The sequence below is a fragment of the Mesitornis unicolor genome, unplaced genomic scaffold (assembly GCF_000695765.1).
Source record: "Mesitornis unicolor isolate BGI_N332 unplaced genomic scaffold, ASM69576v1 scaffold35646, whole genome shotgun sequence".
NCBI classification, from domain to species: Eukaryota; Metazoa; Chordata; class Aves; order Mesitornithiformes; family Mesitornithidae; genus Mesitornis; species Mesitornis unicolor.
This window is the reverse complement of record NW_010189637.1, coordinates 1-109,718: the sequence shown is the minus strand read 5'-3', so window position 1 is coordinate 109,718 and position 109,718 is coordinate 1. Positions and strand designations below refer to the sequence as shown.

General features: G+C 39.4%; 2 protein-coding genes across 2 annotated transcripts; both read left to right on the top strand.

Moving 5' to 3' along the window:
- Positions 1-8,190: 8,190 nt before the first annotated feature.
- TRDMT1 (tRNA aspartic acid methyltransferase 1) lies at positions 8,191-26,692 on the top strand (the record flags this gene model as incomplete). Its single annotated transcript, XM_010186142.1, has 10 exons — positions 8,191-8,405; positions 10,039-10,115; positions 11,075-11,146; positions 14,154-14,219; positions 15,089-15,158; positions 16,061-16,144; positions 16,646-17,016; positions 21,058-21,115; positions 22,149-22,278; positions 26,592-26,692. Coding segments are annotated over 10 exons (1,244 nt in total), but the record flags the coding sequence as incomplete, so codon positions are not given.
- Positions 26,693-36,183: 9,491 nt separating this feature from the next.
- On the top strand, positions 36,184-106,239 carry CUBN (cubilin (intrinsic factor-cobalamin receptor); the record flags this gene model as incomplete). The annotated part of the gene is made up of 31 exons (XM_010186140.1): positions 36,184-36,299; positions 36,466-36,595; positions 36,945-37,037; positions 38,031-38,069; positions 38,528-38,629; positions 39,550-39,653; positions 42,847-42,973; positions 44,431-44,599; positions 45,355-45,486; positions 46,364-46,459; positions 47,020-47,141; positions 49,315-49,501; positions 51,155-51,273; positions 52,410-52,644; positions 53,736-53,917; positions 54,721-54,883; positions 55,082-55,272; positions 59,147-59,303; positions 59,921-60,099; positions 60,611-60,773; positions 61,020-61,236; positions 62,245-62,375; positions 69,443-69,629; positions 72,010-72,170; positions 72,709-72,890; positions 73,586-73,742; positions 76,246-76,433; positions 89,376-89,535; positions 97,747-97,928; positions 104,273-104,447; positions 106,058-106,239. Coding segments are annotated over exons 1-31 (4,728 nt in total), but the record flags the coding sequence as incomplete, so codon positions are not given.
- Between the last annotated feature and the right edge of the window lie 3,479 nt (positions 106,240-109,718).

Sequence of the window (109,718 nt, the reverse complement as noted above, 5' to 3'; positions counted from 1 at the left end):
CGTGCCCGCCTCCTTGCCCACCCCCTCCTGCGAGGGCGCCATCTTTTCGGTGGGGCGGGCTAAGACGGCCCCTCTCCTCCCGCAGCCCCTTCCCCAGCCGAGCGTGTCGTGTCTCCACGCGTCTTGCACAAGCATCGTATGGAAGGAAGCTGCTGGGGGGGGAAGGCCGGCCTAATCCTCTCATCCCACAACTTCTCGCTCTGCAGGGGCAGGAAGGTGCATTATGGCCATGGGGTTGGTGCTGGCTCACAGGGGCTGTGTGATGGCGAGTTTTAAGGGGGATCAGTAACTGGGTTTTGGCTACTGATATATTTGCAGTAAGGGTCTATGGCTGTAAACTGAGCATTGGTGGCCTGCTGGGTGGCACCAGGTACTCAGGAGCACATGGGTGGAAACTGGGGATCCATGGTTGTCCTTTGCCCAAGTAGCCACTCCTGGGAAGGCTCTGATTTTGTGTTCATTAATACATGCTCTGTCTTCTACTGATGCACCACTGCTGCTGGGATTTGGATCATGCAGATTAGCCAGGTATCCCATAGGCGCACACACAGGGTTGGTTTAATGGTGAACAGCCGATATGTGATCCATCATAAGCTCGACCATGGTGGTATAACACTTTATAAATAAGAGAACTGAATATGGAATTTGAACTGGTATAGTGAGTTCATGCTAGGCCATGTGCCCAGGTGAGTTTTGATTTGGTATAAGGAGCTCTGGAGCTCAATTTGCTGAATTGTTAGAGCATGGCCCGGGGGGACTTTCAGCAAGTCCTGTAGACTCTCTGGGACTTGATTTCCCCAAATGAAAAATAGAGGGCTATTGATTTAAATGTAAAATAACCTGGCCCTTGTTACTTTGAAGTCCAGGTTTCAACACACATTTGTATAATTTATGAGAGTCGCCATAATAATTTTAGTTGTAACTGCAATATTTCAGATACTTCAGCCTTCCTAATCATTAGCAGCTCTTCCATTATACTCAACAACAGAGAGTGTTGTCTTAAAAACATCAGGCGAAAACTCACTTCATCTTGTTTTTTCCAGAGAGCTGTGTAATACTAAAAGATTAGGCTTACAGAATAGAATCCATTTAGCATCATTTATTTTCTCAAAGCATACTCACAATTGGCATTTTTTATGCTATCTAATTTTTGCTTGGATGTGTATATATGTTTTATAAATTTATAATATATAAGAATATACAACATACCAAAATAGATATCTACGTTGTTATTGTAAATAATCCTAATCACTCATTGGAAGGATGCATTTTCCTTATTTCCAGACATCCTTAGAATATTTAGAGCAAAATATATCTTTATATGAAACTGCAGGTTTTGGAGTCTTTATGGAATGAAAAGAGGGTGTTATATATTGTATATAGTGTATGTAGCTGTAATGGTTACACTGTGCTTTTCTAGTAGTCTTGTTTCTGAAGTGATGGGGAACTATCTATGCGTTATAGAAAATTTTCATAGAAAGTGATTCCTTTCACCATGGTCCTCCACTCAGCTATTTGTCGTGTGTTGGGGTGTGTGTGTATGCAACAAATCTTGACTGAATGTTACCTGGCTGTGTTCTTAACATAATAATAAATATCTCGTGGACATTTGGTAATGTGCTGCAATAGTTAATATATTATAATACCAGATTTTATATCCTGTGGATGGCTACTTAAGAAAGCATAATTTATAACACAACAAAATACTTAAATGAGTGGGAATATTGGGAATGCAGCCTTAGAAGATTATCAGTAAACTGTAAACTTGTATCCAGTGGATAGTTACTGTGCCTATGAAGGCTTGAAAGTATGTATCACCTTTAGATCTTGCGTAGTTTGGAGGGTGAAGGAATTAACCAAAACTGTTGTATTATTTTCTGAAAGAATAAATTTATTCCCAAGCTTACTGTTTCTGAACTTCCTGAACAAATGTATCAGTGTCAGTGCATGTTGTAATTTCTGTTACTCTGGGCTTACGTGTGATTGAAAAAAAATATGGTAAGTATGAATAGAGATTCTTTTGTAGTGATACCAACCAAAACAGATGAAGGGACTGTGTATAAGAGGCGACTTAAATAATTATTTGTGTAAGTGACCCTAGGTAGTAGTAAATGGTTGAATAGCAACTGAAATTTGCAAAGCAGATAGATACAATGCTGTTTGCATTAAAGTTGGTATAACATTTTTTTCAAGTCTAGGGGCTTCTTTTTCAGGGAAGCATTTGAGAACTTGTCCCATAGGTATTGTGTTGTCTTGGAAAAAGTCCCAGCAGTACACTTCTAGTTGAAAATCTTGTTTTGAGTGTTGTTAAAACTAATAATCGGCAATTCAAATAAAAATGGTTCTATTCAATTTACACCAAATAAAGTATTAAATGATGGGTAATTATATAAAACTGGTTTTGCTGAATTGAATTGTATTCAGGGACACTGAGATGAGCATTTTGATCCTTTCTGCTGTTTTCTCTTAGTACTTTTCTTAGACATCTGGATTCAGTTTTCTTATACTATTTATAAAGGAATAAAGTCAAGTCAAGAGGGATTTAAGTGTTTTTTTTAATGTGGAAATCAAGCAGAAAAAAGTGAATGTTCCTTTGTAAGTACTTTTTGTATATAATAATAGGGTTTCTTATGTGTTTGAGGCCTATATGTGTATATGAAACCATGCTATTTGAAAATGTCTCTGATACAGTTTTTGGGATATAATTTAGCAAATGACAGATTGTTTTATTTTCTGTATAAATATGAAGCTTGAAAGAAAGCCTTCCCTTTCTCCAGTGCTTTCATAAACCAGATACATGACAGATGAAGATTATTTGTAATACTTTATTTTCTTGGTATGGTTTCTAGTGAACCTATACAGCTAAGAAAAATAATGGGAACATGTAGAAGAGAGAGCGAGCGTGGACTCCCTCAGTGGCAGCACCCCAGGAAAGCAGAAGGGATTCTGCAACTCTGGCAAGTTCTGGCTCGGCGTTGGTTCCTGGCTGCATTCTGTAGCCAGTTTTGTGGCCAGTTGTGTTTAGCAGGCCAGCTTTCTACTTTTCTGTGGAATTGCCAGTGTTTGCAATTGGCAAATAGGTATTTTCAAGGAAATCTGACACTGCCTTTTCTGCCTTGCAGCCCTTCTTGGCTGTGATCTTTTAATAAACTTAGTTTTAGGATAGCATGTACTTGAGATTGCAGGGGAGGATGGCCATTGTTTTGGGAGATGTCATTAAAGCAGAATGCATTTGGCACTTGCAAGTAGTATGCAAGTGGTTTTGAGATTGTCCTTGCCACCAGTAAGAAATAACTGAATTTCAATAAACTAATGGAAGTTTATACTCTAAGTGTTTCTCTGTGAACAGTATGTAGAAGTTATTAGTACATAGTTGCATCAAGTTATTTTTGACAGTGAAAAGTTGACTGTTCTTGAATTTAGATTTCAGTCCAAAACTGAGAAAGTAAAATCTTGGGGATTGTCTAGCTCTGTGTTCAAACTTTAGCTGTAGAAAATTTAGCATGTGCAGAATTTCTAGTTTTAGATTTTGAATGCTTTATAATATTATTTTAAGTTTAACAGCAAAGACATGCAAAAAGATATAATTTAGAAAGATGGGCTTGATAAAAGTCAGAAGTCAGCGAGTGTGTTCATATTCACACTCTTGAAAGACTGAGGCAGCTAAGAGGTGGGAGTGCATTTCTTCCTTCCTCTCACCCTGTGCTCCAAACTTTGAGAGATTTATAAAGCTTGATGTTTAGATCATATATGTCGAAACCTATGATACTTTATATGTGTGTGTGTGTGTATGTATTCTTTGTATACAAAGTGCAGTTTCTGCAGTGAAAAAGAAAGTGTTTTATTTTTAGAAAAATCTGTCACTACAAATTAATTCATCAACCAACCAACCTGCAATTCTTCATTTCCAACCAAACAAAACAATCTTAAACTGGTTTATTGATTTAGGTTGTTCTCCCATTAAAAATGGGTTCCAGGTCTCTTCTACAAGCATTTGTAATGTCCCAGGTCACTGAAAAAAGTCTCCATGCATAAAATATGAAAGGACATATTTAAAAAAAATGCCATAATTTTGCAGTGATAATGTTGGTGATATTTTTCCTCTGCAATTGTTCTATTTCAATTTTACAGATTACTCTGTCATGTCTGTTAATTAATTTTATTTTATTATCTCTAGATTGCACAGCACAATAAACTGGTGTGCATAATTACACTGAGTGTAGCTATCTCAGGAGGATAGGCAGAGGAGACAAAACTAGCAAGCAGCTGAATCCTAAAATTCAGCACAATGCAGAACAGAAATATTGAACAACTCTGTACAAGTTTTTACACCTAAACTAATTTTGATATAATGCTTCTCTAAAATATAGCCCTTTGTGGCACAGGATGGTGCCAGTTGTGCTGGAGTGTAAATTTATGTAGTTTATATGGCTGAAAATGAACAAATCCTGTGCAAATAGGGCAGTGAAAAAAGTTGCCAAGTATCCTGCAGGAAGCAAGGATGAAGGTTTCTGGCAGTTGTGTTGACCGTAGCCATGGGCATTTCAGCCAAGAGCTGAGAGCTCAGAAATGAAATCTTTGGTCTCTGTTTTAAAAGGAAACAGGACTGACAAAACACGTGACTAATCTTCCCTTTTTCATCTGTTCCCATGTACCTGTTGGAGTAGATAATTGTTCTGGCTCTGGTTTTCCAATGCTGTGAGACCCGCCAGGCTCTGCCCTTGGTGTAACGCCGTGTATTTCATGTGCTCTGCTGACATTGATGAGTCTATTGCAAAAGTACAGGGGTGAATATAAACAGATCTATGTTAATTTTAAGGTCTGCTAGAAACACGACAGAGGAATCGATTCTGAAGAGGAAAAGGACTGAGATTGTAATGTCAGAAACTTTCTTTTCAGGGCTGGAGGATGATACCCTTTTGATTTGCTTTTTCCGTATCAGAAGCTAATGCACACATCTTGTCTCCCTTTGTTTCAAATGCTGCACCTTCCCATCATCACAGCAGCACCTCTTTCATTCCTGTGGCTACTACCTAGCTGAAGTGGCTCGTAAGCATTGTGTATACAACCAAATAGACAACTGAGACCCAAAGTTTGATTGCTGCTTCTATGCAATTTAAATAACAGAGTTTCTGCTACATGGATCCTAGCGGTTTTAAGACTCAAGTAAAAAAACAGTACTTTCCTAGTAGGACGATACAAATTTGATTTCACCTACTTTCAGCCAAGAGAGAGTATTATAATCTAGTCTGCCTAAAAATAGGCCATACCACCAGTGACTTCTCCGTCACGTCTGTGGCTTCCTTTTGAGCGACAGCGTCTCTTTCAGAAGTGCGAAGTCCTGGTTTGAAAACTGTCATGTTGAGGAATACTGCAAATCAAGTGTTCCAGCAGCTACTTCATTTCACTTAGAAAATGTGTATTATGTTTTCTTTAGTCCGCATAAAATTAAATCTGTTTCTACATAGTTGTAATTCTCTTAAATGACTGTGTTTTAAAAATTGTACATACTTGTTTTGGGGGGAAAAAAAAAGTGTCCAGAGCTGTGTCTGTTTCTGTATTGAAGTTCTGCTGTATATTTTGATGAGTTGATTTAATGTCTCACTAAGTCAGCAGTTCAGGGGCATTTTCATATTCCTGAGTTGCTTTTGTGCCTTTTGTCAGTGGAGGTTAAACAGAGCCTTGATTCTGGCTTGGTTTTTTTTTTAGATTCTGCTTACAGTCTTTTTGATGATACAGTCCTGCAGTCGTTTTCAAGTAATAAATATAAATGCTATAGCAAAAGAGAGTATCCCAATTTGACATCAAAGTTATTTACATTTCAGAAGTTATTTAAAAATGTTTCATTTTCGTATTGTTTGAAATTTAAACAAGCTTTTCTTTGTTAGGTTGGTTGTGTGAGATCTGCTTGTCTGCTCGAGCTCCTTCATGCGTTTCCAGGGTATTTCCACACAAACACACTTAATCAGCTTTTAGAGGGAGTCTGTTCTGTAACAGGAACTCCCAAGTGAGCCGCAGCTTTTGAGTGAAAAGGAGGAGAAGCTTTGAAAAAATTATCAGGTCTTTGAACTGGGAAGAGAGGATGTTGGGTGGAATAGTTCAGGAAAAGTTCCCTTTTCTGTGTGGGTTAACATTTCTGGTTTGGACTAAACATTGTATTGCAAGATAGCTCAATAAATTAGTGTTAGCTATGTGTACTTCTTTCAGTATTTCTAGGTATTTGGGCCTGTGAAGTCCCCTGATGCAAATCCCCAGTACTTCTTTTTTTTTTTCTTTTATGTATTCAGGGAGAGATTGGATTGATCTTGGCAAAAAGGATGAGTGTCTGAGTTGTGAGTTGTGAGAGGAAGCACGCTGCCTGCCTTTCCAATTGCCATTTCTAAACTATATGTTAATTTAGATAATATTTTGAAGGTTTTGATTTTCTTTTTTCCTTCTGGAGAGCCTGGAACACACAGTAAGGATCAGATTGTCAGGCCAGTGTGTTTTAGAAACTAAAAAAACAAATGAGAAAAACAGTCTCTTAAACAGTACTTGGAGTTTGTTCCTATTACTTAGATGTTAAGCTTTGTTTTAGGAAGATGAAGGTGTTGGTTCTTGAATATGCTTGTAAATTGAGACAGCCAACCTGCTAAGGCGGTGTTCTTTTCACGCTAGATGTCAGTGTTAACTTACCTGTTCTGTAACTGCAGGTGTAGTTGTTCTGATTTCCTTGTGGATACACCTGTATTTAATGCTTCAGTTACCATTTATGGTCAAAGTGTCCAGACACTAACTGCAAATAATGATTTGCGTGTTGACCCTTAATGGGTGGCCATCTGAAAATCCTTTTCCTGTGGAACTCCTGGTTTTCTTTTTCCCCTCTGTTGCACCAAGTAAACCCAGGAGTACCAACCAGATTGGTCTTTGTTAAAATATCTGCTACAATCTTTCCAGTACCTGGATTTGTCTTTCATCTCAGTTTTGAATAAGATGCCCTTGAAAACCTGAAAGATAGTAGATGGGTGATAATTGCATCACTCATAATTAAGTCCACTGAGGACGTGATAGCTGGTTTTTCATCCTCTCACAGTAAATAATTAGCTGACTAGCAGTAATTCATGAGATGTCTCATAAGGTCACTTGTTAATGTGTTACGTGAGCGTGTTGTGGGACTGCTCAAAGGCATGTTGCTATTTATCTTGTTTCTTTTGGCTTTCAAAGGAGTTTTGTTTTTTTTTTTTTAAAATTGCCTGTGTTTCATCTGGGGCTTTGTAGTGGTGACCATAATGCAGATTTCCTGGCGGCTGAGACTGGTGTTCTCTATCAGGAAGTATGGTTGCTGTTTTCTGCCTGTGGCTATAGCAGTGACCACAGCCTATCTTCCTGGATAGAAAGCCTCAGTGAAGGTATTGTGGTTAGTTAATAAATAGTGTGGCATGATGAGCAGTAGATTAAACACTGTTCTTTTTATGTCTTTAGCTTCTGTAGAACCTATTATTCTGTTACTCTATAAATGAACTGTTGCTTATTTACATTCTTTTTAGTGTATTTTTATTTGAGGGTTTTAGCTGTCAGTAGATTTGTTACACTGTGCTCTCTTTTCCATAACACCTCTGAGTATCCAGAAGTACTTCCTTCGATATTAAGAGAAGAGAAGCTGCGAAATGCTGTCCTTCAAAATGTTTGGTATTTTTGGGACCTTGAACACAAAGGAGGCAGCAGTTGAGTGCAAGGCCCAAGGTTTTATTGGAATATAAGCCCAAATGTTTTTCAGGCAACTTCTTAAAGTTTTGTTGCAAGAATAGACGCACATTGCATATTGTACTTATTGGCGTCTTTTTTCACAGTGAGTAACATTATACTTCTAAAATAACACATTTAGTTCCTGTAAGTTGTCAGCCGCTGGAGAGTCTCAAGCAGTGTCGGGGGGCTCAGCAGATGAACTCAGGCTGCATTCCTATAGCTGAGAAACCTGACGGCCACAGGGACTAACTGAGTGCAGTTAGGAACGTTGTAGAGATGCACCCTGTTTGGAGTTTGTGTGACTGTATCTACAAATTAAGAAGTGCCTAGTTAGCTTCCATTTTTGGATATATAAAGAAGGGAAGTGTTCACCATATGATTAGAAACACGGACAGTTTTTTCGTAACTTTTTTGTAAGTTCTAATGGCAACAAAGCAGATTTTGATCATTTAATTTCCCTTTAAGTTTTGAACGTACCCCTAACACTACTGAACAAAAGCATTTGTCCAAGAGCGGTAAAGAGAAGCTACAGTTTCCAATTTTTTTATTTTATTTTTAAAAAAAAATTAGAAAGCTGCATATCTGCAGAAGTTGTTGCTGCTGTTGATGTGAACACTCTTGCCAATGAAGTTTATAAGCACAACTTTCCCAGCACGCCACTATGGGCAAAGACAATTGAGGTGAGTAGTGAATGTCTTTGCTCTAGTCTGATATTTGTAGATGTAAGTTGTCTTTACTAACCTTGCTACTAATAAGAGAAACAAAAATATTTATGTTGCTATGAGTGTAGCAGTTATCATAAAGCCTTGTTTTCTTGTGCTGTGGTTGCTTGTTGAAGTTAGAGGGATACTTAAACTGTAGTCTTCTCCTGAAAGTCTTGACTGTTGCATCAGTAAGAGTTAAGTCAATGTCAAGAGGAATGCTTACCAGGAATAAAAGAATATAAAAAATTATATTTTTAAATTAAAAAAATATTTTCATGTATTTTGAAAGAATTTAATTAAATAGCTTGGAGGCATGCCTTCATTTTGTAGTTATAGTTGAGCTCAGTAAAACACAAGAAAATATACTGTATTTTTTGGTGGGCTTAATAGATAAAATGTTTTAGGGATTCTGTCCCTTTTCCAAATTATTTGGAGAAGAACTAGGTAAAATTGGCTTCTATTTTAAGAATTGAGGGGCAAACTAGGCATGTAGTTTTGCCTGGATTTAGTTAGAAATTACTGTATAGGTTTTTCTTTTAATCTGCTCTTACAGTTTTACAACATGACAGTAAAAGATACTGAATTTATTTAAGATACCAGCATAAATAAGACTTAAATAGGTGGCTAAAGGTTAGCTGCTTATTCAGCACTCCGTGATAAAAGCCTATGTAATAGTTTAAAGTTTTATATGGGAAAATATAAATATGCAGATTAGAGTCAGTAAGACCTTCTTTAAATTTATTGGGAAAATAGCAGCCTTTGTCTAGTTTCTGTGGGCAGTTATGTTACATTTGCTATATAGATATCCCTCAAAATATGCAAGGAGACGATTTCTTTGTCTAGCTTATAGTTACTTGATCGTTATCCTTCTCCTCCAGGCCCTTTAGTATGTTGTCCTTTTAGTGTTGCTTAAAATTAGTCTAGAGGAACTTCTACCTGTGTAATTGGTTCATGCCACAAACTTAATTCTTTCTTATCTGAACAGAAGTAGTTCTGCAGAGTAGAGCTTTAAGCCATATAATTATCTTTTAGGGATTTTTACTCAGCGAAAACTAAAATGAAGTACATTTTACAGGATGCATTGGTAGTGAGCTCCTTAGAGTTAAAACACACAGTTTGGACCTGAAAAAATTACTGTGTTAACACTTGAGCTATTTTCCTGTCAGATATTTTGTCTTTTGAGAAAATCTAGTATTTCTTCACCTAGTTTGGATATGATAATTATTTTTTTATGTACAAAGAGTTCATATGTGAATAATGATTCTTTATTTTGAAGAAATAACTAGTTGGTATTTTGATGTGATCTACTGAAAGAACCACTACACCTCTTGTGAAAGTGATTAGATAAAAACCTCAATACTAAATGTAAATGCTAGCACAAGTAGTGGTGTTGATTCAAATTCAAAGCAACCGAATGTATGTTTGCATTGTATCATTTGCCAAGGTAGAAAAGAATGAAATTATTAGGTCAAATGGGAGATTAGGTAGATTTTTGCTAAATGAAGCATATAGCAGTGAAAGTAAGAAGGGTAGTTTGGTCTGAAAGATGACTGGAGAGTTTCATAGAGTTTACAACACTCAAAATTCTTCTATTTTTTTCCTTATTCAGGGCATAACACTGAAAGAATTTGACAGATTATCTTTTGATATGATTTTGATGAGTCCTCCCTGCCAGCCATTTACAAGGTAGATATAGCACACTTTGGAGAAAAGTGCAGTTGTTACAATATGTACTGTTAAAGGAGAAATGTTTTCAAGAGTGATGCTATGTGTGGTTCACCCGAGTATCTTTCTCTTCCTAAGCAACAATGTTGTCGCCCTACTCACCGTGAGATTTACTGAAGTGGAAGAAATGCAGCAATTTAAATCTTAATTCTTCATCAGATTTCTTGTGATGTATATTTTAATTCAGTTGAAATTAATTGAGCTTCTTGCAGCACCTATTTTGCATTGTGTATTGTTCCTCTAACAGTGAAATTCAACGATTTTGCTGTTTCAGAGTGCTTCCTTTCCCTTTAGATATCAATCTAATCTTTCCCTGAGGAAACTCCAGGAGGAGGATTGGAATTTCTCACTTCTGCCTGAGACTAAGAGTATAATCTCTTTTTATTTGTCCTTTGAAAATTGCACATGCACACAAGTAATTTATTCTGAGGAATAAACTTTTCAGTTTAATGTTACAAAATTGGTTACAAAGTTATGTGGAGCTCAATCCTGCAAAATGGTGAGCACTGGGGCTTATAGAAATAATTTAATGTATTCAGTATAAAATAGCTCAATATTCCCAGGAACTTCACTGGGTTTTTTTTTTCTTTTGTTCTCTCAGAGCCAAGTATGTACAAGGGGTTTGCTGGACAAGATCAGAATATTAAACACTTTGCAGACTGGGGTGTGGGTTTCATTACTGAATGCTTTTGATTTTCACCTCGCTGTGAGCTGATGGATTCTGGGGCAGAGTTTCATTTCCTTAGAGCATTTCTTAGAACACTGCCTCTGTGAGCAGGTCGTCATGTCTGTACACGGTGCTTTTGCAGAATTCATTTTTTGAAACTCAGAGCAAAAAATGTCACTATTGTGTAGAAGAATGTAAGTGAAATGTCAGTCTGCTCCAAGTAATATGCAGGTGTTTCTTTGTTCTTTCTTAGAATTGGCCTGCAAGGTGATGTATCCGATCCACGGACAAAGAGCTTTCTCTATATCCTTGATATTCTCCCAAGGTATAAATGAACTTCTACCTCTGTTCTTAAGCCTTTGTTGTAACTAAACTGTATTTCAGTGAGACAAGTAATCTATAATGTTTTACAGATACTACTAGCATTGTGTTGTATTACTTATTTGTTTTCACATGTTCATATGTAACTTACAAATGTACTTTACTAATGCTGTCATCATGCCATAATTACTGGATATGCCTTCACTGTTTGGTTTTCTTTTTATTGTGTGTCTGTTTAAACTGTGGCCATATGATAAATGAAAAAAATTTGAGTTATTTATTTTAAGTTCAACATCAAACTTGCACTGACTTTATTTAGAAGCAGGAGTAGGTAATATAACAGTTCGCTAATGGGCATTGTGGAAACATGAAAATTGTTTGAAATACCCAGTTAAAAAGGTCTGGCTTTTTTCTTTTTTTTTTTTTAATGAATGGTGTCTGCACAGAAACTGGTATCAGCAACAGGCTTTCTTTCAAGCTGTTGTTCCCACTGGGAGAAGAGGGTCTTCATCCTTCTTCCAGAAGCAGCTTTTTTGCAGCCAGCAGCATTAAATGGGACCACCTCTTTGCCCTGATCATCAGCAGACAGAGAACACAGACAGAAGGGCTGAGTGGCTTGGCTGGGATCACCTAAGAAATCTATGCCGGAGAACACAAAACAGAACACAATACAGGTTCTGTAGCCTAGTAAGTTAGAGAATTAGTAGGTAAAAAGAAAAATTATTATTACTCTCTTGCTTCTAGCAGAGGCACAAAAATAGATAGTGTGGGTTTACAAAAGCTACAAAGGATGTCTTTTCTGTAGTAAGGAATGTAATTCAATCATCCAGACTGACCTTTCCAAATGGTAAATTAAAAACAGCAGATATTGTGTAAGTTAATAATTTGTCAGAAGAATAGTACCTTTCTTATCCTTAAGGGAATCCTGACCTCAGTATTCCTTTCTGTTAAACTGAGATACAGTTAAGAGGCTGGCTGCTTTTGGGGCACTGTTGAGCATTAATATGGAAGTGTTACTTCCCAATTGCTGTGAAATGAGTTGGATAAAGGGCAGAGGCTTTTCCTTCTCAAAACCAAAGCTTTAGACACTGCAGGACATATGTCTTTCATTATGACGATGAAAAGGAGCTGGGCTTGGCTGTGACACTTTATCTTAGCACCCCATGAGACACTGTTGATGTCCCTTATCTCCCTTGGGCAGGTTGTTTCTTGAGGCAATACTTAATGTAAGCAGTCTGTAATATGTTAAAATTGGTGGCTTCTGCAGAGTTTCTCAGTTACAATAGATTTATGTTTTACTGAGATAGTGTTTGTGTATTTTTTGGATATGACATTTTTGCCAGATACTGAGTATGGAGTATTTCAGCCCAAAAAGGGAAATTCTTAATATAGGAATCACATTGCATTCTAAATCCATACGGCATGCATTCAGTTTATGGAAGTGATAATTTCTCATCCCTTGGGTGTTTCTACCTTATGTTCAGCCTTTTATAATGAAATGTCACTGAAACGAGGCTCAAATATTAGAGAAATGAAAGGACAGTTTCAGAGTCTGGAGAGACCTGGGAAATCCTTGGAGCACCCAGCCAGCAAACAAAGTCTGACCCAAATGGTCCGGATACTGTCTGTTTATCGTGTCCAAACTGTAACCCAGGGAAATCTAATGCTGAGACATCAAAGTGCCACTTTTACAGACACATTTGTAATGTTAATACCTGCAAGGACTTAACACATACTCTTTGTATAGTGATTACTCTGTCTTGTGATCTGTTGATCCTGTATGAGCTCTTGCATTTCAGGCTATGCTCTGGATTCATTACTTTAAAAATAAGTTTCATAGTAGGTGATGATGATATTGAGTGTAGGTAAACATATTGGCAGGTACAGTCTCCAGTCCTCTGCAGGGAATTTGACTGCTACTGCTTTTTTCAGTTCAGTATTATTTTTATTCACTATTATTTTTAGTATTTTAAAGTTTGACATCGTATCTTGTATATTTTCCAATTTCTTGTGAAACGCTGTAATTCTTTAATTCTTCATATGAATGTCTTTAATTGATGGCAGTTAAGAACGTGCTAAAGCAGATTTTGCAGTGATTTGTAGCAGTGGAAGTCCAAAGCCACTTTCTGACTTAAATAAGCATGGAGCTGCTGTCTGGTGGCATTAGTATCCTGTTTCTATACACTGTCCTGAGATCCCACTGTATGGCAGACATACTGTGTCTACATTAGCCTTACTGGAGAATTAATAAGTGCCAGGGAATGTTCCCAGAGACTTGAATCTGAATAATCTGTGCTTCTAAATTGTTAGAATAGTCCCTGGCACAGTTTGGGCATGTTCCTTGCTCCAGAGATTTAATATGCTGTTTTTGGAATGAGCCTATTTCCAGACCTCTGCAATGATCTTGCGAAACCTCAGGCGCCTCCTTCCCCTCCCTCCCATCAACATGAGAAAGTTAATTATAGAAAATTGCGAATATCTGCAGTTTGAGCTCTAAACATGTTGCATTTCTTAAAGCAATTAGATGAATACTGATTCTGATGTGTTATCACTAAAGTTCTTGTGACATTTTGATATTGATTTCGGGTTTAAGTGCTTTAAAACATATTTCTCTGTTCCATGGCTAAATAGTCATCTTTTTTCCCCAACAATTATCTTTCCTATGACAAACTCAATCTGTTGGGTAATAATGTGCTTTAGGAAATGACAAGGGTAAGCGTTTTCAGAAGCACACACATGAGCTACAGGAGGGTACAGCAGTCCATCTGAACATGAGTGGTTTTTGTTGTTCTTTATAAATACCAGCAGCCTGCGTTTTTAATTCAGTTGGGAATGATTTGATCTATACAACCTTGGAAGTTCAGACACATTTTTTTAAGGATGCTAAACTTTAACAGCTAGCATGATCTGGAAATACTTTGATCTTTCTTGTAGCTAAACAAATCTGTGGATGGATATACTTTAGTTTACAGCTTGTAACTCTGATTTGTTGATTTTATTTTTCCTTGCAGGCTCCAGAAGTGTCCAAAATACCTACTTTTAGAAAATGTTAAAGGATTTGAATCCTCTTCTGCGAGGTAAAGTCTAATTTATGCAGGTTTTAGTTTTTAATAAAGAACATTTTCTTTAGAAGGGGAAGGCAGGATTTCTATTTCCTAGACTTTAAGTTAACAGAATAGAGTGAGATGGGACAGCTAGCATCTGTGGGTTAAAAATTAATGTTTTAATTTGGGAATGAAAATTTTAGGTTGTGAATGAAACTTGCTAAATAACACATTATTTCTCTAAGCAGATAAATATGTTATAACAAGTTGAATCCATTGGTTTTATTCAATGATCCTATGTCCTTTAGAAACAGTCAGTATTAATTTTCAGAGAGAAAAATAACAATAGGTAAAACACTCAGATGTTTGAGGTTTTTCTCCATGACAAGAGCTTCTGGTATCTTGTGTTAAGATCAGAGTAACAGTGTAGGGGCTTTCTTCAGTACCTTTGCTGATAGTAGATTATCACTGGTTCAGGGTTGCCATCAAATGGTTCAGAGATTTAGTATGAAGACTGTGCCCAGAAGGAAGTAGTGAGCTATTTGTGGTGTTTTTCATGCCCTGTTTTATAATTCACAATAAAGAAAATGTCTTGCCCTCTGATTATTTTCCTTATTTACACACTGTAAGTAATCTCCTAGAGATGGGATGTTTTTTGAAGGAGTATTTGTGTGAGATACCTGTGAATGTGTAAGAGTAATTTTTGGCTACTGGACTTTATGTTGTCTCCTCAAGTTCAGAAATGGATGATTTCATATCTGTAATTCTCTGTCCAGTTCTTTCACTGAATGTGCTGAATGTCTTGGTACCTAATTGCATTTAACGTGTTTTTAATTCAGAATAAAAAAGGGCCTAAAGGTTGTATGAAGGGAGTAATTGCTTTTTTTTCTTTCCACTGCCAGAAGTGAACTTTTGCAAACACTAGCAACATGTGGATTTAAATATCAAGAATTTCTCTTGTCTCCAACCTGTGTAAGTACTAAAATTGCTCTAATGATATTTAACTGTTCAAACTGCACTGAGCCCAAGAGCATTTGAAAATTACCTGTTGAATTAGAAAAGAGAGTCATGCCTAGAGCTGATACTCTTGAATGGGAGAGCCATCTGGCATGACTTCTGATTTCTCAGCAGTATACTGGCATAATCATACTGCTGTTATTGTTCAGATCCTGGTCCCATGTTGCTTTGCTACCATTTGATACTTTTTAAGGAGGCATGAATTTACAGCATGACCAGGAAGGTGGTTTTCCCTGCAGGAGCCTCATTGCTTTAGAAGTGCTGATGCCTGTGGATTTCCCCGCACAGAACATGTGACTCTGTCATTTGTGGGAGGAGGGGCTTTGTTTGTGTGTTTCCCTGGGCAACCAAAAGAAGAGTCGAGAGAGGTTTTGGATTGTGCAAGACTGAATAGAATCAGTGAAGTACTGAGAAAAGTTGACAGAGGGTAGCTTGAAAACCAGTTGTGGTGCATTTGTTTCTCTGTTAGATGTCTTTATAATTTCTTATTCAGAAAGGCAAGGAGTCACCTTTTTTGCTTTTTTATAGAAAACAAATAGTACTCGTCCCAGGAAGTCACAATACATGTAATTTTTCTTCTTACCTCACATATGAAAGTTTGCTTACATTTCTGTTCATTTACAAAGTCAAAATCATGACGTACAAAGAATAATTGCCTACTTGTTTCCTTGAAAATATCTAGGTATGGAAGTTTTAACTGTTTAGATATTATCAATTAATACCGATATCTCTGAAGGTGCAAAATATATTAGTGTGTCATAGTTCTATTTACTATATATAATGGCAGTTAACTTTTATGATATTATAGGTGACTTTTTCTCTGACATGGACTAAAAGCTTGTGGATTTTGCTTACAGCTTGGCATTCCGAATTCTAGGCTGCGATATTTTCTAATTGCAAAGCTTCACCAAGAACCATTTTCCTTTCAGGCTTCTGGTCAGGTGAGTCTGTTAGGGTTACTTGAATTTGCTTTGTTTCATGAAGACTGAGGGTTAAATTTTCAGTTTAGTGGCGTGTGTTGATGAATAGAGAGATGGATAATTGATATTAACAGAAAAGTTAAATTCTATCTCTTTTTTTCAGCCTGGATACTGAGTTTTCTAATGACTGAAGTGCATGTCAGTGGCTTAGATGGCTTTAAACAGCTGGGGGAACAGTGGCAAATAGTGGGCTAGAAAACAATATATTGTGCTACCTTTTTCACACCCTTAGAAAAGTCTTCTTGCAAAAGCAATTATTTGCAATTGTTCCTGACATCATTGCTGGTAGGTCAGCAAATCTTGATGCTAACATTTTTTCGAAATCTTCATGAAAATAAGATTAATCAGTTACTCGCTTTATTCTGAGCATCTCTGATGGAATTCTTAGTCACTGCACAGTTGACTGTTGAGTTGTTTATCAAATGCAGTTCTCTAATTTATTTTCTCACAATTTCTTCTTAGATATTGACAAGATTCCCAGGTCAGGATCTGGAAGACTTATTCAAAGACAAAGTCGCTGACAAAGTGGGTGAAGCTGCTACTTCCTTGTCTTCTGAAGAGAAGACTCTGAATCTAAACATTGGTCCTGATTGCAGCAGCAAGAAGAGTTTACCAAAAGAGGCCTTTCTTTTTAAGCTTGAAACACTAGAAGAAATGGAAAGGAAACGTGATCAGGACAATGATACCTCTATTCAAATGCTAAAAGATTTCTTGGAAGAGGAAAATGAAGAAATGAGTCAGTATTTCTTACCACCGAAGTCCTTACTGCGCTATGCTTTCTTGTTAGACATTGTTAAACCCACCTCCCGGAGATCTACTTGCTTTACAAAAGGGTAAGTTGCGAAGAAAATATCTTGCTGAATCAAGTCCTGAAATTTTAAGTGTATTTTTGCCTGTGTTCTGTAAGAACAAGGAGAGCAATTCCATCAAAAAACCCCAAGCCTCTGAAGAAACCTCTCCTTATATGGTGTGCTTCCTGGTCCAGTAGAATGCCGGCATGAGAAGCTGCCTGGCAGAACATCATGTGCCTACTCCAGAAAGGCATTCACACAAGACAGTGCCATTTGTTGTTGACCTTCACAGAAGCTTAATTACCCCTGCGGAAATATGATTCCAGTAGACTGATATGGTACTGATTCATTAATGAATTTCTTTATATTGCTCAATGAAGTTACAAAGTGTCATGCATGACAGATCCATTCCTCATTAAAGCTGTCTCTGCTGTACAGTTTATTGATTTCTTGGATTTTTCAGCTGTGTAGGTCAGAATAGCTGTGGATTGGCCATCTGTCATAAAACCAGTTAGGCTGCTGTGTTACAAATCACATTTGATGGAGCAGAACATCAGTGCTTTTCTGTCTAGTAGTTTTCTGATTTGTACCTTGCAATTTTAAGTTTGACTGCTAGAGGTTGATGAGTGTTCTGAAACCCCGCAGACAGCCGGTCTGGAACTTTTACACTGAACGTATTTGTATTGGAAAATGCCAGTTGGAGCCTGGAAGTTAAATGTTAATATAGGTGAATTTTTCAAATCAGATTGATGTTTTTAATTCTCAGAATGTTTCAACAAAATGGCTTGGTTGATGAGCTAAACCTAATTATATTTTTTTTAATTAATAGAAATTAGACTGCCAGATTGACAGAGTCGCTGCATATTTTCTTATTTTAACTTCTTGACAATAAAGAAGCTGAGAAGAGCAAGAATTTCAAAAGTTCAAAATTTGTGCAACAGGAAAGCCTTTCCCTGTCTCACATTGACACTTGCCTTTTCTGCCCTTGCTTCTTTGAGTTGTCGGGGAGTCAGCATCTCATGGGATCTGTTTCTTAACTAGAGTAGTCAAATAAAAGCCTTAAGCCAGAATGATGTCTTATGTATCTCATACATGCCTTAAGTGTCATCAAAAATAAATTGGCCACTTGTGGTTTCACTAGAATACATCGTGATAGTTTGTGGTCACATTTATCAAATCATACTGAAGGAGGCTCCTGAGTAGTTAACACGAAGTCTTTATATATAGCGGTGGGAAATCTGGCCTGGAACGTGACTGTTGCCCTCCTGCTGCTGTGGAAGGAGCCAGGCCGGAGAGCTGTGGTAGTCCTTCTTGGCTCGAAACGTAAGAATCTGGTTTACTGGCTTTGTTCCCTTTTTTTAAGAGCCTTTGGGAAGGAAGGTTTCCAATGTGGTTCTCAATGTGGTCATACCATTTACAGCTCTGCATTAAGAGAAAGATTATAATGACATCTCAGGCTTCATCCAAGTCATTTTCTGAGGCCAAGAATAAGTTCCTGCTGCATGTGTTCTAGGAGTTGTGGTTTTATGTTTCTCTGAAGCATGAGATTTAGGAAAGAGGGCCCTGAATGGAGAACAGCAGCTCTCCAAGTAGTACAGAGAGTTCCCCCTCCTAAGATGCCTGTCTGATGTCTGTCTTGTAAGTCACACTGACCATCAGCTTTGAGACTGGGTGCAAAATTTCCCTCCGTTCTGATTGGTTTTCAGGTATTTCCAGCAAGGTTTGTGTGATGAGGATAATCTGGGTATCCCTCCTCTGGTCTTTGCTAATTCAGGGACCTCAAACACTGATACTTTGTCACTGTTTTTTGCCTTTCTGCCTTTTTCATACCAGTATGTCTTCTGAAAGGCTCTGGTGGAGTATAGGGCAAAATGTATAATGGCAAAATGATGGCCTGTGATGCACAAGAAATTGAGCAGATGATCCTGTGTTCACTTCGACCTTGGAGTCCTAGGCAACTGGAAAATGATTGCTGAGTTCCTTGAGACTACAAACACCGTCATTTCCCTTAGGAGTATGTTTGTGGTGACTGAAGTTGTGAGAGGAAATTGCCCATTTTAAAGGGCAGAGAAAATGGAAATGACTTCTTAACTATAATAATTCTGGACTTACTTGTAAATTCTTGATACACTATTGACAAGAGAAGCAACACTTTATAAATAGTGTAATATTAGTTACAGAAACTCTCTCTAGCATTGCGGAAATCAGCTTTTTGTTAGTCATAATACAAGGCACAGTATACCTAGAAATAATATATTATGTGTATGAAAATAACAGGGTTTTTTTGAAAGTTTACAGAAATAGAGGGGGGAAAAATCTTGAGTCAGGCTGTAATTTCTTAAGCCAACTTCTTTCATTATAACTGGTAATGAAATGTCAGAAAATCAATACATCATTTATTACTGTGGCAAAAATTCCCATCTTTAGTTATGTTCTATGTCTGAGGTTGGAATGTTAATTTTTCCGTAGTCAGCAGCTGCAGTAATAATTAATTCAGCTAACATTGGCCATCTGCCCACATTTGTGTTAAAAAACCAACACCTCCCCTTCCCCCAAACCACTTTTATGACAACTGGATCATTTTTGGGAGGGAGTTCTATACTCTAGTGACAATTATTTAGACTAGAGTATTTTATATAACATGGATCCTATTAAAAGATTATTTTTCCCCCATAAAACTCTAAAATACCACTTTGAAATTTATGCTCATCTGTTTCTTTTAGCTCAGATATATTCATGTGAAATATGATCAGATGCTATATAAGGAGATCAGGATTCCTCAGTGCTATGTGTGTTGCATTGTTAAACTTGGTATTAGGGAATTTTCAGAATGCAACTAACCAATTGAAGGTGATGCATTTACAACACAGTTCAATTCCATGTATTTTTAATCTGCATCAGTATCTAGGGCCTTTTGTTCTGATCCTAAGGAAAATTTGGAAGCACTTAATAAAGTGTTGCTCTCACTGATATTGGCAGAACTACTCCTAAGTTTTTTCCAGCTGAAGAAGAAATTCTCAGGATTGAGCCATGCTGGGTCATTGTGTCTGTGCTGAAGGGAGAGTATTCCTTTACTCATTGGGGGATTAGAAAGGCTTGAAACAGAAATTGTTCCAGTGCCTTGCGTTAGAATGGGTCCCAATTGGAGCAAAAGATCTTTATAATTGTCTTTACAGATGTGCAGATAAAACTGGAGCATAGCATTTGTTAATGATTGATGCAGACCACTCCCCTCTAATGCAGGGGATCTTCTGAAGTCCCTACACTGTGCAGAAGCCATATGGCGACTTGACTCAGCCTCTTTGTGTTCAGGACATTCAAACACTATCGTAGTCAGACCAGCAGAGCATGTTTCTGAAAGCCTATAATTATGTTTAAATGATAGCCTGGGAGAGACTACAGAGTAAACATGCAATCAACCACAAAGCATCCAAAAAAGCTGTTGTATGGTTTTAGAATGTAAGTTTGCTCACTGTTTAGTTGGATTTGTTTTCTTTCTTTCTTCTCTTTCTTTCTTTCTTTCTTCTACTGTTCTGTATAGATGCCTGGCCATCTCCCATCCCTTCCCTTTATGGAAAATCCACAAGCAACCAAAAGTTAAACCTGACTGAACCACTTTGTGCCTAACAGATTGATATAAAAGCTAGAGGCTCCCACTAATGATCCTCCTTTGGAGGATCATTATAAAGATAAAGAGAGCTCATTTGAACCCCTAGGACCATTTGGCCTTTAATGTGTTTTGTCTTCATGTAAAATTGGTTCACACAATGTAGATGGCCCTTTCTGATGATACTGTGCTTGAATTCCTTGACCTCATATAGTCACCTTGTTGACTCATGTAAGGCATCAGTGTGGATAAATCCTGGTGTGGTGTTTGCAGGCTCATCCCCAGAGAGCGTGTCCAGAGGCTGCCGCACTCCAAGAGCTGGCATTGTTAATACCAAGGCCTTTTGTTTTATCTACCTATGAGGTTATTTGTTAGTCAAGGCAAAGGAACCTAAGTAACCTCCCTGCATCTGCAGTTGTCAGTACTATGAGGTCTGATGAAAATATTAATTTAAGCTTGTTACTGTTTTTGTTAAGGTATGGACACTATGTAGAAGGGACAGGCTCAGTTCTGCAGACAGCAGTAAGTGTACAGGTAAGAATGTATAGACTAACATGAGATTTGGTTTTAAAACTTGAGATTTGTTTTAAAACTGATATGATACTTGTTTTAAAATTTAGGTTTTTTTCTGTCTTCTACTTTGTTATTCTGAATATTATTTTAAAAAAAGCTTTTAAAACTTCATTTTATGGCAGCTGAGTTTCCAATTGATTTTTATTCTGTGTTCCTAAACAACAGTTTATTTAAATCAAAATTATATGTGTATCTCTCTGTGTGAGGAATATGAGCTGCTATTATTTTATTAACTGTAGTGTCATACAGAGGTTTCACAGGAGTATGTGAAAACATTAAAAATTACTAATTCTATGGATAAACTACAGTGCAGTGTCATGAATCTAGGGCCATTTTTTGTACAAGATGATCCAGTAAACATTGTTAAATGTTTAACATGTTTAAATTTCAAAAGTATTATTTATCTGGGAAGACATAGTATTTTGAAAAGTTCTACTGTTGATACTAAGCTAACCACAAAGTGGTATTTTGGCGTTGAAGGAGGTAATAATAAATACATCAGTGAATCACCATTCAAAGATCCTTTTCACAAAGCCTGTTTTGTACACAAGCATGGCCTTCTGCACTTCTGTGCTGTTCACTAGCATTGTATGGCATTTCTAAGCAGAAGAAGAATGCAGCTTTGGAATTCAGGATAATCTCAAAGTGAATGTATTAAAACAGCTGCACCTATACAGCTTAATTTGTGTGGATGGTCCGCTGTTGATTTATATTAAGTCACTATCCCGTCATTAACAAATGTTTATAGTCCTTTGATTGCCTCATTGTAACTGGAGGAAGAAATGATGAATGCCCTCATGGCCACATTGATTTCTTTCTTGAGCGTCCATGTGTTGAAAAGTTCGCTGCAAAAATACCGCACAAATTATACTTTCAAGCAAAATGTGCTATTGTTTTGGGCACTGTGAAGAAATATTCTGTTAATCTGTGACTGTTAAATTTTGCACATTTGACCTGCGTCGGTGATATCTGTTGTTTTGTATATTCTTCATAGCTTGAATCAGTGTTTAAACACATTAAGAAGTTACCAGAAGAAGAGAAGCTTATGAAATTGTCAGCGCTAAAACTGAGGTACTTTACCCCAAGAGAAATAGCAAATCTTCATGGATTTCCTCTGGAATTTGGTATGTACTTCAAAAGTACCTGTTTTCTACATCATTCTTCAGAAATGCCAATGTAGTTTTTTTTACTGGGAGGTAATCCATGCTTTTTATTTTGCTTATTTTTCCCCACACTGCTCAGTTCTTATGATTGGTTCTTGTTATTTGGCTAACTCTGAATTTCCACTAGTTTTTTGCATTTTATAAGAGCCAGCTTCTATTTTTAGGTTTATCTTCATAACTAAGAAAAAAGTTCTGGCATGAGAAATGTTCTGTTGCTGAATGGCAATGAAAGAATACCTTTGTTTAAAGCTGAAACTATTTACTCAGCAGCCAACATTACTCACAACTGTGGTAAGTCAACATATCTTGCCAGTTTAGGAGGTCTTTTAGTGGTTTTTAGCTGCTTGCTTTCTCCCTTCCACACATTTGCAGCTGCTGGCAGAAAGGGAATTTCAGAAGATAACAGATACTTCTCTGTTCAGGAATAACCAAACTCTTCAATTAATGATCTTTTAAGTCATCTCTATTTTCTAGAAAAGGCAGTCCTAGCCCTAGGTCAACAACTTCATTTTCTGTTTTTGTGAAGAAGAGGGAGTCAAGGAACCAGACTCACCAATACCAGTATATCGGACACGGGTCAACCCGAATTAAGCCTGAAATAAATTCACCTTGTAAAGAAAAGCAGGCAAGGAAGTGTAGCTGTTGCTACCTGCTAAGGAGCTTGGCCTGCTGGCGTCACGTCAGATCAATTTATTGTCTCTCAGCAACACAAGCATCAATAAAATAAGACACTACTGACCTTGAGTGATTTGTTGTATTTTTCTTTGACTTCCTCAGTGGCTTATGAGTTCTGAGGAGTGCTAATAGTTTTTATATATTTCTTTCTTTTGCGGTTTTAGTTTTTCTGACTTATTACTGACTTATATTCAAAACTGCTACATTCCAAGAACATTATCAAAGTGGCAAAGTCAAACATTAGAGTTGCCAGCACTTTGAATGCTGTGTTTAAAAGTATTTGGAGGAGTGCTGTGTTGAAATACATGGCAACATGCAGGATTTTTCATAGCCTCTCTTCTTTAATGATTTGTTCTTTTTGTAGACAGCCTTTTTCTTAGCATGGCTATGTTCCATATTGATGTAAGCTGATGTAAAGGAACTTGAGCTCAACAGGGCTGGATTTGACTTGCATAGGTTTATCATGCTGTTCAAGCTCTCTTTTGAGCACAGAATTGCCCATTTTATCTTTTTTTTTTTAAATACAGCCTGCATTTTGCATTTTCCAAATGTTAAATCCGTCTTTGCAACATCACTGAAAGGTGTAGTAGGGTTAATACTGCTTGTATTTTACAGGGGGAGAACCAGAACAATGGAGAAACTTATGTTTGGAAGATGTCATTAATTTAGGGTGATTGGTTTGCAAAACCTGAATGTTACTATTTTGAAACTGCTTGGAATGATGCCATGCTTTCTGTAGTCAGAGCTCATCTTCAGGGACAGCTGTGAAGTTCAATATTTTTGCAAACCAGAACTGAACTCTCAAAACAAATCAGGTTTCTGAATTTGAGGAACATCCAGATCATCACCATCTACAAAGTGCTCATTTAGCAAACCTGTCTTTTTTTTTTTTTGACCTGGGAACTGCGAAGGGAGGAACAGGGACAGGTTCCACCTCTGAAGGCAGTACCTTTCTGCCTTAATCATCGGATTTTTTTTACAGTTCTTGCAGTTCCCTGTCTCGCTATTTTACTTTTCCAACTCCCACAACACATAAACCAAGCCTCTCATCCAGTGGGTTCCTCTCACGTATACTCCTGATTCATGGGCAGATCATTCTTTTCCCAATGCGCTGAGTCACAAGTCTGACATTTCTTTCCTTTGTGTTTAATCTAAGACATTTCCCAGTTTGTACTTTTTAAAAGTGTTACTCAGCGCTAAGCTGATTGAAATTTTTGCTGAATTTAGGTACTATAAGTTACTTTTGAAGATTTGCAAACTATGGGGTTTTTTTTCAAAGTTGCTATATTTACAGCTACAGCCAAGGGTGTTTTTGTGACAGCGTCATTATTGTGAAGTGTGGTATTTTCAGAGAGAAATGTGCTATAATTTCTCTGTTCCTGTGTTCTGTAGTGACAGCAACATTTGGGGTGAAATTTTCAACAACAGAAAGCTTGGAGATGTACCCATTGCAAATATGTTTTTGATCTAAGATGCTAAAGAAAGAGATAACTGTAAGCTGAAATGAAGTGAAGAGAGTGTCAGGAGGCTTTGTAACAGATGCTGTTACTAGCTGCAGCTACGGTATCGTCAGGAGAAACATGATTGGGTTTAAATGGTTCTATATTTTAACAAGTTGATGGCCTTTTCCAATACATGAGGTCCAGAGTTAAAATAATTGTTCTTAACATTAACAGATTTATTTGTGCTCTTAACATCTAAATGCATAAGTAGTAATTGCACTATAGGTCAATGAAATACTGCAGTCGTTTGTCTTAGTCACTACTGTGGGTCCCTCAGCAATATCATTAAAAGTATCAGAGCACTCTTGCACCTGCGACCTGCTTTCACGAGGGTCATGTCAGGATGCCTTTTCCATTTTTCCTGTTAGTGATGTATATAAGCTATTAGGAAACAAATGGCAGCCTAGTGGAAAGCCAGCACAATGTGGCAGTGTGTGTTGCCAAGACCACAACAACATCAAGTAGCATGCATGACCAAAATGATACCGTGAGCACTGTGCAGCAAGTGCCAGCGTACTAAGAGTTGTTCAATCTGTCCTTCTGATGTAGGCTCCTCTTGATCCGAGAAGATAGAAGGTGCAAGACAATGTTAACAGGCAGATGGAGGAGGCTTGGGATAAAGGTAACAGTGAGCCCTGAAAGGCTTTCAGTTGCCAAGAGAGAGAAGGAGAAACTCCGAAATTTTCAGTGTTTAGATAAGCTTCTTGGGGTATAAGTGCATGTGCATATGTGTGTGAGCATAAGCACACATTTTTATATACTCTTTTAAAATGTGTGGATTCTGTACATTATTCAGTGATTTAATTTGAAAACTCCATCTAAGGAAGCGTGTGTGGGAGTACAAGTGATTGTTCCAAAGAGAGCAGAACGGTTGCCCAAATGCGAGTGCCAGGAAGCTGGGCAGAGTGGATGGAGCTGGCAGAAGATGTGTTTACCAAAGCAGTTCACATTTGAGGCATTAATAACTGGCAGAGAAGGATGGAACAACTCCTCCCAGACACCTCCGCCTCAGCTTTCCACCCTTGGCTCAGCAGCGGTCCAGCCATGTTCTCTCCTGAGCAATCCCTGGAAGAGGATTTTTCTGAGGTGTCATGAAAACTGCTGAACATACATATCGCTGCTTGCACACACATTGTGTTTATGCATCAAAGCTACTCTGGCTGGTGGTGACCTTAGGCTCAGAGTTAGGTTTTCTTCTTAGAGAATGAGCAAATAATTAAATGTGATTAAGTCATCAGCTTAGCAAATGACCCTAATGGTTGAACCGCCACTTCTGTTCTCTTTTCACTCAACTTGAAGCAAATGGACTTTAGCTTACAGCTGGAGTAAGCTAGGAGTGCAAGCAAGGACACTTAAAGCACACCAGCTGGCTGCTGGCAACTTCATTCTCACGAGCTTGTTCACCTTTGTATGCTCAATACACAACAGCCCCTTCACAATACCCAGCCCAGTTTAATTTTTTCTGGGCCTCCCTTTTTTCTGCCAGTGTATGTGCTTACCATGTGAAGGGCATTTCAGATGCTGTTTATGTTTCTGGGTGCATTTGACAGGGTCAACATTGAATTACATGGGAGAGCTTCTTGATCACTCACTGAATAAGCCTTGCTCATAGCTTGAGCTGTACTGGTGGTACACTGCACTGCGAGACTCACTTGATTTTGCCTCAACTCGTTAGCGGGGCCTAGACTGGAAGTACAATATAAAGCTCATTGAGAAATGCAGTTTAGTCCATCTGCAGAATCACCACCTTTTCTTTCTGCCGTGGCCATGTTCCTCTCTGGCTGCTCTCTAGAGTGGAGCTCGTTTAGTGTTTTAGGTGCTGCGGTCCTGCCCTGAGGCTGCAGGGTGCTCTCTAATGAGAAGGTACATGAAAGAGAAATGTTTTGGAGCTTCTCGTTAAACCTTAGGGGTGGCAGTACTGCTAACAGAAGAACCAATGAACTGGCTGGGAATATTTTTGTAACTTTGTGAATTTTAGGGAAGGGAAATGAACCCTGCTGCAGTCTGTGCTAACTGCATTCAGTGAAAAAAGGAGTAGACTAAAAGCTAGGAACAAACCCAGACTAATGATGTTGCACTATATGTGTTTTGTTTTAGGCTTTCCTGACAAAGTAACAACAAAGCAATGCTACCGTCTTCTGGGAAACAGCCTCAATGTGCGTGTGGTGGCAAAGCTGATCTCCATTCTGCTTGGATAGAACCTGAATCTGATGAGTATGGACTGGGGACAGAATATACTTCTAGCTTTCAAGAGAAAACTGATGGCAGCTGAACAAAAATCGTAGCTTACCAAAATAGCTGTCCAGTCGTTTTGCAAACCAGTTCTGATATATTTTGAATACCTTGCTTTTATAGTGGATTTGCACTGCAGAGGTGTTTTATTTAAATGGAAGTGTCCAGGACTTAATTGTTGTATTTAAATGTCCTTTTTAGTTTGCAGAATGAAGCATTTACATATACCTCAATGAAAATGTGTAAGACTATTTTATCTTAAAACTGTCTTCTCAGTACAGCGTAAAAAGGCAGAAAATGTCAAAGCTGTTTTAATTAAATGCAGAGACCAGGTTCTACATGTAAAATATCTTCATCTGTAAATATCAGTGATCCATTCTTAAAAGATTTATTGTATATATGCTCTGAAATTTGTATGTGTTTTTTTGTAGCTAATTAAACTAATACATTCAGTATTTTGTGTATGATTTTTAAGAAAACACAGTGTCACCCTTAGTTTATGGTTGTCTTATCCTCTCTAAATACTTGCAGGTTTCTGGAACCCAACTGTATCGGTCTGGAATGGTTTGTTTAGGTGCAGCTGAATTAAAATATTCAAGATTATCACAACCCTGACAATAGCTTGCCTGTTTTTTCTTCTCACATTATCCAGGATAAGATCATTGCTCCTTACCAAAGATCTGCACATAAAAGACACAAAAACATTTAAAAGCTCCATATCTAGGTTCCCATGATATCAGAACTGGAGAAAAAATGATATGGGCTGCTTCTGAAGATTTATTCACAAAACTTGATAGTAGTACTAGGGTTATGAGTGTCTGCTGGGATGAAACCGCTGCACAGGGCCGTCCAGAGTGTCACAGTTGTGTACTGCCTCATAGAGCTGGACTGAATTTTTTTTTATCATCAAGTCTTGTGTGTTTAGTGTCTCTGAAACGATAGAGAAAAGTATGGGAAAACTGAAAGCCTTCTTTAGAAGAAGCATGTGTTCCAGTTGTTATTTCTCCTTACAGTTAAACTTGTATTGGTACATAGAGAGAAAATAGCTTGAGGGAGGAAAAGGTGAGGTGTTACTTAGTGGGCATCAATTAGGGAGCTCATATGTCACAAAACTGAAGGATTTCTTAGATGGATCATAGTTCCTGTGCACCAAAGCAGTAAGTGGTCAAAGTTGCCAGGCCTGAAAAAGGCTGGTTTGGTTTGGTTTTTTATGGGATGCCATAGGAACAGTCATGATGTATCTCATCTAGATTTAGTAATGCAGAAGAAACTAAAGACAAGACAACAGAGCTGCTGTAGAGATACTGCAGCTGTTCTCATCTGCCACAGTCCAGAAAAAGAAAATGAGCTTGGTATTGTTATTTTATGCCATAATTTATCTTATGCTGACTCTTTGTGTATTTCTTCTTCAGTCTTGATTTGAATGCTACTTCTGGACTGTTAAATCAGGAAAAGCTTGGATTGACCTACTTCAGGCTGTCTTATTCCCTATGAGCATTTGGACCACTTGGGCTGTTCCAGCTATAGAAGAGAAATGGAAATGGTTTCTTGTTGAAGAGCTCTGGACTAGGCTCTAGAGATGGATGCTGTTGGCCTCTATCTGTACTTGGTCTCTTCTAGTGCTGCAGTGGCAAAAAAGTACTAGACTAATGTTAGGCTGTGCCTACTGCTAAACTGCAAAGAGCAAGTGTGTTTTTCACAGTGTTGTAAACAGGTAACTATGGTTTGTATGACAGTTACTGCTTAGATTTATCAGCCAGATCAATAATTAGTTCTTGTATGGACTTGTTCTTGGGAGAAACGTGATAAGAAAATCTGTTGGTATGTAACATGAGCCAAACATTGAAATGAAAACAAAGGAGATAAATTTTATGTATAAATTGGTATTTTTTTTTTGCTAAACCATGTAAATAGTCTGTTACCTCACTATAATAATATTTGACAAAATACTGCTATTGAGTATTAGTTTTTAATTCCTTAATCTCTAAAGCATGCTGTAATGATTTATATGCCACTTATAAGCAAGCAATATTAAAGTATAAGTTGAAAGTTATCTAGCTGCATCTAAAACTGATCTAGCAAAACAGCCTGTTACATGTTGACGGTGAATTTTAATTCAGTGTGGTTGTGAAGATGGAAATCTGTTTGCTAATCAGAGCTGTTTCTGAAGGAGATACTTTGAAAGAACAGATTTCAGAGCTGTAAATATATATTTATTTTATCCCTTGCTAACTCTGTAACACCAGTGCAGCTAAATTGAGTGACTGCTTCTTAACCCATCTGTTTGTCTTTAATAGACGATTTGCTGAGCTCTGCTGGGTCGCACCTGCTTGACCTCACTTGGTGATCACGTTGCTTCCTTTTCCGAGCAGTGTCTTAATCATAAGTGCTTTGCAGCCTACATCGGCGCTGCAACTTCAGCTTAAGCATTTTCACAGCAATGAAATGTGATTACAAAAGCAGCCAAAAGGTAAATGAGTGAAGTCTGAACGACAACTTTGGAAATCGAAGGAGATTTCTAGAATCTGATTTTTGGTTTTGTAGCTCACTTATTCTGCACGTCTGGAATTCATTTTATTATCCAAGCAAGATGATATGGTTGCATTACCTCAAACGTGAGAAGCTCTACTGAGGAAAAGAATGTTGTCTTTGGTGGTGCATATTTATACAGTCATTTTTTAAGCCCGTTGCTTGCCTTACAGAATGTCTTCCCTGCATAAACCGCTTTTTATGTGAGGTAATCTAGGAATTCCCTATACTCATGAAGAAACTTGTGTAGCAGTAAAGTTACTAAAATACCATTTGTTTAACGCACTGAGTTTGAATATTTTTTGATACGTGAACTCAAAATTTTCCTGTGGAGGTGCATCTTTCATGCAGGAAATGTAAGACTCCAGCCCAGAAGCTTTTTAATCTCCCCTTTTGGTGACCCTTTCTGGAGGAGTATACGGATCATCAGGAATCTGGGTATTACAGGCTGGAAAAACACTGATCTGTGATAACACTATCATATGTGCTAAACTTAGTCATGGGTAAGCCCATTTTGTTTTCTAAAGAGACACCTTAATGGAAATCTGAGCAGGTCCAATGCTTGGGTGACTGTACAAGCAAGTATTAGCAAATATTTGTTTTATCTCTGGGATGACAATTCATTCTCAGCTCACCCTTTGATTTCTCTGTTCTATTTGCTTGCTATTCATACTGAATAGTGCTCTATTGGCTTATTGTATAACTATTAAATTATATTTCTTTTCCTTAGCAGTTTAGTATATTTTTCAACTTAGATATTTGAAACCACTTGTGTGCTCTGTGTATTTTTTTTCTGCATAGTGTTTAAAGAATATGCCATATGAGTAAGGATTTGGAGGACACCAAGTAGTAATTGGTTAGGAACACAAGGCATTTCTGGGCAGTCTAATACAATTAGTGTATGGAAGTAGAAATGGTCAAAGAAAACTAATTTGCAAGTATAAGTAACTAGGCATAAAGTCCAAAATGAATTCCAGTAACCATTTCTTTTTGCCTGTGCAGACATGAGTATTCTTGTGTTGCAGCCTCATTAGGGGAAGTGTATGCTTGTTCAGTAACAACTTGTTGGAATAGAGAGCGGATATCACAGACACTGTGAAATATTGAGTAGTGGTAGTATGTACATTTAAACAATATTGTGAGGAGCATAAAGAACTGTTATTTTTATCTGCAGTTGTTTACAAAGTTTGGGGAATTTATATAGCTGTTGAAGAAAAGAAAACGTGGCCTTAGATGGCCAGGTGACCCCCTGTGAAGACAAGACAACTGGGTTGTTCTCTTTGACTTACCTCCACCTGGTCCTTTTGACAGTGGGAGGAAGCATGGACAAGGGATCTTTTGGTAAGAGCACTGATGAAGTGAGAAACAGGGTTGGAGGGGCTAAAATTGAGTGGAATACACCACTTTGAGAGAGTATTGTTGGCAGGAATTTCAGGTGGCCACTCTGGTTGGGTAACCTTCACTGGGATTCAGAAAACTCCGCAGCAAAGAAGTCTCTGAAATCTCCTCCAGTGGTGGTCCTCTCTGATTTTAAACACAGGAGTACATTGAGAAATCCCAGCTTTGTTGAGAGCATTTTTGTCATGTATTTTTGTTCATGCACTAGGCTGTTGCAACTCAAACTTATTTAAATTGCAATCTGGCATTTGGTAACAAAGCATATTGATAGTGCTAATATATTTTCTCATACCTAGACAGTAATAAATAGTTTTGATTAGTTCAAATGTTTGCCCCATATATATTAATAAAAAGAAACTAATCCCATTCTTTTTATAAATATTGCACTTAAAAATGGGATTCTACTCAGAATTAATATTTCTGAGTGGCATTTTGACTGCATATTGATCTTACCTTGTGGCATTACTCATTCATTGTACACGTGTTGTAAGGTGAAGCATGGGGAAGAGTTAGGAGAAAGACAGACAAATTCATGGAAGAAGAATTCTTTTTGAGTACTGAGTAGGCAGACCTCTGGCTGGCAAAGTTTCCAAGCTGCAAATAGATGGAGGCCAACAGAGTACCTAGGAGAGGTACTGTATGTGCTTACCTTTTTGTGTACCATTCATTTCCTAACTGTCTGCTCTTGGCTGCTGTTGGAGACAGGGTACTGACCTTTTTCTAACCCAGAATGATCACTCTCAATTCCTTGTATTTGTATGGTGACAGAATGCCGATATTTGTAATGGCAGCATCCATACGCAGCAAATTATTTATGGACTTAGCTCAGCTCTAAGCCTCTTGATAAAGCCAACAGTACAGAACAGAATGAATCTGGGGGAGGTTGTGCAGTCAGGTCCATTGATGGCTTTAGGGTTATTAGTGGAGAAGGGTGACTATGCAAATGGAAGTCCCTAAAAATAACTCCAGTGAATGTTAAAGCAATTGGAATGTGCTAAAAGGGCTGGAATAATCAATAGAGAAGAACAAACCCAATGTAACTGACTGGAAACTTTACATGAACCTAATGTAAAAAAAAAAAAGGCAGCAGAAAATAGAAAGCATCAAAGTGGTTGGTGATTTGTAGAAACAACGTGTAGGAAGAAAAATCAGAGACAGAGGAACCAAAATATGAGTCTTTTAATGACACTAAAAGCCTAATATATAACTGCCTTCATTGTGATAAAGGAACCCAGGGATAATAAGGAAAGTAGATCAGTTCCAGCTGAAGCAGCTAACTAAATAAAAATTCATCTCTTTGTTATTTGCTATTAAATCTTAAAACCTGGATTTCCTGACCAGTTGGTTTAACTTCAGCAGATAACTTATTAACTTCAACTGCCTTGAGAGAGCAAAATCTTAAGCAGGTCTCAGAGGGCAATATGCTGAGGAGTAAGAACTCCATAAGGAGTGGTGTGGGAAACGGAGCCTTGCAGTTGCAGCAGCCCCTGGGGAAGGTGCTGCAGCTGTAGAACTCTCCAGACACACATAAAGAGAAGGAAGGGAGCGATGATGGGCAGTCATGGGTGAGGAACAGAAAAGGGGACTTTGTTTCTCATGATCACCCTTGTTTGATATAAACCATGGTGGTTGTTGATCATCCTTGTAGGGCCTAATACTAGCTTAGTGCTTGGTTGTCTGAGAGCTACAGGGACACAAAGTGCCAAATTCAATATGGAGCATTGTTTACACCAGCAGTTTCCTTACTTGTTCCATGTAGGTAACAGTGCTGTTTCATGTGTTGCATGTCTCTTTTGAATACTGGAGCATTATTGGAAAGAGGAGAGATGAAAGAGAATCCAGGGAAGTGAAGATGGACGTATTGCAAGACATGAACTGGGTTGAAGAGAAACTCAGGTAAATGTTCATTACTTGAGATAAAACCAGCAATGGGGCTGGATTTGTAATTATTTCCAAATATTTGAACCCTAACACCGAATAACAGAGATATTTTTTTTTGCATTTACAGAACAAAATAAAGGATTGTTTGTATGCATTCCATTAAAAAATTAACCAGGTTGGGATTCACATCAGTAAAAAATACATATTCCCCCCATATAAAAATGGAGTATTGCCACAGACTTGTGTCATGTCTCTGCATCTGAGTTCACTACTTATGTGCAATTAATGTGTATCGAATTTTTGGCTATAATCTGAGCCAACTCTTATCTTCTACGGCAGCGTCTTTACATTTCAGGCTTGTATTGCTGGAGAAGTAGAGGGATACCACCATTTCCTTTCACACAGCTACACAAGATAGTGGTAAATTGAAGTCCTTGCTAGTGCAGGATGAACTTCAACCAGAACAAGAGACAAATGCTCAATTACTTCCTGCCAAATCTGTGCGCAACCTATATACTCAGAGGTGTTTCCTCAGCCATAATGTCTGTGAAGTAATCAACTATCTGTCATGGGAGAGGAGTTCATGCCGTCTCTCCTTGTTACAAAGAACCTCCCTATTCTTATGCCAGACATCTGCAGAGTTTCCATTCTGTTCCTCCAAAAATGATGTCTCAATCCAATGTATTTCAGTAAAATTAAAAGGTGTGGACCTATTTTTCTCCTTAAGATGGTTTATAGATTTCCCAACTTGGCTAGCCTAAGGTGCATTTACTAGGAAAAGAGAGTAAATTAACTGAAATCTGGAAAGTCTAATGAAATGGAAAATAGTGTGTCATGCAAGGTTTAGATAGATGTCGAGAGCTCTCTTTACACCCTTTAATCAGGGCATAGACAAAGTCACCTGGTCTTTGGGTCAACCATTTTCTAAGCTATAATGCCTGCATGAAAAGAAGGTGAAGAGAGTTATTTCTTCTTCCTGCTTGTATCAGCAGCTTTCTCCTGATCCACAATGGTTTGTTGTTCATTGGTCATTTGGTTTATAGGAGCTAATTAGTTGGAAAGGGAAACGTCAATCAAAGCTTGACAGGCAGCAGAGAGGGGTAATGCATACTCAGTATGAAAAAGAAATGAATAGAGAAAATGAAGGATTTTGTGGGTCACATCCAAAGTCCAGGCTGAAAACTGTAAGCTTACAATGGACTTTGTGAAAGAAAGTCCTTGAAGTATGCATACGTTCTACCAGCCTGCTTGGAAATGCAGATTTAGTTGGCCCATAGTTTCTTCAGATGACACCCAACTGACAGTTACAAAAACTCAGTACAAACAAAAAACCCCAAAACCAAACCAAACCAAACCAGACAAAAAACCCGAGACAGTCATCAGAACTAACACGAAGAATGTTACGGAGCACTAGTTTAATGGACAGTACCAGGATAGCCAGAGGCAGAAGGTGCCCTCTTGACTAGACAGAGACATCAATAATTCATCTGTGCTCTCTTATTCTGGAACAGAGCTTTTGGAGCAAAGAGCAGAAGAGGAAATAAAAAAATGCGCGAGTGCAGATCCTCAGTGTAAAATATCATAGCTCATTTGGATTGAATGGAGCAGTGATAGTCTTCAACAACTGAAGATACAATTCTGTATTTTTGTGTAAACACCATCCCCCATGATGATGAAGGAAAATGCATCGGGATTCCTCCTTGTGTTCCTCTGCCCCAGCAGCAGCAGCTGACAGACAGTCTCCTGGAGGCTGCAGGCTGCTGCAGAGCAGGTGAATGCCCAGAATGCTGAGCTGCTGCTATTGCACCAGCAGGCATCTGGGGTGGGCTGTTCCCCGTGGGTTCAGGAGCTTCACCTCTGCGCCCTTCCAGATCCCCAGCAGCAGCAGTAACTTTGCATTACCTGCGCAACACCCTGTGCAAGCACAAGAAAGGCGTCAGCAGGCTCATGCTGTTCTGAGGTAATTCCGAGGTAAGTTTCTAAAAATGCAGATAATAACATGTAATCAAAATTTAGGTTTTATGCAAGAAACACAAAATAGTGGAGCTGGTGGGATGCAGCTCATACCATCTCAGACATTATAGTTATTCACAGTAAGGGTCAAGTTACTTGTGGCAGCACCACGAACATTAGCTGTCCTGGCTTCACGCGCACTTTCACAGTCCACCTCTGTCTCTCTTTGAGGCGACAATATTTTTTTGTTGTCACATCCAATCTCTTTCCAGGGTGGTTTAACCTCGTAACATTTTTGTCTGTGAAAGCCATAGAGTTCATTCAATCCCCTGGCTCCAGGGCATGTCCCACTTATCTGTGGGACATCTGTAGGTGACAAGTGCCAACTGGAGCAGAAAAGAAGGCTGGCAGGGTTAGGAAGTGCAGGAGCTCCACAGCCTCTGTGAGGGTCTGGGGCTTAAAGGATCAGTGAATTATGGCTACTGTTATCTTCAAGCAAGAGCAGCTCCAACTGTTGCTGCTCTCCTCAGTAGAGTTTTGAAATGTGAGCAACCTGAATGAGTTGTCTACTAAGCAAAAAAGAAAATAAAAAAGAATGGTGATGGGCTTTGAGATTCAGGTAGCTCCTGGCATGAGGAAGAACAAGTTACACAAAGCTCCCCTAAGCAGAGACGGGAAAGCACAGCAAGGTCTTGTGCAAGGAGAATATGGAGACTCTGGCAAAAGCAAAACAGAGATTAGATGCGGACTCTATCACGGCTTCCAGCATCCACAGCCTGGGCCTCAAGGACAAACACCCACAAGCATCTGGGTGGGACACTTGAGGATTGTGAAGTATAGCTGCAGGGTAGAGGGAAATTGGGACAAGATTCAAATTCTGGGTCTCAGAACATATCAATTTGCATTTTTTTTATTACTTTCAAGCCTCTTTTGAATTCTTTCTTGGTCTTCTGCATTGTCTATGGCTGGCCGTGACTTTGGAAGCCCTAGTGTGTGCAATGAAGACAGCCTACACATGCCAAAAAAAATGCAATCCCCTTGGTGTGTGATAGTCTCCCCAGCATCTGGGGACTGAGTCATTCTTGAGTCAGAGCAACCATATTTGGTTAAAATTCTATTTTGCTGTTATAATCCCTGGGATGCTATTTGGTATTGCTAACTTGTTTGTGTCATCTGCCCAATAAATTACTGGCTGGAAGCTTCTCTTTCAATACAAGTATTCCTTGCCAGCCACTATGGGTTTTATACATGCACTTCGGGTTTTTTATTAGGTAACAATCTAGGTCCTTTAGAGCCAAATAATCCTTCCTTTGCCCGTGTGGTTCAGCTTGTGGGGAGAGCGAGCTGTTCCCACAGTAGCCAGCTGCAGATTACGGGGTGCCCTGAAACACAGGGGTGCTCAGCTGCACAAGGGCCAAAGATGTCACGGTAAAACACAGGCAGATTTCAGTGATCTTTCAAAGCTCCTGAAACTAAAAGACAAAAAGAGAAGAATGCATTTAATGTCTAGAGGATTTGCACACTGTCAATCTTTAATTAAGATAGCTGAGATAAAGTTCACCCTTGCGAGACAAGATAGCAGAATGGGCACCTTGAGAACAAAGAGCCCCGTGAGAGCAAAGGGCACCTGGGCTCACAGCAGCACCATTTGGCACTGGAGGTTTCACTTCAAATGCAGGACAGCTGAAGGAGAGCAATGCTTTGGGCTGCTCCTGGGTTTTTAGTTGCATTATTATTGTTGCTTACTGGATTGAGCTGTGATACAAACCACTATGAAAAAAAGAGGCAGAAAAGAACCATTGATGATGAGCAGTAAGTACCATTGCTTGCAAACGCATTTGTTCATATAGTGGCTTCTAAGTGCCAGTAATGGGAACAGAATGGCTTTACTGCAGCTCCTCTTTTACATACTCTTTGGCAGATACGTGTAACTAAATGATCTCTTTGTTGTTCTTCTTTTTTTCCTGTAATACAACAGGCCTCGTTTGTCCTCAGAGCAGGGTAATTTAGTGTTCTGCTCTGGCTCCAGCAAAAATATTGAATTTAGAACTGGACCACTGGGCAAAATAAAAATTAATGAAGAGGACCTTGCAGAACTTTTTAGTCAGGTGATACTTTTTCTTAATGTGTTTTCATTTTCAGTTTTAATAGTTCAGTTGTCTTCAGAATTTTTATTAGCAGATGTTTGATGTGTTTTGTATGTTATTTTGTATTATGTGTTAGCACTCTAATAAGAAGGTAAGATATTGCAGACTCGTAATCATGCCATTACAGAAAATAATTAAATTATTAAATCGTATATGTAACAGAGCTCTCTGCATTTCAGTGGACTTTGTCATAGCAAAGTTAAGCAAGAACAAAACTTTCTTAAACTTTGAGAAAGCAAAGTTTGTTTACGTTTGTAAGCTTTTGAAAATGCCAAGCTTGTTTCACATTATCTCTGTTGTTTATATTTAGGTGAGAGAAAGTAATGCAGAGATTCAGGAACTTAAAAAAGCCAATGGTGCCTCTCAGAACGTGTCCCAGCAGGTTGCCCTGCTGACCTCCAAGGTGAGCCATGCCCTTCTGGTATCCTCTTCCAGCATTCCCAGTTTTCCATTCCTCAGATCAACATCGTTACCTGATTCATGATAGTATTTCTGAACTCCAGGGAACTGGGGCAAAGTCCATATTTAACATTGACTCAGAGTCTATGTTTAACATTGGGATACTTATTCAGTAACTCTGGAGACCATGGAAATATTCCTATAAATTCTGGAATTTCCAGTTACCAGAATTATTCTTTTGTTCACTATCAGCATCTCTATGGACTTTATACTTTAGAATTTATGGAAGTGAAATCCCACTAAATTCAGGAAACGGACCATACATGTTCTTATAGATGCTACACAGACATTCTGTTCCACAGGTGAAAGGGGTTGTAGGAGTTTGCAGTGGAAAGAAGATACCTATACAGTAGTTTTTTCTCCTACCTTCTACTAAAGATTTTCCTCCAACAGAAGATTCTGAAACCTTTGTCTCACTTGGTTTAAGTGTCTTTTATTACACTGTTGCCATAAATTCCTTATAGGAAAATATTCTACAGTCTGAGACCTCCTTTTAGGGAAATTGTGCTATCACGTATCCATCATATTCCCTGGTTCAGTTTCAGCTTGCTGTTTGTGGCTATAACCCACTGAGATATGGCGAACCTCTTCTTGGCTTTTGGTGTACTGCCTCAGACCTCTGTCTTTCACCTGGGCACGAGCACCCCAACAGTCCCATTGGAAAATTCACATTCACAGTGTTAGACACCTGAATAGAAGTTCACAAGACTGAGCCTTGCTTTTTGGAGCCAAACTGGGACATATTTAAGTTGTCATTTTCTGAAGAGCCTAAAACTCTGAAATCACAGTGAATGGGACCTTATTTGAACCTGATTGTCATCTGGTTTCACATGCTATTTTCTCAAAACAAAAGATTTTGTTAGTCTACCAGCATCCAGTATGTTCCTCTGTGGTCACTCTCATACCAGGCACAATGTAATTTGCATTTCTCTTGCAGATCGTGAGTCTTGACAACAAGCTTCAAAGCTTAGAGCAGGTGAGTAAATGGGAAGCAAACTAGAGATCAAAAAAGAAAATAACAGCCCTAAGTAAATAAAGTGAGGTTACAAGGATTAAATAGCTAAATTATTTCTTTCCTCTCATGCATTACTCATGAAAACTTTTTTGGTAACAGGAGGTGGAAAAAAAGCCAGGATCTGTAGAGGAGGTGAAATGCCTTCTTACAAAATATAAGCTGTGTAGGAGCCTGCATTCCTTAAAAGAAAAACAGTTGTAGACTCAAGAACAACTAGATACCAAGGAGAAGTAAACTCTTCCTGGACTGGAGAATTCAAACTGGATTTTATATTGTACTGGAAATAGCTAATTTTTAACCGTTACCTGCTTTCCCACTGAGCTCGTGACAATTTTTGACATATTTTGTATTGAAAATAAATACTACTGAAACACCAAATAAGCAGGAACCTCATTTCCTGCTCTTTTCCTGGGTTTCAGGTTGTCCAGAGGAGAGCCTGCAGTAGTAGCCCCTGTCAGAACTCGGGGACCTGTGTAAACTCACTGGATGGTTTCTTTTGCCTCTGTCCCAGCAACTGGCGGGTGAGTCTTTAGCCTCCTTAAACACAGAGTGTGTATTTTAACTGTAAGGATGTCCCTGTCTTAGTGTAATTACGATGAAGTGTAGTGTTTTAAGGTTGCTCAGGACAGAGTGAGATGTACTGAGCAGCAAAGCAGCAGTGTCACACTCATAGTTTGGTTGAAGTGCGACACGTTTGCTTCTCAACTCTATCAATATATACCAAAAAAGTAAAGCCCAAACCACTGGGGCAGCCCCTGCACTGCTGCACACAGGCGATGGCCCATGAAATCAGTGATGCTCGGCAGTCCTCACAGCAGAGAATGACTCTGTGGTTTTTGCTGAGTGGGGGGAACTGAACTGCATGCCTTGCTGTTGGTCTTACGCAAGGACAGAGAGACAATGGGGGAAGGGAATGATGCTTATTTGAGTTCAAGCAAATAAAGCAAATGGGACTGTAAGTAATCAATCCCATTCCAAGTCTTTTAAATCCAAAGACTTCACTGGTCTCATGCTGTTACATGCACTAGAGATAGAAAAGTTAGATCTTCTCAAAGACTTTCAACTTCAAAGTTGTCCCAGCATGATTTAGGTCAAAATTGCTACACTTTCAGTCTTAAACAACAGCTCCTGATAAAAACAGTTTTAAAGAAAGTTTTCTAAGACTTTTGTTAGCAAGTTGGAAAGTAGGGGAGGTGACAGTACTATGCTGTCCATATGCTTTCTACAGACATCTGAAATATTTTATCCCTCATCTGACTGATAACCAGGGTCACAGAAACACAGCTGAAAAATAGTTTTGTTGTAATGTTTCATAAGGGAAGCTGTGTTGATAGCAGCTCACAGTTTGTATATCTTTGGAAACTGTATTAAACACCGGATTCATGGTTTGTTTCATTTCTCAGTTATTTGGAAAATAAACTGGTTTTCCATTTCATCTTAGGGCCTCCTGTGTTCAGAGGATGTTAATGAATGCCAGATTTATGCTGGAACAGCGTTAGGCTGCCAGAATGGAGCCACTTGTGTGAACACACCAGGCAGCTACAGGTAACTTTTCAAACCTATACGCAAAAACCCTATGTAAAATACTCTGCTATTTTTGTATCCCATGTAACACCTGCAGCACAAGTTCTAGGAATAGGTCTGTTTAGTATATAAGCACTGTCATCCGTTGCAGATTGAGACAGTATAATATCCTTAATTCACGGTACACCCGAGCCATTGCCTGCTTCAACACAAGAAGAGCAGCACGAACCAGATTTATCACACAGCCAAGCTGAGGAAGGAGGCTGCAAAGCGCAGGCTGGCTTTGGTGACCTGGCTCTCCACTGTACATGCAGGTGCTTTAGTGGAAATCCACTGCACCATGGTGTGATGATGGGGCATGCTAGTCCATAGCCAGCACTCGCCAACGTGCCCACAGCCTTTTTATCATCCTTCTGTTATCACCTACCCCTGGAGAATTAATGGAGTAAGGGGATGAAGGATGTGAACAGCTTTGGCCCAGCAACGGCTTTGAGTTGTTGGAAACCTCCTGAATATACGGGCAACCTTGATCACTGGCGTTCCCAGCACACTACATAACTCTGAGAAATGCCTTCATCCCCTCCAGAAATCCAGGCTCTGCTGAGACAGCAGCAGAGCGAGCAAAGCACAGTGCTGCCAGGCAGAAAGGGAGGAGAAATGCGGGCCCCAGAGACATGAGGTCCCTGGAGCACATCCTTCTCTGGCTGTGCCCAGCTCCTTAGAAAACATGCTCTTGTTTGCAGAGCAAGCCAGCTTGAATATTCTGCGTCTTATTTTCCAAAATGTCAAGTAATTTAGTAAATAAATGACTTTCAGATATAATACAAAGCCCTCCCTGTGCAATGGGAACAAGCAGACTGGAGAGCATGCCACAGCTTTCTGCAAAGCATTTTGTTTCCTACCTCAGCATGAAAATCTTAGCCCCCACAAATATTTGCTTGGCATAACACTGGCTTATAGTGCTTTGTCAGTTCTTGGAGGAACCTCACACAAGGGAAGTTTTCCTGCAACACTGCTTACACTTCAGCATTAACACAGTATATGTTAATACCACAGTATGTGGTATGTGATGCTTCCTGCCAGCTTTTCTGTGATTTTAAAGGATGTTTCTAGCTTGTCTGCAGCTGTCCCCAACACAAACATTTGTCAAGGAAGCAACACACAAAGCAGCCTGCCTTTAGTAGTTGGCTGTTACTGTGCTCACCAACGTGGTGCACAGGTGTGTGGCTAAATTAAGGTTTGAGAGGACAAACACTCTGCCTTTCTTGCAAGTGTTGTCGTTGTGTTAGTACAGTCATGGGTCCTGTAAGCGTGTTCACCAATGTAATTCTTGCCCTCCCTGGTACCTGCTGAATTAGTGTTTCCTGAAATGAGCTAAGGCCTCTTCGTAAGTGATCCAAATCTTAGTATTACCACTTTTTCATTATGCCTTCAGGATTACTGATTCCTTTCCTTGACCCCATTGTACTGTCTTCACAGTCTCCCTTCACATACTGTCTGTCTGTCTGTCTTCTGAGTACTCCCCAAACGCTAAATCCATCTCCAGGTAGAGCATGAGATGGCTGTTTTCAATAACTGTGAGAATATTGCTGCTAGTTTTTCTGGGGCTCAGTGGCCCAGGTCACCCAACTCCTGCTCTGGTGCAGTTATATGCACCAGCATGGACTGCAGGTAAAGAAAATGGTGATATTTAACTTTGCATAGCCCCCAGTGATAACACCAAGTGAAGGGCAGTACTGGATCAGGTACTGTGAAATGGAGCACAATGTCATCTTCACTCCCTGTTCAGATTCTTTACCTGCATGCTTCAAACTGTAAATCAGGAAAGCACTAAAGTATGAGGAAAAAGGCAGGTATTCAGGAATCAGAACCTTAACAGGACATTGCATTAGTTGGATGAAAGGCTTTGAGACCCTTCAAGTCTCACAGACTTTTGTGCTAGAATCAAAATAACAGGGACCTCATCATGATGTGGTGTCAACAGTGGGAGAGAAGCAGGGCAGTGTCAAGCAGCAGTGCAGCACAGTTTGGCTGAAGCTCATTGCAGCTTCTTGAAGCTGTTCTGTGAGCAACTTCAGATGGGCAGCAGATTACTCTTTGCCAGACTAAGCAGAAGACAGTGCTCTTGCCCTCCTCCTTTGAAGCCGATCAAGCTGAACATGAAGCTCTGAATGTACTTTGGACATACAAAGGTGATCTGGTTCCCTGACCTCTGTGTGTTCCCGGGCCTCTGTGCTTGCCCGGGTTGAGGTACTGCACTGGAGAGATGGTGCTGGTCTATCTGCCTTCTCTTACAATAATGAAAGTGCTGTCTTACCATACTGCAGACTGCAGTTAAGCATTAAGTTATTGTAGTTTTGTTTGTTTGTTTGCTTGCTTTAAGCTTAAGTTCATCCAGGTTGCTTGTCCTGGGTGCAGCATTTCATTACTTCCAATTGGCTTATCAAACTGCTGTTTCAACTGAGCACGTAACACCCTGGCAGGGACAGTAGCAGCTTATGATTAAATTGCTCCAAGGTCCAGATCAGCTGCACTGGAAAGCCCTGATTCAAATTCTGCAGATTGATGCATTTACAGAGTAGTTTTCATTAGCCAGCATAAAAGCAATTCAACAGGGGTGTGTTCCTGCCATATGTCTCTGTGAGAAGCAGATAACACAGCATATAACTTGCATTCAAATAAGTGTCTCACTGTCATTTTAGTAAAAAGTGAACCTATCAGTGAACTGATAGGAGGTTTTCTGTAGGTTTAGGTCCCTTTCAGTTGTATTTCAGAGACTCAAATTTGGTCCATGTGGAAATAAAGGGTCAGAGAAAAGGAAAACGCTACCCAATGGTTTAGAAGTTCCCAATTTCACTTTTACCATGTACAGTGCTGTGCCCTATAAATAACAACATGATGCAGCAGGCAGCCTGCAAGCCAGGTCCTCACTGTTGAGTGTCTCCCTTCAGCCCATTACTTTGCTCTTCCCACCCCATCATCCCCAAATGCCTTCTCCTGCCCATTGCCCTCCCCTGAAATCTGGGCTGCTGCTGAGACAGCAGCTGCCATGTCTTGAGGTGTGGGTGTGAAGGTACCCTGCTGCCTGGGACAGGCCAGACATGGCATTTCTGTGTATCGCTAGAGCTAGGGTTTTAGGTCCTGTGGCAATATATGATCTTAAAGTGCTATTTGAAGGCAACATTTTGATTTTTCTATCTACTTTCACCATTAGCTGCTCCTGTACTCCAGAAACCTATGGGCCTCATTGTGCCTTGAAGTTTGATGACTGCCAGGAAGGATCTGAGACGCTCTGTGGGCATGGCATCTGCATAGATGCAGACAGGGATGAGCCCAACAAGGTAAGGAACAATGTGTAATTCTCATTATGCAGCACAGCATGAATAAGGAACAAATAATGTTAAGCACCACAAAACTGTGTAGCACACATTGCTGCTGAAAAACAGCAAGAAATGCCACTGTACAACATAACCTAACATCTCTGTTGTCCTAGGGACAGCAGAAAGAATTGAAAATTCCTTGTGTCTTATTAGAGGTACTTGTCACAGAATCAGATTTACTACTACACCCAGAAGGAGCTTGAGAATGTTCTTTAAATAAGTTAAAGTCTTATTTGAAGCATAATATTCTTACTGTTCATTATTTGGGGAGTTTTAAGTTGCTACAATATTTTATTGCTTAAATTATTAAGAAGGAAAAATATAATTCGTTGTGTTTTTCCTGGGAAAAGGCATACCCGTGAAACATTATCGTCAGTGGCCTGGGAGCCTCTAGGGCTGCATAGCGGCTGGGGTGGCTGCTGCTTCTCTTTGGTGCTCCTCACTGTCAGCTGAACTCGGTCTCTGACTCCAGATGCTCTCCAAGCGTCTGTGCTGGGTGGATGCTACCATACACTTGAATGGTCTTCTGGAGCAAGCCAGCTCATACTTTCTGGGAGAAGATCTGGGTACAGGGTGTTCACTCCAAAGGGACATATGGAACATGCCAGCTTTGGCTCTTTCCGCTCAAAGCAGCCCTCCGAAACTACCCTGCCAAGCCTCTGCTCCTTAACACTCCTATACACCTATGCACTATTCCAGACACACCACATATTCTTTGTGCTATGCTGTAAAATAACTTCTTTGCTCAATTTATAAAACTTTTCACAACTCATCGCTTGTTTTCTGCCCATTTTTTTGTGTGGAGAAAGCTTTTCAAAAGGGTTTAGTGCTGGCTTAACAGTGTCTGCTCCTGTGACAGTCAACAATAAAGCTCCCATTATCTTTAATTGGACCAAAGCTAGATAAATCCTGAAATCTGGCCATTAGTAAAGCGTACAAGAGAGAAAATTGTTTTCCTCAAAGAAAATGTATATTTGCAATTTAATGTCAGTGCTGCACGTTGCACAGGTTACTGAACAGTCTGCTTAAAAGAAAACAGCCAAGCAGCAGCTTTCAGGTTGCTTACACTGATCTGTTTACCTTGGTGACAAAGCAAGTTGATGACTTGTTTATGTACAACTCATAATTGCTGTTCATTTTCTCTGGGAGATTTGGGTAAATTACAGGTTTCTTTTATGAACATAATGAATGAGCCTGTTGTTGCTTCCATAATCTAAATAAGTGAATTCAGAAGAAGAAATAGAGAAAACTACTGAAGCAGTTCATTAAACAGAACGTACAAATCGTGTAATGCTCTGAAGGCTTTCTTGCTATAGTTTAAAAGACATTTTATAAAATGAACTCCTCCTGCTCTTTTCCTGACTGTTTTAACTGTCTTAAATATGTCTTAATTAAATATGTGATGTTTGCTGTTGCAGCCCAAGTACCACTGTATCTGTGACACTGGCTGGATGTCCCCTCCTGGCAGTCCGGCCTGCAGTGCTGATATAGATGAATGCAGCCTTCCTAATCGTCCATGTTCAGAGAACCCACTTGTGCAGTGCCACAACACTCCAGGCTCCTACTCATGCAGTCCCTGTCCCGCAGGTACCAAGTCCTTCTGCACTCCCATATGGGACGAGGTGTCAGCAGATAGTGCTGCCTGAATGTCATAAGCACAGACACAGGATCCAGCTGAGAGCAGCTCCATGAAATTTTTTTTAATCTGTATTCTAGAGAACAAATGTCTGCAGGTTATCTTATCTTGGTAATGTAGGCAGTGGAGTCTAAGACATGATTTATCCCATCCTAAGCTGAGCATCTAAATAAATCTGATGTACCTTCATGTATCTAGGTACCTTCATGTCCATAGGTACCTTCATTTCCATCATGCTGTATTGCCTTCATGTAATGGGCCCTAAGGCAATATAAAAATCTAATTGTCCCCTCAGTCCATATAACCTATGATTCCTTTTCCTGAGTTGGGTAGGTAGTGTGTATAGAAGTATTTAAAGTATTTAACCAGAGCTATGATAAAGCTTTGCTGCAAATTGTATGTAATTGTACGTATATGTACTAGACTGCCTCCTTTTTAGGTTAAAGTGTGCTAGATTCTGGATTATCCAGAATACAGTTTAAATAAAACATTCTTGCACACACATCTCCACTCTGTTGTTTTTGTAACCTGTTCTGCAGACTAGTATTAATTTTCATCAGTTATGAGAAGGACAGGCCTTCTCTTGCATTAATGAAATGAAATTCAGAAGTCATATTTTTCTGCTCTATGAAAAGATCTGGGCAAAGAAGAAAATGAAAAGCCCAAGCATTTTCTGTTTTAGGGTCTCCCTTGTGCTTCTTTTTAGGCTGGCAAGGAAATGGCTACAGTTGCCAAGACATTGATGAATGTGAACGTCATAACGGAGGCTGCTCAACAGCACCAGTGGTTCAATGTATCAACACAATGGGATCCTTCCACTGTGGGCTCTGTCCACCAGGTAAAATTGATTTTTTTGTTGATAAAACTATAGAAAGATTCAACATGATGAAGATGAAGATTCAACATGAGCTTTTTTATGGTAGACTTAAGATAGGTTTTATATATAAAATTATCACATACACGAAGCAATACTGTAATATAGAATGCAAAGCCCAAGTATATTCAAACTGCTTCAGCTATTAATGCACATTTTGTAGAGTATGTCTCTAAAGATGATCCGCTGAAATGTGTTTCTCTTGTAGTAGGTAGCCCTTTTCAGTCTTAGAGCCATCATTGGATGAAGTACTTCCTTTGTAAGATCATTAATGGGAAAGAAGGATTGCGTAATTGCGATAGTAATTTCATTGTCTATCTTAATTGAAAGAGTATCCTGTGTGCCATAAATCAGTTGTATTGTCTGTCTTAAAAAAGCCTAGATAGCTGCTTGTCATGCTCTGAATGCTGTCTAAGAAGGCACTGTTTCCATTGCAGTACAGATCAAACAGTGGAAGTCGTGATTACATCTTTATAATTTGTGGTTTATGATTTAAAACACTTTATGAACTGCATGCTATCAATGCTAGAAATACAAGCAGGAAAAAGCATTTCTAATTGACCTTTCAGTTGCTCTTTAAATGGCAATAGACTGCAGGTAGTGAAGGCTCTAGGTCACTGAGTGCTGAAGGGCTATTACCACGCTGGAAACACAGCCTCAGACAAGTTTTGATGTCATGCAGTGGACCTCAGCTCTGGATATGCAGAGTCGTGCTGCAGTGCTTTGGTCTTCATGATTTGTACCATAAATTAGGGTTTTTTCCTCACCAAGAGATTTTCTTGCTGTCAATACTCAGAGAACATAGTTTGTTATAGACTAACTGAGATTTACCTCTGAACAGGTTATGAGGGAGATGGACGAACATGTACCCAGGTTGATATCTGCTCAATAAGTAATGGAGGGTGCCATCCTTTAGCTACTTGCACCTCAGGTCCAGGTATGGTGCTCTCACACGGACTGTAAGTAACACCAGTGTGAATTTCAAGGACGGTTTGCTTACACTGAATCCACTTTGTACCAACATATTAATATTGCAGGGCCTTCCCCATGGACAGTTTTGCCTCACCCAGAAGAGTTTACAGGCAGGTTAGCTAAAGCCAGCAGGCCTTACCACAAGCATGGACAGAAATAGATTTAGGCTTCACCAAATAGCAGATTTCCTCATAAAAATGTGGAGACCTTCACCATTTCTCTTTGATGTGGTTTTCCAATTTCAGCTGCTTTTACTGTTTTTGTCCTTTCCCTAAATAGACTTTGACTACTCCTACCAGTTCCTATGAAGATGACCTTGGACTCTCAGACACCCACAGCAAAGCAACACTAGGGAGTTTTCCATGGTCAAGCTGGGCACTGACCAGGGAAAGTATCAAAAGATTAAATAAGTTAGAATTATATAAAGACTCTGCTTCAATATGTCAAGGACCTTTACTGTCATGGTTGGTATTGTCATTGTAACAAAGACCAAGTTACTTTCTCTATCTTGTCCCATCTCCCAAGGGCCAATTACATTTTGTTCCTGCACATCTGGGTACACTGGAGGTGGATATGGGCCAAATGGGTGCTCTCCTGTCAGTGATATCTGTCAGCTGCACAACCCTTGTGCAAATGGGCAGTGCTTGGTAAGTGCTGTACTCCTCGCACTTAGTGACAATGCTCTTAGTTACAACCAGTAACAACAGGGAGACTGGTGAGACTGAAAGCTGAGTGCAGACATTACTAAAGGTAATGAGGCAAGGTCAGCAAGGAGTGGGAGATCAGTGGATATACCTGGTGGAAACAAAGTGAGTTTCAGCACTCACAAGCCATTTCTTTGTGTTTGAAACAGTGGCAGCTATCTTGGTATTAATAACCTGAGAGGCTGTAGCTGATACCTCAGGCTAGCAATGGTATGCTGGTGTTGGGGGGAGAGAACTGAAAGTAGTTTACCACCTTGGATGATGGAGGAATTACCCATGATAATAAAACCAGTACCTCTGCTGGCCTCCAGACTGCTAATATCCAGTACAGCTAGTTATGTGTGCCTCGGCTGATCGGGTGAGAGCCCCGCTGGAGTCTCAGGGTGTTTATATGGATTTGTAAGGGTGCTTCATGGGAACAGATAGTACTCCTGCTGGCAGCTGAGCGTTCTGGACCTTTACTGATTGGTGGTGTGAATTCATTCTCATGCACAGCGGCCATTCGGTTTCTCCACATGGACCCTGTGGAGGCCTTTTGGCTTCCTCAGTGAGGTGCTGTGCTCAGGAAAGTCCACGCTGCAGACCTGAGGATTTTGATAATTCTGTTGTGAAGGATATTTATGATTTTGGTTTTGGAGAAATGTTTGCAAATGGTAAATTTGTTGTTCCAGTAGAGACTGATCCCATTTGTCTGCATTGGTCTGTGCATATCCTCCTTTTGATGATCTGGGGAGGCAGAGGGAAAATGAGACGTACAATATGGACTTGGTAGTGTTAGGTTAACAGCTGGATTTGATGGTCTTAAGGGTCTTTTCCAACCTAAATGATTCTATGATATGTTACTCTTCTCTTTTCCCCTTTTCTATGTGAAAACAGATGATCCCCTCACCTCCACTCCATCCCTTACCAGCATTCCTTGCTCTCTAATCTGCAGGTGCCTACTATCTTTTCACTCAGGTATTTAAAGGGCCTTTTGTGCCCAGATCTGATCTACTTTTTCTGACTATTTAGAAACTATTTTACTCAGTCTATTAAAAGATATGACATCTTCCCTAAATATATCCTAACATATGACTGCAGGCAATCATGGCTACAAACTACTACTTAAAGTTAATAACACAGATACTTCAGTAATGGAACTACAGAAGCATTTAATAAAATCAAGGAAGAGCAGAGCTATATTTGGGCAGCATAATGACAGATAAAATGTAATGTTAATTGAATATCAGGCAATGCAGATCAGAAAACATCTTTTCAACTTCTAAAGCAGCATTCTGAGCCCTAAATACACATCTGTCCTCTTCCATCATACTGAAAATTTTTGTTCAGGACACAGAGGACATGAACAGAGAAAGAAAAAGGAAATAGAGAATATAGCGCACTGATTGTATGTCATCAAAGATGGTATTGTTAACATGTACCTTGGTATACTATGTTCTGCTTTACCTGTAAAAAGCCTGTTTATAAAACAGGAAATATAAGGAAACAGGACATAAGAAATTAAAAGTTAGAGATATAGAAAGATATGATTATAAGGACTAGTAGTAAAGGTTGAGACAAAAGAAATGGAAGAGAGACATGCAGAATAAGAAATAACACAGAGAAGACAATGAAATTGTTCCCATTTAACTTCGCTCAGGGTGAAAATGAAAGTTAACAGCCCATGTAATTGCAGTGCAGACTTCCCAGAGAACAGGCTTGAGAGAAATGGTTTATAAACCACTGTTATCTTGACTTGTGATTTATAAGATTTAGATAATATGACTGATTTGTTTCTTGGGTGATCATTTCGAAGCCAAGGAAACAGTTTTCTGAATGGCTAAATGAATACAGATTTTTACTTTTTAGAAAGTAATTTGAAAGAGCTCTGCAAAGAAACAACTTAATAGAAAAAGCAAAGAGCTAGATAATCTGATTAGGCTTTGGTTTTATTTTGGTATTCACCAGTGACCGTCAAGGCCATTAAATTTCAAATGTCTTATTTCCTTGCTCTGATACCTCCACATAAAATAAGTGTAAATATCAGTCTTTCTGCCGACTACATTGATTTCTAAAGAATCAGGTGAAAAAGATGATCCATGCTCATTATGAGTATTGTATTTGCTTATACCTGTAGGCAATGATGTCTGGGTATTTCTGTCTGTGTAATGCGGGCTGGACAGGCCCTAATTGTACAGAGAACATTGACGAATGCATTAGCAACCCATGCCAGAATGGGGGGAGCTGCACCGATGGGGTCAATGGCTACTCCTGCAAGTGCACCAGCGCCTGGACAGGACCACAGTGCCAGACTGCCCAGCAAGGTATGGCCAGGACCTCCTCCCCAGAAGGAATGGACCACCAGCCTTCAGCAAGTAGATGCTTGGTGTATATGATTAATATGTGAATAAGAACCAAATTGTGATGTAAAAAAACCCCAAACCTTCTTGGGGTCCTGACAAAAAGTCCCTTGCAGACAGAGTTTTACAGAGTTTTGTTTACAACTGCTTTGTTTAGCAAGAGGAGCGTAACAATGAAGCCATCTTGCAGGCCCACTGGCCTTGACTGGATGACAGACATCCTAAAATCTCTGTTCCTAAGAAGGTGGTCTGGTAAGATGGTTGGAAAAGAGGATCTAATATAAGAAGAGATTTACAGAAGAATATACTAATGTTTCTTTGTGCATATTATTTCATTTGTTGCGAAGCTGAGAGGTTCTTATGTTTTTAGTCAAGACAAAAAGCCAGAGAAGGTTTTCAAACTGAAATTTAACAAAAGAAATGTTAAGTTATCCATGAAAATGGGGGACTCCTAGTTTTATAGAGTGACTGCAAGGTCTTTAACATTTTTCTTAATATCCCTTTTGTCTGTTTGGGGTTTTTTTGTGATTAATTTTAATTAAATAAGGTCAGAATAGCATTCCTGTGAGCATCCCTGTGGCAACCATCTGTCAGATTTATTGCAGGTTGCTGTGAAGAAAGCAGACTAATTTTTCATAGAATACAGTGTGTAAAACTTTCATTGAGCCTCTGTGAAATCTGCTCTATTTTAGAGCTACTTCAGGCTCTTTGCTACTTTCCTTAAATAACTAACCAGTACTGCATGTAAAAAATATATTTTTAACCATTCATAATAGAAAGAATAGAAAACCAGTTTTTATTAAGTGAGACATTATAATGTATCAACTTCTGTTTTAGTTGCTAATCAAGGGGAAAAGAATACCTTTTATAACATGATAATTCTGAATCTGGTTAAGAAATGGTAAGATATTTTAGATGCACACTTCAAACATAATTATGTTATTTTTACCACTCCTTGAAACAAAATGATTTATTTCAGTTTGCTAAGAATTGAATTTTTCTTTAGCATCAGTTCAGTGTTAAACTACAGCTGCTTGTTGTACACTGTAGCTATATATGCATTGTATTTGTGTTCTTTGTGGACATAATTTTTCTGTAGCTGTTTTGGTTTCCCATTCAGTTTCCATTCATTGGATGGTTCAGTGAGAGAAGAGGTATTATCAGGATCAGAAATCTGACCAAAAAGAATGGAACAATAGCACATCTGAAGGATAACTTCTATGATGCACCACTGCTGAGGAAGACAATTTTATATCATGTTAGCTTCAAAATGTTACTTCATTGTGGGTGAAAAATGTAAAGATTCAATCTGGAGGAAGCCTTCTGGAAATAAACTAGTTTATGGACATTTTCCTGAGACAGAATTGACATCTTTTGGCAGTATCCACATATTCCAGCTGGAAATATTCATTTTTTTTCAGGAATTACTTTTCTCTCTGGGAGTAATTTTTTGTGATGTCAATTCACTTTAGAAGAAATCCTGAAGAGTATTTTATGGAAGTATATTTCACCCTTGTCTTAAATGTTTAGGAAGCCAAAGCTGTGCAAGGAAGTTAGATTTTGTATAAGTCTGTATAGCGATAGCACAAATTAATCAGTTTAATTTTCTCTCTTCAGCTTGTGGAGGATATCTCTCAGGCTCCAGTGGGACTTTCAGTTACCCTAACAACCCAAACAGCCAACAGGACAGCAGTGGAGTCACCTGCGCTTGGGTTATTCAAACTAATCCCAACAAGGTAAAAAAAAGGTTAGAGAGACCCTCACTCTGCAGGACCCCTCAGCTCATCAGAGCAAATGTGACTATCTTCGTGCCACATATTTCAATATTGTGATCCATTACCCTCAGAACAAATAGTTTTTCAAAAAGTATAAGTTTCAGATTGGGCTCCTTAGCCAGTTGGTTTGTAAGCTAAGTGACCCTAGAACAATTTAATGTTTCTAATTTCTGAGCACCAGAAATGTGGAATGCTGAATTCATATTGTCAATGGCTTTGTGTAATAACAGCATTTGAATTTTTAAAGGATTAATTTTTAAATGTTGCACTGAGATGTATATTCTGATTCTGATCTGCAACTAACAATTTCACTTGTGTTATGAATAACTCCACAATATGTTACTTCACATTTTAGCATGGGACTTCTTACTTGGGATCTAAATATTTGATCTATTTTTGAAATTTTGTGGAATTAATTAAGTAGTTTCATAAACCAGTGATTGCTAGTGGTTTATACAGCATGTTATGTATGTATGTGACATATCCTCAGCTTTAAGCCTGAAAGCCACTACTGTCTTCAGCAGACCTATATTATAGCATGCCAGTGAGGAAATTGAACATACGTAAAGCTGTGTATGTCACTAAGCAGTGGGCTTATGAGACATTGATTTTATATGTGCAAAAAAAGATAATTTAATTTTTTTAACTCCCATGACAATACTTTCAACCATTGCAAGGATGAGAAATGTTAATTATCTGATGAGAAAACTGTCATGGGAAACCTGGAATGAAGTATTTTATGCTGTATTTCAAGCCTTTCACATGGCCTAAAATACACACACATACACACACACACACACACACATATATATATTTCACATATATAACAGACACAAGCAAATGGTCTAAATTATTAAGTTATAGAACTAATGCTCTCTTCAGACAGCTTCCCTGTCCAAATTCATTCCTATCTTCTCTCCTCTCTTTTGACCCTTAAGATTCTATAATGTCTTCTTCCATCCTGGAACTTTTCAGGAAATGGCATAATGGCTCTAAAACTCCTAAATTCTCACAGCTGTTCTACACAGAGTTACTGCATAAACACTGTCTCAGCAGATGGGAAAAAAGAGATTTCTTATTTTGCTGCTTCCTTTTAGATCCTGCGTATTATTTTCCCATTCTTCCAACTGGAGATGAGTAATGACTGTAACTCTGCCTTTCTTCAAATCCACGATGGGCCTTCAGCATCTTTGCATATGCTGGGAAAATACTGTGGCTCCTCACCTCCTGCAGAGCTGTTCAGTTCTCACAACTCCCTGTATTTTTGGTTGTACTCAAACCATGCCATTACAACTGGAGGTTTTACTGTTCAGTGGGAATCTCGGGATCCTGGTAAGTCTGATGAAACATCAGGTAATTTAGCATCTTCATGACGTTAGAACAAAATTAATGACATTTCCTTTGAATAGGAAACATTAAGAGCAGTAGGACAGTATTTTATTAGGAAGTGAGGCATAAATGAAGACATATATGTAGTTTTAAAATATTTAAAATTCAACTTTAGGCATTAATAACTTTCTGTTGGTTTTTAAGGCTGCTTTATATGTCCTGTGAGGAATCCCCCGAAGAGCATGTGTTCCTGGAGATGCTGCTCTTCTGATTAATCCTCTTTTCTCACAGAAGTATCCAGGACTTTGAGCAGTCAAGTTACCCTTTTTTTGCCATTGACAATTTGCAAGAGGTTGAACCACACTTTCTAAACATGATAGCATAGAAAATTCAGGGGGAAAATCGTTTGTTTCTTTCTTTCCAGAAATATTTATTGAAATGCTTTTAATGTGACTTTTGGTGTAGTGGTTTTTGTTTTTTTTCTTTCAATTGACATTATTAGATAGATAATTACTAACTGATTAATATGAGTACCGAAAAGTGAAAACAGATCTTTTTTGGGCAAGAAATAAAGGCAAAGAAGGAGAGAAGTATAATCGTGACTAAACTAGTTATTCCTTAGGTATAACACATAAGTTAACCTTACCTCTCCCAGCTGTTGTGCTGAGAGAGATGAGGTTTTTATTACAGGTATATGAAACAGTCTTTCCTGGAATTAACCTTTTTTTTAATAAGAGTCTTGTTCATGGAGATTATTTACATAGTACATAAATTCAAATTAATTTTGTAAATCCAATCCAAAACACAGTGCTTTCCATCATTCTAAAGATATTTCCATCATGACTGGGAAAGAATCCTTATTTTACTATGCAAATCTGGAAATATTTGGAGTTGTGCTTTTAGAATTGAATTGCAAAATGAATTGTAAAACTTAAAGAAAGAAGTAACTTGTTGGTTTGTTTGGTTTGCTCTTTGTTTTTGAATTTATTATGGATCTTAAGGTGCTATCTAGTTTTGACAGTACAGGAGAATTAGTCTTCTGACCTGACACGTAGTGTTCAAGACTGTGTTCTTCCATGTTTCTTTTCTGCTAGAATGTGGTGGTGAGCTGACGGGTACTTACGGCTCAATAAGCTCTCCAGGATACCCTGGAAACTATCCTGTAAACAGAGACTGTTTCTGGACCATCTCAACCAGTCCTGGCCTCCTCATCACTTTTGCTTTTGGCACACTAAGGCTAGAACACCATGAAAACTGCAGTTATGACCATTTAGAGGTAAAGTTTAATTATGGATTGTGACAACATTTTATGGCTATGTTATTGCAAAACAAGATATTTCAAAACTCTTTGTATATACAGAAGGGGACTATTTGAAAATTAAATCCTGTCTTGAAATGCTCATTTGTACTTACTTATTCCAGCCATCAATGCACACTCAGATACAGGCAGTATGACAGAAACAGGATGATATCCCACTCCACTGAAGTCAGTGGAAGACTTGCAACTAAAGACGATGGGATTCAGGCCAAATTACCTGGTGGGAAGCTTTCACTTTCTTAAAAAGTTCAATCTCCAAACTCTTTGTCAAATGTCAACCCACAGAGAATTAATCAGCCTAACAAAAACTATTAGGAAAAGGGATCTAACATTAATAGATTCATATTATATTACAGTCCATTACTTGATATGTGAGCTTAGCATTTTTTTCTCAAGTGCAAAGCAGTGGTTACAGAATTCACCAATACCCGGTCATGGAAATGAAAGATGCTTTGGAATAGCATATTCTCCAAAACTGTGGAATGCAGAATGTGATTTCAGGAAGACAGTTCAACAGTAGACCTCCTGATGCTTGCTTTCCCTTTCACAAAACCCTTGATGACTCTCCTAGGAACACCATCACAGCTATGCTTGTGGGACTGTTTCTTGGTTCCTGTGAGTTTGGAGGAAACTTCCTATGAGCTTTCCTTCCACCCACCATCTACAATGTCTGGGGCCCCCAAGAAAATTTGATGTATTGGTACTGTTCACATTTGGCACACATCTAATAATCCTAAACACTGATCTATCATTCTGTCTAGATTCGAGATGGTCTCCTTCCACAAGACCCCACCCTTGGTAAATACTGTAGTACTGGATCTCCAGCCCCACTCCAAACCACTGGTCCGTATGCATGGATTCACTTTCACTCTGATGAATTAGTTACTGATAAAGGCTTCCATATCCTCTATACAACATCTCCTGGTAAGTAAAATTCATCATTAAAAGTTGATCACTTACATTCTAAGATACAGCCAACAGCATATGAATGGATGTAATTAACACTTGCTATTTAATAATAAAGAAAACCTCTTTGATTTGCAGCCATTGTACAGAGGCAGTCTAAACTGAGTTACCATACTTGTGAGTATCTCAACTAATCTATTTTTTTTCTTCATATAGCAGATACAGGTTGTGGAGGAAATTACACGGATAGTGAAGGGGTTATCATGTCCCCTTTCTGGCCTAACCCTTACATCAACAACCGACAATGTATCTACATTATCAGACAGCCAGAGGATGAAAAAATACATCTCAACTTCACCCACATGGAGCTGGAGAGTCACGGTGGTTGTTCATCGAATTATATTGAGGTGACTTCTCTTATGATAAGAAAGCATTTGATATAAAAGGTTGATTACATGTGTGTACAAAAGCACACTGCATAATTTCTGTCCCAAAGGCCACTGCAGGAATAGGTGTTAATCAAAGGACTAAGTATAGCAATTTATTAGGGTTCAAAAGTCACAGCGGCTAAAAGAGTATAACAGTACATATGGAATGAAGCAAAGATAAGAGAAGAAGAAAATCTGTCTAGCTTAACACTAATTCTTAATCGTCTGTATGTGATTATGGTGGAGTTTGGACCTTTGGTAAATGTATGCCAAATAGAGGAAGAATAGAACTAATGCCGCAGCCACTGTGTAGCATTTTCTGGAGTTATGGTGCTATACTGAAAATCTTATTATGGGGCAAAGAAAGAAATGCACCATGGTTTTTTTTTATATATGCATACATGTGTATGTATATACATATGTAAATCCAGGAGTTTATTGTTAAATATTGAAATCTCAATATATATATCTCAATATAATGTTGTATAATTGAAATCTCAGAAGTCTAATTCAAGAATTGTTATTACTCTAAATCTAATTATTATAGAAAAAATAATAGTACAGTTAGAATGCTTCTATATGGAAAATGCAATAATAATAATAATAATAATACAATAGTAATAATGTTCATGCTATCTAGGATCCACTTGAGCTTATTTTTATGTTTGCTAAAGTGCTTTTATGCCTAGCTCTTTCTTTGTTGGTGTACAGCTTCATGCTACATCCAAATTTACTACTGTATGGTGCTTTTTCAGTATGCTAGGTACCGTTTCTTCATTTTCTTTGTTATTCCTAAACCCAGTTTTGTCTGGAGGCTGGGGCTCCCAGAGGCCATGGGTGGTCCCCAAAGGTGTGGAGCAGGAGCTCACAGTCAGTGCCTGTCCCAGGAATCGGGCACCTCGCTAGGGGTGGGAATGGGCCAAGGTCAGGCTGGGACGTGGCCCTGGGAGTGGGCCTGGTTTGGCAGAACCCACAGCCACAGGGCTCTGGGGAGCTGGAGACCAGTCCTGCTGCAGTATCACTGGGGCTGGGTAGCATGTTGGGGCCCCAGAGGAGGCCAGACTGGGCCAGTGAGTCCTGGTGATGCCCTCAGGGCCTGATAAGCTCTTTATGTCCGTAGCCCATGCTCCTTCTCCTGTCACTGTCCCTATGCTTCTCTGCACTGTGCCCTGCATCTCAAGGAATCTGCTGTTGTACCTGGCCTGTGTTTCTTATGCAGTCAGAAATACCTCATCCTACTTGCAATGACTGCTGGGTACTGCTGTCTGCATAAAAGTGTGCTTGTACTGCACAGAGAGAAGGAGGAGTTAAACAAATGGGGCATAGACACCCCGCCAATTAGCAAAGGTGCCTCCACAGCTGAAGCAGCAAGGAGCAAGCCCTGTGTCTGTAGCGTAGATCTGGGTCCTGTGCTGCCGACCATGCAGTTACGTGGCAGTGGAGTTTGGTTTTGTGCTTAATCTCTTCTTGACCAGATGAGGAATAGGCCCCTGTGAGTTCCGTGCAGTTAATCTGTTTTTAAAAGATTTTATTGTGCTGACGTTGTCCCCTTCCCTCCTCCTCTAATTCAGAGACTTTGGTTGGAATGAAGTGTAATTAATTTCTGAAATGAGAGTGGAAGTGTGTTTAATGAAAACAGACAGCTTTTGTTTATTTGGCCTGGTACTCCTCTTGCCTAATTGCTGGCAGAACAGCAGCTAAATTCACAGCAGCCAGAGAAACAAAACCATTTCTGTTGAATGCAATCAGTTTGTGTTAGTTCAGCAAGGCATTTACCTCGTTGTTTGCTGATCAGCCACAAGCTGCTCGGTTTCCCTGTGTTTCTGTCCTCCTCTTCTTCCTGCCCTCTCACTTGGTGGCTCAGCCCCGAGCAAAAAAAAGAACTGACATTTTCTCACTGGTACAGTCAATATGACTAAAGCACTGTGTTCTTTCATCAAGGCCTGATTTTCCACATACGTTTTTCTTAAATACTGTCTCACTGAGTTTTATAATGAAGTTCAGTTAGGTAGATAACTTTTGAGTGTTGAAGCTAATTTAAAAGTCACTCTCCAACAATTGTTTTGTCACTTTGAAAAGGTGCAGATTATTTCCATCCCTGGGGATACCAGGAAACCTGTGTAGTTTCCACAGAGATTGGACACAGCTCACAGACACTTGCTCAGGGAGGGATGTTTAGTCTCTTACTACGGAAGGAACAGCCTGGGACCAGGGATTTGCAATAAGAAACTAGAGACAATAAAATCTATTTAAGAAAGACTGTGGCATGATGCTGCAGACATACAGTGTTAGCTAAGACAGCTCCTTTTCCATGCCGTCCTTCTAATTTGCAATAGAAGATATTACTCACACAGTTTACAGAACCTGTCATTTTTATCACTACTGTCTGAGCTTTATAAACCAAAAATGTAAGGATAATCAGCTCAAGAGAAAAATGTAAACTCCTGTTCTGGTACCTTTTACTGCTCTCCAAAGATTTTCTAAATATTCTGGCACAAATTTGTATCTCAGCTGCTCTGCTGTAGATCCACAATAATTCTGTCACCTTAAACTCAAGTGTCAGACAGATTAAAAATATCTGTCAGTCAGAAAGCTATCTCACCAACTTGAGATTGCCAAAGCTGTGCAAGCAGGCTAGCCACTGCCTGCTTACCAGGGCACCAACACGGGTTCCCTGCCTTCTCTCCCAGCCCATGGAGGAATACAGAGTAGGAAAGAAGAGGTGATAAGAGGGTACCTGAAAGCTGAATGTCCCTGGCTTTGTCAATGATCTCACTGGAATGATTTTTTGGGGTAGACAGAATATAGGTGCATTTAAAAGCAGCTCCAGCTACATGAGCTACCACCACTTTTAGAACAGAAAAGAGCTGTTCTGTTTTCAGGAGAATCTTTGGGAGAAAAAAATATTTTTTCTGGCTGAGCAAATAGCAGGAAACCTGTGGTTTTTTGGACCTCAGCTTGTTTGCTGCCCTCATGGGCACCTCAGAAGGTATTCAGAGCTTCTTGGCTATACCAGTGCCCTGCCTTGTCCCTGGGATGTACCTGTTCTTACCCATGGACTGTGGGTTCAGGGCCTGAAATTTGGACGTACAAATACCTCTTATCCTTCTAGTCTCCTTGATAATCAGGATTTATAATCAGCTTCTGGGAAAACACATAAGATGCATTTCTCCTTTGACTAGCAATTTGACTGAGGTCAGTAGAGTGGCAGCGCAGAAGGTAAAAGCTGGAAGTGATTCCCTGGTACAGCTTCATTGTCATTATCATGCATCTGAGCCTTCAGATAAAGTAATGGAAAGACATCAGGATACCTCTTCACTGCTTTAGGGACTCAGACTTGCATTTCCTGTGAGTGAGCTGTCTAGCTGCATTGATGTATGGTTGTGATGGGACATGTGCTTGTTCTGCAGAAGTGGCATTGAAAAATGACTAGAAGCTTCATGGCCAGAGCAAGAAAATCACAAATACCCCCTTTGTTTCCCCAGCAGATTTTAGGGCTGGCAAAAATTTCATAGTTATCTATGGTGAGAACCTTACCTTACCTTACTAAAGGTGTCATTTTGGAAGCACAGGCCCAAACTGTACTAAAGCTGAGAAGATCTGTTTCATCATAATGAACTGTGACAGTAGCATGTGTGTGTATCTTCTGTGCTGATCATCCAACCCTTCCTTTGAGCTCTCATAAATCATGTGCTTGTGTCTTTTACTGATGGCTCTGCCCCTCTTATTTATAAGTAAAATAGTTACTGCTTTTATTTAGCAGCTCTTGTGAGGTTATAAATTTATCTGGATATGAGATCCCAACACTTTTATGATCTGACATTTTTCTTTTTTTTTTTTTTTGGATGTCTAGGTTCGAGATGGGGACAGTGAGATGTCTTCACTTATTAACAAATTCTGTCATAGTACACTCATGTCTTCAATCACGTCTACCAGCAACAGTCTCTGGATCAAGTTCAAGTCTGATGCTTCTGTGCAAAGGGCTAGCTTCAGGGCCATTTATCAAGTTGGTAAGAGGAACTAGTGAATTGCACAGTGAACTGATCTGTAATTTGGACACTTTCAGTCATTTCTGTGCTATATTATCCATACAATGAACTTAAGACAAACTTCAAAAGAAAGAAAAGAAAAACATAGAGTCAATTTGTCTTTTTATTGCTACTTTTAGAAATGCTAAGATGATGTCTGCAGTAGGTCTGTTGTAGGCACTCCTAGCATGCTTGGAAATGCACCCTTCATTGCTTCCATTAATGATGAATCACATACCACTAACATACCTCAGATGATATAGCTATAATTCTGGCTAAATATTTTTACTTTCACTTTACCTATCTTTTAGTTCTCAATCACAAGAAAAACTATCTGTGTCTGTGAAAGAAATCAGTCAAATCCATTAATTTTCAAGGGCACAGTTAGATTAGTCTTCTGCATGTACATATTTATGTTATAGCAATATGTTATTTTAAATATGTTCTTAAGACTCCTAGATGATCTGTAGTAGACGCTGTAAGACGACAGGTTTTTATGGGTGATTTTCTTCTAATTTCATAACGATATTTGATAGACATCATTATTCATTCCTTGAAACCATGCACCACAAGTACTGATTCTCGCTGTCTGTTGGCAGCTTGTGGAGGCTCCTGGTCTGGAGCAGGTACGATCCATTCACCTTACTACCCCAGGGTGTCCCCTCACCCAAAGACCTGCGAGTGGGTCATCTCCCAGCCAGCTGGCAAAGTGGTGATTCTTAATTTCATTGACTTTGACATTCGAAATACAACCACTTGCGACTCGGACTACATTGAGGTAAAGAATAATATGCATATACTAGGAATAGTAGGTAGATTCTTACCTGTTTGTTCCTTCTCATACTTATCTCCACCAAAGCAGAACGGTGTGACAGACAAGCATTTCTTACAGCAGTTATAAAAGCTTTTCCAGGTTGATAATGGGATTGCAAACCTTTCCTCGATTCTCCAGAGATGATATGACCATTTTGATAATCATCAGAGATGAGTATCAGATGTCTTTAAATAGACAGACCTGGTTAGGGAGGTTCATGTGCCACTTACTGTTGAGGGTATGAGATCTTAGCTTTTCTCCATCTGACATGCTTCATGCTTCATGGCAAAGTGCTTCTCTGACAGTCATAAGGTTGCATTGTATGTGCTTGTAGTAGAAACCATGCTGAAGAAAGGGTAGGGTTTGAATTACTAAGAATCCCTTTTATATGATTCTTATGAAATTATTTATGCTTACAACTTTAATATAGCAGAACTTTGTTTGTATGGGCTATTTTGAATATGCTGTTCTTCAGGTCAGAGATGGAAACAACACAGACTCTCCTTTTTTGGAGAAATTTTGTGGTACAGCTGTACCATCTCAAGTGCAATCTACACGGAACAATCTCTATATCAAATTCAGAACTTCCTCTCTTACCAATCTTGGCTTCAGAGCTGAGTACTGGCCACTAGATATAGGTAAGGATTTTTTTGTTGTTTTCCAGTTAGGGTGCTGGGAATTTCCAATTTTTCCTGTACGCTGAAAACAGTTGGCCATCAAGTTTTATGATGGTGTAATGGGAGATAAATTCTGAATCAGTTACTGTGTAGTATGCATTGAAGAAAAAAAACCTATGGAATTTCAGAAAGAAAAAGATCAAATTTTATAGTGCCTATTTTATTTAATAAATATATAATTTAACCTGGTGTTTTAAATCTCTACAGCATGTGGAGAGATTCTCACTGGACCAGAAGGGACCATTACAAATCCTGGTCATCCAGATGTCTATCCACATGGTATTAACTGTACCTGGATTATCAACATTCAACCCGGCTACCTTGTCCGTCTGACATTCACTTCATTTAACTTAGCATTTGATTACCGTTGCAGAAAGGATTATCTTGAAATATATGACAACAGCACTATGCAAAAATTGGGAAGGTGAATATGTCCATTTGCCTACAGAGCTGAGTTACTGTAAAGTGAGCACTGTTCTGTGGATCTCAACATCCAATTTGCTTACTTAAATTTTGTGTATAGATGAAGGTCTCTACATTTAAGAAACAATAGCAGCAATTTCTCTGCCTAGGATAGTAAAGGCAGCTTGCTTTCTTTGACCATGGAATGAGAAGCACATTTAATATATATTATACCAGGGAAAAATGACTTGTGTCAAGAGGACAGCTTTTTTAAGGACAGGTTTCAATAGCTACCATTGTCCACCTTCATTAATATTTTGATTTATTGGCAGTAGATTCAAAGCCATTAATACATCGATGTTCAGGAAAATACATTATTTGAAACACTTGTAGAAGTGAAAGATTATGTAAAAGATTATGCATTTGGATCTCAGCAAAAACAACACCAAAGTCTGAGTTTTATAGGATTTTGTTTCACTTTCTCCTAATATCTGATTTTGTCTTAGGAAAGAAACTTTTCTTTTTTTCCCCTTCACAAACTGGGGTATATGCAGGGTTTTCTTGCCACCCTAGTATTCAAGAACATCCAAACTACTTGAGAACAGCATCCAGCTGCAGCTTCAGTCTGTAAAGCAGTTGGATGAAATTGCAGTATTTTGGAAAATAAGGAGAAAATTACTCTCACAATGGTGAGCGTTTTGCAACTTCAGTCTTTGGCCAGCCACTCTGACTCCTACGAAAGAACAGAATGTGTTGTAGGTACTGCACAGAATACTTTCAATAAGAATTTGACAACTTGATGAACAGTTTGTCCTCTGACTTTGCCCCACAATTTAGAATTGTACCTTTGTACACATAGTGTGCTGTTTAGTTCCATGATACAGGATATGTGGCTGGGATCTGTATCATCAAAAGGAGACACTTTTGTATGTGTAGCTGTTTGAACTTCTCAGGAAAGCTGAATTTTTTTCCAGTAATACAGATGCTTCTTAAAGTACTACCATTCAATTCGTGCATCTTTTTGCTGTAGGTACTGTGGAAGATCAATCCCACCATCTCTCACTAGTGGTGGCAACATGATGATGTTGTACTTCGTGACCAATCACAGCACTGCATCTGAGGGCTTCTCAGCTCATTATATCTCCCTGGATGCATCAAAAGGTAATATGTCAGTCTGTTCATTATGCAAGTTAAACGCTTTCGGCTGTCACTGTAAATAACCACTACAAGAAACAGAAGCATTATTTTCTGTGTTAACAGGAGGCTGCCTTGTGCCTCTTCTACTCCTTCTTATTTATCCTGCTTTATTCACAAGTTTTTTCCTCCCTAGGAAAGCAGAAAGCAATTTCTGTAAGCAGCACTGCTGTTTTCTTTAAAAAGCCAGTAAGAGCCAACATGGCAGATCTGCATGAGTTATTTAGGAAAAGTATTTTCTGATTTGCTTTGTTCATTCTGAGCTATGTTCATCTAAGAAGCTTAGCAATCGTAGACAACTCACTTGAATGGGAGACTCTCAGGTGCCATGAAATTTAATTTAGTACCTATTAAGGTGCAATATTGGTGATGGGCAGAGAAAGGTCATATAGGATGAAATTTGATAAAGCAGCAAAATAACCTTAAAGCACAAGCTGTGTTTTTTATTACTACAGAGTGCAATGTTTCTGCTTCCAGAAAAGTTCAAGGCTCCTGTTATACCTTAAATTTGTTCTTTAAGTATCTCCTTTCAAGGGGCCAAGACATATATCAGCAGGGTAAAGACTACCAAAAAGAATGACTGTTCATTCTTTTAGTTCTATAAAGCAGAGAAAAAACTGAGAAATTACTAATTGATTTGAAGGTTTTCTATGGGTGGGGGCACATCCATGTTTTCAAGCTATGCTGAACCCACCATACCTGATCCAGTGTTTGCACATCTCTCCAGCACTGAGCACATTTTAGCAGTGACTGAGCTGCACTCAAAAAGGCAGCCTTTTGATGAAAAACTCTAGCTACCAGTTCACAGACCCAGTAGGCATGGGTCTGCTATTGCTCCCCTCACTGCTACACACAGATCTGTGGTAGAGGAGGATTTATGTGTGTAGAGGTACAGGTTCTGCCTAGCAGAATTAAACCACAGAAAAGGTAGAGTGGGACAATGAAGAAAAGTAAAAATGAGAATACATTCGTAGCTGTGTTATTTGTGTATCCATCATTAACCAGTATCTAGAAGGTTTGCGTGTGTGAGTGCAGGCTACGAAGGATTTATTAGATGAATACCAGAAATTCACAGCACTCATCTATGCAGCCATAAATCACCAATGTCTTCTTGTTGCTTGCTCTTAGTTTCTTTAATAATTTTATTTTTCCTACTTTCTGAGTTTCTTCAACCTGTTTAAAACCAGAAAAAGTTCCAATTTCTACCTTGTGAAAAAGAACTGCTTTCTTGGTGACAGCTTGGAAAAACTGGCTAGTATTTCATCTCTGAAGCATGCGTATAGGTGAGACTGGTACAGATTTTGCCACTGTGTTTTTATTCACTACCAGATACCTTACAAATCCAAATTATCCATTTTCTCAGCTGCCTTCATTGATACTTGAGTTATCTGGCATGGAAACCAAAGAGCCAGTAAAAAACAATTAAGATTTAATAAGAACTGTTCCAAGAAGGCTATTTCTATTTGTTAGAAAATAATAGGCAAAAGTTTTACTTTTAAAAATGTTTCCAAGTAAGACTCTGTAGTTTGAAAACTGAGTTCTTACTAGTGAGAAACTGTGAAATTATCAGCCTCATAAAGAAAGTCTTTTATGAGCCTGTTTTCACAGCTGCAGATTGCAACTTCTGTAATATTGTTGCTTGTTAATGTGATATTTTTTATTTTACTTTGCCTCATTAATATTTCATGGGTGGATATGATGTCTTCCTAGCTGTTCTTACAGCAGCTCTTCTCACAGTTCATCAATATCGAAATATTCTTTACTGAACATTAATCTGTATTTCTGTCTCTGTGTAACCCCGTCTGTTTCTCTGTTTTTTTTAGTTTGTCAGTGCTGTCCAGCTTCACTGCTCTGCCTTCTCTCTTCCATATTCCTCTCTACTACCACCATGGTGACTGGATTTTTCCATCTTTCATCCAAAGCCCTGCTATATGCGTTGTGCGAGGTTCAAACTGCATCAACACTCGAATGGTTTCAAACCATGCCTTAAAAATGCAAATCTGTTTTCAGTGCTATTAATAACTAGGAATTGTATAAAATGTTTATATGAAATTAGAACTGTATAATATCTTCATCCAAACTCTAAACAATTTTATTTTCTTTTCCCATAATTAACACAGATATCTCTACTACTTTTCAGCTAAACTGGGCTAATGCTCAATTTATTCTCACTTACATAAATGCTTTTTCATTTCAAGCACTATAGTTTATATGAGTATGACAAAGAGGCAGATAACTACTGAAACTAAGAGTAATGAACTTATAGAGCAGTTGAAACTATGTTCTGTTTTCTTTACAGAGATTTGTTTCTTTTGGTCTCAGCAGAAGCATAGTGGTACTATAAAGTTGTCATAAATTCTGGACTGCTAACATTCATTTTTTATTAAAGATACAGTATTTTGAAGCTTCTGTGTCCAGAGAGAAGGCAAACGTGTGTGTATGTGGACTTTGCTGTGAGAAGCAACTCCCAACTTACCTTGAAATCATATCAAGTTTAGTAATCCCACTATGAAATGTTTAAGCTTGATATTCATCTTACATATATCCAGTTACACTAAGGTAGCAAACTGTCAAACATAATCGTATCTGAGGTTTACTAAACCTATGGGCTGTTTTTTTTCCTTTACATCTGCCATCTATTTTCATTTTTTCTGTTAAGGAAAATATGGTTCTAATAAGGTTTCTTGTGCAGTAAGAATCCTTCATGTTTTTAAGCTATATTTTCTTAGCCAGCTAGAGTGTAACCAATATCAAAACTGGGCAAAACTGTTCTGGTTCATATTAGACATTTCAATAGGATTTTGCCTGGAGGAGAATAAGCTTTTGAAAAGATGAACAAGATTATCTCCCTCCAAAAAAAATATAAATAGAAGTAAAAAAAAGGATAAGTAGGGGTGAAAAAAATATTTTTATGCAAGACAAACCTAATTTTATTCTATATGCATCTTGGCAAACAATGGTTTTGCTAGCATGCTTTATCTGTGATATATTAATTAGCTGAAAAGTAGCCTGAAAAAAATGGCAAAGCTATATTTCCTGTCAAAAAATCTGAATGCCACCAGATACAGCCATGACCATGGTCCATAAAATGCAAACAATTGGTTTAGCACTCTGCCAGCTAATAGCTGTGAATAGCTTATATGGCAACAATACAAATGGAAATCCTTCAGCCAAACATGCCCACATGGTGCTCAGTTTTAAAATGCATGTTGCCCACTTAAACTATCTGTACCTTGGATAGGTTCTTGGCTGTCTTTCAGTCTTCTAAAGGGGCAATTCACATAGAAAGCAAAGTAATATTTGGATTTATTTCCTAGTGTCCAGGTCTCAAATACCAGATAGATGAATGTCACAACAGCCATATAAGTGCTATGATAGATTTTAGGGTTTTCTTCTGCGCATCTTGGCTGGTGACACCACAAAGAATCTACATAAAATTGAAAAATCATTGAAAGGGCTCAGTCTTTCCTGGAAGTGTTGCTCAGGGTCTTGAAAGATCCAGGCCACAGTTTTCCAATAGGAATAGCACTTAAGGCAGTGCATGTATTTTATTGTCCTTGATCTCTTCACAAGTAAGTGGGAATTTATTTGTTTTACTTTGAATTGGGGTTTTGGAGAGAGATTTTTTCCTCCTTGTCATCCTGAATTGTGAATGATATTATTTATCAAGAGGGTTATCTTGGTTTTAAATGGCTTCATTATGTGGTGTATGTAAGCTGACAATGACTGACTGGAGAAGTCAGAGTTTGAGAAGGATGAGAAAAGAAAGAAAAACATTTGTGAACCCATGAACTTAAAAATGCACCTGAAAGCAATGTATAGATTTGTGTGTTCTCTTTATTGATAGCTGAGTACAAGCTGAGATTTCATTTCCCATCTTGCCGACCGAACCCAGTAATTATTAGGAGGCTGTTGTCTGACTTTTCACTTCAGCTGAATGAGCAAAGACAAGAATGGAAAAGAATGTCTAATAAATATGTGTGTGCATATATAAGACATGGTGGAATGAGACTGAGCTAAGACAGGTAAAAAAAGCTGAAGTCCTGCATGTGTCTTGAGCATCTGCTCAGCTCATTCTGAGCCTCAGAAAAACAGCTCAATCAGCTGGCAACTGACAGTTTGTTAGGCCACTGTAACTTGGTTATATTTGATCAGGGTATTGGTCTGCCTGTATCTGCCTATAAATGTGTGTATGACTCTATAGTATGTGTGTTCATGTGTAACTCAGCAGAAGAGAGTCAGAGATTCTTTCTGAATAGCTGTACCCAGTGTTTCTAAGAAGTTTGGGTCTGAAATGCTATGAAAGAGCTTTGTGTGCCTTCTCGGCACAAATCAAGCCTGTTAGCATCTGTCAGCATCAGAAACAGAAGGCCCTGAAGTGCAGATGTGCTCCATTGCCTGTGGAGAGGCATATACTTAATGTGACAGTTTCTTCCCTTTTTTTCTAAACATGTATAGTATTACGTGAAGATCTACTTGTTCAGGATCTCAGTTTTCCTTTGGCAGAAGTGAGATCAAAAGAAAGCTCCCTTTTTACATACAACACCAAAGGTTTCTTTTTTATTAATTAAAATTGTGGCAACTGATTAATATCTCTTTATGGGGAAAACACATGGATGTAATTTTCTGTAGTATGCACAATTGCATGAGTGAGTGGTACAAAAGCTGGCATTTTTCTCTGTTGTTGGCTGTTACAGTGGCTTAGTGCCATTTATGGCTCTTTTTTTTTTTTTCAGAAAAACAAACGCATTCATTACCAAAATCAGAAAACAGATTGAATAGCTTTCAAAACCTCACACACTGGCAAAGCAAGATGTGCAATTGTCCTCAACAATTGCCTTCTCCTTCTGTTTTTCATGAGCTGAGATCAGTGTCTTCAAACCAAACTGAATTCATATTATTTCCAGCCCTATAATCATCACACTGTGGCTTTAGGCTGCATTCTGGACTTTGGCAAAAGATTCAAATTATTACTGCCCAAGCACATCCCAAACTGCTGCGTTAGTGAGGTGAGAGCAAAGGGGAGTGCCAGCTCTCCTGCTGGAAGTAGCACACAACAGATTAATCCATTTACCAGAGGAGAATTGGCTGTCAAAAAACGTGGGTTCATTTATGCATTTCCTAATCCTCACAGCAGCGTATGCACAGTCTACACTTGGATTTATTTCACTGTAGCCAGAAGTCTGACATTTCTAAGGCAGTCACTGTTCCACCTTCTGTATTTATCCCCTCTTGGCTCATAAAGAGGATTTTTACGTAAATGTAGAGCACTATACAGCATCCAGTTTAAAAGAGCACACTTGGGATAGGTTTCTGTATGGATTCCCAAGAAAGCAAACTTTGCTGAGGGAGAGAACCTGGACAATTCTGTGGAAATTGTTCTTAAAATGGTTGATAAAAATATTTTGGCTTCTGTGTTGCTAATTTTACCCTAAGGGCCCTTACCTAGTACATAAATTTTAATATTATCCAAGCTGAAAGTCAGTATTCAAGGTCTCAACCTCTAAAGTGAATAAGGAATGGCAGTATTGCAACAGCTCTAACCAGTAAATGTATGCAAATCAGGAACCTACCCTTCCAAAATCAGGAGGAAATAATTAGTTAAAAATAAGTAATCTAACAAATATACACAGATTTTAATCTGTGATTAATATACACAGATTTTACTCTGTAATCCACCCCCCCCTACATAATATGAATGCCTTCTTAATTAAATTCACCAAACTGCACCTAAATAAACAGTGGACTTTTTCCCCCTTTCTGCATGTATTATGTTGGTTGGATGATTGCTCTAGAAACTCACTTCATGATAGAAACTTTCTCCTAATTGCTGTGTATCTGTGTTCATGGACAGCTTTTAACTTCAGAGCTTGTGCTGTCACTGAGAATGTGTTCTATTTTTCTTTTTTTCATGCTTCTTGATATTATTTTCTGTCTTTTTCTCCTGCACTTATTAAGCTAAACAAATGTTTAGCAAGTGTCTCTTGTCTGCTCATCTACTAATTTCCTGCTGTCTCCACAACCTGTCTTACTTGAGCTCATTTGATTTCCAGACTGTCAGTGATCATGGTTATTCACATTTTTGCAGGTGATGTCACCATTTCCTTGTGTGGTGGCATCAAGATTCCCTGTTTCGACTGAAAACAGCTGAAATGGATCACATTTCTTCTTGCCCTTTTTGCAGCCAGATCATAAACCTTACTCAGACTGTGATCAACCTCTGAGTTGTGTGTTACATCTGTAATACACAACAATTGTTTTCGCCAAAATGTCTCATGTACTATTGCATAGCAGATATTTTTATTCATACTCCTTATGTCAGTGCTTTTGAAAGAGCTTCTTTTTAATTATTGCTCAGGTTTTGGGTCAGGATTACTCCACGCTATTTTCTTATTTCCAGCTTGTAGTACCAAGATGCTTCTACAGAGCTCACAGAAGAACTGATATAGCTGATTTTAGTATAAGACCTTAAGTAGAACTGCTTTGTCTTCATAATCTAAGGATTATACTGTATTACAATTGATTGTCACTTAGGGCCCAGAAAATGGGAAAAGAATTTTAGATATAAAATCCTAATCTCCCAGGTTTGATTGTGGAGAATGCCTGAGAACAAGATTGCATCTCCTGGTAGCTAGAGACTGCATGCAGTTTCCACCACAACTGCTTTTCAGAAATCCAGGAATCCTACCTTTTGTGTTGATCAAGACGTCTCTTGGAGTTTCCTTTCTCTGCTTACCTGGGTTTTAGATCAAAGCCAGCTTGGGCAGCTGGAACTACCCTTACATTGCCTATTTATTACAGACATGGTGTTCTGGTAAAAGCTGAACTAATCAACTCAAATATAATAAATCCCATGAAAAAGCTAGATTCTGTTTTCAATTTATAGCAACGACATTCAGCAGTAAGATGTGTCCAGTAAGAGTTACAATGCAAAGGATCACAGGGTGCTTGCTGCTCTCTCTGTTGGAAGTAGACATTTCCTGTTAATTTAGAATACATATTAAATTAACTCATACTTTCTTTACTTTTTAAAGTGTGCTCACACAACTTCAATACTGAAAATGGTGTGCTAACATCTCCAAATTATCCCAATAACTACCCTGTCCGGACAGAGTGCATATACACCATCACAGTGGGAATCAACAGACAGATTGTGCTGCACTTCACCAACTTCACCTTGGAAGGGAATAGACGCTGTACAGAGGATTATGTAGAAATCAGGCAAGCCTAATTATTTCTCTTGTCTTTATAACCATGGAGTTATCCAAATCCATTTAGGCATGTTCAGAAGCAATAGTTTTAACTATACACCTGTGCTGTCAGTGTGGGAAAAGGGCTTATCAGAAAACTCTAAAGGCTACCTTTTCCTCCTCCCATCCTGCTCCATTGTCGAATTTCCCGCTTGGTAAGTTCAGGGGGAGTTATGTGGACTCTTTTCCCATGCACTGTATTCTGGTTGTTTTCCTTAGTGCAGAAACAAAGAGTTTTCTTGCCTGTTTTGTGACTTTTTTTTTTAAATGTTTATAGTCTTTAAACAGCAGCTTTTCTATGATGCAGCATGGGGAACATGTACATAACCTGCGATACTTGTCTATACTGGTATCACCATTAAACTTAGGATATTAACACAGTGATTTCCTGTGTGACCTAGTCTAGGTGATCCTGCTCTGGCAGGGGGGTTGGACTGGATGATCTTTCGAGATCCCTTTCAACTCCTAATATTCTGTGATTCTGTGATTTCTAGTAAATCTTACAGGACAGAGACAAGTAGAAAAAGTAATATTTGAGGAAGGTTAGGTGCATGCTTACAATACAGCTGTGCCAAGTACACGTCCCTTCTGCTGTGTTGCTGTGTGGGATTTGCACTTTGCAGTGCCACTGCACCCATTTTTGTCCTCATGAGCAAGCTCAGTAGGGGACCCCTATCTGCAGAATGCTAATGTGGCTTTTCACTCTGAGCATCCATGAGTTTCCATGACCTCAATGAGCACCATGATAAAACTCGTTCTGAACATTATACTAGATATTCTGTATGGCTTATTCCTCAGTAAGCAGTGTCTTATTTTTTAGAACCAGACAAAAAGCTGCTTGTTGAAGTTGCAGTACAGAGATGCTGAATTCCTCCTGAATTAGCTAGTGGTTTTCAGCTGTACATACAAACTGGAAAAAGTTATGAAGAACTGAATGGCTTTTTCAACATTTTCTAAGTCAAATGTTTAATTTTTTCATTTTAAACCAACAATCTGAGATTAAATTTAATCTAAATTTATTTTTAAAATTAACACCTTAATTCAGGTTAGACCTGAATTATAACATATTGGGTTTTTTTTTCACTTTTTGACCCCAAGATCTGATTCATTTATTGCATAAATCTAACTCTGTTGTCACTGTGAAGAGCTCAGCAGCATTAAACATGTTTCAAAGATATGGCCAGAACTTTGCTAAGTGCAACTCAGCACATTTCTGCTGCCATAACCGGATTTCCAGAATGTCTTATCAAACCTGGTACTGTTAAATGGGGCAGCTAGTTAAGTCTTAGGTGAGGTACCACCCTGGTTTCTTGTCCTGAGGTGTCCTCTGATAAATTGCATTCAGTCAGCTAAGAAAATTGTTCATCTGACTACAGCTGCAGAGGCCAAGATGTGAGGGGAGGTTCTGGGCCAGTTCTTTGAGTGCCAGTAGCCTGAGTCAGCAGCAAGCAGTTTAAGTTGGGAAGATGACAAGAAAACAGAGTGGCAAGGTCTAAGCAGAAATTTCTCTCAAAAGCAGGTATAAACCTGTGAAAGTGTAATTGAAGGTATTACTATCCAATTTAAAACTATATCAAGATCACAACCATATGTAGACATAAATGTATTTATTATTGTCCTAATGACCTGTAGGGTAATATGAAGGTGCTTAAAAATAAGGTTAGAAAGCAATTGATAAGCAGGTTATCACCATCTTTTTTATTCCCATGAGACACGTGCAAGTAGCAATTTTTTGTGTGAACATTAGGTGTGCATCTTGATTACAGTGTTAGAAAATATTACTGGAAATATTACTTAATTTAAATAGGGCAAATAAGTGGCTGTAGAAATCATTCTGAAGGCTAAGAAAATATTTCAAAACATGCCTCATATCAATTCTAATTAATGGGTTCCCATTTGTATGGTGGCAAATAAACATGGTTTTTTTAATAGTTCAACTCATCTGGTTTTGTGCCAGGCTAACGAGTAAGAAGTGAGCAAACTGTTATTTCCTCAAATCAGAAGATTACTTTGGTTACACCAGTGATTGCCACCTTGTAGAATACAGAGAAGGTCCTGCCTCTGCAGCATCAAATCTACTTTAGATGCTTCTTGAGTCTGTCAATGTATGGACAGACTCTGGACAGGCTGTTGAGATGAGAGACTGAACATAGCCAGCGAGCAGGTACTTGTGGCAGGACTTCATACTGCAAGTAGCAGGATTCCTCCAGTATTTGGTAGCTGTTTTGCTGTGGAAGATGAGGAGCCAGCATTAGTCTTTCCCAGGCCTGAAAGAATCTCAAGATTTTTGATTTGTTAACATTTCTCATGGTTCTCCTCTTTGAACCAGTTTTTCTTCTCTGTCACTGTAGAGATGGAGGCTATGAAACTTCTCCTCCTCTTGGAAAATACTGTGGTACAGACCTGCCACCTGTTATAATCTCTCATGGTAACAAGCTGTGGATAAAGTTCGTAAGTGACATATTTGGCACAAGAGAGGGATTTTCAGCAGAGTGGGATGGTACATCAGCAGGTAAAATAACCGCATCAAGTATAAAACCATTTTATACATCTCATTTTTGATCTTCCATTTTTAATTTCTTGTCTTTTCCCCCACATCTTTTCTGCTTCTCATCTTCTAAAATCTGTCTGCTAATTATATAGCAGCATATATTCATGCTTTTAAGATCAAGGATACAATTTTCTTGATCCTTGGGCTTTCTTTTTCTCTGTAGGGAAGGACATGCTATTCCCTAGATAAAATGCAGCATCAACTGTCTTGTAGGTTTAGGAAAGAAGTAATCAAAAATTTAATTTAATTTAATTTAATTTAATTTAAAATATTAACTATCTATCAGGAACACTCTTGAAATTAGATGCAAATTAGTATTTCTCGGTGCTACAGGCTCTCTTGTGCTTACAGCACTGTTGCCTAAGTGCAGATTTTTGGGGCATCACTGAAGATGTTCAGGGCATGTGAAAGAGGTCAGTAGTGTGAACCTCACACATCACGTCTAATTCTCTATTCTTCCTGTTGTTAAATGTTGGCTTGGTTTCTTTGCCATTTTCAGGTTGTGGTGGAACTTTGACGACAGCTTCTGGTATCTTCATGTCTCCCAATTACCCTATGCCATATTACCACAATTCAGAGTGCTACTGGTTGCTCAGAGGAAACCAAGGAACCCCATTCGAAATCCAGTTTGAACAGTTTCATCTGGAGAATCACCCAAGGTGCAACTTTGATTACCTTGTGGTATGTACTCTGTGACACTTTGCTCCATAGGAGACAGCTGAGTATAACGAGTGCACAGGCAGGGAAAAACACATGGCCTTGGTCTTCAAATATTCATAAAAGAACAGACCTAGAATAGGAAAGTTCCATGCGGACACACTACCTTCATATCACAGGGCAGTTAGAGGTAAAGCAGCAGTGGTAAAAGCAGGACACTGACAGCAGTTGCACAGAGCAGAACAGGTAAGCATAGCTGCTGGTAAAAAAAGCATTTCTGTCTAGATAGAAAGGCAACTGAAACAAGAATCTATGTCTTTTAAATTTTTTGTGTTTTGGACAAAGGCCTTAGTATGGTCTCTTTAGTAAATTACAAGGAAAAAGGCACAACAGTGTCAATAATCCTATTGCTAATCCCAAATTTCATATTTGAATTGTTGCACAAATTATTTGAATGTTTTTAAAAGAGTTGAAATGGAGTGCAGTTTTCCCCTCTTGGTGAGTAAGCCCCTCAAAACCCACTAGTATTTAGTTACTGGCTTCCTGTTTTTCCACTGATTTTCTTGCTTCTGAAATGCCCGTCAAGCTTCCTCTGAGCAGAGATAGAATTTAACCTCTTGTATACCCAGTAACGATTCCCTAAGCAGCCATTTGTCAGGAGGAAATTACTTCGATTTGTAATGCCATCAACTTTTCTGAAGTCTGGTTTTTTTTTGAAGGTATATGATGGCAACAGCAGTAATGCTAAACAGCTAGGTAAATTCTGTGGGAATCAGATACCACAACTCATCCATTCCAGTGGAGACAGCGTGTATGTAAAGCTAAGGACAGATGGCAGTCTGCGAGGTGGAGGGTTTTTAGCCAAATACAAACAGGGTAAGTAAGTAAAAGAAAATGAGAAAATGTTCCTACAGTTAAGCTTGTTCCTGAAGCTGCTTCTTGCAGCCCATGATCTTACCTGTTCATAAGCAGAGAGCAATGGATAGAGCATATTATTGACCCAGATTCTCTCTACAGTCACAGAACACAGCAAAAAATTACCTGCCCATCTACCCATGTGATGGGAGTATCTCCTCCCTACAAGAAAGCTGAGTAGGTGGCTCTGCTTCTATTACCTGCAGCAGTGGCATTTACCGCTCCAGATTTACTGAGAATAACAAGTACTGGAAGTCCATAACAGGGTAGATTGAAGTGTTCTTGCTTTTCTGCTCACCCAGTCTCCTGACTTTTTAACAGAGAAGGCAGATAGAGCAAACTTCTCTGCTCTTCTAGCTGCCTGTGAGGCTGTATTCAAAGGATAAGTGAGTTACCTGCAGCCATCCTGGATCATTGTGAATGCTTAGGATCATTTAGCCTACCAAAAGCACTTCAAAAGGTTTTTGTATCTTATGGTAAGAGTCACATTTTTCTTGCACACATTTTTTTGTAAAATTGTTCTATCCCAGAAATATCAGAATAACAACATTTGGAGAAAAATCCAGGAAGATACATGACAAATTAAAGTTATTTTTTTCCCTGTCATAACCTTGAATATAATTTTGGTATTTACTTTTCTCCTTGTACACTCTAGCATGTATGGTCAAATGCATATTGGAAGATAGGGAATTTTACCATATACAAAATGATTGACAAGCATCTTTGTGTACCCCAAATATGACATGTCCAAGTGATAGGAATCGCTGTATGTTTATAGACATTAAGTTGTCTTAGGTTTGGACAATAGTAAATGTATTACAAAAAAACAAAGCTATTCATCCACACATGGCGCATACAATAATGCTTTGACTCCCTCATTCCTTAAAGATATCACAGATTTATCTACCATGTACGTTTCAGACTGCAAAGTCAAGATGATAAATAAGAAAAGGGTTCCCTCCCTTTCATTAATTAAACAGAAAGGGCACTTTCAAAGCACTCAGATGTAGAACTTGAGCTATCAGATAATGTGAACTACACATTCATATTTAATTCCTGAAGATACATCAGAGAAAGCTTTCAATGGCTTTCCCAAAAGCTAAAATTATGTAGGAAGTAGTGATATAAAATAAGGACGCTTACATGCCAGATGCATTTGTGTGTGCATGAAAGAAATGTAATGATGAATTGTAAAATATTGCAAAGGGAAACATGGTATCAAGTTAACATTCTGAGGCACCTTTGCGTCTGATACGTTTCTAATAAATCCTGATGGCAGGGGGTAGCATCTTTTACCCATCGTGCATTCTTCAAAATCCACTTTGTGCTCTTCATGCTGTCCTTTCAAACAGCTGTATGCTTCAGTGTAGCTTTGCAGACAAGCTCCACTCCATGACCCTGACCTTCAGCTGTATCCCGAGCATTTTGAAGTCCTAAAAACACAGACCTTGCTGCTCTGTAAATCATTTGGAAAGAATAAAAAAAAATTGCAGGAGGTAGGTGTATTATCCTTAGTGACAGACAATAGAAGAGTTTTACAAATGAATCTCAGCTATTTCTGCTGTTCAAACACTGTAGATTTGCTGTACAAAGCAAACAGCCAGTCCTGCTCCCTGCCTCCTGCCCCCTTCTCTGTGCATTACACTGGTTTGCTCCCGATACATATTCTGTGCTGTCTCCAGAAAAGGGACTGCCCACATTGATATTTTCTGTCTTTAGTGAAAGTTGGATACAGGAAAATGAGACGCACTGATCTAATGTCATAATTGTAATTTCACTCTTTATCAACTTCAATTTCTCTTTCATTTTCCCTGCACTTCAAGGAAAGGTTTCATTATTCCAGGTGTGTGTCTAGTTCTTAAGCTAGGATATTATTGTATGACTCACGAGGAAAATCATGGCTCCTTTTCAAAGAATTTCATGATCACTTCCAATTCCTGTAACTAGAAAATCCAATACAAGTGGTTTAGTTTCCAATTGTTGTTTTATCCAAGGCTTATATTTTTTACCTGTTTGCCGAAATAAACCACTTTAATCCATTAGTCAATCTTTATTGGGCACTCTCCCTCAAATATTTCAAATGACAGGGCAAATTTCTATCATTAGTTTAAAAAAACCAAACCAAACAAAACCCAACATGTTTCAGCCATAACCATGTATTTAGAATTAAAGAAAACTGCAAATGAAAATGTATGAATGCTGATGAGTCTGCAAGTGTCAGAAAAGAAGGACATAATAGGACATAATTGAAGGATTCAAGTTTGGAAAGTCTGGATTTTGTTTGCAACATATGCAATGTGTTCTTCAGTAGGTGACAATTCTCAATTCTCTTTCTGCATGATTTCTCTTCTCTAATATATTTCTCACTTTGTAATGCTATCAGTAACTTCAATTAGTAATTTTGGAGGTGCTGGGTTAATAAGCACTGCATGGATATAATTTATTATCTTTTTTTTTCTTTCAGTTTGCCACGAAGTACTGACTGTTAATCGTAGCCATGGCATCTTGGAAAGTTTAAACTATCCAAATAATTACCCACTAAATGAGCATTGCAACTGGACTATCCAAGCTACAAAGGGGAACACACTCAACTATAGCTTCACAGCCTTTGATTTAGAAGATGGATCTAACTGTGACCGTGACTTCATGAAGGTACGTACCCAGATTCTAGAAATAAGAAAAATCAGGTCTTCTCCTATAAAGAAAAACAATGAGGAAGCAGAAGACCAAGGGGAAATTTATCTTATCTGATTAGCCATTAAAACTCAAGTATTAGGTACAATTGGCCCCTATTTCCTCTACTATCAGTAGGCAAAAAGCACTTCATTCTGCCTTAAGACAGGGGTCTGCAATGGGGAGCATGAGTCACTTTGCAGGTGCCTACATTTGCTACAGAGTCTAGCTACCACCTTACATGCACTGGCTGTTATGGGTGAAGTGAGTTGTCATGATTACAGCTCCATCTAAAGAAGAAGAAATACTGAGACTAGTAAATTGATTGAAAAAGGCAATATGTCAATTATTTTTCTCTTGTTTTTACCTGAGAAGGAGTGGGAAATGTTCAAAAACTTTAAAATGTGTTATTTCTACATTTTTAAGGAGAGGCTTACTGTGTCTCCTGTTTATTATTTTCCTTTTCGTAATGAATCTGCTTCTTTAAAGAGATTGAAAGAAACTGAATTTGCCCACAAACAAAATGAGAAATTCTTAGCCAAATAAAACCATCCAGCTAATCTAAAGCCAAGTACCCTTCATTTCTATATCCTCAAAAAATTTATTTCTAGGACAACTGAAAAGATATATGCTCTCAGTTTTGTACTTTGTACTGTGGGAAATAGAGTGTAGTCACTGCTGTACTGAGGTTTACAATCTCCTGCCTAGAATTCTGCTGTTTTGCTGAACTAACCCATTCTTCAGCTCTCACCCTTGTGCAGGATGCCAGTGTGTAGTCCCTGTGCTCTACTTAGGTTTTGCATAAAAGGAATTGAAATTTAGAGAAGTGTTAGAGAAGACTACTTACAGCCAAGGAATTGTGCCCACGTTTCTGGGGATAATTATGTACACTGGGGTCTTGCAGAAGGTCCAGCAAAGGCCTGGTTAGCAGAAGGTTCAGCAACTAGGCTAATCTGTTCCTTCTAGATGTCCTCCCTTGCTCCCACTACCTCCTTACTATGCCAGCTTTCACAGCTCAAGATTGGTAATAAACTGGCAAAAGTGGTGTTCTTCCAACTTTCTTCTTTTTGTGGCCAGAATGGAACAAAAAAAGAATAGACATATAAAGAAAATAAACAAGGGAGCACTGTATTGAGAGCTAACTATTAAACCCTGGTCCATTTTTGTGAGAAGGCTGAAAAGGAAACATCGGAGCCAACTGGGGAGGCCAGTGCTAGTCTCAAGATGCCTGAGCTCTTGACCCATGAAAAGCAGGAGCCCTGAACACAGTAGCCAGACAGTGAGGAGCAAGAGACTTGCCAAAAAGACGCTATTCTAGACATAAGTCAAGGCTGGAGGAATAGTGCCAGAGGCAAAGACCTGATCCAAAGCACTTAACAAATAGAACACATCAGAGGGACTGAGGAGACAGGGAGCAGAAAAGTACTTGCACTCTTCGTTTTAACAATTTTTCAGTGCTTCCAATCAAAGAAAATACAGACTGAAAGAGGTATAAAGAGGAAAATGCAAGGGAAAAAGAGTCATGGAAGTGTGTTAAGGAGGCCTTTATTTGCAATTCATGTGACATTACTTACAAATCTTTCTCCAAATGCCATTAAGAAATACCACTTGGAAAAGATGTTCTCATCTGGTTGTTGCATGCTGCACAAATATGTGCCATAGTGTAAAAAAAGAGAACAAGGTTGAACCAGCCAGGGAGCTGAATAGTGTTTGCTCCAACCCTGCGTCTTGCAAAAGGGGAGCATGTTGGCAAGTGCTCTATGGTGTAGGGGAAAGGGGGAATCATCTGGAATAAGCGTGCAGTTCACTTTCTAAGCAGACTGCAGATATTTGGGACTTTTCTATCTGAAATACATGCAGAGTCTGATGCCACTGCAAACTGGAAAAAATGTTAATAAAAAAACCCTGATTCATAGCTGTTCAGCTAAGATAAATTACTTCTCTGTCACAGGCTATTTTTGAGATTCTTTTGCAAAGAGGCCTAAAAGGCAAAAGCTCTGATGCCCTTGCTGAGCATAGCACTGGGAAAATAGAGGGGTAATCCCATTCACTGTAGTCCAAGTTAGTGGTACATGGACCATGTGCCAGAGCCCTTCACCATTTTCTTGGAGAAAATGGGAAGCTTCTGCTCAGATAGTTCCCACTGTCTGAGTTTTAAGTGGCCACTGGTGCTGATCAGGTGGTCTTTTTCCCCAGGAGCTTTTAGGTGCCCTTTTTTCCATCTCCTTTTGGGTTTGTTGGCAGAAGCTCTCCCACCTCAGCCACTTGCAGCAGGCAGCAACACCCTACTTACCTTCTTAGCTCTGTGGCAGCCCTGACAGTAACAGCTGGCAGATGGAAGGCTTGATGACAGTATTTGCTGCTACTTGCTGGGAGGCTGGGGATGGGACAGACAAGAGTTAGCTGTTAGGTTGGATTAGGTGGTGATCACAGTTGTCGTGGTAGAGGGAGTAAGGGAAAGTGATAAGTAATGCAGAAAGACAAGATTAAATGTTGCAGAGGTGTTCTGGCAGAGAGCTGACCTGCCTGAGCAGAGTGTAATCAAGAAATGGCAGTTGCAAAAAAAACCCCAAAAACCCAAACCAAACAAAACTGATAGAGCTGCTTTTAAAAGTCAGTGGGAGGAATAAATTTATGTGGACATACTTTTATGACACTGCAAATGTCTCAAACTAGAGCGCTGATTTTTTTGAAATCTTTCTGAATTCTGAAGGAGAAAATCATGGTGCTTGGTGGGGTGGGGACAGCTAGACTGGGCAAGATGCTTTCCTGAGTACTGCTGGACTTGACCCGTTGGACACTGTGGTTTTGGTCCCAGTCTCCGTACTGGGAAAGGGCAACTTCTTCAGCTTTGTGTTTAATTATGACTTACACTTCTGATCCAAACCTATGTGCAGTATACAAGAAGAGCATTTTACCCTGTGACAAATTCTATCTGATGTATACAGTATATATTAATTTGCTATTTCCTCTCTGACTTAGTTCACATATGAGTCAGAAATTAAATATGTAGAATAATGACAAAACCAAACGTTTCTACAGACAGGTATTCCTAGTGGTTGTCAGTTACTGAAGATATTATCATCAGATACACCATCAGAGCAAATAACTGTTTCAAATACAGGACAAGAAAAAAGTTAGTCAGAAGTCCAAAGAATATCAGTGCAAGTACAGTGCATAGCTGTCCCAAAGTGAAATGCAGTCCCAGCTGTGCAATGAGAAGTCAGCTGTGTATTGTGTTACCTATTTCCTTTTCTCCTTTCATCATGGGATGCTTCTTGTGAGCCAGACGGCCGTTTGCAGCAGCTGGCTGGTGTTACTCATGGGGAGGAGCATTCCCGCTGTGCAGGGAGCCTTGAGTGACTCTGGCTCAGTCTGGCTTGGGCTGAGCCTGCTTCTCCACCGCTGCAGCATGTACAACTATACCTGTTTGAAGTAGGAAGGAAGAAGCACTGTTCTCCCGACTTAGTGGCAATTTTCTGCCCCCATGCATAGATGCCAGAAATTGAGAAGGGGCAGCCTGTGAGGAAGGCAAACTGCAGTTTTTTATAATGTCAGTCTCCAGCATGAATCTCACAGGAGAACTTTCTCAACAAATGAGTAGTGTGCAGTGTTTCATGGCCTGTCAGAGGATGTTGGCTCATTGCTAGTAATACTCACAGGATGTGTGACATTTTGGAAGAAGTTTTACAGTGAAGTTTCAAGAATATGAGATTAATTGCATGTGATAAAGACACATACAGAAGTGGCAATGGTATGATACAAGGCATACCAAAGAGCAGACTGATTCCTAATGATGCTGCACTAACTGTAATTAGATTGGATGGGCTTTAAATTATATCGTGTGCTGGGGCTTGGCTTAATAACCTAACATTAGTCTTTCTAGAGGAGTCATCAGGCTGTAGCCAGTGAGATATTGCAGACAATGATATAGAAATGTCATTCCTTCCTCTACGTTCACCAAGTTATTAGCTGAACAAGCATATATTTAACTCTCCATCTTTAATGATGAATTACCTACTTATTTAGTATGTCAGAACATAAACCCCATAGAGGCAAAGCTATTTTATAAGTCAGGAGAATGACATGTTACTGCCCTGAACATCAGATTTTCAGTGGGACTGACATTTACTCCTTTCTTATCCAAGAAAAATACCATTTGAAAACCACTAATCTTTCTGTCCTTCAGTGACAATCTCCTATGTTATTCTGCTCAGAAAGTACAACCATTCCTTGAAGTCCAGTCTATTTAGCATCTGCTTTTAATAAGTACAGGAAAGACCTTGCCCAGTCTTTTGCAGGATGCCACCAGCCTGATAAACAGATGGCAAAATTGTGTCATGCAGTAAGGCAAGTTTCAGAGCTCTCCAAGTCTCATCCCTTTGGTCTGTGCAGGATGTTAGACTAGCAGCGAGGATAGAATTATCACTGGATTAATGATAGAGAGAAAACATCTTATGGAGGCAAACAACTGCCTGATAACAACAGTAGCCTTCCTTCTGCTTCCTCTCTGGAATAAAGCACTTTCTTGCTTGCTTACTGCCAGTGTACTTAAGCAGTCCGGACCCTTCTAGTTATTAACCTCAGAGTGGTTAAAATACCATTGCACCCTTGTAAATGGAATATTATTAAATGAGTACAGTAATTAATATGGCATCTGCTCCTGAGAACTATTTCATTTCCTTCTGGTGGTAACAGGATATGTCCTTTTTTTTCCTATTTTTAAACCACAGTAGCATTCCAGGGATGTGCCATAATATCCTTTTTCTCCATCTGAGAATACTGCATTAGATAATTGTTGCTTGCACTCAGCTGGTCATCCTCTTTTTTTATTATGTTATCATAGAAAGAAAAAAAGCTTACCCTGTTTCTAGTTTTACTCTGTTTTGTATGTGTACTTAGTAAATATGCTTAAACCATACTAGGAGATTAACATTATCACATTTTATTTATAAGTATGTATTTTCAAAGTGCTACGGGAATTCTCCAAGTACAGAGAATGGCTTTGCTTATGGCCATGCACTGATCTACAAAATGTCACTGGTAGTGCATCGCGCTGGGTAAGCAGATGATATATTAAATATACCTATCCAGGTTCTGCACACAGACATCAAATTACAGCCTGCTGGCCAGACTGCAGTGGTATCCATTAGCGTATTACCATACAAGCTGGCCGCATGCCAGCCCATCCCTGAATTCCTTCAGGGGTTTATGGGCCTCCACAAGAAGTCCTTCAGTGTAAGGCTGTAAGGATGAAAGTGACAATTCTCCTTGGGTTTGTGTGGCAGGAAATTTTAGCCCTTGCACTGACTTTCAACGAGAGATCTGGATACTCAGGAGAATGTTGGGCCAAATAGCTGCCTGCCCTAGACAAGACTGGCTCAGGGCTCAGGTTTTCACTTTCCCAATTGCCTGCATTGCCAGAATCGAAATACACTTTGGCTTCACTGTTTGAAAGGTTACTTAGAAGCAGACTTACAAATGCTCACAAAAACCCCCACCCCTCAAGACAGCTAAATTTGTCAGTGATGAAGGGGTTGCATGGTGCTTACAGAAACCTCAGATGACAAGAAGCATGAGTGAAGCCAGCACAGACTCTGCTCTTGGACTCACAACATGAGTCAGGCCTTCATGGATTCAGTGTTTTCCACACCCTGCCAGCTCAGAGCAATGTGACTTTGCCTGTACCTTCAGGAAAAAGCAGTGTACAATGAAGTGACTGTGAAATGCTACCATATGTATGCATGGGTAGCATGCATGCTCCTTGTTGGGAAAGGGCATCTGGGACTCATCTAGTTGCAACTGGATTCTTCTTTCCTCCGTTCTTCTGTATTCCAGATTCTGCTGGAAAGCCCAGCCAGCATCTGTGAGACAGTGCAATGAAGTGGCTTACTCCACTCAGCACAGGCATCATGATACAAAATTACGTGGTGGCTGAAGAAACCCCTGAATCTGAATTGGTCAAAGCTTCCTCTCATCAAAGGGAAGCCCCCAGATGACTCAAGGGAAAAAAATGACACCAGACCTTGAGGAAGGCCTTGTTCCTTCTCCCTGCCTTGTTCCCATGAGCAGGTTTTGCTTTCCTGCAAACCTAACAGGCAGGAATAGTTATCTTTTTTCCCCATCTTCATTTGCTGAGACTATGCTGCAGCTCTCCTCAGTTGCCATATGCAAATTTTCTGAAATGGGGTGATTCCCAGAGAGGATCTTGCCCTCCTTGGCCTCTGACAATGTCAGTGCGATGTTGCTTGGTCTGGCAGTTGAGTTCCAGGCTGGCAAAGCACATGAGGAGCCCTGTATGCGAGTCAACAGCACTGCAAACTGCTCAGACTCGCCTGGGCTTTTCAGTGCAGATGCACCTTCTCCATCCCGCCTGACTGCTGCATCCCCAGGTACAGTCACATCTCTTTGTAAGGAGCTTTTCCCACAGTAGCAGCTTTCTGCTGAAGAATAACTTTGGAAATTTTATTGTTCCAAGCTCAGAAGCAGTCCTGCTCCCTCCACCATGGCTGGATTCTTGCTGCAGAGGAACCGCCCCAATTTCTGAGGCGCTAAGGAAAGCAGGCGCTACCAAAATAGCCGCAGCCTCATGACCAGGCATGTGCTATCCCACTGCCACAAGGGTGTGGAACCCCACACAGCCTCTTGGTCAGTAAAAGCAGGAGAGACATTTTGGGATGCTGGCCATGACAGCAAATCTCTGCCTGTACCTCAGGGAGAGGCATGGGGTCAGGAACAGGACACTGGGCAGCCTGGGTTTGCCCTGGGCAATGGAGCCATGATTTGAGGTGAAAGGACCACAGCGGTTAGCAGAAAGACAGGCTTTTTGGGGGCACTCCTGCCTGTGACTGCCTTGCTTTCACCTCAGCCTGCTCCATCTGGTGCACGTGGATGAGATTCCAGGATAAGCCCATTGCAGGTGGCTGGGCCCTCCTCCATCCAGACAGTGTGGTGGTTAGCTGGAGGTGCTCTCCTACTGCAGGCTTGGGGGTTTAAAATACCATGCTGAAAGGTTTTGAGTGCAGGTCTTGGGGTTGACCAACTAAGTGGATGTCTCCTATGCATTCCTTTCTTAAACAGGAGCTGTTTCCTACTCCTATATCTTAAAAAATATGTAAAATTTCATCCAAAGATACACCCTGCATTTCTTACATTTTTATAATAAATCCAGAGCTTTGCTAAAGACAATGATTATTTTTATATCATTTTCAGAAATAAACTTTTCCTAGAAAGACAGGAGTAAACAGATTTGCCTGTAGTCAGAAATTCTTGTTTTCTTTGAGAAGTTACTAAGTGGTAATGTAAGACATGAAAAATTATTTTTAAAAAATGCCTCTGCAGTCCAGTGTGGATTTTAATTTTCCTTGAAACTTTCAAAGGGATCTGAGTATTTTGGGCTCAGGTTACGAGTCAAAACATAGACTCAGATAGAATTCTTACTATTAAAAACTAGACATTTATACATTGCCATATGTCAGATAAATCCCAGCAAGATTAACCAGTGTGCCTATATGTCTAGTGATGCACAATGTCAAACTTCATTGCATTATGGAATAAAATGGTTGCTGGGCGAAAGTGTGTTATTGCGTGGAGACAAGAAAGTTGCCTACAGAGGTCAGAGCAAGGAATTTTATCAAAGAGCACCTAGGGCATATTTAAATAACCATATTAAAATATTATTTGGAATGAGTCCTTAAGAAAGACCTTTTTCTAGTGGCAATTGCAAACACTTCTCATCATGCAAGCACAAACATAACCTTATTTTGTTCTCCTGTTTGTGCAGAAATAGCAAGGCTCCACATCTTAAATCACAGTCTTAAACTGCCTTTGTTTCTATGAAAACTGTCACTGTGGTGCCAAGCTAGTGCAGTGTGCCACATCCTGGAGCTTTAGTTTGTTTGTTTGTTTTTTTCCTCTTGCTGACAGACCTGTGCGTTCTTAAGCTCGCACTCTAGTTCTTCTATAAGGAAATACGTTGCTTAGAAATTGATTATTTTTATTTGTGTTAGTTCTTGCTTTAACAATTAATGATGATCTCACTTTGGAGTGCATCCTGTTATTTGGACGATGATTACGTTGCCTGGATTTTGCTTCATTTTTTTTTCTGGTAACATATTTGTTGCATTGCCATCACAATTTCCTTTTCAAAAAATGACCCGTTCAGGAAGAGCTGCTCAGACACCTGTAATCGGTGCCTCTGGTGTTTAGATGTCAAAACAATCCAGTATTGAGTTTACGTCTTCAAAGAGGAAAGAGATACTTGTGTGTGTGTCAGAAGAGCTCTTTGAGGATGTCCTAGAGGTTCTGGCAATGGGTGGGATGCTTGAAGCTATGCTCCTTTCCTGAGTTCTGCAAACACAGCCTAGTGGTTTTGCTGCTGGTCCCTGTAACAAGGCATTTGGAGTGCAAACAATTTGTTTCAAGACTCAGTTTGAGACGATTATTGATACAATTACTCATAATTATATAATGAATTAATGACATCTGGTAATAGAATTATTTACAGTACCATAAAAATTAGAATCATCAGTATTCATAGGATGGATATGAAACTGAATGTTTGTCTTTGAAGACTCCATCATCTCTGGATCAAGACTGTGTGTTGTGCCTAACTAATGTACGTAAGCAGCTTTTTTGCCAGAGCATGTTAGGCTGGGGGTTTTCCTTTATAATGATTTTTCTGATGAAAAAATGTGCTATTTCACAGAAATAAAATTCTTCAAGAGAAAATTGAAATTTTGCCCTAAAAAAGCCCCAGTTTTCTGTCAGGAAAACTGAACAGATGGAGTCCCACTACCTGTCTGGAAGGCTCCTGTCCGTCTCACTTCACAAGAAGGAATAAGCTGGACAAGGCATTTGGATAGAAAAATGTCCCTGTTTCAAGTATGCCCAAGTAGAACACATTCAGTGTTTCTTTCCTCCCATTTGTTTGAGATCTTTCTTTCTTCCCACGCAGCAGAAACTCCATTTTCCATTCAGCTCTGTCCTTGTGCCCTTGCTCCAGTTCTGGCAATGAGCTTCTCTGTGACACAGGTCATTCTGCTTTGCTCTGCTCCTTCAAAGAGAGGTGAACAGCAGTGGCCTCCAGAGCATCATTACTGGTGTTAGAGATGTATTTCCAGGCTGGAGTCAGAAAAGCCAAGATGTAATACTGGTGGCCATAGTGTGTCCTCTGGGAGAGCTACCCAAGCCGAACCCATCCTGCAGCCTAGGGTAGTCCTGCTGCCCCAGTCCCACTCCACTGTACAGCAGATGGTTTTCAGCTTCTACTTTGCTGCAGGGCAGTCCTGCAGCTTGATTCATCCCTTAGAGAGCAAGTACCTCCCCTTTTCACTTTTGTGTCAGCCTATACGCTTGCTCCTAAGCAGCCCGATAAGGAGTTTCTCGTAATGGTTACTGAGTCCATGCCTAATAATTCCTCTGAATGCACTGCATCCCTATCTGGGCCCAGTGCCGGGATGCAGGCTGATGAAATGGAGGATTCTGGGTGCTGCTGGGCATTTGCTTCAGTTAAAGAAGCGGGGATAAGGATTTGGACATGTGTTGCAGCTGTTTGCATGTTTTTTCCTGTTGGATTGTCTGCCAAAATCATTACAAAACCCTTGGATTTTCTAATGGAGGCTAAAAGGTCTGAACAAATAAGTAAATTATGAAACAACTATCTACACAGAAAGAGAGCAACTGCTTTCTTCCCAATGTGTAGCTGGGAGGGAACCCCATCACCAGTTCCTAGAGTAAGCATGGTACTGAAGTGGCTAATAATCTGCCCCAAAATTCAATTGCCTTGCATAGACCAACGGAGTACCTTGTCTCATATAGCCTGGGGATGAACCTTCCTTCAACGTGCAGCAGTTGAGGATAGCACAGCTGACAAAGCAGGCCCTTAAACAAGAAATACTATCTCAGAGATCAGAAGAGAAATTGTGGCCCATGAGATCTGTGTTCAGCTTCAGTTTCACTTACCCATATTTGTGTGAGAGCAAAATGCAGTTTGAGAAGTTCAAAATGCCCTGTGAAAACACACAGCTGTTCCCTTCATTTAGAAATGAAAGACAGCTCGGAAAGCTCTGCTGTAATTCTAGCAGTGGTGGTTCTGCCCCTCCCAATGAGTTGCAGCTGGCCAGGCACTCGAATTTCCTGTGAAACTCCCCTCTGAACCCAGACCCACGGGGCAGTGCAGTGTGAAGGGATTGCCATAGTAACCAGTCTTTGTGTCTTGAAAACCTAACGGGCTGTTTTCAGGGGAAATTACACAGAAATGTGACATTCGCTGTTGTGGGTAAAAATAACACTCCCTTGATGAATCACGAAGGCTGTTTTTTGGTTTGGATTTGAAAGTTTCTGAGTATGATTTAGTCCACAGTTATTTAGAATGTTTTTTCTCTTGTAATCATTAAAACTAATGGCTGATCATTGAATATGTATCTTAACATAGTTTTTGCTTCTATTCAGAGCATGATCTCCACATTGATTCATTCTTCGCTGTTCATATTTTTCTGGTGTAAGATTTCAATGGCTTGAAGCCACAGAAATACAAGCAGTGTATACCACAAAGCTGTCAAAGGAAGTAGTACTATTAAAAAATCTAATTGGATCTGACTTTATTGCATTTTGTTGAACTTAAGCCATAAAAATGTGTAAAGCTTTCTCAGCCTGGCTTGGAGGAAGGTCATACCTGTAATGCTGGGCGTGGGATAGCTCACCTGTTTGTCAGGTGGTCCTTCATGCTTTACATTTGGAAAGGATACAGATGGATGTTCAACTTCTTAACATCTAATCTTTAGGACAATTTCATATCTATTATCAAACACATCTGATCAAGGCTTTGCAAGATCTACCAGCAATGGGTCTTCAATTAGAAACTTTCAAGCTTTTGTGATTTCACCTAAGCAAATCACACCAGAGTGATAGTTCTGAAGCTGCAATATGCTTCTCATACTCCAAGTCTTTCATTGTATTAGAGGATTGAAAACGAAGAAGATTCATGGTCACCAGCCATAAAATAGGCCATGGAGTATTACCATAGAATTATTCCTGCAATTTGCCCCTAACTTCTGGCTGAACTACCTCAAATTTATTTTTTATTAAAAAAAGACATTCAAACTAGACTGTCTGCTTGAGGATTCGAGACCATTTGAGCAGATTTCTTGGCTCCAACTATGTTGTAAATCTACAACAAGATTTCTGAAGGTTTGGCAAGACCAACATCTTGAGCAGAAAAGCTGAAGGTTTAATTACTCATTCCCATATATGAGTCAGCTAGAAAACGTGCAAAAATAGTAGCTAGCTAGCTAGTTAATCAATATTTACAAATTTATGTAATATCCTACTTCTGTACTATACATGTTGAGTGTAGGAGAGTTCTTGGTGGGGTCAGAGATTCACAGAGATTTGGAAAAAAGATTGGAATGGAGAGCAAAGATAAATAAACCTTGGCTGTTTTTCTAGAGATCATAGATTTGATTCTTTGGATGAGGAGAACTTTATGGTGATGGCTTCAGAACAGAGAAAAGTTTTTGTTGAAATTCTGAAAGGAAGCATGCCAAAAATTCACAAAGAGAATGTTCAGACAGGGTTTCTGTGCCAGTAATTTGCTGAGTTGTGTTAGGAAGATGTGCTCTGTGAGACAGAAAATCGGATGAACTGTGGCAAAGTGATAAAAAAGCACAAGGGTAGTTGTTTTTCTAAACTCAAGAGTCATAGCAACAAAAGTAGAAATAGTAAAGTAACAAACTTGACAACAACTGGCAATCTGATATGTCAAAGGCAATTTAGCAAAAATGTCTCATTTTTAAAAGCTTTGCAAAAAACTTACTCCTTTACCCTGAAAAATGACTCTGAATATTGTAATGTTTGGTGAGGAACACAGATGCATATTCAGTGTGATTTACTGGATTTGAAAAAAGTCAGAAAAGTAGAATTTGAAAGACTCTTTAAACCTATTTGGAGACAACTAATGTAAAGAGGCATAAAAGATCTCAGCATCCACTATCACCCCATCAAAATATGTATTGTCTTCATTTAAATGTGAGTATATGATTAAGTTCAGATTTCAAGATTTAAATACAGGAATATTTCCGTAGCATTTTATTTATTGGTTGGTTTGGTTTTGGGGTTTTTTTTGGGGGGATGGGTTAGAGTGATGATGTTTAAGAGTGGGATGGAGGATTTATCATCTGTTTTTCGGGAACAGAAAGATTTCCAGCCTGGCTTCATCAGACAACATGCTGACTGTCCAAATACCATCATGTAGATTATGGCTAGGAGATCATAAAGTGTTTCTAAGTACAAAAGCTCAGGAAGGATGGCTTAGCCCACTTATCCTCCAAAGCAGGATACCAGCACGAGATCATGAAACAATAAATTAGCACATGTGAAGTTTGCCTTGTGGTTTTTGAGGATTTACTTTGCTTTTAGTTTTCAATTTGTCCTCACTGCTCTGGGAGGTCCTGGTGATACTGACTGCTTGGTTTTCTCCATCACAAGTTCAGTCAGTCCCAAAATCACCTGAGTGCAGTCTTAAAGAAATGAAGATGAAAACAGAGTTGTCACCAAGGGTCTGGAGGCACTGAGTATGTTAGATGAATGATCGAATCAGACCCATGACATCCTTTTTTCTTTCTATTTCAGTTCATTGCCATTTGCCCTTTATCTTCTTCCCCAACAACCCCCAATACACACCAAAACAGAAACAGCAAAACCTTCCTACTGTACACAGTGTGCAGCCAGGTTTAAAGACATACTGCAGTTACATTTGCTCATCTTTTCATCTAAATCTTTCCACACTCCTTGGAGCTCAAACTGCTGTACACAGGTGGCCAGTGCAAGAAGTCTCACTGCTTTTTCTTTGACATCTTAATGAAAGAGTAAGAATTGGAGAGCTGGTTTTTACTCACTGGGATATTCTCTGTTTCATTTCAGCTCTATGATGGGCCTGATGCACAATCCAACCTGATAGGCATTTTCTGTGGACGGTCTCTTCCACTGGCAGGGAGCACTACAGGGAGCAGCCTTCATGTGGTGTTTTATTCTGACGGACTGAATGCTAGGAGTGGGTTTCAAATGCTGTGGCATGTTAATGGTAAGTTAACCAGGTTTATTTTCTAGGAAGGTGTGTTTCCTTCTTCCCTGTATGTGTAATGGAGTCCCAGCTTATGGGACCCCATCTCAGCTAAGTAGGAATAAGCCAATACAGCCCTAAAAACATTGTGTTTCCTCATAATTCCTCAAACACTTTCCCAGTGGATGTTTCTGCACATGTACACCTTTGAAGATCATCTGATCAGAGACGGAGAGCTGTTAGTGAAATACACTTTAGGCACAGGGATGAGGGGCATCTGCAGAATTTCTGTACTCAACAGGAGTTGTGTGCTATTACAGGGGAACTGAGGGTGACTTGGGCATTCTAATGGGAAACATTCAGCCCTCAGTTTGCCTCATTCTTTCATACTTGTTTTCTGTGCAGGATTCTCTCTAGTTTTCTTTAGTGGTGTTTGTTTTCTTAGGGAACACATTCACTTCCAGCTGCCCCTCACCCCTCTTCTCTGCATGAAATAACATTGGCCAGGATGTGATTTGGGTGGTTTTTCTCTTGTTCTTGCATGTCATGAAGACTGTCACAGGCCTCATTAAATAGGCAAGCGTGCATGCCAATTATAAACAAATCTGTTAATGACTGTACAACTGCAAACTGTTTGCAGTTTCTTCATAAGTGAGGCTACAAATGCAACTTTTTCACTCTGTTTATTTAACAGCAATACTGGACTGTAACAAGATTAATTCGTGTGCCATTGTACATCCCATCAAAGAGGATCCAACCTTAAAAATAATTAAATTGCCATAGTTGCCTTGTCTGTCTAATCAGTTCACACCATTCATCTCTGACAGCATTGTAAAGCAGCTCAAATTGGCTGCAGAGGCCCCACTGTGGGTTGCTGAGGTGTACGTCAGGCTATACATTGTTTGAATAGGAGCTCCTCCGCACTACCACAGACTGCTGGCGTTTGCGGGCTCCCAAAGGGCTCTCATCGACCAGACAGTGGTGTTTTGCATTCAGCAGAGGTCAGGGAGCATTGCTGAGCAAAGGAGGGGCATATGCAGGAGGAGTGAGTTGTGTGGCAGGAGCCAGCAGGGGAAGTGCTGCAGCACAAAGGTACGTCCTTGTGCTTTGGGGTGATGTCATTCTGGGACTGCACAAAAGAAGAAAAAGTGGAGGCTTTTATGTACGGCCAGATGACATCAGCTCCATACAGTAGCCATGGTGCTGGGTTAACTTGCTTTTGTAAAGCTCTCAAAGCTTTCCAGAATCTGCCTGCGTGGTAAGCAGTCTTCTGCTTTCCCTCCACGTCCCTCTCCAAACATTTCCCGGACACTCCGGCCCTCTCCCACCCACCTGCACTCCTTTTCTGCACTGACACATTCCCATTTCTGTCAGGCAGCACTGCCCCTCTGTTAGTTCCTGTGCACTAAGCTGCAGCCTAACACTGCATAGGGCCCAAACTGCTAATGTGTCTAAGCAGCAGAGCAGGATCTGTGGGTTCAGATAGGGCTGGCTCCTAGGGAATGCCATTGCTGGCTCTGAGCATCACAGCTGCAACTCCTGACAGCCTGTAATATGAGTGCAAGTTCCTCCAGAGCTGACCACAGTTGCTGCCTTTTTGTTCGTTGCAGGCACTTCCCTTTTTTCCTTGATTGTTGTCATGCACAAATATGGGTATTCCTCTTACCCTTGGTGGCCACATTGTCTGGGCATATATTGTTGCTCTAGACTAGATAAAATTAGATATGGTCAGGGTTCTTTTTTGGCTTCTCCCTTCTGAAAATCTTTCAAATGCACACAAAAAAGCTCACTGGAGAAAGTCTCATCTAGGGGAACTCAGCAGGAGATGCAGCCTTTTAAGTTGGGTATTTCAGAGTGAAGCATTCAGGTCTCCTCTTCCCTGCGAGCAAATCCCTAAGAGAATCTAAACCTGGATCTGGTAACATCTCACCTGACAAGAAAATAACAAGGCTATATATAATGCTGAGAGAAGAGCTTTTACTTCTGCTCAAGTAACAAAAGTGTGCTGTAGAGTTCAAGCTGCTGTGAACTATTTCTCAGGCCGTCCATGTGCTCCTTAACTGGCAGCTGTGAAACATCCATGAGATATCTGTTGAAGACATTCGCATGCTGTGGTGATAAAAGAGAGCAGCACTTAGATTTGCCACCATGTTGCCTCATCACTTGGGACACTCTTACCTGCAGCTTTGCTCACAGTTATGTGATCACAAAAAGCCAAAAGCTTACCTCATTGAGAACTGATGTGAGGAGCCCCTGCTGCCACACATGACACAAATTTGTAGTGTTTTGCTTTGAAACATTTGGCTAAATCATTAATGTTTTGTTCTGCAGTCAAGGCCTCAAGAGGATTATTCACCAGAGGAAAGCTTGAATCTGCAAGGTGCTCATTCCTCTTCCGCTGCTTATTAGGAAGCTTGATATAGGCAAATATATTTTGGGACATACATTGGCCCCTTTGAGAAAAAACAAATTCTTGGTAACAGTCTGGATATTGCAAAGATAGCATGCCAGTTGAATTACTTTTCTTAAAAAAAAAAAAAGGCAGGAGGCCAGAAGGGCAAAGGTCTCTCAGTGCAAAATTACACCAGTGACAACTGTCACTATCTGAGTAGACACATGATTCCTGGACCCGTCACTTACCTTATTAAGCAATGTGCGTGTAGGAGCTGACTGCTTTATATATACATCTGCATTTCATTAGAAGCTTACTCATTTTGCTGCTTGATTGTCAGTAGAGCTTATAAATTCAATTGGCTTTTCACAGCATAGTCAAAATTTGCACCAAAAAGCATACCAGAATTCAGAAGACTGATAAAACGATAATAATCAAAGCTATAGAAGTGATTAACAAACGAGAAGGAAGAAATAAAAACTTTCTCATTTGAATTTTTACTCTCTTGCATAAACCCTCATCACAAAAATCATCCCACTTGCTCCACTGGATAATATTCTATGAACTAAACCTGCTCAAGAAGGCAGAGTATTTCAGAATCAAATCCAAGTTATACTTTGTGCAAGTACTAGTGAAGTATAGGGAAACGTTCATACTACATGCTTCTTGCAGCTAGAGTCAGTTAATGTTTATTGAAGTTTTTCACCATGAGCACAGCAATGGAACAACTCTGAATCCTTTCATCTCCCTGACTGATTTTACAGAAAAAACGCCAGTTCACTTCAGATTTTATGGAATGGATTTTTCTAGCATGTGGCTGAGACATACCCATGAATAAATCTGAAAACCTTGCAAATAATAGAGGTTTCCACAGATTACTACTTCCCTATTCAGCTATAATTATTTATGAGAATAGGGATTCTTCTTTGGCTAATGAACACCATCTGCTAACCAGACAAGCAGTAATATGGAAAGATCAATAAATAATTCCTTGCACAATCTTCAATGACTACTTAGATTTTAGCCAGAGGAAAAAAGGAAAGCCACCAAATACATGTTTCCTGAGCTTTCTATTTGTTGTCTGATTTCCTAGCAACTAACACCAGGTTAGGTAGGTTGTTTTAAGCATTTTTAAGGGAATTCCAGGACCTTTACACTACTAAAAGAGTACCTCTTCTCTGTTTTTTTCTCAGTTTAACTGCAGGGCTGAAGTTTCCAAAATGACCACAGAGGTCTGCACAATCCACACATGTGCTGCATGCAGTTCAGCTGTAAGAAACTTCTCCACATTGCAGCTGTCTGTAAATCTGTCCACATGCAGCAAGGCTGTGTATTGTTGTGCTGAGAAAACTTTTAAAGCTGTTTCACTAGGGACAGAACGGTTTCAGATTATTCACTATTATTCCAGTGAGAGCTGAAGTCATGCAGCAATTTATAGGTTCTGCTTCCACATTTTTATTTACCCCTAAAGACCACATCATTTTTTCACTTTGTTAAGTAAAAAGCAGCACAAATTCAATTTTTTTGAATAGAAGCAAACTCTAATTTGATGTTTGCACACAAATGTAAACATTGTGAAAAGGTTTGTGTTCACTTAATGGTGATGCCAGAGATGGAAGAAGTTTAATTAGCTGAGATGCTTACATCATCATTTAAACTTGTCCTATTTCAATATCTTAATAAAGTAGGCAGGCTACTTTTGTATGGAGGTTGCACTCCAGGTTAAATCAAAATGTGTTTCTTAGCTTGCTCAAAAAATAGGAAAAAGGGTACGGTACATATGAACGCATGCTTCAGAAAAAACAGGACTAGCATTTCTCCTGAAGTTTTCCTTTTAAATGCAAAATCCATCCATATATTCCTGTATATTCATATATGTATGTAAATAAATAACCATCTGCATCTACAGGTACATCTTCACCCTAAACACCATTCATACGAATGTAATTTGATATATCTTCTGATTATTTTAAGTGTCTGCCAAGGCAGATTTCAGAACCTAGTATAAGCATCTTAAGGTAGGGAATCTGTCTTCTTATGTCTTCTTCTACATATATTCCTTCCTTCCTTCCTTCCTTCCTTGCTCCTTTTCCTCCTTTTCCTCCTCCTTTCCTTCCTCCTTTCCTTCCTGCCTTCTTTCTTTCCTGCCTTCTTGCCTTCTTTCTTTCCTGCCTTCTTGCCTTCTTTCTTGCCTTCTTTCTTGCCTTCTTGCCTTCCTGCCTTCTTTCTTTCCTTCTTCCTGCCTTTATTCCTTTCTTCCCCCCCCCTCCTTTTTTTTGTTTTCTTTAAAAAAAAATTCTAAGGCTGGGCAAATCTTTCCCATACAACTTTTGTAAGCATTTCAAAACGTTTTTCTATCATTATTTGAGTTTTTCTCATTTTTGTGGTCCATAGAAGTAGCAAGTGAGTTTAAAGGCAGGAACATTTGTTTTAATCTCTTATGTATTTCTGTAAATAGTTTGTTAAAATCGTCTAGCATCCATATTTTCAAAAAAACCTAACAGAACTGATTCTTACCTAATCCATATAAAAGCAGAAACATAATATGTAGACTTTCTGCCAGTTGGCCAGAAAGTTCAGGATTATGTTTCTGCTCTGATATGGAGGTTTCTGATTGCATATGCAGGTCAGTCAAAATAGTTCAGGTGTGAAGTTCACATATTTGCAAATATCAGTGAGTCTTTTTTCCAACTATACAGTTGATACTTGGGTATAAACTCAAGCAATTTTAGCGATTTCTGATTTGTTTGCAAATTATTAATAAGTGATTGGCAACAGGAGTCCAGCACATTCATTATAAGAAATGAATCCCAGAGATCTAAACTTTACCTCCTTTTTACTGGAGCACTGAAGAGTCACTTCTCTTCTAACAAAAACCCTTTTCTGGGAACATTTGTAGTTGGAAGAAAAGACATGGCACATTAACAACTGTCTGACATCCTTACTCATGTGCTTCACATACCTCATCCAGAGAGTATCAGTTTAGCTCAGAGAAAATATAAACGGCTGTGGAGAGGGAGCATGAGTAATGTGAACACTCTGAATGCTACCTGCAAGGCCTGCACAGAAAGAAATGTCTGTGCCTCAAAGTGCAGCACACAAGCTTTCCACTCATCTGAGCCATTTCAGATTTCAATTAAAAAGCATGTCTTTGTGGCTATCAGGAAACTCTTAGTAGGAGAAGCTGAGTCATAACTGCCTGTTTAGTTTTAAACTGTTCCCAGCTTTCTTCAGGCTGAGATAAATAGCAATTTGCTTTGTTCTTGCTTGCTGCAACTCTCCGGCCTCCCCGTTCCCACCCCCTCAGGAGCCGAGCCATGGCGTCTGTTTGCTGAGAAATCTCTCTGTTTTCCAGGCCGGCAAGGCAGCTTTCCCCTCCTGAGGTCTGTCCTCAGTGACATTCTGCTGCTGAGGGAAAAGGGAGGGTAACTCACCCTGCAAATTCAGCTGTAAGGCTCACCTCCTTCTCTAATTGTAAAAAATCAACGACCTGGTTTCTTTTGAGGAAAATCAGACTATCTTCTGATGGTATTGAGAGAAAAACAGGGTGATGCTGAAACGTTCTTCCTCTCTGTCTCTTTACTGAAGAGACTGAACTGAAACGTTCATGGATATCAAAATTCAGGGGCTTAACATCTATCCACCAGTGCTGCCAGGCCTCGGAGAAGTAAGCACACTACCTTCTCTGTTTCTCCTTCCAGACGGACTGAAGGCAAGATTGGTTTCAAATGCACTTAAAAGATTCTTTTACTCCTTGAGAGAGACATCTGGTAGCTTTGCAAGGGATTGGAAAAGCCACAGCTTCATGGCTGCAGCACAAACCACCTCAGGGATTTGGAGCATTGTGTGCAGCAAGGCAGGAAAAAGGGAGAAGAACTCAGCCTGTTCCAATTCACCTGCAAGGTCAAACTCAGCCGTGTAAAGGCTTTCCTGGGTTATAGCTAACCATCATTCAATTGTGGGAACTCTTGTGTTTAAAAAGTGCTTTTCCAGTACTGAGGTCTGTGTTACATCGCTGGCATATCTGGAGTCTTCCTCATATCTGCATTTAGATGGCACTTTCAAAAAATTTAAAATAGCATCTTATTGCTTTGCTCCTTTTCAGACTTGCTGCCCTTTCCTCTCATAGGTTTGTATTTTGCAGTCCTAGAAGTCCTAGAGCCAACTGTGGCAAAGCCAAACTCAAGTATTCAGTAAGGAGCTGAAAGATCCCATGACAGAGATGATGGCAAATGCTTCTGGGCCTTAGCAGCCAGCCTTCGGTAACCACAAGTTTGTCATGGAAGGTATTGAGGAAAGTATTTGCATTTCATTGGAGATCTTGATTTATAGCTTCCTGAAGAAAAAAAACAGGTTAAGTGGAGCAATGCCAAAGATACCTTGTTCGAGTTGCAGATTATGCATAGATTTAGTAGAGATTTGGGTAGTTTTACACATCTATGTGGATTAGTTGAGCAGGTTAGAGGGGTACTTGTTTTATGTTATAAAATATCTCCTATAACTAAAAGTTGTGATACAGATGCTATTTATCACTTCTGACATACGACAGTATTTGTCTCTGGGAATATAGAGCTCATGGTTTGTTAGATGGTTTTATGACGTATTTTGGGGCTTTTTTGCTATGTGACAGAACCTTCCCTCTGGAGATGAAGCCAAAGAGATTGATGGAGTGTGGCCTTTGCTTACAAATCTTGAGTGACCCCGTAAAAGCTGTGTAAGCAAAAGATTAGCCAGTGCCTAAATTAAGTACCTGGGGGCTTGTAATGTAGAGAGGAAAAAAAATGCTGCTCCCAGGCAGAGTGACACACACATAAAATCAGATCAAACACACAATTTCCTTGCTTTCTGCATGTGGCTGATACACAGCCACTCTGCTGGCTTCTCCAAAGGTAAGGTTTCACCATGAATGCATGAATCTGATCTATGTATCTGCCCTGACGCTGGGAAGGACTGTTGTGCCTTCACCCTGCTGACACCTGCACCTGGTAGCTGCGTCAGGAAGAGCATCTTCCCAGGAACTCAACAAAAGGAGATGCCATATCCCAGTAAAGCAATGATAAAACTGCAGTCTCAGGTGTTCAGCTGCTTTGTGCTGTCAAATTAGGGCCTGCATTTGATCCATTATTTTGCAACTTTTTTTTTTTCAAGTCTAGCTCATAATATGCAAGAACCTAATCATCCAAGGGGCTGGGGGTGAGGTTAGGACAATAATTTCTTATCTGAGAAGAAAATACATAACTTTTCAAACATGGCATGTCTTACAATTGCACAGTTACAATTGAATAAAAAAAGAACATTAAACCCATCAAATGTCAGAAAGCCAGTTTATCCGCTGTGACTTGGCAGCTTGTAATCATGCTCAGTGGGGTGAAGGAAATTACATTGTCTTTAATTTCATGATTTCTAAAGCAATGGGAAATGGCATTTTTGCAACAATAGGAAGACTTATTTGTGTACTAGTTGAGGTCAATAACATCTGAGGATAGATCTGATTCAGCTTTCTAGAACTGGTCAAAGTTAGAGGCTGTAGCAAAAAAAAACCATAACTTTTTTTGCTCTGTGTCTCTGTTTCTTCAGCTGTCAAAGCAGATGCTGAGGTATGGTGAGAAACATGCCAAAACAGGAGGTGAAGGGCTTATGGCACAGGCAGTGTCAGCAGGTCCAGGCTGAAGTTCCTGAGTTTTGCTTCCTCGCTAGACTTTGTCTCTCTGTGACAGAGCAGACCCTCAGGCCCAGTATACACCTCTGTGCATAAACGGGTGCTAATGCCTCTTCTTGTTGCAGAACAGTGATTTTTTTCTGCAGCTCCTCACTGACTGTCTGCTTTGCTGTGTTATCAGGTTGTGGAGCAGAACTCTCTGGTCCTTCTGGTTCATTTCACAGCCCTGGCTACCCCAACAGATACCCAAGCAACAGGGAATGTATCTGGTACATTCACACAGCACCTGGTAGCAGCATTCAACTCACCATTCAGGAGTTTGACATTGAATATCACCCAGAATGCAACTATGATGTTTTGGAGGTAAGACCATTAGATTTACTCCTCAAAAACAAACAATTTACATGCTTTTCTGTCTGGAGCAGATAATCCCAAGAACTGCAGGAACAGAACAAATCATTCTACTGCAATTTCCCATCTCTGCTGTGGTTACAGTTACATTCGACAGATGTTGCCACAGAAACCACAATGCTCTTATTATTTTTTGCTTTTATGCCTTTGATGTCTGTATACCTTAATCAATAATGATGCTAGGCACTGTACACTTCCTAACAAGAGACAATACTTTTTCAATACTTTGAAAAACTTAGTAGTAAAAAGTCCACCTTTTACAAAGAACTAAGTGTAAGGTGCTGTACCATTCAGATAAAATTTTCTGAAGATAATGGATCACTGGGTGGATAACTAAGGTGATACCTTGTGTAGAACCTTCCAAGGAAGTAGGGAGGTTTATAAACCTGAGCACTGAAAACTGTGTACAATCCTTGTACACAGGAAAAAGAAGATGCAGTGTCCTATTCAGTTTAGGGTGGTGGAACAAGGAGAAAATGGACCTTTCAAAGGGTTTACTGAGCTTAAAGAGACCTATAAGACTGGACAGTCCTGTTATATATGCCATCTTTGGGCTCATGTTGGGAAGCAGCCAGGTGACCAATCCCAGCTAACAGATTTGAATAGACTTCCAGTGCAGGAAGAAGGGATAGAAATAATTTCAGGAATAAAATCTTTAGGAGTATAGACTTTCCAGATCACTCTCAATGACTTTTGAGATCACTAATGGAAGTATACTTGTTGGGTCTTTCAATGTTAATACATGGATGACATTTTAATGTTTTTGTAATAAACCCAAAAGATTGATGAAGAGATTTTGTACCACTCCTCTGGGATCTTTCTTCTCCTGTTCTCCTGGGTAATGTGGTGTGTGAGCGGCACACAGCTAGACAGCTTTCTGTTCAGCACCTTCACGTACTCACTGTTGCCTATTCTCACCTTTGAATATTTGATTTCTCCAGCCTATGATCCTTTGACCATCAGTAATATTCATGGAACACTTAACCCATATCCCAAAGCAGGTCCTAAATACACAGATGCCAAATAGATGATTGCTAAGCATTTGTATGAGTAGAAGAGATGTATAACTGAACTTAGCTTTCTTACTCTGAAACAGGCTTCCCCAGCTTAGCAATGAAATTGAAGTCTAGAGCAAATGGACACTGTGCTTTGAGTATTCTGTTGACTTTGAGACTTCTGTAATATCTGGGTGTAAGAACTGTATTCAATGAATTCTCTATCAGTAGCGTTGGCAAGTATGACTGTACATCACATTGCTGGGACCAGTGCCTGTGAGTAGGTGACCTGTGTTGGCTGGTCTTGTTATTGATGAAGTCTCTTGTATTGCAGTTTTATTGCTTTTTTGTGCCTAAGATGACTAGATTGAAGCTAATCTGCCTGTAAGCTCCAGTTATGCCTCTGTTGCTCAGAGGAATCCATTAAACAGCTATGAAATCTAAGTCGGCTGTGGTTGACCATTTCTTGAATACTGCAAGGACAATGCTTACATCTGCAAAAGGTCACCCAGGAGCTATCACAGTCTGGTAAGAGTACAGATGGCTGGTACCCATTTGATGACAACCTTTTGACTAGTGGGGGGTTGGCCTAAAACCAATGAGTGGCTTGCCAGACACAAATTGCTTAAAGAAGTTAAGAGGATCCTACAGTTTGTCATTCTGTGTCCCTGAGCAAGGTATTCACCTTAGGTTTTGGGTTTTCTTTCTTTATGATTTCAAACTTAGTTGCTATGCTTTACTTCTTTCCAACCTTATTCATCAGCACAGGTGCCCACCTTGCTGTTTGAACTTCCCTGCCTCCCTGTCCTCAGAACTGGCATGCCTCTGAGTTACTTGTCTCCTGATCTTGGCTCATCCAGTTCCCCACACCTGTCTCTGATCTGCTGGCTGATAACCTAGTGTAAATCGATTTATTGGGAAAAACTGGTTCATGTCTTAGTGCAAGATCAAAGGTTCTGCCTGGCAGAGAACAGCTTTCCCTGGTGAACTGCAGGCATTTGGTGGAGCTTTATGTACCTTGCCACATACACATTTGCTTGCTTTTGTTATAAAATTACAAATTCACAGCATGATTGATATAGTCTGCACAGAACAAATGATGACTCAGATTTAGTGGTGGAAAAAAAAGAATGCAGCTAACTATTTTCAGGAGCTGCTCTATCTTGTAATTTTCTTTCTTGTAGTTGTCTATGTATGTTCAGGCTGAAAATCACACACACACACAAGTTCGAAAAGTGTTGGAAAAAAAGAGGTTCCTGTGTGCCTTTGACACAGTGTGTTTCAGTGATCACTAAGGTTACAAACGTCTTTCACATTATCTTCCCAGGAGTATCCTATCTACCAATACTTTGGGGTTTGAAGTCTGCTTTTCCTCATAGTTACTTTCCTGATTTCACTTTTTCCTTATCTCAGTATAGTGAGCTCTACTGCTTCCTGTTTTCTTTCAAGACAAACAACTTTCCAATTTCAATAGGAAGTCAAAATCAGTACTAAAGTAGCTCTGCACCCTGTCCCTCCCTGTCCCATTAACTCTCTCTACTCTGAAATAAGAAGCTGTCTTGTAATAAAAATTTCACAGTAATCACAAACCTTGCTCACCTGTATGCATTTAGCTTTTGCTTAGAAACAAACTCCTCCCTTTGACCTGGCAGAGAATTGTAAGAAAATTCTAAGAGATCTTTCCCATCGCAGCACCTTTGCTGCTAACTTCACTTTTGTACCATAGTTTCTTGAATATTTATCTCTTGCACATTTTTCTGAAGCATATTTGTTCTTGTAAAACACAGCAACCATCTCCATGCCCTTTCTATTGACAATGCCTCCTAAAAAGCTGTCCCTTCCATGTCGGTATCCCAGTACCGCCATATGTTTCACCAAGACTGTGCGGTAATAGCGACATAAAAATTTTGTGTGTGAAATCCTCAAGTTCTCCCCATGGCTTATGCATGCTCAGGCATTAGACATATTCTCATTTAATCCTCCTCCTTGTTTCTTTCATGACACTTGCATTCTGTCTTTCTCTCTTCTTCATCAGACTCTGTTGCTTTTACAAACATATAAAAGCAAATTTTAAGTTGATATTAAAGATATTTTCTAGACATATTTCATGGAAAGAGAAGCCATCATTCAGGACGCAATGAAAGAGTAAAAAATATTTTTTAAATGGCTTCTATTGAAAATACATATGTGGAGATGAATGACCATGTCTGCTTTGTTATCATGGTAGCTTCTCTTTAACATAGACAGGATTTTTGTAAACTATAAATATATTCTGCCACAGACAGATGCAGTGCTGAGCTGAAAAGGAAGCAATCCTATCAGTCTATTGCACTTCCATGTCCTTATTAGATACTCTGGTCTTCTGATTTACATATAAAGAAACACCAAGTATTACTATAATTCTTAGTTCTCTGTCAAAGCCAGGCTCTTTCTTTGCTGGCAGTTATATCTGACCAGGGATCAGTTTTATTCCCAGAAAATCTGTGTCATGAGGGTGACCAACCACATAAAAACAGCTTTCTGTTGCTCATAACTCTGGAATGCTGACTGTTAACAATAAATGGAGCTAACAGGGCAGAAGCAAATGATAAGACCAGTTTAAAACCATGGGCTTTATGGCAGTGTCCTGCATCCCCGCTATGCCATCCAACATCATTTTATCTCTGGATCAGGTGCTCTGGTCAGACTAAATGTTTTTGGTTTTATTTTTATCTGTTTGCAGCCCAGACATCCTGTGACTCTTTGCGAACCACACCCTGCAGTTCATTCTTTCCATCCATTCTCTTCTCCCTCTTCTTTTTTCATGTGGTAACTATTGGTTTTCCTCTTTGTAGCCAAAAGTAACATTTTATTGTTTTTTGCCATGGAAACGCTCTAACCTCTTTTCGTTCCAGCCCTTGTGAAAGCATCTGATTAATTGAATTGGCATAAAGGAGAAAAGAAAACACACTCATAACTGTAAAAAGCGTTCCTTTGACTGTGCTTTTTATTTTGAAACTGTGCAGAAGGCCATTGCTGAACAGTTAACAATGTAAAGGAGACCCACAAACCTCATATTTCCATCAATATTTCTTCTCAATCCTTAATTCTCTTCCAACAGGTCAACTGTAAGTGTTCAGCTTGGGCCAAGTTCATTTCTGAGGTAATACAACAGAAATCAGCAGGGTTTATGTCAGAGCTGGGTTTGGTTCCCTTGCCCATGACGTGCAGATGGCCCACGGGAGCACCAGGGATGATGTGAGAGGCTGGTCCATGATGCTTATTAGATGCACATTAGAAACTCCTGCTGTTTCCTCTGCCACATAGCTTCTCTGGGCTGGTTTAGATGATTAATAGCATGTGTTCCTGCTAGAGCTCATGCTGTGGCTCTGACTCAGGGAGTATACCACAAACACATTTTAAAATTCACATTTTGAACAGATTTCTGACAAATGCAGTTGTCAGTGGGCCTCACAAGCAGCCAAGCAATAAGATTTTCCTGAAGACACTGAGCTTCCCGTGGACAAACATGGTTCTTCCCCAGGCTGTGAGTGCTTCATTACAGACTCTCAAACTGAGCTGTGATTTCACCCATTCTGACTTCTCTTGAATGCCTTGAGATGATCGATTGGACAGAGGAACCATTTTCCATTCGAGTCATGCAGCCTCCCTGCAGAATGCAAAAAAGTGCTGTCTCAGTCAAAATTGAAATGTTTAAGCTATTAAGCCTGTGTAATCAGCCACTAAAACAAAATAGCATCTTTTGAACATCTAAGAGACTATGACATTTCTAAAAAACTTAATTCTTTGTTTCTTCTGTGGATGCAAGCTTCAGCTTCTCAGGTCTCACATTACCCTGCAGTCACTGAATGTTTTTTCCAGTTTAAAAAAAATCTTTTCCTTATACCTTTAATGGCAAAGCAGTATCAGGCACTGTGAGCAGTTAGTGAGCACACGATCAATCAAATTATGCAGCAATGCACTACATTTAGCCCTGGAGGTAGGACTAGCTCAGCTATTTGTAAGACCTGCTCAGATATTTAGTTTGTACAGAACCCAAACTTGTTCTGAGGTTAAAAAGTATCTGGCAGAGTTTATTAAAATATTGAGTTTCCCGTCATCTAGAAGGGATCAGAGGCAAAAGGGCCATATAGAAGACTGGTTTTTATAGTACTGCCACTTCCTGAGAGAGATTTGTGGATTGCTTTTTTTGAACTTCTTGATGTTTACCAGACCAATAAAATATTGGAGCAGACTTGAGATGCTACTGGTGGGAAAATCTTGATGTGATTCATTGCCTTATCTTCCTGTTCCCTGGTTTTGTTGTAAGAACTTGCCATTCTCTAGTTTAGCTATAGAATTTATACATAATATATGCTGATACAATGATAATCTATCTATTGCTAGTTCAGTTGCTGAATGACAATAGCACATTCTTTATTTGGTGTTTCTCTTTACCAGTTTTCACATTTGAGGTTACTGTCAAGCTGACTTTTGCAGCTGCTGTCCTACCAGGGACATACCAATGGAAGGCAGGAGACTCTTAATATCAGATGGCGTTTCATTAGCATGCAAGAAGCCAAGAAAATTCAGTCACTGAAGGCACTAGGTACCAAAATCACATGTCTGGATTTGAAAATTGCACTGGACATGTGTGTTTTCTGGTTTATAAGTGTCAGAGGAATACTCTTCTGAGTAGGAAATAATTACTCTTAAAAGTCAAAACTTGTCTTCTGTGGCAAATATGTATGATATATATCCTTGTTTCTGAAAAGTGTTATTAAAATGTAGTTTATTTAACCAAAATCCCCCAGTTTGGATGTTGATTCTGCCATTGAAGTCAATAAAATATCAGTTTTATGTTTTATCAGAAAGTGATAAAATCTACCTCCAATTTAAAAATTAGTCTTAGCTGTGCTTTTAAATGCAAAGGGTGCCAAATATCAGAACAGATTCCTGCAAAGAGATACAGTTTGTTTGCACAAGCAAACAAAAATATCTGATTTTATATCCCCATGGAAAAAAGGTGCTAACCCTGGAAGGATGAGGGAAGAAGAATGTGGCAAAGTCCCCAAAGCAGAAAATTCTTATTTAATGCAAGGCTGATTTGTAATCATCTAGAATTTTATACTTGTGCCAGGTGGTTTGGATACTATGTAAACCTGCAGAAAAAATAACTTTATTAGCTATTTTACATTTCAGAATGTGGAATCACTTCCAGTACTTACTGATTTGTTTTTCTCCTAGCTAAACAGTTCTCCTGTATTCTGTGTGGCAGATGGTATCTTTGAAAAACACTGACAGTGTTTCTTCCATTTCTAGGTCTATGGTGGCCCTGATTTCCTCTCTCCTCGACTAGCCCAGCTGTGTGTTTCAAGATCAGCACAGAACCCACTGCGAGTCTCTACTACTGGCAATTCAGCCGTTGTCCGTTTTAAGACAGATGCAGCAGTGACAGGGAAAGGTTTTAATGCCTCCTGGCAAGAAAATCCGGGTGGTGGGTATACTGAGTAATACCAAGAGAAATTCAGGAAGTCTGAGAATCACAGATCAGCCATGCAAGTGTTTAAAGTAGTCAAACAGCATAGGACTGAAAAGTGAAGGACAATTTGGGTGTTACTGGATTTGGTAACACTAAGAGATACTGAAAAACACATAGAGGAAAATAATTCTCTAACCAGCTGAAATCTAGGCCTATTTATGTCTTTTGAAATAGTCTACCTCCTTGGGGTTTCTTCTCTGCATAATTCATCAAGACATTCCTGTAATCAGAAAAGAACTTTTGCATGCTAGCAGTTTTAGCCACCCACTCACCCACACAGAGTCCTTGATTAGGTAAATGATGCTTTTAGTTTTAAACTGTAAAGTGAAAAGTATCTGAGAATGCGGCTTAACTTGGAGAACTCCAAGACTCCAAAAATATTTGGAGTGATTAGTAACTACTTGAACTCTATGAGATTCATCCATCCCCCATGTGATTATTTGTTCAAAGCCTTACTGGTAACAAGTGAAAAAGAGACATGCTTAAAAAACCCAACCACATGTCTCTACATGGGAGTTCTTAAGAAAAAGTGAATTATCAGAAAATAATTGCCATGAAAAGTGAGGAGAGGCAGATTTTAATTTTTGCAGTATTGCTTGATTAAGCACACTGATTCATTAGTTTGTCAAGGTTTATACTTCTCCATTCTCACAAGTTTTATGAGAAAGGCACAAGATTTTTTTCAATAAAGGAAGTCTACAATAGTCCTTTGAATTAATCCCCTTCTGAGATCTGGCAGCTTATTTTTTCTACTTAGGCCCTCTAAAGCTTTCTTATCCCTTTACATCATCTTGCCTGTTGTACTTTAGCCCCACTCTAGCCTCTAAAATACCCATGCAATAACAGTATAGAGTTTATCCTTCCAGCAGGCTGTCTCCATCTACAAGCAGTCCCAATGTTTTTCTCTCACCCTCCTCTGTCACTGTACAACATATGGAAATCTATTTGTTTGTAATAGTCCTATTGAAAGCGCTGGCACTTCATTCCAAGTTATTTAGATATTCATGAGCACTGGAGCTCTGGTCAGAAATACCCAAAGGTGGAGTCCTCAGGAAGCCCTCAACTGCATGGGTAGAGAAGTAGAAATGTCGGGCTTGCAATTGTACTGCTCATGGGGAAAGTGGAGCTTCTAGCCGTCTTTAAATTTTCAGAAATTTTTTTTTCACCCCTATGCCAATCTAGGCCTAGTCATTGCTTTTTCAGTATCCTAGGCCTGTAGCATTCATGAATGGTATTTTTGATTGCTTTTACAATATCTAACATAGAGGAATACCAGCAGTAATGCTTCAGCCTTTACAACATCTACTACCAGCCTGGAGCTAGAAAGAAACATTATGCACAAGCATTGTTGCATATTCACCAATAATGATACTGTTATGCTTTCCTGATAGTAATTTCCATTGATTTTTGTTGCAGACAGGACAACTTCAACAGTTGGAGCACTCATAAAAGTTTAATGCAGAAAATGTAACAACAGAGGTGTTCTTCCCTTAGTTTAAAAATAGAAGTGGAATCTTGCTAAGCATAAAAGAGCTTGTGATTAAAACTGATTATGTCTTTTTCAGGTTGTGGTGGTATTTTCCAAGCTACCAGTGGGGAAATCCATTCTCCAAACTATCCTCAACCTTATAACAGCAACACAGATTGTTCTTGGGTTATCCAAGTTGACTACAGCCACAGAGTCCTATTGAATTTCACGGATTTTGACATTCAAGATCACTATTTGTGTAACTATGACAACGTTGCTGTAAGTAACAATAGAAATTTCAGAAGTTCCTTAATGAGTCTGGTGAAATGGTTGCAAAAGCAGCAGCTCACTATGCAACCTAGGCTGCAGTTGGTTTCTGATGGGTAGTTGCATAGTTGTATTTATTCAGTGATGACCTAAGTCTTAAATTTACAGCTAAACAGTTACGATCTAGTTCCCTTTGCTTCACCAATGCATTTCTGCAGTCTTCCACATTCCCACTTCTATATGGAAAAATATTCTTATTTCTTGTAAGCATGCATGCTGCATCCTGGCACCACATTTTTCATTTTGGTGGTATGAGTTGTGTAGTTGTTGCTGCAGGAATAACCTCATACACAGATGGCTGTTGTTACAACACCCTTTCCCATTTATACCACAGTTTATTCCACAGGTTATTCCAAGCTATGGGGTGGACAGCCCACATATATCATAGATTGCCTACACTCTGTTACAAACTCAAAAGAGAGGGAGGTCTACAACCAGAGGGATTTGTGGCTGGCTGATTTTCCCTTACATATGCACTGTGTACTCAGGTGCTCCTTAGCTGTCTGTTTAATTGCTTCTTAGAGCCCCTGCTCTCTTAAACACTGCTGTTTGTTTGTGAACTTTTGCTGATGTCACAAAAATTCAAGTTGCTTCTCAATCAGTGCACAGCAATGGATAATACTCCATGTCTCCACTTGGCTTTTTGGGAGCAGGGACATGAAATCCTGACCTTTGATGTCAGATTGCACTTCACTCAGTACAAAGGCATGTGTGATCAGTACCAGCCAGATAAAACACAGTGGCTGTAGCCCAAAATCCAGCTTTCCTCTCCTTGATAAACTGTCATTCACAGAGAACTCAATTTGGCAGGAACTGAGACTTTTGAAAACAGAATCACTTTAACAGCATTGCCCCGTAAAGCTCTTTTGTACCAAACCAGAAAAAAGAAAATGTGTCCTCCTTTTGCTGAGCAGTACTGGAGACTTCATTTGGCCACAAAGTGTCTTTGTACAATGACTGTTCTTTTTTTTCTGGTTCTGGGGCACAGGGAAATATGGTTATGTCTTTTTATTGAAATTGTTTAACTACATCAGGGAACCATTGAAAGGGAAAATCTATTGGAAAAATTTCCAAGTGTTTGTGATATCACACAGGAGTAGAAAATCAGATTGCCTGACAAACACAGACCATCTGAAATAGCAGTACTGGTAAAAATGCAAAAAAATATATTCCCAAATAAAGGGCTAAATTCTGAAAAGACATGATACACAAGTTTATCTTTTAAGCCTGATGCCTATGGATGTGTGTACCTATCTAAACACTTTGTAGATTACTCAGCTCCATGAGTTCCTTGCAGTTACAGGCACAATTCCCATTACCTTTATAGGCCAGATATGGACACTTTTTTTAAACATTGAAAGGCATCAGTCCTTCGGCTGGCAGAGGAGATGGCAGTGTGAGCAGAGCTCTTTGCAGGAACAGAGTTTGCAGACTGTTGCAATGCAGTGATACCCCTTTTCCTCTATTACCATACAAGTATCTGTTGTTTGCTTCTGCTTTTTTGGGGTTTATTTTGGGTGTGGTGGTGGAGGAAGTTGCCTATCAGCCCCAGCTGCAAAAATACAACTGAAGCAGCAATGAGAGCAGGGAGGGAGATTTAAATTTAATGCAGGCATCAATCACTGCTCAACAAATGGAGGATGGCTTGAAAATGGGTGAGGGAGAATGCTGATTTGAAGTTAAGAGATAATGAAGGGCTCTGGTGTATGAGGTAGAAAAGAGCTCCTCAATGCTAATGCAGGGGGACCAGCAGGGCAAGAAAGGAGTGGATGGGGTTTCTTTCTCTACCTGGTTTGCAGAAAATCTCTTGTTTCCAACATTTGGATATGATTTATGTTCATCTTATTCCAAGGCTTGCTATATGCCTCACACAGTAATAGAAGAACAGAATGAGGGGACAGAGAGTGCCTGGAAATATATAAGTAGATGTCTGCCTGTGAATGGTTTAGGAATTGCATTCCAAAAGCTGCATAAATGGAAAAGAAGTATGGGCAGTTAAGGAAGCTGGTGGGTTGTTTTTCTTTCTCTAATATAGGAACAGCTACTGTGTATGAGTAACACAGTGGTTCCACCCTTTTCTAGTCCTTAAACGTTTACCTATCTTTATGTATTTTATTTGCTCTGTGCGTTCTCTTGAGGCTCCTCTCCACCCTTGGCTTCCCTCCACCCACTCCAACGGCCTTTTCCTTCATCCTTCCCCTTCTAGACCCAGTCATTTTTCCCTGCATTATGACTCGAGATTTTTATTCATTTCTATGGGTAACACATGAAAATGTTTTTATTTTTTTTTTAATAATATTTTCCATTGCACATTTGTTATATGAGCAAAATGGAGGGAGGGAAACCACTCATTTCTGCTGCTTCTTGACTATGCTGCACCTCCAAACTCCCAGTGCATTTTTCAGTTCTGTTCAATGATTTCACATGTGAATCAGCACAAATTCAGCCAAATGAATTGTCAGCCCATAATGGTAACCCACGATGTAACTGCTCTGAGCTCCCTCCAGAATCAATGGATGAAGTGCACTGAGAACAGTACAGGCCACCAAAAAGCACATTCTTCACTCATTTAGCTGCCTAAATTTAGCTGATTCCTCAGTTTCTGCGCCTCAGTTCTGTAACTTGTCTGTTCTCAGAACAGATGAACATCTCTTCATCTGGTAAATGAGGCTGTATAGCCTTTACTTTCTCTGATTGTCGTGGTTTAGGCCCAGAGCATAACTGAGCACCACGATACCCCAAAAAAGGGCTAGACAAAATAAAGATTGGGAGGGCTTCTCACCACTTAAACAGGTCACAGGCAAAACACAGACTCATCATAAGGAATAAAGAACAAAACAATTTTAATTTGTTACCAAAATCAGAGTAGAACAATGGGAGATACAACCAGATCTTAAAAATCAAAACACCTTCCCCCCACCCCTCCCTTCTTCCTGGGCTCAGCTTTTGGTCCCGGTTCCTTCACCTTCCCCCTCCCTCTTTGCCTTGAGGTGCAGGGGGATGGGAGTGGGGGTTTGCAGTCAGTCTTCCTGCCACACTCAGCCCATCAGCCCAGTGTCTCTCTGCTTTCATGTGGCCCCCTTTCCATAGGGGGAAAAAAGTCCTCAAAAGTCCAATATGGATCTGCCCATATTTGCAGTTTCCCTCACACACAAAACTGCTTCAGCCTAAGTCCACAAAACTCCAATCTGGGACTGCCCATGGTCACAGTTCCCTCACACACGACCAGTCGACTCGGCTCTCACCACAGGTTGCAAAGGGGAAACCTGGGTTCTGCATCCTCCTCCTCCTCCTTCTTTCTTTCCTTCAAACCGACCTTGGTGTTCTTCGAAGTTCGGGAAGTTCGAAGTTCTCCTCGGGACCCACTCCTTTCTCCGCTGCAGGTCTCTTCTGACAGTTGTGGAGATCCCGGCTCTCTCTTTTTTTTTTTC